The sequence below is a fragment of the Daucus carota genome, chromosome 1, assembly GCF_001625215.2.
Source record: "Daucus carota subsp. sativus chromosome 1, DH1 v3.0, whole genome shotgun sequence".
NCBI lineage: Eukaryota > Viridiplantae > Streptophyta > Magnoliopsida > Apiales > Apiaceae > Daucus > Daucus carota.
Genome location: NC_030381.2, coordinates 46,586,923 through 46,729,889, shown reverse-complemented (window position 1 = coordinate 46,729,889; position 142,967 = coordinate 46,586,923). Strand labels below are relative to the sequence as shown.

Sequence of the window (142,967 nt, the reverse complement as noted above, 5' to 3'; positions counted from 1 at the left end):
CTGGAGGTGCCTCGGCTGCTGGAACCTCCTCTTCCTTCTTCTCTTCTACCACAACATAAGTTGATACCTTCTCAAATACATAGAATATTGGTCCTGAAACATAGGTTGCCCCATACTTTGTACTCGCCTCATAAGCTGGCTTAGATCCAGGAAATTCTGCACAAAAGAAAAAAAAAATCACTTATAATCCAAATAAGTGCTTAAACTTTATAATAAACACAGGATCATGTTCCGCGGTTTGTAGGCCATATTAGTATGTGTTGAAGTGACCATATATATTGTTAGGGTTGTGATCCTTACCAAAGCTTGAAAGTTCCTCAAGGAATTTCTCCACAGCAGCTGAGTGCTTCTTCAGTCCTGTGGGCTTAGGTTCCTTGATTAAAGCCTGTATATTCATAAAAATATAAGCCAAAATCAGTTTTGTGATTTCAATATTAGAGAGATAGTGACTATGCATGGTGTGTGGCTCATGAAAGAAAAGATACTATTAACAAACCTTGATCTCAGCAGCCAACTTCTCATAAAGTTCCTTTACTTTAGCTTCGAATTCTTCTTTCTTCTCTTCAAACACCTTGCTGTAATCCTCCTGAATTTTCACAAACAGAAAATTTTAGAGAACAGCCAGTCATATAATCACTCATCTTTTAAGTGCACACACATTTATTTCCCAAAATCTATTTTTAAAGCAACAAGTCCATGATCATGTGAATAACAACCGTTCTCAGTGTTCTCGCGTTAAAAACTGTTATCAGAACAGACATATACCTTGGAGTCATCAAAAGACTTGCAAGCTTCAGCAGCAGCAGTCTTCTTAGCACTGTTCTTCTCAAAAACCTTCTTAATCTTAGGTACCACCTTTGATTGCCAATAACCCATCTTTGCTTACTTCTCTTTGATCACTCACAAAAAATCTAATAATCTACAAGGCAAAAATAACACATAAACATAGTTACCAACTCATACAAAACATGCAAGCACAAAAACAAACAAAAACATGGTAATAATTATTCTGACAAATGAATCAATATTACCTTAAGAAGCAGAACCAAATTTTCAAGTCTCTCTTGTATGAATTTGCTGATAAGTGCTGTGGTCTCTTCTACACAATTAAAACTCAAGTACTTCAACTTCAACTGTTTTTATGGAAAATTTAAGGCAAATTATATAAGTAGGGTAAGGGGCTTTGGGTTCCTTGTGTGTGTCACCAACATATAAATATTCCAATGACTAATCTACCCCTGTGACATCAGTGTGTTATTACTTTTTTGTACATGATTTCAATAATAAGTAGGCAAGTAGCCAACTATCTCTTTCTGTAAAATGACCATAATTGCCCTTTTCTTGTCGGTTTAGACAAATCCAACATGATATTGATGAATTGAATGCTGATGGCATATTTGTACTTCCACCGTTGATACACTGTAGAGTTAGGTTGGCAACTTGGCATTTATCGGATTATCAGATTTTAATTATATTCGTACTGCTGGATTACCTGGACACTAATCGACTGATTATGATTTGTTTATTTCTAATTATTAGTACTTATTCATTGATTTAATCTCATTATTATTATATGTGGGGATTGCAATTGCATGCTATTCATCATTTCTTCTTTCTGTCACATATTCCAAAAGGTTAATGAAATGTTACAAGAAAGGAGCTTAAAATAATTATTAGTACTTATTCATTAATTCAAAAAATTATAAGATATATATAGATATATTTTATTCAGAAAATAAATATTTATTCTAACCATTGATATCTTATAAAATGAAGAAGATGGTGCATCTCCCAAATAGCTACTCCTATATACGAGGAACGTTACATGCATAAGATCATTTTCGGCCGAAATACATAAAAAATTGTTAGTAATAAGCTCTGTTCTCAGTGAAATCACGATTAATCATAATCAACGATTAATCCTTGTTTCGTAACTCGCCGGGCTGATTAAATATCTGATTATTTCATTAATTATCCGATTAATCCTCAATCAATCCAATTAATTTCTGATTAATCCTTGTTCCGTGACTTCATCGATAAAATCTGATTTCCGTTTTTTACAACAATAACACGCTCGCACTTGGTTGTTTTTCTTTTTTAGATAGCAATAAAACTTGTACTCATTTCTTCACTCACACTTCTTTACGTAGTATGGAAAAAAAGTTGATAAATGATGGAATCAATCTTGATAGATTGAAAAAGTGAATGTAATTGTGAACTTGTGATTATTTTTCGTATAATAAAAATTTACTGTTTTTGAAATATTTTGTAATACAAGAAAATGAAATAAGATTGAAAAATAAAGGATAAATAATTGATGGGAGACGGGGGATTAAAATAATATAGATTATGCAGTAATTTTTGAAAAAACTGAAATTGAAGCGGACTAGTTCAGTGAGGGTTGCGAATTGCAATACAAGTTGACAGGTAAGCTGGAAGCACACAGACTGTGAACGTGTTGGGGGTTGACAGCTGGCAGTGACGTCAGTGCGAGTTGGCATGAAAAGCAAGTGAAGGCGGTGGGGTCGTCAAGTTACCGAGGGTGATCTGTAATTCAACGTTTCTTTTGAAGCGAGCCAACAATTTCACGTGGCGTAGCTGGCTACTTCACTCGCGCCGTGATGGACCTCACCGCACTGCTGGCTGGGGATGTTCAGAAAATTCCGAAAAATCTTCGAAAAATTTGTATCTGAATTATTTGTTTGAACCTTTTTCAAAAATTTCAGTTTGTTAATCGGGTATCATATGTACCCTACTCAAAATCGGTTAATATTAACAAGTTTAACGATCAAATTCAAGGAAAATATTCAAATTCTTGTTTGTTTAGGGTCTTATATGTACTTATTTTTATGCTGTATTTTTAAATTTATTAATGTTTGTTAAAATTATTAATATTAATTAGAGAAAAATTATACGGAGGCCACATCTTTGGAATCTACATTTTTAAAATTATATGTGAACGGATAAAAGTAACACTGGTTATAAACTTATAATTGCACAAAACATTTGTGCAAGCAAGCAGGGTCCATCTGAAAGATGAAAGGTGCAGCTTTCTATTCCGCAGGAATGAACGAGAAGGAATAATAATATCTATGGGTTATGTGATAAGGATCAGAAATTAGAATTGGACTACAAGGTGATGCATATCCATGTTGAGTTCTTCTTTTTGCATTTTTTTTAAGTGGTACCCTAATTCATAATCGTCTAAGAACATTAATTTTGTGAAAATATTTTTGAAGATGGATATCTTTCTACGTGTTTTTATTAATATAATGAAATGAAAGGATAATATTATTTTCTTAAGAATTAGGTTTTCTAAAAGTATTTCATAACAAAATTATTTCTCTCAAAACAAACATTATTAGTGATAGAAAGTATTTAAATCAATCAAAATATTTTAATATTCCAAACATGATAGCGAGTGAACCTAAAATTTAATATAAGATAATAAATAAATATAGTTGAATATTATAAATGTTACAGTTGCAAATGTTACCTAAATTCTATTGATTTTTCCTTTTACTTTGACAGAAGGAATATATTGATAGTGGACCGGCATACAGTCGCATTTATCTGATGTCAATCCAGCCAAATCAAAATTCAATATACGGAATCTCTCATCACAAATGTGATTTTTACACGGCAGCATTGTACTGAAAATGACTTTGTAATATCTTATGGATATGTTTTGTTTGTTTTTTTAATTTTTATTACGTAAGAAAAATGGTGGTCAAAGAAATAAAATATGTAAAAATAAGTCGTTGTCCATAATTAATAAATCATATATCATGTTAGACAATTCTGTAATATTCTATCATCGAAAAGTTAAAATAAACTACGAATGGGATGGAAAGAGGGGAAGCAATTAATTAGACAATTCTTCTTTATTGGTATAAAATAAAAAGGTTTTAGTAATACTGCTAAAATAGAATGTTGGTGAATGAATAACTTTTTGAATGTGAAATTATAGTAATAGTTTCCTATATATATACATAGACGTTGTGTACCAAATCTTGTTCTTTTTGTGGGTCAGAGAAGATTAGATTTTAATTAATTCAAATCACTCGCAAGGATAAGAATTATTTCTAGAAAGACATCATTTGCCTTCCAAATGCAATCAGTTACTAAATAACTACATCTTACAAATACATAAGCTGAGTTAGCTTACAAAAATATGGGCTAAGTTATTCGCAAATCGCTTTACCAATTCAAAGGATCTCTTTAATTAAAACAATAAATTTAAATGTATCCAATCAAAACATATTCAACCAAATTTGTCCCATTCCGAAGTTAAACATTATGCCCTCTGACATGAACACAGTACGTCTTGCCCGGATCAAGTCCAAAGGAGGTGAAGTGTGAGCAGAACTTCAAATTTTAGCGACTACAGCCTGCCCTCAAACATTTTTAATGTCAGTACAGGGCCTCCAGGGCCTGGGACACTGCATTGGCTCAATAGCTTACCTTAGATAGAATAGTTCAGCACTAAAAAAACACTGCAGGATCAATCAATAACATAATTTGGTGCCACAGCAAGAATTCTATCATTTCTAGACGAAGGCTGCCTAGCATTTTCACCCTCTTCCGCTGCTTGTGTTCCATCATCCAGAACTATCAAATGGCCTTCTCTCCGTATCAAACTCTGCATATAATCCATCATTGAGATTGATTTCAAGTAAAGATTTTAGATGCAAATGAAAATTAGCTTTATCCATGTATATTTATGTGCAACATAGGTCCTAATATATTCAAACCTCTATAATTGCTTTGATTTTAGAAACTTCGGCTGCTGCTTCCTCCATGGAACTGTAGTTGTTTTTCTCGTTCTGCTGGCCCACATACCACTGTATCAGATCCCTCTGCCTCATTCCAGCTAGTCCAGACCCTACAAAACATGAAATGACAAAGCTAGTGGCTTAGAATGAAAGCTAGTGGCATATAGAACTATCTTATACTTCAAATTGTAATATGAGCAGTATATGCCTCAGGATGTAGAAACATAATTCGCAATGGAATTAAGGTGTCAGTCAATCTTCACCTTCTTGTGTAACAGTCTCCTCGTGCTGTCTCAGACGCATAACAAGGGCTTGGGTGACCCGCTGAAAATATTCATCAGTTATAACAAGTTTCTTTTTCTGCTGTCCTGTAGCATCATCACCATTTTCTGCATAAATCGCAATCTCAGTATATTGTTTGTTCAGCAATTGGGAATGGGCAACAGATAAAGATATATATAATTACTACTGGTGACATCCAACCTGCATTGTTAGAAGTTGATTCAGGTTCAGCACCACTTTGTCCAGCTTCAGCTGCTGCAGGGTCAGCACCTTCAACTTCAAAATCTCCATCTTGAAACTCAGATAGATCGATCTCACTTGACTCCACACTGTAAGAACAGATGAAACATCCATTAGAAATTTTGTATTAATGGTAATTAATTCTGCAAGCAAGGGGTGAGCAAATAATGATGATTAATTCTACAAGCAAGAGGTGACCAACTAGATTAGATCTAATCATTGCTTGCCTGATTATTGATGTTTTCAGTAGTCTCACTGCAAGACGCACATGACGCGTAGCCACCTACAAATCAATTACAGTAAGTAAATACTATCTTACTAGATATATGTAAGTCAGTTTCTATACTTATTATATGACTTGAAGCACCTGAACTTCAAGATGGCTTCGAGCTATAGCTTCTGAAAGTCTGACCAACGCCTCCAGCTGTCTAACTGTCATGCGATATGCAACTCTACTCCCAGGAGCTGTATCACCTCTGCGTAAAGTAACATAGGATTCCACCAACAATTGTCTGGCTTCTGCACTAAGCTGAGTAATTTGACATTGTTAGTGATACTAAATAAAACTCAGCTTACACATCTATACAAAAAAATCAGGAATCACTAGAATGCTTACTTTCGGTTTTAGGGTCTTTGCATAGGCAATGTAACGCTTCAATTGGGCAGTCGAGAACGTTGGAGAAATTGCCGCTTCACGCTTTTGATGAACTCTAACAATGTGGTGAGCAATGTGGTAATCTGTTTGATCATCAGGGTCATCGATCATGACATACACAAGATCAAACCTTGACAGGATAGCAGGAGGAAGAGCCACATTGTACTGTATAAAAGTAAAAGAACTTCAACAAACAGCACACAAGATCCAAAAACATATATAGGTTTTATGAGTCTGGGGTGGTCATATATATTTCAAATGATACCCTAATAATCTATATTATAATAGTTGATTTAGACCTTCAGGGGTTTAGACTTGTCATAGCGGCCTCCAGTGGGATTGGCTGCAGCCAAAATGGAAGTTCTTGCGTTTAAGGTTGCTTGTATGCCTGCTTTTGTTATGCTTATTGTCTGTTGTTCCATTGCTTCGTGAATTGCAACCTATAAATTGATTTACACATTAGACATCATACATTGTGCTATGCATACTTGCAACCTAAGCAGAAATATAGGAACTAAAATCATACAAAAAGTTTAACTTATATATCTAGTCACCTGATCTCGAACATCCATCTTATCAAATTCATCAATGCAACAAACCCCATTATCAGCTAGCATCAGTGCTCCAGCCTGTAACAATTATCACTATTTTATACGAAAACATAACATTTAGGTGACCGGTGAGACAAATAACATTTCAGTATCTCTGAAAAGTGAAAAGAGATTGATTTAATGCAATGAAATGATTCTGGCATTGCATGACACTGTAAGCAGTAAACTCCTACAGTGCATGGTTGACAGATCATTAACTTTGAAAATCTCAGGATCATTCAGTGTTCATTCCAATATATACTAATATTAATACAGTAGTTTTTGCATGTGTAAGATCCAGAAAAGATATAGAACTTTCCATCTGCTGTGGAATAATGATTCCTGCTGTGTGACTTCAATGTTATGTGGACTAATTCAACCACTTATAATCAGGCATTAAATGCCTTGGAAACTTGATATCAATTAACATATTGTCACCTAAAGCGATTAACTGTGGTAACATTGTCATTAAGAACATAAAGAGGATGAGTCTTATGTGAGACATCTAACTTAGTTTTATTTTTAAAAGACCAGGCACAAAAAAGTAATGTAGTGGAGATTGAAGACATTGTGTTAGTTGTTTGAATCAATTTGATAAATTTAAGTAGCCAATTCTTACATTACATCAGTTTCTGGTTTCTTTCTGATCATAGCTTATGTTTTCTATATTATTTTCCTTAATTTCCTCAGATACAGTTAGTCATAGCCTTCTAGATGCAAAGATAATGTTGGTCAAACTTAGCATAACATAAGCAAAACAAAAACTACCATATTTTGGTTACCTCGATACAGAACTCTCCAGTTTCCGGCTCTTTAGCAACTGTTGCCGTCAATCCAGCAGCAGACGAGGATTTGCCAGATGTATACACAGATCTAGCAACTAGGGTTGTAGTATACCTGCAAGTGAGAATACAAGGAAAATGTGAGCACTTTGAATGTATAGAGAAAGGGAGCTAATGAATTGTATCGTTACAAGTCAGGCTTACTTAAGGAACTGAGACTTGGCACAGCTAGGATCTCCAACAATACAAACATTGATATCTCCTCTCAAGTTGATTCCTTCATGAGTAAATTTATGGACACCACCCAGAAGCATAAGCAATATTGCTCTCTTGATATCTTGATGGCCAAATATAGTAGGAGCAATGCTATCAACCAGCTTATTGAAGAAATCAGGGGTGTTCCTCATCTGTTGAACCTCATTTAGCTCTTCTGTCTACAATACCATAATATATATACCTCATCAACTTCAAAGCACGAATATCAGATGACATGAGGGATTGAGAAATGACTCAAAGGTTTAAAAATTCCACTAAAAAATGAAACTATGATATCTACTAGTGCGGAGGATCAGATGACTCGAAACAACTCACTGCTAATGAGAAAGAGGAATGCTTGCCTTCTTCAAGAATCAATATCAATATTACATGTGAGTCTAGCCCATTAATAAAATAGAGGATGATGCTTATTTCATCACTAAATATCATAGTGGTTACCAGCAAAGTATTTTTATCCCCTTTGAGGTTAGGCCTTGGAGCAAGAAGATGCAGTTATTAAAGGAGGGAATTACATGTTTTGTATCGCACAGCTATACACTGACAAGAATATTTTATTACTACGCTTAAAAGATGTTTGTTCGACAATATAAAGATTGAGATGTAAATTAATAGCTGAAGTTAGTATTTATATACAGTACCATGTAGAAGGTGGCAGCAGAGGATCACTCTTGTTTGAATTTGAGGTTCATTTAAACTTTTTATATATATTGATTAGCATTGCAGGCTCAGTATCAGTTTCTACATGATGTAAACAAGTAGTACATATTACTCAAAATTACTGCATAATGTATCCAGATGTTGTGAAACATTGACTTTATGTTGCATTTAACTCATCACGTCATTACATAGAGATTATCAAGTCAAAAGTGATGAGAATGAACCGTGAACTCCTGACTGTCATCATCTTCAGCATCTCTCTTTCTATTTCTGATGTCCGAGTCCTTTCTGTCATCGCATATCTGAAAAAAGAACCAATATTTACCAACAAATAGAAATTAACTAGAGAAGTAGGAGACTGACAACACAGAGAGGAATAAGACAGATAAACACTGACCTGTACTGAATTTGCAATGAAGGCAAGTCGGTAACAGAGATCTCTGACTCCCAAGGCTCTAAGGCCTTTGACACCTTCTTGCCCTCCGGGATTCTTTTTTTGAGAAGCTTCTCGGCGTGTCTCAGCTCGTTCCCCGGGAGAGGCTAATGCCATTATGTCTGGTATCACAACTACAGTGCCAGTAAATATGACCCTGTGAGTAAAATGGTGGCAGAATGTCAAAAAATCTGATCCTTCAATATACCACACAAAAGCATGAAAAAAATCCCATATAAACTAAATATCACAACAGGATGAGTATCTTACGTGTCACCGGCCCTGGCCTGTTCAACAATATCATGGCGAAGGATGACGTCCAATGTTCTGGGAAGGGAGCCTGCAGGTATTTCTTTTGATGTTTCCTGCATTCGAACCCTCTGCCAATCTGCAAATTTACTGTCTTGACGAAGCAGTGCAAAGCTTTTACCCTTTGAGCACATAGGATTCATACAAATGGAAGGCTGTTACCACAGAAAACATAAAGATCATGAGCAAAGTTACTTAACCTTCATACACACAAAATCAAAAATTAAAATTCAGCAAGTAACAACAAACCTCAGTGTACTTAAACTGCTGCTCAACATTCTTGATAATTGTGGCACACTCTAAACACTTGAAAGTACCCTGTAGAAGCTCTGGCCTAACCTCACTAGTCCGAGTCACCACCCCCCTCACTGCTACTAATTTTCCAATTTCAGATGTACTTAATTCCCTCAATCTGCAATTTAATCAGCCCAACAACACAAACACACATCTTCCATATCACAACCCTCTTCCACATACACATTCGATGCTCATAACAATTAACACACACACTGCTCGCAAAATTCACGACAAGACAAAAAGATTACCTTTTTAACATGGGAAGATTATAAAAAGCAACATTGATATCCTTATTGGGGTTATCGTCAGTAATAAAAGTAGGCTTCTGCTCCATCACAAACCGTTTGCACGCATTCTTCAACGACGACTCAAATCTACAATTTTCCAAAACCCCACCAACCAAAATCACAAATTCACATCCACAAACACAAAAACACACAAAACCCAAATTTCCAAAAAAGGGCATTTCAAGAAATACCTTAAGAACTCATCAGCAATGGCCTTCTGAAGCACATCATTGAAACGCATAACATGGGAGAAATCAATGAACATAGTGTTGGATTCATTAGGTTTCATGGCCTCGATCTCCGATTCGTAATGGGGTTCTCGAGAATTGGGATTTAATCGAAAACTAAACAACATAAACACAAAATCAGCACTCATATCACAAAAGAGGGGTGAAATTAGGGCAAAAAAGTTGTACCTTTTGAGGAACTCAAGGAAGATGTTTTCGACACGCGCCGCTTTCTCATCAACGTAGTATCCGCCGCCGAATGAATCCATCTTCTGCACTTGGATCTTCTTCTGCTGCTGTTGAAAAAAATAAAGAGTTGTTTTTGTGATTTTAGTTTAGCAATGTGTGAAATGTAGGTATAGTTTTGGCGCCAAATTATATGGGTGCGGATTCCCGCCATATTTAGTGGGGTAATTAGTTGGGCCGGATAGACTGTCCTGAGGTTGTGGGCTCGTTGTTGGGTTACGAATATATCAAACAATTGTATTGTGCTCCATTTCTCTATTCTTCTTTTATTCTTATTTTCTTCTTTTGAGCGAACGCAAGAATCTACAATTTGTACAAGATTCTTTATTTCGACATATTCGAGGCTGTAATGAGTTATTAATATACAAAATTTCACTATCTTTTTAACTTTGGTTTGTATTTAAATAAAAAATGTTGAAACTTGACAAGGTTTACAGATAATATTTCTAAGCTTTTTTAAGGTTATTTGCATTTTAATTTAAACTTAGCTTTTTCTTGATTCGATCACTGCTTAAAAGTTTTTTATTATTCAAAAAGAAGGATTTTTTGGAAAAAATGATATTTAAGCTGCAAATTTATTTTTCAAAACTACGCTGCAATATATGCAAAGGTAATTGTTGCAATTTAAAAATGGGTACTGAGATCTATATTTCAACGGTCCAGATTGAAGGCTATATGGCCCATTGGGCTATGGAACAAAACCCCTAAAAAATAACCGCTTTCAAAATTGATGCAGTCATGTTACCTCCCTAGCTGCATAATTAGCTAAAACGGAGATATTCTTTCTTTCTTCTGTTTTTTGGAAGTAAGCTAAATTTGAATTTTAGTGGAAAGAAAGTCCCCTCTACTCTTATCCATTGCCAAGATATCAATAATACACTTAAGAGACGTACAAGAAACAACCAATTCTTCAAGTTACAGGCTTTCAGAAATTTTCCTCAACTCAAGAAATTATAATTTTCCATTTAGTCTGATAATTTTAGTTGAAAGATGATGAACCGTGGCACAATCGAAATGGCCAAGACAGTAATGGAGATGGCAGAAGTTGCTTTTACTGCCTTGGAATGTTGTCACATGCAACATCAACTCCACCAAGGTGATCAGCCACTGCCTTCTCTGTCTTCTGATGAGGAAATGGAGTTATTAAGACTGGAGAATCGACATTTAAAGAATTTGCTTCGGCAGAATCTTGAGCTGCTGCCTGATCTCTCTGAATGTTCTCCTGTATTGCCAGATTGTCCGCCTGATGTATGTTGCATTATAATTTCGTATGACATGTACAGTGGTGTCTGATCTTGAATTCTGTGATTTCAAGTTATAGATGATGAAAATAGTTTAATTTTAGATATGTGCAACACAGAAGATATGTTTCTGCGATTTCAAGTTACAGTTTCGTGTGATCTTAAAGTAGCTTTGATGGTTTTTTACTACTTCTATTATCCTCCGTTTAGTAACATTGGAATGGAATGGAGGAAATAATGAAATTTGTGAATGTTTGTTTTTTTCACTACATAGGACAGAGAACAATGTGTTTGTCCGATTCAATTATATACGTTCTAGTTATTTCAGAATGCTTAAGTTAAATTGTTTTCTGTCTCGGTAACTTGTTACTTAAAGAAATGCTCAGAATTAGTTTCACTTCCCGTTTGCAGTTGCATGATCGTCTAGTGGCTTCACTAGATTCTGCAAAGTTTCTGGATCAGCTCAAGTCCCTTCAAGAGGAATTAGTTAATGATTCTGGCTGCGAGTTTTCATCCAGAGAGGCTTCTGGTTTTTATCCCTTCAGAAACATTATCTTTTTTCGTGAATGTCTTGACTTCAAAATGATAGATTTGCTGGTTGTTGGTTCATGTCTTATTAGGAACTGATCTAGAGAAGGCTGAGAGCCTAATTGACCTGACTTCCGTAGAACCAAGTTGGTGGGGGTGGGTCAATGGCGAGATGGTTCCCAGCTGTGTCGAAGAAAGGAGCTCCATTGACAATGAGAATTACGTGGTTGTTAGTGAAGAAAGTGTGGTGGATGGAATTGCCAACTTCATGGCCAAGTGTGTTTTGTCAAATCCAAATGCTCAGGTACCTTCCCGAAACATGTTTGCATTCCTTCACTCCAAAATGTAATTCTAGTATGCTTCTCACAGTATGATTCTTTATGTATTATTACAGAAGTTATCACCTGAAGAGCTTCAAAAGAGTATGTTTTCTATTTGTTATAAACTTTTTTCGTCAATGAACCTTAAGTTTTATCTGCACTGGTTTTCACTGTTAAGTTAATTTCTCAAATTTATGTGCAATGATCCACCAAATTTTAGCTCACTCAAGTAGTTTTTATATTCTGATATTGAGATTTGAAATTATAGCTCTAGCAAAAGCATTGTGCGGCAATGGGATGAGGAAGGTGGAGACGATGCTAGATATCTGGCATGCTGGAGCAATGTTCTATACACTCTCTACTTGGGGACTTGCTCTTATAGGGTGACTTTCTAACTACTAAAATTTTCAATTATAGTGTGGAAAGTAACTCATCACAAGAATGATCCATTACTTATAAAATAATTATCTAACATGCAATCAATATCAAGCGACTCAAGCCTTTAAGCCATAAAAGCCTTGGCTTGGCAAATTTGGTAGCCAAGAAACTTATTTTGGACATGTTTCAGGTTGTACAATACTCCTGCTGTCGTGAGATTCGCGGCAATGGGGGCTCATAAATCCAGTAAACTTATTTTAAACGCTTTGTGAAGATGGCCATCTTTCTTCTCAATCAGGGAGCAAACCTGATGTTGTCTTGTTTGTGACTTGTGAGAGGAAAGAATCTCTGTTCAGATGGCTCGTTCCGAGTCTATACATGTCTTTCTTGGTTATCTCATCCAAATAATGACGGTGGTCTTTTTTCTTTTCTCCATAATTCATCCCACACTTTTCTTATCAAAACTTGTAGATAATTGGCATGGGAAATAATATATTCAAACAAGTGTTTATAAATAAGTATTATTATATTGTATTCTTTATATTGTGATTTCAATTGGGTTATCAATATATTTGGTTAATATTATAAATGAATTTCAGTAAAATAGTAGTTACTTCTTCGGCACACTTGCATTGTTTCCAGAAATTTACCCCCACTCGATTAAAAAATTACTCCGTCCCTTTTTATCTGTCCATCTTGGAAAATTGTATTCTTTATATGAGTTACTCCCTCCGTCCCTATTTATATGTCAACTCTGGAAGTAAAAATTTGTCCCTATTTATCTGTCCATTTATACTTTCAAAACTAATTTAATGATAGTTTTTCAAATATATCTCCATAATTTCAATTTTCAAGACATGACTCATTTAAAACTTGGTTGAATTCATGTTTTCAAGACATAAAATAGGGGTATTCCATCATTTTCAAGATATTAATTAGAGGTATTTAATGAAAAAGTTTATACAATCAATTATTCCTTGGTATGTGTTTTTTTTTCCCAAAATGGACAGATAAAAAGGGACGGGGGAGTAATAAAATATCAAATATGATTTGAATTCTCTAATTAGTCATTAATGTATTGTTGGTGTACTGTTACAAAAAACTAGAATCACATTAACTACCAATATGCATTAAATACACTCTAAGTTGCGCTCTGAGAGCACACGTTAGCCAGCCCCTTTTTTAAATGACCAGTCCAATACTATATGTAAAATAGTTACAATTATTATCACGGTATTGAAAAAAAATTATTTTTAGTAACAAAATAAAATTTACACTCCAATATTATATATATAAACCAATTCAAATTCAACAATTATTTTGACTTTCAGATAATTTTTTAAATTATAGCTTCAATTTCATCCCAATAGCAGTAGATGCATTAATTATTTCACAACACACACACACATCCAGATTTATAACTAATTGATTTATAATTAATTTAATTTTTTCATAAATTATGAAAAGAGCAGTGCTAGATGCACAAAATTGTGTGCGATACATAATGACATGACAATGACAATTGATATGGAGTATTTTAATTAGAGTGATTAGCGTGGATAAAGACACATTCCAATTAAAATTTACCGCATATGATATGTATAAAATTTTACACATAATTATGTGCATCAAATATGCATCGCTTTTTTTTTATACCGGCCTTACTCTTACTTCTTAAATGAAGCCCGTAGAAAACCTGAAGTAAATATGTGTATATTTGTGGACAATGTAAAAGTATGAATTATGGAACAGAACCCAACCCATGAACAAGATTAATCATATGTCTATATGCTCCCGAACAGAACTTATATATCCAACATTCGGCCCACATGACAGCAGGCCCAGGCCAGTAGTAATTACATTTCTTTGTTTGAAATATTTAGTTTTACAATAACAAAAGCTAAAATATATTTTTCGTCCACTTATAACTCGATATCAAACTTGCCTTTTATTTTTGTTACTTCCTTAAATTTATAATATTGTTTATTACTGATGTTAAATCTCACTCGTAACTAGCTTAAATAAAATTATTATATTTACATATAATATTTATAATATTATATTTACTTCAATCCTTTTCTACTTCTACTTATATATATAATAGCCCAACAGGTTCGTGTCAAGCCTCCCTCCTGAGCAAATAAATTACCTAGCTCCGAACCTGAGCCTAACTCCGAACCTAATCTCATCTCATATATATAAAAAAAGATGTTATTCTGTTCGTGTCAAGCCTCCCTCCTGAGCAAATAAATTACCTATTCATAAGACTCGAACTCAGGACCTCTCCGATACAAACAGATCACTCAAACCACTTGAACTGCACAAACAATTAGTTTGTTACTCAAAAGCATTAACCACATACTTTAAGACTTTGTATTTATATTCGTTTCAATATCTTATTTATTTGAGATAAGTTATTATTTCAGTTAAGTCTCATATATTGTTTACATGATAGATTAATATCTATAAATTAATTATTTACATAAATAAATTTAAAATTGAAAAAGAATATGAATAATCGGGTTCGAGCCATGATTCAGATTTCTAAAAATAGATATAATTTATATTCGAATAAAAAAGAACGAATTCGAATCTAACTTAATAGTTTAAACGAGCACCGATACAATATTATAGAAATTTTAAGTCATGAATGTGAGAAATAAGCACAAAAACTGAGGTTTAAGCAAGCATCTTTGAAAGGAAAAATTGATGGTTTTCAACATGGACTATGTCATATTAATTTCTTTTATTATAAAAGGCGATTTATAAAGAGATTACAATATTTTGGAGAACACGAAATAAGGTGATGGAAAGAATATTCCTATTTAGAATATTTTTTAATTTTAAACTTATGAATTCAGAATTTGATGTGTAACTAAATCGTTTTTTAAAAAAAATCATAGATTTAAGAATAGTGACAATACATCAAATTTGGTGTCAGAAAATATATCTAAATGATGTAATTTTGATGATATATGTATTTGAAATACTATAACTTGTGATATGAAGGTGAATTTAAGGAAATCCTATATTGTTAATCAAAAATCAACCATATAATAATAAAACGCGTTTACAAGAACTACTAAAAAGATTTGAATTATAAATTTTACTTGATTAAATAAAATAACACAGAGAAATAAGTTATAAATATTAAAGTCTTAAAACTATAATTTTTAATATGCCATCATTCGATATATAACATACCAGTTAAATAAAATGAGTCAAACTACAATTAAATTAATCATTTGCAAGTTAAACTAATAAAATATAATTAATTCTGAACAGGATAATCTGAGGCGATACGGTGAAAACTAAGATCTGATTAAACGGGATATATCTTTAACAATTGAACATGATATGCCACGTTGATCACTCCTAATAAATACGAGTATCAAAATATTTAAAAATGTGAGTTTGCACAAAGCTAAAAAAGTAACTACACGACTAATTGAACTAAATATTTCATGGTTTTATGAACTTCATGAGGCCTAACTCATATCTACTCTCTTTTTGCTATTTGAAATTCCAGAATATCATTTGTTTGGGATCTGGTTTATAACGATTACATGAAAAATCATTTAAAGTCTTAATCGACAAGCTCAAAAAATTAATTATAAAAAATTAAAATTTTATAACAAGATATTGTTATAACATACTGTATCAAAGCAATAATCATCTAATATCTTTAAATTAACAATAAAAATATAATACGTTGAAGTACTATATAATTGATATGAAAAATAGAAGGATAAGACACATCATAGGTGTTAGAAAATTTTGGGGTGCAATTATACGGTTAGTAGTTCAATTGAGGCTTTTATAATAAAATAAGGTATGTGCTTTTTACATACAACATATGTTTCAATTTCTATTTATACAAAATGTGTGCAACATATACTATAAAAAATGTGTTGATAATCTGCTTCATCATGTATCACTTTAACAATTATGCAAAAGTACGCTCAAAAAAGAAGAAATAAATGTAAGACAACGCGGACCACACATCTTCATTGAATCATGATTTTGGATATCGTAATTCACATATCAAGAACAAGTTTTCATCAAAATCATGGTATATTAGTTGAAATAATTTAATAATTTCAACAATAAATTACAGATACTTTTAATGAGGTATAATATATTTAAAATCTAAAATTTCAGTATTAATTTCGAATATAATTTTGAACATAGATAATATGATAATGGTCTCTGTATCCTAACGAATTTTAATGGAGAAATATCAGTTCAAATGTAGTTTTTGATCCATTTTTTTTTTTGAAATATACTCCATTCGTCCTATTTTAAGTGATCTTATTTGACTTTCACGGAGATTAAGAAAAAGATAGCAAAAAAAGAGTAAATTTAGTTGGAAAGTAGGTAAAGTGGTGGAACATATCAAAATTTAATAATAGATTTGAGATAGTGGTGGTAAGTAGTGAGTGTAATAATGTTTATTTAATATAAAGGAGTATAAAATAGAGAAGTAGTGGGTGTGATAGTGAAAAGTAGTGTTTAAAAATAGTAGGTATAATAAGTTCATTATTTTAGAGATGTCTCAAAAAGGAATAAATGTCATATGAAATGGGACGGAGGGAATAGTACTTATTATTAATGTTAATGCTATTAGGTTGCAAATATTACATTTTTCATATTTACATATTTTGTTAAAAAATAAAACGTAATAATTACGCTCGAAACAATATGATGACACACGGATATTATTTAAAACACAATACAAACTCAAAGCCCGTGCGAGAACAATATAATGACACATGAATATTATTTAAAACACAGGAAAAACTAGAGGCCCGTGCCTCGCACGGGCTTTTATGCTAGTTAATATATTTATAGGTTATCATCTTTATTTATATACTGCGGTTCTAGTATATCAAATTCCACTTTTGTCAAAGTTTCAGAACTAATTATATAATCAACCTGCCCTCGGGTTGTAAAAAATTAGTCCAACGACTTTCAAGCTTAAAATATGAAACTCAATGTTGTAATTTAAAAATGTTATCTAACTTGCTGGGTCCTCTTTCCATAAATTAATTAAACACTTCTTGGTTTAAATTCTTCTGTTGTCATTCTTGTTCTTATTCGATTCGTTCTCTTTTAACCTAAACAGCGTAGCACTTTATTTAAATTATCACTAGAATATTATAGAAATCTAGAAGATGCTAACGCAAAAGCAGAGCGTTTTACCTTTTTATTTTGCGCATCGTTCTTAAAATATCTTTGCCTCTTTTTTCCGGCTTTCTGGAAACAAATACGAGATAGTAATCTCTTAACGCGGTTCTGAAAAGCTAAGATATGTTGTCTAACATTTTTTAATCAGGAAAAATAAGGTCCAAGTCTGAAATGCGTGGATACGTGTTGAAATATATGCTCGTCTGTTTCTAGAAAATTTTTGCAGGGAAATACTTTCTAATATTCCCGCATTTATTTAATTTCTTTTGAGTTTTTGAAAAATATTTCTCAGATCTTCCCGTATTTGTTTAATTTCTTAAAAAAATAAATTCCTTTCCAAAAGTGTTTTTTTTAAAAGCGATTAATTTCATGAAAGTGACTTTTCTCGTAAGACATCGAATAATTTTCATAAATAAACTTTTCTCACCGTTTTTTAAAATGGTAATCGTTTTTCCAAACTATAATAATACTTCCAAGTCATTGCAGCAGATTACAGGTTATTATAAAAATCTATGAAATCTATAGATTGAAAATCTATTAAATCTTATTATAAAGATCCTCGTCATTATAGTTACCAGTGTTGTAAAAAGCGGGAATCAGACTAATCGGTGAAGTCAAATAACAAGGATTAATCGGGAATTATTGAATTGATCGGAGATTAATCGGATTGATCGGTGATTAATCGGAGGATTAATCAGTTCGGTGAGATATGAAACAAGGATTAATCGGTGATTAATCGTGATTAATCACCGACTTTTAGAACAAATATAGTTACAAACTAAGTATAAAGTACGGTAAAAATTGCACAAGTAACTAAAAAAATTTCATAGTATTTAAACATAATAATAAACAATTACTTGCCGACGCTAACTTTGCATTTGTTCCCTTTTCAAATATAAAATAATATCCTCAGTGTAATAATTACTCTCTAATAAGACTTTTGATGGAGAATTACAATGAAACAAGCAACAAAAACAAAATCCATAATTTTCTTTTCTTTATGTCATTGTCTTTGCTTGTGAATGGCTCAAGAAAAGTGCATTTTAAATTTCGAGATAAATTATCATAGTCATGTTAATGTGCGGACCAGATATTACATACATAGTATGTAACAGCCCAAATTTTCAAGCTATTATTTAACAATGAACTACCGAAAATTAAGCATGAATGATATTAACCTAAAACCGAGAAGGAAAAATAATAATCTCAATGTCTAAAGTAATTCAAAAATCTCGAAGTGACACTAATAAAAGTTTGAAAATCAACTAAACCAAGTCCTGGAATGTATTAAACAATCCAACAAGCTAACTTGGGTAACACTCATCTCAAGTCCCGCTAACACCTAAATTCCTGAGGAAAGGAAAAAAATAGAGTGAGCCAGATTCCCAGTACGAATATAATTTTAAAACAAAACTAAGTTTAAAGTAACTGAAAGAATTTTGTCTTACGTTTTAAATCAAGACTGAAAATAAAATGAAACAGTGCCGAAAAGAATTGAACGATAATAAGTGCACTGAATCGAAGCAGAACATATATAAGGCTGAATCAAGTAAGGTATGTATCCATAAGGTCTCTTATACAAATATGTACTAGCACAAAGCAAAGTACAAAACAGAGAATTCTTCTCCGGTAATCCACGAGAAAAAAACACACAATAATGATCATGATCTATACACAATCTCATACTCCAGAGACGTGCTCGTATACCCACAGCACTGATACGAGTAAGTGCCTAGTTCACCTTCACTCCGAACTCCATGTGAACATCGTCTGTGATTTACCCACACAGATAGGTTTAAGAGCCCAACACATAGGTTTCAAATATTGCCAAACTCATTTAACAAAACAGAACAAAACAATGTCGCAAATAAAAAAACAAGACAAATACAAATAAGTTTGCAATAATAGTTCCAACAATAGAGAATACGAAAGAAATAAAATAATTAGTACCAAAAATACACGTAGAGTACAAGGTCACAATTTTGTAAAATTAACTCGTGATTATAAATATAACGAGTAATCAAAATACAAATGAGGAGAAAAGAATGAAGAAATTCGTACCAATAATTTTAAACGGACGAGAAAGAATCAAGAAATTCGTACCAATAATTTTAAATATAAATGAAGAGAAAGAATCAAGAAATTCGTACCTCGAAAATAGAAAACTCAAACACTAACGAACCTCACAAGGGACCATCTAAACTCCTGAACCCCGACTTGATCTTAAACTCCAAATATCTTCATGATTCCAATCTGCCCAGACCAAGAATCAACTGTTTTGACCTTCTAAACGATGTTTTATGGAAAAACTCAAAACACAAAAGTCATAGAGAATGAAAAGACCTTTCTGAAAAGGTATGGCTCATAAAAATCGGAGTTATAACGAGTCGGGAATTAAATAAAATATCTGCTGATTCAGAATCCAAAGAATGAACAGGATCTGGATAAGTTTTGTAATTTTGAGAATAGTTCGAAACAGGATCTACGAAAATATTGTGAACGAAAGTTGTAGGAGATTGAAAGAACTTTCCGAAACATCAAGAATCGTCGAAATCCGATAGGAATTGAATTTACTACGAATTTTACAAGACAGTTGATTTATGAGAATAAAGCCCTGCGAATTTTTTTGTAATAAAAACGAAGAAAAGTTGGGCGGCTCTCAAAAGTATATACAAGAATGAAGGACACAATCAATATATAGAGTCTTGAAACCCTAATTCTAAACCTATCCATTATCTGAATACAAGTCTGATCAATACTCTAACTCCATCATCCTAGTTCAATTTTGAATCCTATTCATAATCTAGTTTTAATCCTTTTTTTATTAATACTAATCTATTAATATTATTCTAAAAAAATACGTGATATTACATTCTACCCTCCTTAAAAGAATTTGGTCCCCAAATTCTCACAATCTACTCACCAATACCCCGTTAAAAACAAGATACATAACTGAAAATTCCCCCTTTTTTATTATTATTAAAACTAGATATATTACATCATATAACTGGAATTAATTATTATTAGTTTAAAGTAAATTGTGTGGAATAAACATTAGTATCATATTTCTATTGAAATTAGTTAGTCCAATTGTGTTGTTGACCCAGTAAATATCTTATCTGGAAAAGATATTGTCGGCAGCAGTTGGGCTAACTGGGCTCATAACCGCCGGTGATGTGGGCCCACATGAATAGGAAAGAACCGACGTAAGCACGTGGACATAACGTGTCTAACTGCTTATAACGGACATTTACCCAAACAGCCTCGTGACTTGTGTCAGGAGACTTGGGCCCACTCGGGATTGTTAAATCTGGTAAAGGGACAGGTCGGGCCCAAGCGAAAACAAACTTCTAATATAATGCTGTGGGTTTATAATACTTGGGCCGCTCAGGCGGACTTTGGTAGTTTGGTGAATCATTGCACAGCTACAGCAATCTGAAATACAGGACACTTGTCAAAAATTTAAAAAATTATATACGTGAAATGAAGATTTATTAGATTACTTGCGTACAACAATCTTGTATCATACTCCCGTCTCGATATGATATTATTTATCGTATTTATTTTTATTATTATCAGGCTTAGATTTTTCTTCCAGATCTTCTATAACTTTATATATTTATATCTTAGTGTTTTTTTTTTTGACAAATACAAGAAGATTTCATTAACTTGGATATAATCAGGATAAATCCCCAACTATCGATACAACCAGGTTTCCTGATCGTTTAATTTGTTTCCTAATTGTTTAACACATAAATTTTAAAAATTCTTAAAACTAAAAACGAAATCAAAAACATCCCAAGCGATCCAAATTGCACCAAAATCTCTGGAAACAGTAACATCGCAATTGACTATATCACATAAAAACAATTGTTAGCCCAATGTTCATAAACACCAATCGCATAAATCGAGATTAGAGAAGTGGCACCACAGTCCACGGCTATCTACATGTCGGATGCCAGCTAAATACCTGCCGAAGGCACCCCAGCGATCTACATGCCGGATACCAGTTATAGACATGCCGAAAGTGTAAACCTGTGAATGATGAACAATCTTTGATTGTGAAAGGTGAGCTCTTGCAATAATCACCACCGTCCCAAATTCGATACCGTTTTTGTATATCACCAGAAATATCAATAAACTCGTTTTTAACAGATCCAACACGAAATAAACCTAATCATAAATAAACAAAAACATAACAAACACTCCAAAAGAAGAAACAAACCACACACTGCAGAGGAGGAGAGACACACAAACACCCAAAAAATTAGGTTTTATTGAAAAAAAATTAACGAAAATAAAAGATAGATAATGAAGGGGTTAGGGGTTTATACCGGAGAAAATCAGTGAAAGCCCATCGATTTACTTGAAATAGGACAAACCCGAGTGGAGAAGGAAGTGAGGAGGGAGGGAGCCCCTCATTTATATCTTAGTTTTATTCATCTATTTTTGGGTTGGAGATCATTTTTAGGATTTTAGTTTTTTTATTAAAATGTCCTTAAATATTTTACATGTGACTTATTTAAGATGATGATGAAACTTTCTGCATGAAATAATTTTTTTTGTTGAGGATAATAAAAAATTTGATTGATTATCCTTTTAATGTTGATATCTATTATTAAAAATTATTAAAATAAAATCGTTCAAAAAATGAGACCGCTAATTCTAAGGTATATTTTTGCTTAAAATCACTTTCTAATATACTGCACCAACATATACCTTTTAATTTAAAATAAAAACTCACTCCGGGCTCAAGTTCTCCTGAGAGCCGGTTTGTCCCGGCTTTAAGCCGAGATTTAAAACTGTATCTAATTTTAAACTGAAAAATATCTATTTGTATAATAAGTCGGAAGTCAGCTTAAAGTCGGAAATATGTTAGATACCGATTTAAAGACAAAAGTTAGTTTAAGGGTACTTTTTGCAGTAACTTTATAATAATTACTCATAAGTTATAAGTTGCCCACAAATCAATTTTATTTTAATTTTTATATTTTTAATAATCTTTAAATCATTAATAAGTCAAAATTATCCAAACATACATTTTAACTTTCTTATAAAACAAGTGACATTGAGTCATGAGTCATCTTAAATCATAAGTCATGAACTCAGACAAACCGGCTCTAACTCACGATTTAATGGAATGATTCTTGGTAACTAAAATCAAACGCGTCATTTGTTTAGTGAACTTAAGAAAAGATACACTGTCGTCGATGTTCTTAAGCTTGATTAGACATTTTTACCTCGGATCTAAACTGCAGAACTTATTAACCAAAATCGTGCGAGATTTAAAATGTGCATAGCATTTTAAGAATGGTTGATGCACCCTTGACTTGTACACATTTAAATCCTCTCTCAGATTCCTCACTCGTTAAATAGATAATGTCAAATAATGTTCCCTTAACATGAGTCACACGCTTCTAGGCTCTATTGATTATAGTGGATTAAGATTGCATAGAGTACAAATCATGAGAGTGAGTAGACATGTTCCACGTATTCCTCCCTGATGCTGTAAAATTTAGAATTTGGGCACGGAAGATCCGGCAAAAACTGTGCTACACCTTTCATGCTTAAAACACGGCTTAACTTAATTGTCAATACTATATGCACCGACTTTTTTAAGACCAAGTAAAAACATGAATAACATTCAAAATCTGAGCTATTTTGGTGTTCGAGTCAACTGCAACTACTTGTTTCGAATCTTCTTATACGTCGTTTGTCAAATTTTTTATTTATACAAGTGTAAGTATAATAATGTTCAAAATTAATGTCCTTGAACAGAATTCAAGACATTTAAAATGAGTAATTGAAGTTTAGGATTTTTTTTTTGGGATAGAAATTTAGGATTTTTTGTTTTTGCCACAGAAATTTAGGATATTTTAAAGAAATGAGTATTCAGTAATGTTTTAATAGCACTCTAAAAATACCAAAACATAAAAACAAGGGTTTTGTTTTTATGACATCATTATATTTATCAAAAACAGGGTCTTGGCCCAAGCGTCGCAACTTCATATTGTGTTAACAAAAACGCAACTTTTAGTCGTGTTTTCAACTCAAAACGCAACTTCAAGTCGTGTTTTCAGTTCAAAACGCAACTTCAAGTCGTGTTTTAAACTGAAAACGCAACTTTAAGTCGTGTTTTACTAAAAGTCAAAATACCACTTCAAATCGTGTTTATTTTGAATTGACAGTTGAGGTAATTTTCCAGAAAATGATATTGAGGTCATGTGATCTAAAATAGTGACTTCCAGGACCTTTTCTCTCGAAAACATGCCTGTTAATAAAATATTAAGTTTGCTCCATTTCAATACTAGTAAGTGGTAACTGTTTTGGATACTTGCGTGTGAGTGTGCAAATTACTCTAGAAGTTTACTGGGGCCTATGAAATGAGAAATGTGAAATTTACTCATATACATGACCAGCTAAACATCTCCTGACACCATTATACGAAAATACAGTTTATACATTTCACTGTTGAACGACAAAAACATGTTACTTCACTAAAATCCCGAAAATCTAAAATTAATAGTGTTGGCCTTGGAACTTTTGGTGATTGATTGTCTGGGACGAGCATCTGGAAAGAAAATAAACAAAGATCATAAAATCTTACTCCCTCCGTCCCCCTCAATTGTTTACATTGGTGGGAGACACGGAGACCAAGACAATGTATAAAAAATGAGTAAAGTTAGATGAAAAGTGGGTAAAGTGGTGGGACCTATCAATATTTAATAATATATTTGAGATAGTGGAGGAAAGTAGTGGGTGTAATAGTAGTTTTTATTGTTAAATACTCCCTCCGTCCCTCCCATTTCTTATCGTTTGGGTTGGGCACGGAGGTTAAGAAATATGTATAAAGTAGTGAAAAAGAGAAAGAAAAGTGGGTGAAGTGGTGGGACCCATTGATTTTTAATGTATTAAAAGAAGATAGTGGAGTAAAAGTAGTGTGAAAAGGAAAGAAAAGTGAAGAAGTGGTGGGACCCATTGACTATTTTGGGTAAGTTTTGAAATGTAAAGAATTGGATGGGACACCCCAAAAAGGAAAGTGTAAAGAAATGGAAGGGACAGAGGGAGTATGAGATAGTAGGGGAAGATAGTGGGTGTAATGATGAGAAAAACTTACTATTTATAGTAACGTAAAGAAATGAGAGGGACATCTCAAAATAGTAACTGTAAAGAAATGAGAGGGACAAAGGGAGTACTAATTTATTCCCACTTTTGCATATATTTTTTTCTCATACACTACCTGCCACATTGCATGTGACTCCACCCAGCTTGAAACTAGGATTTCATGTTGCTATTATTTTCCTATCTAGGGACACAGTCTTTTCCATGCTGGGATAGTCGTTAGAGTGATCGAGAAACAGTTAAAGTCATGAGAAAAATCATGACAATGACGTATAACTACCCCCAAACGGGATAACATCTCTTCTTATATTATATTTTTTACAAATATTTATTTGTATTTAAAATTCATTTCATATTGTGTTGACGAATTTAAGGCTCATTAAATCACACCTGCAAGAAGAATTATAAATTATTGTTTTGAATCTCGCATAATATTTTTATAAATAGACATGACCTGATAAGAATGTGCAAGAATCATGACTCTAATTTAAAAAAATTCCAAAAATTTGTATGTATTAATTTCCAAACAGTTAATATAGAATGAAACTCCTTGCAAAAATGTTGTATCTCGATAGAATTTCGATATGAGCATGAATTTGTGTCAAAAAAGAAAATATAAAATGAAACTCAGATGATGCAGGAAGAACTGCTCGATATTCTTGCACGAAACAATATTTGTTTTTTTATTCTAAATTATGAAAAAAAAACCAAATCTTAGTACAGAACCTCTGAAACAGGTGGGAATTGGGATGGGTTTAAAACACACTGATTTAGTACCTCCTCCGGCTCTTAATTTTTTTACTGTTTGTTTTTGTCGCGTTGTCAATACACATTTTTAATTGTTAATAATATTTTGAATTTTGTATTAATATTAAATATAAAATTTTCACCGCATTAAATCACTCATTTTAATACGAATACAACAAAATCATTCACCACTATATTTGTTTCTGTCTATATTTATTGTGTTGAATCCCAATAGTGATAGCTAAATGGTACATTGAAGATTGTAAATAAGAAGGGGTAAAAATTGAAGATTGTTGATATATATGTATTGAAATGAGAGAGGCTCACGCTCATTTATTTTGAGATAAATATTTTCTCAAAAGATCATCTAATTTGGGATGAAGTATGAACACTCTCGACAAATGAAACGAGAAAAGTTTATAAAATCTGAGGGAGTAGAAAATTAGCAGCACTGTACACTGAGGTCAATTTAATTTGGTCCCTGTGCATTACAGTATCACAAGTAGGATCCAGAAAATAATTTGAGAGAGACGTTACATTCAAGGAAGAATTGTTTCAACTGTAAAGCATTGTCATCTCTGATGTGGCAGCCACGTGGGGGAACAGATAAGAATGTAAACATAGTGATATATTAATCATAGTTGTACTAGGTAAGTAGCTAATTAGCATAATCCTCATCGACACCAGACGATTACCTCGAAGCGGCGCCTACCATGGCGGAGTTGGAGGCGCTGCATGGTGTCAGATCCACGTGTCCGCTTTTATAACGATCACACATGACCATTATTACCAGCTTAGTAGTGCGTACTAAGCACAAATATTGCATTCCTCCTAGTAATATATAGTCCGTGTTTGGTAACAGAACTTTTAGTTTTTTTAGTATTTTCAAATTAAATTATTTCTACTTGAGGAGGGGGAAAAAATTGTTCTTTTTTTGTGTTTTTGAAGCCAGAAATCAGAAGTCATAAATACCGGTTTTTCTTCTGCTTGTTCGGTGATTGCATTTTTTATTATGTAAAATTTTAAAATTTTGATGTTTAATAAATTTTATTTATTAGTAAAGTTTCTTATAGTTTAATAATTTGAATTTTTTAATGTATAAGTTTAAATTACCAGCCACTCAATTGATTTATAAATAAAATTATAAATGAAATTCACTTATCACTTATAATCATTTTCATTAACTTAACCAATGCTAAGTCAAACTGTCCCGTAAACCGACTAATTAAGTCTTTTTCAGAGTTAAAAAGATATTAATAATATGCCCACAAATTGTAAGAAAAAATTATTTTCTAATATTTTATTATGATCGAATATTTATGTATAATTATAAAATGATTTTTTTTTTTAATTTTATCGGATCCAGAGCCACCCTGCCTTAGAACCACCATGCCTTGTCCACGGAAGATTTATATAAATTATGAACCACGACTTGTCTGTTTATATAGTTTATGCAACCCATTGACTATGTTGCAGTTTTTGGTTTATCGCTTAATCCATTTTTAATTGTTTATCTTGTAGACTGTTTGTTGTTTATTTCGCAAAGTTAAAAATTTGTGGGAAGAATTTTCTTGGATAATAGGCCGGTCAATAATTTGGACTGACTCTATTAATAATTAAGATTATCTTTATAGATCTTACTTTTTACATTTCTTTATTACAACTTAACGATTTGCAGGCTTTTTCTCTAAATGACAAGCTTAATACGACAATCACATTTACTCTTGGGAAGTTCCCAAGTTAATTGTCCTCTAACAAATCTTATGCAAGAAAAGTTGATCGTGAATGATCGTGGATCATGTAAAAAAATTATGATTATTAATAATTTTGTTGATTACTAAATATAAAATTATAATTTGTATTTTACAAAGGAAATTTTTTCAAGAATATTATCCAAAAAACTTAAATTACGTGTTTTGATGGAGAACATAATATTTTTCTGGGAAAAAAATAGTGTTTTGATGGAGATTGGATAATGAAATATTAATTCAAAATTGTAGGCTATCAAATAGACAGGGGAATTAAAATCCATTACGTATAACATAGTATTGCAGATTTACTGCTTGTGTTTCAGATACGTAACGAATCAGCTATACGTTTCTATCGAAAGTCGACAACAAAATATGTCTAAGCTTATCTGCCGGGAATCCATCATCTGCTCTGTTGTTTTGCTACTTATACCTAAACAATTAGAGTATAACTAGTTGAGGAACCGCGCGTTGCGGCGGTCTATAAAAATTATATTAATGATTCATATTAATTATTGTAGAATAAAATAATTTTGTGGCTGTTTATAAAAAGTATATTAATGTTTCAAAATTAATATTTGTAGGACAAAATAAATTTTATATTATAAAAATCTTGATGTAATAACAATACTAATGTATAAAATTGCAAAATTGGACTATAATTCACGGTGAAAAAATTAAAATAAATTTATACACGTAATTAACAATTTAAAATACGACGAATCTTAATTTTATTTGTGTTTTCTTTTTTAAAGTAATCATGTTCTTACATGGTCACCTAACTCCAATTTTTTTTGGATTGATTGTGCACAAAAATATCTAACTTAAATCCGTGAGAGATAGCGGTCTATAACTACCCTTTCTCAGCCTTTACTTAAAAATTGCTTGAACGGAGCAAACAGATAATGCATGAATAATTTTTTTTCTGTATACAAAGTAAATCATATAAAAATTAACAACAAACATGTCCGAAGAACAAAACAAATATTATAAAATAATAACCAACAAACATATATCACTAACAAAATTTATTGATATCATCTATCAATATCATGTCAAGACTATATTCTTTTCCCATGTTTAGATTTGTCGACTCCGACATAGCGGTCTATAACTACCTTTGCTCGTAACAAACTTTTATTTTTTAATACTGTACAAACAGTCTTCACTTAGTTGCATAAAAACGGCACCACCGAGTTAGAAATCGAGCAAAAGAACTATCACCAAATAGAGGTCGGGTTGTGGTATTGAGAGAGTATGTTGTGTTTAGATGATACAAAACCTTATAAGGTATAGGGGTATTTATAGATGCAGAGAGACTTGTGTGCTACTCTTTCCCATAATTAAATAATCTGAAATAAAATCAGATTAAAACTTTCAAGCTACTATATTCCATAAATAATCTGAAAACAAAATCAGACTAAAACTTTCAAGCTACTATATTCCATAAATAATCTGAAACAAAATCAGATTCTGAAACTTTCTTTTAATATACCCGAAATTAAAAAAGGTAATTCTAATTTTTGATATTTTTCATCCAAATATTTCAGAAAATTAGAAAAATATAACGGAGCGATATGAGAGGCGCCACCTACACGCCCCCCGCTTCTCCTTTATATAAGTATATTGATTTAGTTCTCAAGCTAACTGTAACATCATTTTTTAACCGATATTCCTCCCCTTTTCTTACTATGTGACATTTTATTTTTGGCAACTATTGCAATTTTCTTTTTATTCTAGAATAGGGTTAATTATCAAGTTGGTCACTGAAATGGGCTTAATATATCAAGTTGGTCACTGAACTCAAAACGGTATCAAGATGGTCACTGAAGTGGCCATAAATATCAAACAAGTATCTGGAAATATAAGTTTAATCAGTAAAAATATTATTTATAAAATTTTACACATTACTTTTGAATGTTACAAAAACCAAGTAAAAGGTTATGCCTTCTAATATTTATGATAATATATTTAGATTTTATCAAGTTTATTTATTATTTATTTTTAATTAATACAAAAAAATAACTATATAATAAAATATAAATATAAATAAACTTGATAAAAATATAAATATATTATTTTAAATACTAGAAGTCATAACCTTTTAGTTGGTTGTGGTAACATTTAAAAATAATGTGTAAAACTTTATAAATAATATTTTTACTACTTGAACTCATATTTCAAGGTACTTGTTTGATATTTATGGTGACTTTAGTGACCATCTTGATACCGTTTTGAGTTCAGTGACCAACTTGATACATTAAGCCCACTTCAGTGACCAATTTGATAATTAACCCTTCTAGAATATTAGAATTTGTACCTAAAAATCTGTATGATGCAATGTTATTTCATCACCTAATAACTTCATTTTAATTAAATTCATCAATTTCAAAATAGTAATATTATTCAACTCTTTAATAATCAAGATAGTCAGATTTTAATAATATTATTAAAAATAGATTTTAAAATAAATTTGATATAATTTTATATCATAAGATTTATAGCATCAAATTATTTTTTCAATTTTAGCTTGTTCGTATTTAAGTGTGTTTGTTTTATTAATTAAATTAATTGAGACAAGTCAAGGTAGGACTTTCATCCGGTAAAGAGCCTGTTTGGGGGCAGATATTAAGGCGTTATCGAAGGTTTTTTTTTTTTCTTAACGTAGGAACCCGCAGCCGCTACCTTTCGGGTGCGCACTGGTAAACCCACGAGCTCACGCAATAGCCTGCAAACTACGTGAACCAAGGTTCGAAGGGCTTTTTTAAATATTAATTTTATAATTTTTTTAGATAAAAATATTGAAGAGTTATTGTGATAAAAAAACAAGGATCTATTTTGAAAAAATAGAGTTACATGTAATTTTTTTATAAAAATAAGTTCTTATATTTATTTATAAAATTATAATCCAAAATTGATGAAGATTATTCAAACAAAAGTCGTATATGAAAAATAGTAAAATAGATATATAATCACAAACGTAGGTATACTGATGTCGCACTCAAAAGAGTAACAAGTAAGATAGGGGTGACCTAAATCAACAGATAACATATCATTTTGTTCTGTGTGTCTGTACAAATTATTCACACACGCAACTTAAAGTTCAGGTTTTATTCACTTTTTATGGGACCGTTTGGATGAGTTTAAAATAAGTGTTTTTTATTTAAAATAAATAAGTGGAGTACAAGTTAGAAGCAAGATAAGACTTACAAGTTTGGGAAATAACTAGAAACCCTGAAACAAAAGTTAGCATTTCTAACCTTTTATAAATGCTTCTTGACTTATTACACAAACTATACGAATGCTCATAACTTATAATCCAGAAGCTGGACTTATAAGTCTTTACCAAACACCCACTATGGGCCTGTTTGTTCACAGGAAGTGGCTTCTGCTTCTGGCTTCTGCTTTTCTTTGACCCGTTTGTGTAAATAAGTAGAAGCACTTTTAAGAAGCTGAGAATACTAACTTCTCTCTCAAAGCTTCTACTTCTTTTCCAAACACTTTTTTTAATTTATTTACATTTCACTTCTAATCTACTTCTTTGTTTTAAGCAAGTTTGGGAAATAACTAGAAACCCTGAAACAAAAGCTAGCATTCCTAACCTTTTATAAATGTTTGTTGACTTATTACACAAACTATACGAATAATCCTTGTTCACAGGAAGTGGCTTCTGCTTTTCTTTGACCCGTTTGTGTAAATAAGTAGAAGCACTTTTAAGAAGCTGAGAATACTAGCTTCTCTCTCAAAGCTTCTACTTCTTTTCCAAACACTTTTTTTAATTTATTTACATTTCATTTCTAATCTACTTCTTTGTTTTAAGCAAAGAATCACTTTTTCTAAATTTGTCCAAACGGCTCCTATATCTCATCAACTGTTGACTGTTTCCTATATCTCATCAACTGTTGACTGTTTGCGGTAGTTAAGATCTTTTAACTCCCGTGATACAGAACAGTACTAGAATGATTACAGTTATAAACTAATTTAAAAATCTCATTTATGCTAAAATTATGGATCGAAATGAAGTTTCTCTCGGTGTCACGTGTGAATTTATCATCAGAATAAAGAAAGACGAGAAGGATAGGGACAAAAAACTTGGTGGAATAGGCAATCATCATTGATATTATATATAAACTTATACTGATGCTAAAATTTAATAAATAAAAACTATATAGATTGATCTTAATATAGAAAACAAGAAAAATAACCTCACATGCCACTCTGCTCTGATTGATTGATTGAAACGTGTATATCAAATGAATTCTAATATTTTTGGATTATTAAGTTCTTTAAATAAATAAATCGAGTCCAATGTTTTGACCAATACCTATATAAAATACCTATATATGTGAATTAAAATTTAGACCATATTCAAAGTGAAAATTTAAGCCCCCGTCAATGATCACGATTGATTATAAATTAAAGTTGTTTGTGTTAAATTAAAATAAGTGACTTATTATTTAAACTAAAAAATTTGAGTAAATTTGAGAAATAAATAAATTAATAAAATGTTTGGAAAAAAAGTAGAAGCTCCGAGAGAAAAATCGGTATTCTCAGCTTCTAAAAAACTTCTCCTTATTTACGTAAACGGCTCAAAGAAAGCAAAAGTTCGAAAATTGTTGTGTTAATAGTAACCAAACAGGGCTATATGTGCAAACTCAAATGTGGAAGTATAAAATTTTAATAATATATATATATATTTAAACTGTTTTTTATATAAGTTTATTTAAGAAAGTATATTATACAACTTTTAAACATCTGACAATTCAAAATAATTAAACAAAAGAAAAAGTAATATAAAATTATGTCCGATTCAATCCCAATTAACCTCCTGATGCTTATTTTTTTCTGAAAAGCTCCTCAAGATAAAAGTGCAATTATTTTATCAGAGCAAGTTGGCTCTGGTAGGAGTGTAATAGTTAAAGAAAGGAGTATTAAATTAGTAGGCGTGGATATGAGAATACTCCCTCCGAGTCCCAGTCATTTGTATACAAATGGCTGGGACACGGAGATCAAGAAATTGAGTAAGAAATGAGTAAAGTTAGATGAAAAGTGAATATAGTGGTGGGACTCATTTATATTTATGGGTGTAATAGTGTTTATATTATTATAGAATGAAGATAGTGGATGAAAGTAGTTGGTGTAATGATATTTTATATTATAAAAGTTTACTACTTTTGGAATGTATACAATTGATGAGACGTCAAAAAAAAAACTGTATACAATCCACTGGGACGGAGGGAGTAGTATTTACGTATCTTAATTAATGATAATCTTGCAAAAAGACAAATCTCTCAATTGTTCCCGGTCAAAAGATATAGACCATTTGTGTCATTATGTTAGGTAGGGTATCCTTAATTACGCCACTAATCAACTGACACTTTATACCAAGCAGATTTAGGTGCCTGTAAGTCTATAACAAACAGGTCTAACATGCATCGCTGACCAACCGCCAGATTTCACATCCCTGGGTTCTTTTAGTTCCCGGTACTTAAATAGACATATTCCCTCCCTATCTTATTTATTTTATATAAACTTTTTAAATTACTTAACATGTTTTTATAATAAAATAAAGTTTTACAACATCTTTTTATAAAACTTTTATTTCTGAATAAATATTTAAATATTATATTTTTATTAGATAAAGAAATTAAACTTAAACATTAGATCATAGAAATATATAATTTTAAATAGTTTTTATCATTAAATTTAATTAATAGTAATTTATTATAATTTCATATATTATTTTAAATTGCACACTTATTATTTATAATAAATTATTGTTTTGTGTTACGCGTATGAGCTCAGACTTTTGTTAACTCATTTCAAAGAGGGAGAGTGTCAAATATTGAATATAAATAATTTTACAGATAAATTAGGTAATGTTTAGCATGTGTAAGGCTGGAGGAAACGGTTGTATGCTTGTACAAATGAAGCATTATACTGTTTTTTGAATTAGGTGAGAATTGAGTTGCGACATCAAAAATAAGGTGGACAACACATTATCTGCAAAAAGTTCAGAGACAGTACTTAGATGAAAGTTGAAACACATGAAAATATTATTTTGGCTTATTGATTTAATTAATTAAATACACGATCAGGTGCTCTTTCTACTTAATTTCCAACATATTAATGTCTTAACTATAATTAATCATAGAATTTTAATAATCAAGGTAAATATTCGTCCACTGCTTGGTTCATTGTCTTGTGCCACTTGATCACAGATCTGATGATTTATTCGTAGGGACAAAGTTGTTTGCTCATTGACTAATATATGCTATTTTCCTTGTAATACAAGAATTCTTGATTCTTCTTTTACATGTTCTAGGTTGGTTGGCTAGTTTATCCAATCTTTTTCTAAATTTGATTTTTCATACTTCAACTTTCTAAATATTGTGGATCATGGACAAATGACTTTATGTACATTTTCTGTATGGAATATCCTTTACTTGAGGACTATATTGGCCTTGACTATAGTGTGGCCTTTCGGTTGATTTTTTCTTTTGACTTGAAAAAGAGGCTCTAAACCAAAGTGAGAGCTAATTAGGAATAAGTTGTAAAGATTTCATTTTCCCACTCATTTCACATATTAAAATCAAAATAAAAATAATATTTGGATGACATGGAAAAAAGCACTATTAGTTTCACATTTTTTTCCATGAAAATTATTTAATTTAATTTAATTCAAAATAGCTAGGGATTTGGGATGAATTGCTTTGAAATTGTTTATTTTTCAAAAGACTTTATATTCAATATTCAAAGTTGCGACATCATAAAAAATTCAATATACTTTTGATATATACATATAAATATTTTTATTTAAAACATTATTTTAATGTTATGAAATTATGAATTATTTTCATTCTATTCCACATAAATTTAGTTAAATAAAAGTGAATAATTCCATTACCTCATAATTTCGTACTTTTTTCATTCTCATTTCCTTTCACCCATGCCTTTCTCTAAAGTAAATACAACCTAATGAGAAATAGAATCAGTATAATATGAAGTGAAATTAAATTTTATATTTTTGGGATGATAATTATTATTATCAATTTCTTTACAATCAAAATATTTAAATTATAATTTAGTATCTTCCAAAATATTATATAAACCCGTATCAAGACACATAAAAATATTAAAATATAACCTATTAACATTTCAAATATGAGCACGGTTAACAATCTTGATAAAAAGATCCAAAAAAGATTAAATTTAAATTTATTAAAAATATGGTAAAGTAAAAACAAGATGGCAGGCGATTTTTTTTTTGCCCAAATTTAGAGAAAATTTCATTAATACTCTAAAAAAACTCAATCGGGATAAATCCCCAACTGATCATGCATACTGGTCAAATTAAATAATCAGCCGCTTTGATTCTGGATAGCTTAATTACTTGAATACAAATATTCAGAAAATTTAAAATGAATAAAAATGAAGATAATGGTTTTCTGGATAGTCCAGTCTACATATCGGTGACAATAGTAGCTTCACAATTGACCCTCATAATAATTTCAAGGATAGCGCAGAGTTCAGAGGACTCAGTTGCAAAAGCTGAATTTTGAGGCCTCCTGTCATGAACAGATGTTTTTTGTGAAAGATGAGCAAATGCACTATCGTTCCAAATGCACCCCAATTATCTATCTACCGGACACACGTTATAGATCTGTTGAAAGTGTTTTTGATGCGAGATTTTCGAATCTCCCGGTCTATCATAAAACTCATTTTCAACACAATGAACACATCGCACAAATCGAGACACTCAAACACACGAACAATAACTCAAACAGAAGGAAACACAACAAATCCAAATGGGTTTTTCGAGTTTTGTGCAAAACTCGATTTTATTGATGAAGAAACAAACCAAAAGATGATGTTTATTGATAGAAAATTAAAAATAAGAAAAACTGTGTTTTGTGGATGGAGAAATGGAGGTTAGAATTAAGATTAACATGGGAGATAAAGTTGAGATGAGAAGAAAGGGGAATCAAGATGGAGGTGAAAAGAGAGATGGAGGTAAAGATGCGATTAGGGTTAGAGGAAAATGGGACGACCGACTCTCCTAGATGGCAGACAAACTTACTGGATAAAGAAAATTAAGATTTGAAAAGCGAAGCTAACTAGGTTACCAATTCTAACCGGTCGGTTTTTGAATAAGGCAACTAAAAGTGAGGTCTAGGACATCATTATTTTAGGGCAATCAAAAATTTATGCATATGTAATATAAAATGATAAATTTATACATTTATGTATTTATATATATTTAAAATGATTGTGATATTATTCTTAATATAATATTTTCGATTATGTCATTATATAATTTGAATGTACTTACATCAAAATCTCAGGGCCGACAATGCATTATTGCATTCTAATATGATCCAATATATTGAATTTATTTTTTATCGGTCTTTATAATAAGTTGTTACGATATGATGTAGTTATACATTTGGATAACCCTATAGTTGTTAGGTAACATAGGGTCGCATGGTTGGTTGAAAACTTGACGACACAAATAGTAGAACACATGTAATGTGGCCATGCCAATGTCATCATACTTTGCATATCTCCACAGAGACAAAATAATTTCTCGATCAATTATATAAAATTTCCTTTTGTCCCCGTGACTCTGTAATTTGTCCGCCTATTAGTATACCATCTGCAAAGAAGTCCAGAGTTCCATGCAACAAATCTCAGAGAATACTTATTTTATGTTTATTGGGCTTAGTTATATTGATCGTAACAGCGGAGAAAAAGGCTCTGCCATGTTATTTAAAATTTATATTATTCACTTAAATATTTTGAAGCATAAAAATCAAAATCTAGAGTCATCCCAACATGATTCCGCTAGCAGACATACATCGAGAATCTGAGTCTGGGTGACGCCCGTGAAGAATCAGGGGAGAATCTGATTGATGCCATGCATGTTACCGAGGGTGAGGAGCACGCGAATTCAAAATATGTAATGGAGATGTGAGCATCTCCAGCAATTTGGCTGCTCCAAGAACCTCATAGTTAGCTCCTAAATATAATATATAAATAATGTGCCTCTTGATAATTTAGTATAAAGTTAAGAGTGTAAACTCTAACAATACTCTCCATATATCTTCTCTATTTCAAATTTTATTCCTATTGGGCTCCACTATAGCATTTAGTGCAAAGTTAAGAGTGTAAACTATAACAATACTCTCTATATCTCTTCTCAATTTCATATTTTATTCCTATTGGGCTCCATTATAACAAAGTTGAGTGGAGGTAAATTGGAGAGAAGCAAATTTTTATTGTGAAAAAATAAATTGAGAGCTATGTGGTAGCACTTACCTTTGAGGAGAGCGGGGAGAAAAATAAAAGGCTCTTAGTGATTTTAAGAGCCACCAAGAATCTCTTGGAACATTTTTTTTCTTTGTCCTTCTCAAATTTCAAGTTAACAGCTTAAATGAAGAGTTTTGTGGAGATGCTCTTAGCCATTTAGTACAAAATTAAGAGTGCAAGAGCATCTTCAATGGTACTCTTAAATCCTTCTTTAAAAAATAATATAATATGTGGCTCCTAGTAAGTTAATAGATCGAACATCGTGACAACCTCAACCATACTCTTTATACTTGCTCTTTACTCATATTTTATTATTATTTGAGAGAAAAGTTGGAGAGAGAACTAAAGAGATGTGAATAGAACTGGAAGGAAGTGATTATTATATTCAATGAAAATAAGTTAGGAGCACCTAGATGCTCTTTAAAAGAAAGAGGAGAGAGGAAGCTCTTAAATTTTTAAAGAGCTACTAGGAGGCCATTGAAGTTATATTTTTTCATATCCTTCTTCGAGGAGCTCATTGGAGATGCTCTGAACTCCCACAATACACTCAATGTCTCTTTTCAATTTCATATATTTATTCTTATTGGGCTCCACTGTAACAAAGTTTAGTGGAGGTGGATTGGAGGGAATGAATTTTTTATTGTGAAAAAATAAGTTAAGAGCTATGTGTTGGCTCTTAACTTCGAGAAGAGAGGATGGAGAAATAAGAGACTCTTGGTGATTTAAAGAGCCACTAAGAGTCTCTTGGAGCAAGTTTTTTCCTTATCCTCCTCAAATTTCAAGTTAAAAGCCTAGATGAATAATCTCTCGGAGATGCTCCGAGAGCAAGTTAGATGTATAAAAATCTGGCAACTGCATTCCATATGTCACAAATTTTATTTAATAGGATTCAGAATATAAAAAATGACACCAGACATTATTAATGAATATCAAATAATTCAACATTTTGATTCTTGGGAAAGCAACATTGTATCGTGTTGTGTTTAAGTTGAAATGATTAGAAAACACTATACAATCTGACATTTTAATGTTGAAAGTTGAAGCACAGTATGAAGTAGTGTCTAGGATTATAAAACGTAGGACGATTGATTTTTAAAATATTAATCAAAAAATATTAAATTTTATATAATATAATTATATTAAAATATCAAATATATAATTTTTATTATGAATATTATAAATTTAAATTCTTATCACAATATAATTTTATTTTTAAGAATATTATTATTGTACTTAATATTTAAATATATATTATTGATCCGCTTGAATTCCGCTAAGCGTTTGCTAAGCTGGATAGTCCATCCATCGCTTCGAACCAATTATCATGGGCACCGTCGAGAAGTGTATACAGATTTTAGAAAAAATTGTAAAAATATTCATATTTTCAAATTTATTTTCAAAAATACGTTTGAAATTACAATCAAGTCTGACATTGTTGAGAGTATATAATTTCTAGAAAAATTTGTAAAATTGTCCATTATTTTCAAAAATATAATTGAAATTACAATTAATTTGCAACACATTTTTATTTTCAAGTTAGTGACGCAAACGAGATTGCAGATGAAGTTGCATCGTAATTATGAAAATAATTTCTACAATTTGGATGTTTAAAAAAAAATTCCACTCCTTCCGTCGCACAGGAGATCGACATGCATTTTAACGGTCCGATAAAATATAGTTTGATAAATTATTTTGATTTTTTTTGAATAAAATTTAATGTTCAAATATTTATTCAAAAATAAAAATTTTGAAAATAAATTTCTAATGCATTGCTCATTTAATTTGTTCACCACTGGTATAAATAAACAAGGGCAGCATTTCTTGTGAGAGAATAAAAATCCGCAAATCTATACTATACTATTAAAGCCGAAACATTAAAAGTTTGGTCGGTCGGTCGGTACTTGGGCCAAAATACGGGCCTATCTATATAACCAATTATTCTGGGCTTAAGTACGGGCATATCTATATAACCAATTAATAATAATCCTTTTAAAACTGAAACATTAAAAATTTGGTAGGTCAGTACTTGGGTCAAAATACGGGCCTATCTATATAACCAATTATTCTGGGTCTATCTATATAACCAATTATTCTTTTTAATTTGGGCCATATTACGGGCCTATCTATATAACCAGATAATCCTTTTAATTGAAATATATTACTTTTTTATATTTTTGACTAAAAAACTCAATCTTCTAAAATAACATTGAGAAACATGGTAATTACTTTTTTAACTAAAATATATTATCTTTTTATAAATTTTCCAACTAAAAAATTAATCTTTTACAATTAATACGGACATGGGCGACATATTTATACGTAAAGATGTGTGCCAAAAGTATAAAAGTCAAATAATAAAAATAGAGGGAGTATTATTATATTGGTCGGGCGGTCGGTACTTGGGCCGAAGTACGGGCCTATCTATATATATAACCAATTATTCTTTTTAACTAAAATAAATTATCTTTTATATATTTTTTAGATAAAAAAACTCAATCTTCTAAAATAATATCGAGCAACATAGTAATTGTCTTTATAATCAAAACGTTTTATCTTTTTTAGATTTTCTAACTAAAAAAACCGAGTTTTTACAATTAACACGGGCGCCATATATATAAAAATATAATATCATTAAATATAATTATTAATAAATAACATGTGATATTATTCAACCAAAATACATTAATAACATTATTTTTAAATACTCTAATGATCTCATATTAAAAGAAATATTACAAATCTGTCATATACTATATATTATTACACTATTAAAGCCAAAAATAAAAGTTCACTTGGTTGGTCAGTTAGTTGAGTTTGGTGAATCGTTTGGTATTCGACCCACGGAGCTCTTGAATTTATAACATATTATAGTATATTTTTTATTATCAATTAAACCAAAACATTAAATTTAGGTTAGTATGATGGGGAGGTATTTGGTTTCATGCGTATGTTTTATACCATATTATTAATTATTAATAACGAAATATCAAAGGTTGATTGGTTAGTTTATATCTGAGTTTATAGGCCACTTTAAATTATAACATGTAAAAGAAAATATTTTAACATTCTCATTAAAATATATATGTTCGACCTAATTTTCAATTAGCCATTTGACAGACTTAACTATGAAGAATTTATCCAACTGTTAAGTAAAAAATTTATTAAACCATGTTATTCTATCATAATTTTATTTTTACAATAAAATTAGGTAACTTTAAAATATATATAGGGAATTGTTAAATAAGCTCTAAAGTTTACTATTTAAGCTCCAATTCAATTTTTTTATTTATCCAAATGTCATTATCACCACTAATATGGATGAAATATGTGGAGAAGGCATAGGTAAATATGGTATAAATTTTGGATTTGGAGCTTAAATAGTAAACTGTGGAGTTTATTTATCAATTCCCTATATATAATAAAATAACAAATATGTTAATCGCCCGTGCATTGCACGGGTTATAAGCTAGTATATATATTACTTGAAGAGGTAAAATATGTTTTTGCCGACCTCATAGGAGTTTAGGTAAGTAATTTCTATTAATCATGTCATCACAGAGCTGAGAGAAAAATAAAAAATAAAAAAAAGGAGGGAGGGCAAACTCAAAGCTTTTCTCATGTGTGCGTATATAAGCGTTTGAGGTTGGGGTTTATAGGGGTGAGAGTTTTAATATAAAGCCGCCACTCTTCTTCTCTCTTCAATCTCATATCAATTTCATAGCCTCCGTTTCTATTTTTCTTCCCAGTATCCACCATTTGCATTGCATTTCTTCACACCATCTATAATAATTATACACCTTGTTAGTTTTAAAGATACATTAGAGATATATCCACATAAAGTTGAGTTCTTGCAAGGTAAAAATCCAATCTTTTTGTGTTGGTGCTTTAATTTGGATGTTTTTATTGATATTCTTTGTTGGGTTTTGAAAAAATTCAATCTTTACAGCTTTTGAAGCTTTTTGTGATATGGGTTTTTGTTCTTTTATCAGCAGGGACCTGGGTTTATAATCTTTATTAGTGGAAAGGGCTTTCTTGTTTTGAGGTGTATTTGAAGCTGAAAAGAAACAAGAATGAAATACGTTTTGGTGACTGGTGGAGTTGTGAGTGGTTTGGGAAAAGGAGTTACTGCTAGCAGTATTGGCCTAATTCTCAAGGCTTGTGGTCTTCGTGTGACTTCTATTAAAATTGGTCTCTTTTTCATGCCCTCTCTCTAGTTTCATCCTCTATTGCATTCTACTATATATATGTATAGGTATTTGTGTTTATGCATACTTGGTACTGAATTAATCTGGTGTTTGTTCCAATCAGTTTTCGAATAATAAGAGTAGTCTAAAGAGACAACTGTTAGCTTTCTTAAGTGGTTAAATGTATAAAAGATGGAAAAAATGAAAGTTTCTGCTGATGGTGTTACCTTCTTTTCTGTAAGTGGTTGAAAGTTTCTTAACTTTCAACTGTTCATGTTTCTGCTGATGGTGTAAAGACATTTGGTGAATGCTGTGTGATGTAACTACCCAACAGTTTCTATTTGAGTGATATTAAAGGAACACTTAGGTAAACCAGCTCCATTTGTATATAATTCTTGAATTTTGATGAATAGGTTGATTGAACCAGCAGATGTATTTGAATTTAAATTTTGTTGTGGATAACTTTGGTAGATGGGTTTCTCAAGGTGAATTCTTGTAGATAATGGATAATTACCTTATCTTTATTATTTTTTACTCTTGTCTTTTTTAGTGTTTTTGTTGCTTACGGCCGCAGCTCCTAATTTGTATTATTCTTTTTTACCTTGTGGATGTTGTTTATGTTTTCTGCTTGTCACCAACCATTTTTTTTGTTTCTTCTCCTTTTATCTTTTCATTTCTTTTATTCCTTGCCCCTTTTAAGACTTGGTGATTTCTGATGTGATTTATGATTTTTAGCGTTTTCTAGAGTACAAATTCACATATGTGCCCGGCAGAACATATTATAGAGCTTTGTGTCTCTCTTTCTCCTTCCCTCTGTTTGACTTTTAAAGTTCTTCCCTTTTTCTTAAATGTATCCGTATTCTTATATAATATTGTCCTCTACATTCAGATCCATATTTGAATACCGATGCCGGAACAATGTCCCCTTTCGAGCATGGAGAAGTTTTTGTTTTGGATGACGGGGGAGAGGTAAAGAATTTTTTTTTGTTCACTTGATCATTCAGTTTTTGTTTCTTGAAAGTATTCAATTTGCCACACGTTTACTGGGATGAGTTGCAGAATGTTGGGCTGGACAGATACATATATAAGACGCTTCCTTTATTATACAGCGAAGCCATTCTGTATTCTTATTTAAATAAGACAGTCTGGTCAACAAATAGAAGGACAAGATTTGATTTTGCTTTAGTATTAAAAAAACAATATATCAGCTGTTTATATCTTATCCTAAAAATTCTTGACAACTTGGGCGTTATATGTCATTATCATGTAAAGCCTGAAATATTCATTAAATGCGATGAAGATCTTATAGTTGGATAGTTCTTATCCAGTTAGTGTAAGAACTAAGAAGTGAGCGTAGATACATGAAGTTAACCAGTCATATGAATATTTAAACTTCTGTGTTCTTTGTTTTGCATCTAAACTCTTTTTTAATATGTCTACTTAGCAAAAGTGGACATTTGCAAATTTCTAGTTATATTATGCCAATAAAGTGCTATTTGTATGCTTTTGAAGGTGGACCTAGACCTTGGAAACTATGAGCGGTTTCTAGATGTTAAGTTGACTCGTGATAATAATATAACTACCGGAAAGATTTATCAGGTTTGTGATTATATTTGAGAGTTAGTTGTGCTTTAGCATGTCTAATATATTAGGTTCCATCTGTTTACGTAAGTGGCTGATGAAGCTTTGGTCATTTTAATAGTCTGTAATCGACAAGGAGCGAAGGGGCGATTACCTGGGGAAAACCGTACAGGTTTGCACTGTTTTGAACATCCCTCCGCTGCATCTTAATATATCTGAATCTATTCTAATACAATGGTTCTTCAATCAGGTAGTCCCTCATATCACAGATGCCATTCAGGACTGGATTGAACGTGTAGCAGCCATACCAGTTGATGGAGAAGAAGGTTCAGCTGATGTTTGTGTCATCGAGCTTGGCGGCACAATTGGTTTGTCAACTCTAGAACATTTTTTTTAGAGGTTTTAGAATTAGTTCTCCCCAGAATAATCGTCATAAACATTACGTTTATGTATGCAGGGGATATTGAATCAATGCCATTTATAGAGGCACTCGGACAGTTTTCTTACCGTGTTGGTAATTTACGCATATGTGACTAATTCTATGTTCAATTCATTTCTGAAACAAGGAATGTTTTTCTAACCATGCAACTACTTGACACCCACTCCAGGCACCGGAAACTTTTGCTTGATACATGTCAGCCTTGTGCCTGTTTTAAATGTTGTTGGTGAACAGGTAACCATATTGACCTTATTGCTTGTTGGGAATGTCATACTGTTATTGCTTTAGCTTCATTGTTGTTTGCGTATGCAGAAAACTAAGCCGACACAACATAGTGTGAGGGGACTTAGAAGCTTAGGATTGACACCCCATATTCTAGCTTGCAGGAGCACAACGGTCTCTTTCATCCTTCTTAATATTCTATGAACTTGTGTCCATGTATAACTTACATTCTTGGTTATATCCTCGTTAACATTTATATACTTTCACGTAATTTGCAGGAACTTGAAGAAAATGTGATAGAGAAACTCTCCAGATTTTGCCATGTTCCTGTAAGTGAACTCTATACTGTATACAGTACATTCATATAAACGTTATGGATGTTAATTTGCATGTCAATTAAACAGCTCCTTTCTCATTTTTTCAGGCACAAAACATTATTACACTTTATGATGTTTCCAACATATGGCGTGTTCCCTTGCTGTTAAAAGTAATTACTTCTATTAGATGATTCTAGAGAAATTGTATTCTGCCATCATATTGTAGTTAAAGAATGCTGAATCTCTTTTCTCTTCTTAAATAGGAGCAGAAGGCTCATGAAGCAATCTTAAAAGTACTGAACCTTACAGGGTACACCCACTTCTTTTCCTGTGTCACATATGGCTATATAATTCATTCATTTGTTTTCAAGTCATTAGCCCTCCAAGGTTTGATCCATTTGGTGAAGGCAATTACTTGCTCCTGCCATTTTAGACTATCCTTGGGTTTATTTTTTCACAATTCTATCAATGAAGTTCTTTTTCAACTAAGTCTGACACAAAGTCCACTATATAGTGTTGCTCGGAAACCTGTGTTGGGGGAGTGGACATCGAGAGCCCAACTTTGTGACATGTTACATCATCCGGTATGCTCTCCACAATTTAAAATTTGAAACCACATTCATTATATCAGTAAGCTGTTTGTAAATTGTGAGATTTAATTATTATCCTTTATGTTACCTATGACTAGAGCTGACTGTAAAATAATTATGCACATGAATTTCATTATATTTCGATTTATAGATCACATGTCCAGATACATACATAAAATTTTACTTAATTCAATACTTTAAACAAAAGGGCTTGTCTTTTTTACTTTGTAAGGTCATGAGCTGTTGAAGCATTGTCAACTGAGCCCTTAATATTGTCAGTATAATTTGGGGTATTCATTTAATATGAATGAAATTGCTCAAGTAATTTAGATGGAGAATTATCAATTTTACTACTATTTCTTTCTTTTTTATATATTATTTATTGTGTATATTTATTTTTCAGGTTAGAATAGCCATGGTTGGCAAGTACACAGGCCTTTCAGATTCTTATCTATCTGTGCTGAAGGTAAAAACGTGGTTTTCAACAGTTCTTTACTTGAATTCATACTTAATTTTTTACCTTTTTAACGATTTATGCACGTAACATATTGGAGAATATCTCCGATCACTTAAACAAGGATGTTGGATGTTGTGTTTCTCGAAATTGATTTTAGAATGTTTTGTGAAGATTTAGTGTCTCTATATTTTCACATTGTGGACATGTTTTTGGTGAAAATATATTTTTAGCACTCACTTTACATGCTACAACTGCTAGTTTTTTTTCACTTCTGGCTCCTTTTAAGATGTACTGATTCAGTGACCTGTAGACGTATTTCAATGTGTTTCTTTTCTCTTCTCATGTTTATATACATTATATATAATAAATTTGATTTTACATTGTCCTTTAACATTATTCATGATTTACAATGTAATACTATCTGTGCATGTTTGTGATTAATAAGTAGTACACTTTGGGCCTCACTTAGTATAGCATTCCAAAGATCTTTTTTATAAATACTAACAATTGACATCTGTTACTATTCTATAGTGTGCAGTGACAAGACAACTCATACGAGTTAAAAGTCTACGCTAACTTGGTAACTTATCTAAGTATTCCTGTGTTTCAGGCTTTGTTGCATGCGTCTGTTGCTTGCCACAGGAAATTGATCGTTGATTGGGTCCCTGCCAGTGATCTTGAAGAAACAACAGGACAAGAGGTTATTTTCAGGCTGCCCTTCTCATTATATTATATCTAGCTTGTATCAGAACATGACGGATATATTCTCCTTTAACAGAATCCCGACGCTTACAAAGCTGCTTGGAACTTTTTAAAGGTTGGGCTTAGTGTATTATATTTTAGAATCTGTTCATATTGCATTATTCAAACAACAATGTCTTCATTGTTCTTGTAAACATTCTCACAAGCCTGTATTTTACAATAGGGTGCTGATGGAGTTCTAGTACCAGGAGGGTTTGGTGACAGAGGCGTCGAAGGAAAAATCCTTGCTGCAAAGTATGCCCGAGAAAATAAGATTCCTTTTCTTGGAATTTGCCTAGGAATGCAAATTGCTGTTATCGAGTTCGCTCGTTCTGTTCTTGGACTCGAAGATGCAAACAGCACTGAGTTTGAACCCAACACTCAAAACCCTTGTGTCATATTTATGCCGGAGGTTCTTCTTCACACAGTCTAGTGTTCTTGAGTTTTTTTTATAGTTTTATGCAACTCTAACTCTGCTCCTGTAACTCTTGTTTACAGGGTTCGAAGACTCATATGGGAGGTACTATGCGCCTTGGATCAAGGAGGACATATTTTCAGATTAAAGACTGCAAATCTGCAAAATTGTAAGCCACTTTTGCAAGTTCCCACACTCAAGTGCCTGCTATTAACAATTTAACACAGTTATGCAAAATCAAATATGGAACTTGAAATTTATAGCGGATGTGCATAGTAAATTAAACACATTACATGTTTGACTCGTAAAGGTTGGATGGATCCTGTGGTACTCAACTGATAGGTGGATAGATTAGACATATACTTTTACATTTCCAAATTTTTTGAAATTGTTTTCTTTGTGTTCTGTTCGAAATCACTGAACTGTTCATCCTTTCAGATTAGTTTACTCTTATAAATATCACTATGAGCAGGAGAAGTATACATGTCTATTTGCAGTCATAATAGACTATATGAAACTTTGGGTGTTGCCAAAAATTATATTCAAGTAATTAACTCGGCTAATATTGCCCAACAGTTAAATACACACACACACACACACATTATATGTCCTCATATTTATATTTTCTCCCTAAAGTGTACTTTTGCTGTGTTTCATTTTATTTCTGGCAAATTCCAATTGTGCTAACATGTGATATTTCGTGCTTTAGATATGGAAATAGAAGCTTCATAGATGAGCGACATCGGCATAGATATGAGGTTTGCCCCGCTGGATGTTTTATTTTTAATTTTATTATAATTATTTTATATATACAATCCTTTAGTGGCTCATCGCATTCCATGTTCAGTAATAGTACAGGTTAATGGTAATAAACATTGACTCAAGACTTGGTCTTTACTCTATGTAGGTAAACCCTGATATGGTACCGCAACTTGAAAAAGCAGGTCTCTCGTTTGCCGGAAAAGACGAAACTGGCCAGCGCATGGAGGTAGGTGTTTTGGCTTGTGGGATAATAAGTTTATTATTGTAGGTGATTATTGACGCTGAATATGTAAACCACTCCCTTGTATCGTAAAAAAGGTCCTTTGTGTTTGTATATCTGCTAGGCGGAGATTCTGCAATGGGAGTTTTTTATATTTAGTGGTCTGACAATAGTTTTCTTGTGTTGGCTTTCAGATTGTTGAGTTACCTAGTCATCAATACTATGTGGGTGTTCAATTTCATCCAGAGTTCAAGTCAAGGCCAGGGAAACCTTCTGCTCTTTTCTTAGGTACTTGTCTTTGTTGTTTATCCATGCCATGAATCTTCTGTCGAATTGCTAGATTAAGATTTTACATTTTGTGGAGGCAGCTTTAATTTGCACCAAGCATACATAAAGGCTCACATGTTTATGTACACATTTGTGTCTGCAACTCTACATGCTTTTTGTTCATCTGATCCTTTCCTTAACCTAATTTACTCCGGGAGATTACCCTCAGTTTAATATGTAATTGAAGTTTTTTTCCTTATCGGTGTCGTTGAGTCTACTATACCTCTATAAAATAATGTGATGAACTGATTATTCTCTGTGCTTAAACAGCAATCTGATTTCTCTGCCGAGTGTCAATATTGAGTTCAGTTTATACAAGAACCAATAGTAATTTGTGATAGGCCTGGTATTCATGATTTGAATGACTTGACTAATTATCTTTGCTTAATACAGGGCTAATAGCAGCATCATGTGGACAATTGGATTCTCTCCTGAACAAGGGTGTGGCGAAGATGAGCAATGGTACCTCAGCAATGGCACCACACCAAAATGGCTATTCAGTAAAGCTTGCAAACGGAAATGGATCATTAGATGGAGTCATCTACAGCAATGGGAATGGCTTGCATGCTTAAGACGAGGGGCTTTTTGACGCAGTTTGTTTTAGGACCTTGTTTTCCCTCCCTTTCAGTATAATGGGTGTGGTTTATCAATTTTGCTGCGGACTTTTTCAATCGTGTGTATAGATAGCCATGCTAGTGTGTAGATTTTATGAGCTTCTGGGATGGACTCATGCATAGATAGCAGCTAGTTTCCGATCTTTTAAAACGGAACAGCATGTTGTAGTTGACAGCATATCGCAAGGGAAAATGGGTTCCAGTCTAGATGACTAAAAGTGGTCCTTTGATCTGGGGGTGGTCCTATTAGCTTGTACCTTAAGAGCTTTTTAATGCATCTTTCCGGTTTTAGTTTGTCGTGCTAGCATTGTACATTAAATAAATGAATTAGCAAGGCGAGGAACTGATATTCAAGTACTTTCTACCATAGCCCTAATTTTGATTACATGGTAATGGTTCCATGATTCTGTTAATAGTGCAGAACCCTTTGTTTTAAATAAACATGGTAGGTATGTAACTATATATGGTTAGCAGCAGCCCAACCCAGAGGAAGAGATCTCAGCGAGATTTTCTTTTTGTTGAGCAGGGAGAGCATTCTTAGCTGATTTACTTGGTTTTTTTTTTTTTGGAAAAATAAGCTTACTCAGGGCTTGTTTGGTGTTGTATGTGGGAACGAATTTCCAATAATCATGGGTGGACAAGTAATTTCTTAGACATAATGGATAAATATTTCTAACATGCAATGGATGTTCATATTTTTATGAAAGTTGCTCTTTGTGGAATAAAAATATCATTTTGTTACCCAATTTATTTATATTTGTTATCTACATTTTTTTGAAGAGAGGATAATTATGAGATGGTGATCTTGATCATAGTTGATGCTGAATTGAATGTTGTTTATGTGTAGTTTGTAGGATATGATAAGAATTTTAGAATTGAAAAATTGAACTTTATTGTTACACGTGATACTCGAACGTAACATATTTTAAAAATATATTTATAAACAAATTATTTAGTTAATTACCTATTCAGAGAATGAATAATATATAATATCCAATCCAAGAATGTATGAGAGGTCTTTCTAAACAATTAAAAAATATTTTTCAAAGAATTTATAAAGAAAATTTATTGTAGATGGGTAACATGTCATGCACTTCAAGAACGAAAGGTTGGATATTTCAAAATTATTCACGAGTCTCACATCTTACATAATAATAATATCTGCTTTATTCTATTCGTATTATTAAAAATAACTGTATACATATAATCTAAATAAAAATCATCATATATTACCCGTTAAAAGAACTCTAAATTCTCCCCAAACAGGATTTGAACCTACGACCAGTAGGTTAACAGCCGATCGCTCTACCACTGAGCTACTGAGGAACATCGGACTTAAGGAAGTCGGCTCTCGTTCTTTGGACCAACCTATGATCGAACAAAAAGGAGTTCGTCACTCTTTTTCACATACGCCGGGAGAAAGGGTTACGATAGCAAGCCCCTCCCCGGCCGGAGAGCCTTCAGAACAAGGAGGCGGCGATCAACCATCCACTCCCGAGATTCATATTGATCAATCGATCTCCGCGTCCTAAAAAAAATTGAAAATATTATCACAACAAACAAATGGCAGAGTAAAATAAAATGGTTTGTCTAGTGTGTGTCTAATACGAAATTCATAAATTTGATATGTTTTCATTAGTATGGATGGTGTGAATGCAAGGAACCATCATTATTAAAAGGGTGTCGACCGATCAAAATATGGAAAAAATATCAAATTTTATGTTTATCAGAAAAATCAAAAATAAAAATAAAGGCCCCGTAAAGGCATCTTTAAGCCGAAGAGATCATTGCTGACAAGTAAAAAAACAAAAGAACAACCTCACTCACCTCTTTTACAAATCTTTTACAAATCTCAAGCAGAATATGCACTCCCACACATAACACACACACACACACACATCACAATACACACACTAATCAGAGATGGCGGAGCAGCAGCAACAACACAATCCCGAGGTGGCTGAACCGCAAAAACAAGAGACGAGATGGTGCGTAGTGACAGGAGGAAGAGGCTTCGCGGCGCGGCATCTGGTAGAAATGCTGATCCGTTTCGACATGTTCTCTGTTCGTATCGCCGATTTAGCTCCTTCTATTCTTCTCGATCCTTCTGAGCAAACCGGTGCCCTAGGTCAAGCTCTTCAATCAGGCCGTGCTTCTTATGTCTCCGCTGATCTTCGCGATAAATCGCAAGTCTTCAAAGGTCTATTTTATCCCCTCACTTTTATTCTATTCAGTTTTTAACTTGAATCTCGCTCTGATTTATCTTCGATACGTGAATAAATATAAAAGTTACAGTAATACTGAGCAATCAGCACTTTTTCGCTTTGCATTGTAGACGTGAATTATAATGTTACCAAGATAAAAGCAGTAGTTGCTGATGTAAGTCGTGCTGGTACAGTTTAATGTCTTTGTATTTGGCCAATGTAGCCTATATATGTATATAATTTCGATCGTAGGAATTAGGTATATGTACAATATCGGATTTCGGATTGTAAGATTCCTCTTTAAGTTTGTGACTTCCTATCATGTGACTGATGATAACGAATTAACAATATGCGCTGGCTGATACTTTCAATCTGTTAAATTGTTCAAGGTCCTGTTTAGATATGAGGGGCTCCACTTCTGTTTAAATATATTTGGATAATAGATAGTTTATATTTATTGGTCAATTTAGTGACCTACAAACTAATTAAGCTCGCAATGAAGTTCTTGTGTGCAACTAGTTCTTTTATTGGTGAGTTTTGTTGCATATTTTTTGACTTCACATCTAATATAGAATCACTTATACAGGTAAACAGAGATTGATAGTTGTATACTGCTGCACAGTACTACGTCCAGACGCTACGTAGTAATGCCTATGCTGGCAGAGGCATTGCCATTCTAAATTCCTATTAATATGAAAACATGTTAACATAATAATATAATAAAATAAAGGTATGATTTATCACTAAGTTACTTTTTATAATATATTAATTTTATTTTCGAAACTTTTCTTGTTAAATTATAAAAATGTCATACATATAATTTTTGGATGATTGGATGGACCACTTTTCGTATCTAAAAATAAGATTCCTATTGTTTTTATATACTAAAGTATTTTTATTCTCATTTGTCAGTAGCAGAGATTATAAAAACAATTTTTAACTTGAATTTTTAGTAATGAAATGAAAATAATTAACATTAGAACATATTAATTAGCATCCTACTTTGTGGAACTGACATAATGTATACAATTTTTTTTTTTTCAAAAATAACTCACAAATATCAGTCTGAATGTTAAATATATTATACTTCAGTTTATTAGTGATATATTAATTTTTGATATGATTTTACGTTGGGTTATATAAGCTAGAGTTCACCTAGCAATACAGCATCATTTTTGTTTCACTATTACCTGAGAAAACTTACCCAAGGTAATCTCAGAAACATATTCTCATTAATATATACTCCCTCCGTCCCCCTCAATTGTTTACATTGAGGGACGGGGGCTCGGCACACATTCTAATGCTTTCATAAATATAGTTTGATAAATTATTTTGAACTAAAAATTTACTATCTAAACTTTTATACAAAATTTTTTTTTTTAAAAAAATAATTATGGAACTATGTTTTATATGCGCCTTAAAATGCGTGTCGAGTAATGCAAGAAAAGTGTAAAGAAATGAGAGGGACAGAGAGAGTAGTAGTTAGTGTTTGTAGTGACAGGAACCTTCTTTTCTTTGTACTTGAGTGACGACCAAAGTTTTCTCCTATGCTTGTTATATGTGTGATAAAATGCTTATGAGCAATTTTTTAACTGAGTCATGTCTTAGTGTGTAAAGCCCATTGCTGCTACCTGACTCGATCCTGTTTACATAATTTTTAAACGTAACCCTCTTGTGGCTTCATACATTAATTTTACACAAAATGCATGATATTGTGCCTTTACAAATCACTTTAATTATCAACATTGAAGTTCATATATTTGGTCCAAAGACCATGTTTGTGGTATGAGAATGAGATTATTCATATATAACATGCACTCTAGCACAATATATTGCAACATGTTCACTACACTTCATTAGATCAATCTACACTATTTAAAAGTCAATTTGCATAAAAGTAAAATCTCGTTTAAAAGCTCTGTTTATATTGTTTATAGTTATACAAGAAGTGAGTATAAAGAGCAATGCAGGAGATAAAAATACATTATGTTACTACGGGCCTGTTTTTAAATTATATATGGAGTGAACTAAGAGTTTCCTGAAGAGTGTCAACATTTATATTGCCAAGAAAAGTTCCGACATTTATGTGTCATGACTCTCTTGGGTGCCAAGGCCAAGAGCATTTGCCAACTTCTGGTACCCCTTTAAATGGCAAAAACATATACATATGTTCAAAGGCATATTTTTACATGTCTATTATATGATCTTTAATATTTTAATATAAAAATATGTGGTTGTGTACATTATTTTCCCATGTACTCTGTTCTTACATGAATTGAATCTATTTACAGCTTGTGAAGGTGTTGAGGTTGTGTTTCATATGGCTGCTCCGGATTCTTCCATCAATAACCACAAACTCCATCAGTCAGTTAATGTACAAGGTTAAGCATCACTGTGTTCTCAATAGTGCAATTAAGTACTGATCCTTTCATGGTTTTTTTATAGTATGCTTTCTCTTTTGACTTTCTTTCATCAAGTTTAGATTTCGTTACTAATTAAATCTTATTACTTGTAGGCACTGTGAACGTCATTGAAGCTTGTGTTGAGTTAAAAGTGAAGAGACTCATTTACACAAGCTCTCCCAGTGTCGTCTTTGATGGAGTAAATGGAATTTTTAATGGCGATGAATCACTACCCTATCCAACCAAGGTACTGACCGCATCAATGCGTCTTTTGCTAAGCTTTACTAGAGGATATCAAGATTATATACATCTCTTATGTTGTTACTAATTGTTACCAGTTGCTAATCTAATATTCCATAATTTTTGTTGTCTTTTCTTACACGATTCTGCAAAATTATTGGCATAGTTATACTCTCTTTTTATATGTTCTTTGGTAACTAGTTCTAATATAACTATTGCATAATAATTGCGACAGATATAAGCAACATAGATATGGTATCCAAATAAAAGTATTCTACTGCTATTATGCTGATTAAAAGTAAATATATGCGTATGATGGTTTTAAGAACATTTTAATGTGAATTATGCTGTCCAGCACAATGATTCATATTCTGCAACTAAAGCTGATGGAGAGGCACTAGTTATCAAAGCCAATGGTGTTAATGGGCTCCTGACATGCTGTGTCCGTCCCAGCAGCATTTTTGGTCCTGGTGACAAGTTACTTGTTCCATCTTTAGTTAATGCTGCAAGGGCTGGAAAGTCTAAGGTTTCTTTTTTGCTTTCGTTTCTTATTTCATTCCTGAATCCTGATATATGTTGTGTTTGTTGAGATTTCGTAGTTACATTCTTGACGTGTAGATCTAAGAATAAATGATGTTATAGTTCTTAAGTACATTTTCTGCCAATTTTTATGTTCAAGTCTTTCAGATTTATCGCCATGACCCAGCCCCAGGCACTAGTTGATTTTGTCAGGCAGGAAGATAATTTTTCATTTTTTATTGCTGTTAAATTTCATCTTCATGTCCCAAAAAGTAATAACTTCTAAACATGGAAGTCATTGAGCTCTGATCAGATGACTCAAGAGATTCTACAGCCGTTCCCCACTAGTGTACAACACGCTACTACTTGGTAGTACAGTCCTCCTAGAGGTACAAAGTTAATAGTCTAGATAGTAAATAATTTTTACAACTATAACCAGTACTGTTAAGTAGCAGGACATCCAAATCTTATAAGCATCGCGGAAGGTGTTCTTGGTGAGGTTTCACTTACCGATCTAAATATGAAGAATGTGTACACACACACGCACGCGCGGAGGGGGGGGGGGGGATTCTACAGCCATTCCACAAGTGTACAACTTGCAACTATTTGGTTGTACAGTCCCACTAGAGTTTAGAAGTGATTTGTGTCTTTATACAAATGGACAGACTAAATAAATAACGCGATTATTGTGACTATATGACAGTTGATCATTTTCATGAAATATTATCTTTATTACGTAAAAGTTCCTGTTATATATTAAAATACTTCAATAGATTCACATCATATTTAAGTTGGCTCTGTTCTTCTAAGCACTAGAGGAAGGTTGCTTTTTGCAACCTGATACTTGCTGGTTAATATATAGTGACATACTATATGCATATTTATATTTATCTGGTGTTTTAGGCAATGGTTTAATATATGCATATTACATTATTACTTCAGTATGTTTTCAGTTAGAATCTGTTAATGTTTGTCTGGGTCTATGTCATGTTAATGCGGCCTTCCCTTGTTGTACATGGCAATGACAGTTCATTATTGGCGATGGCAACAATATGTATGATTTCACTTATGTCGAAAATGTGGCACATGCACACATATGTGCTGAACGAGCTTTGGCGTCTGATGGACCAGTTGCACTTAAAGCTGCTGGCCAGGTAATATTACTTTTGCATATTCTACTGCTTATTAATTATCATTTAGTTGGTAAATGCATTCATGTATGTAACGGGGGTGACATTAGTCAGTAATTTGTTTCCTAGATATGGTACATTTTTCATTTTAGTTACTTCTACTGTCTTGACCCCTGTACGCATGCTTTATAATGTTTATTGTTGTTTCCACCTGACGTAGCTCACTGGTTGGATCGATTTGAGCTGCTTTTTACAATTATTTACTGGTAAAGTATGTCACTTAGGACAACTTACTTTTTACTTAACACTTATTCAACATTTAAAAAAAAAAAATCTCGGGTAGTACTTTCCCTCGCAACCAGTTGGGGACAGTAATGGCAAACTTGCCCTTTGTCTCACTTGTGATGCTGAATATGTTACATTGTTGTTAAATTCAAAAAGCATTATTCCATTCCTGTCCAAATCCTTTTATTCTAAGACGAAGTGTGTGAACTGCTGTTCCCTTCTGCTTGAAAGAGTTAGTACTTTAAATTGTTAGTACTTTATGTGTAGTAATCTGGAACTTAAATATGGGAATATGGAATAAAGTGCGTCTCTATTACTTGCTTGATGTGAACGCAGAATATACAGACACATGCTCAATATATCTTTCTTTTTTTTATGTGCCTCTGCCTAATATCCCCCTCAGATAATTGTTTAGATCTGAGGATGAGGGTACCCTGTTATGTAAGAAGATATGCTGTAAATGTATTTTGAGGATTTTTATGCAGGATGAACCCCAAATTTGTTTTACAGCATTTTTATTTAAAAGAATTTTAATGAGTGTAACACTGGAGTCTTTGTATTAAGCTGTTCAAAATTTAAATGCCCGATAATCTTTATCCTGCATAATTCTATGCTAATTTTTTCCTTTCTGATGAAGTAGAACTTTCTTGTCTTTGGTCTTGTCCTACTTCTCTTTTCTATATCCGTACTACAGTTCATGCAGAAGTGGGCATCATCTTCTGTTAATAGTAATTTCTAGAAACTTGTTGAGCTACAAATAGAGAATTGACATGCCTATAAAGGGTCAAATGGAAATCCACATTAGATGCTTTGCATTTTGAATGACTAGATAGATTTTGTTTTGCAGGCATACTTTATTACCAATATGGAGCCTATCAAGTTTTGGGAGTTTATGTCGCTAATTCTTGATGGACTTGGCTATGAAAGGTACCATGATCCTCCTTTCAGCAAGTGGCGGATCCAGGAATTTTTCCCTCTGGGGCAATTGTATACTTAAAGTGATTTATATTATATGACTAGTAGAGTCGGTTGTCACAAATTCAATTTTTTTCATTGTTGCAATTTAAAAGGCACTCTATGTGTTCCCATTTCTTTGTCTTTATTCTGATATTCTGTAGTCTTCAGGTTAAGAATTAAAGTTCATATCAATGCCAATTACACATTTAGTGGAGGCGATATATATTTTTATTTGTCCTGATTTTTTGTAGTCTGCAGGCCAAAAATTAAAGTTCCCGTGTCTATCATGATGCCAATTGCACATCTGGTGGAGGCAATATATACTGTGTTAGCACCCTATGGAATGAAGGTTCCTCAGCTAACGCCCTCAAGAGTCAGATTGCTCAGTTGCAACAGGACGTTTGATTGCTCAAAAGCAAATGATCTGCTTGGCTACTCACCAGTTGTGCCACTTAAGGTCTCCCCATTACCCATAACATAAATAGATCACTTAACATTACTTAATCTTTACAGTGACTTTTTCCCCCCAGTTATGAGAATAGGTAAGATTTGATTGGTATATATTTTTAAAATACTAATGATTTTAAGAAAGAGTAATTGTCTTGTTTTCCTGAGAGTTTTGAATGTCAGCTATATATATCGTACATGGATAGTAAATAATGGTTTAGAGTAAGCTATATAGTATATCAATAAAGAACTTGAATGTGTATATGTATGTGAAAATGTAATCATCATGGAAAGCTTTATTGCCATGGCGTTACAGCGGTGTCCTGGTACTCCTTGCCAACACCGTGACGCCATAGGAACTATAAAAGACATTCTTGAGCTGAGCACATGTAATGCCTGCTTGTTTCTTGCTTTGAGGAATCCTTTTGAATTTTGGTAACATATAGTCACTTATTGCAGGAGGGTCTTACTAGGACTATTGACTCATACTCTCACTTAAGGGCTGAACTGTATCGTCGTAAAGATGGTCCATCAAAAGCTTCAATATATCTTGGCAGTGGAAGGGGTATATACAATACTTCCTTATAACTCTACTTTCCTTCTTCATATAATTTAGTTCCTGATGTTACCTGTACGGTATGTTGGTATCTATAGGTTGCAAATTGCTGTCTTCTATGACCTGTTTATGTTATCTAATAGTGAACATATCATTGTCAAATTGGTAAATTTCATAGTTAGGATTTAGACATGTATCATGTATTTCCTCTCGGGCTCTGGGCTCTCTTGTGGGAGTAAGCGGTCTACCATCTTCTGAGTGGAAACACTGTTGTCAAAAGCGAGAATAAACAACGATTAATCAAGAAGCATTGTCAATTTGTCATGCAACACAATATCGCTTCACATCAACAAGGCAATGCAGTTTCAGTAAAGCGGTCGATTTGCTCGATCGATTAATCGCCCTTTTTTTGTAAAAAGGGAAATTTACATAAAGATTTTAAAAAAGGTGTATTTAAAACACTGCTAAGTTATTTTTTTTCTATTTAAATTGTTTTTAAATTATATAACGTAAGTCAAACTTTGACCAATTATTTAAAATTTTAAACTCAATTATTAACTATAACTTGTGATTTAATAGTGAAGTTGAAAATATAGAAAATAAACACAAACATTGAAGAATATATAATAATGTCCCCGCAGAAGAGGATAATGATAATGAATTTTTATTTTATATACATACATACAGACACACACACACACACACACACACATATTAATGTCTCCTACTTTTTATTACTAATCACAGTCATTAAGAATTTTTACAATCTCTTCAATTTGCTATGTGTTGCTAATCAGCTAATGATGCATCTTTCTTTTGATGGATGTTATGGCATGTGATGTTCCTACTTCTAGCTCTAGGTACTCATAGCTTTTCTTTAATGATTACTTGCACATGGTTGGCATAAGAATGTTAGTTGTAATAGAACTTTTGCTACATGTGTTTTTAAATATTTTTCATGCGTCTAAATATTTAATTGAAGTGCAAGACGTATATCTTTAATGAAGAAACGGATTGCCTCCACTGGCAATTAATTAATAGATACCCCCTTGTTGCTTTGGATCGCTTCCGCATTTGACAACAGTCAGCAGGGACCATTTGCAAAATTAAATCACATGAATGACTATCTGTTTTCTTAGGTTGATATACTGTTCATATGACTAATCATACTCATAACAATTATACTTCACTGCTAGTAAAATTTGATTTTGAAGAAAATTTTATTGTTGTAACTCCTTATTTTTTATTAATATATTGGTGGTCGATTCTATATTGGAAAAGTAGTCACCATCTTAGCTGCATGGTCACAGAACTCCATTTGTGCGCATGTGATAAAGTTGTTTCATTCTGTAGTTTTAAGAAACAAATTATATTTCATCAGGCATCCATATAAATAACAGTTATCTATGTCAATGCAATCACAGTTTCTGACATACTTCTTTGGAGGGATAAAAGGCAAACATTGGCAACTATATTAGTTTTGTGGGCCATTTACTCCTACTTCGTAGCATCTGGGTATACCATGATTACTGCAGTTTCCAAACTTCTTGCGGGGGCATCCATCTTTTTGTTCCTCCACGGGATATCACCGAGAAAAATGTATGTACCTGACCTCTCTCTCCACCCCCTCTCCCTCTTCTTCCCCCCTTCCTCACGCGCACACACACTTTGCACCATTTCATTATGTATTAATACAGCAATTATGGTCACCATAGAAATACAGATTTCTGTTTTCATTATAAATATTTAGAAGTCAGGCATGTCATACCTGAGTGGCACTACCTATATGAGTTTGAATCATTTTGCTTGTCTTGTGGCAATCACATAAAACATATAAAGATGACTGCTTACTTGGGGATGTCTAATCACAATGTTAAAATATGGTTCTTGTTGTGCAGATTGGGATATACAATCGAGAAAGTTCCAGAATCAAAATTTCATTTGTCAAAAGAGATGTCACATAAAGTTGCCTTATTGATAGCTTCATTGTGGAATTATGCAGTAAATAGTTTAAAATCACTTTGCTCTGGGAATGACTGGATGTCGTACCTTAAGGTATTTGTGTTAACTTGCATTTCCGCTCCTCATATTGTGTATATTTACATTTTACATGATTGGATTTTGCTAATATATGACTCTGTTTTTGTTTGAATTCTAATTAACGGTATTGTTGTGCACTCCCTCTATCCCATTTAATTCCATACATTCACTATTTAGCACGCACTTTAATGTTTCTATAAAATATGGTTTTATAACTTATTTTTAAGATTTTCTTTTTCTGAATAAATATTCTAAAAATAAGTTATAAAACTATACTTTAGAGAAGCATTAAAGTGCGTGCCGTTCCCCCTGCACATACAACTCAGGGGGACGGAGGGAGTAATATTTATATGCTACGAAATTTTGATGAGGGGTTCAAAAAAGTTTATGAGCACATGAAATTGACAATTTGTTTATGAGACAATATATTAAGGAGTATAGTAAACTCAAATTCCTTTTCGAGTTGAGAAACATATTTATCTTTAAGTTAGCCAAATAGAGTTCAAGTTTAATTCAAACCCTATTTATCGGGTATCCTATTGTACGTAATATTCAATTTAGATGTGTATCTTAATCTATGTGAATGTTTGAAGATCTCTTCATATTCTTAAACTATATATATATATATGGTGGTGCTCAATGAGATTCCCTTAAAATGAGAACTATATAAGACACAGTGATTTATGTGTCATGTGTCGGCGATTTTGATTGTTTATCATTGCAATTATAATGGCACCACCCCATCCCACCCTGACCAATACCTCCGATGATCAATTCTGGCAACCAAAAAAAAATATCACCACTACACAAAAACCATCCTAAAGAACCAAACCGCCACCAGCCCCGCCATCACCTCCCGCACCACCAACAAATCACCTGAAATTGACATAAATTGGCCGGGAATAACGGAAAATTACCCACATTAGTCGTACTAATCACTGGTTCTCAGACATTTAGTTCTCATTTGAGCAAGACCCTGTAAATTTGCTTGGCTGGCGATGTAATTTATATATATACTAGCTTACAGGCCGTGTGGAACACAAGTTACTTTTAATGCTTTATTTTTCAATAATTTTTACATCTCTTATATTTTTCGATAATTTCCAAGTAAAATATAATATGATTGTTAGAATTTTACATATATTTATGTCTTTTAAACTGATATTATAAAAAGTAATTTCAAATGTTGTTGATGGGAATGGAAACTTAGACCTTTTTATGAATTTTTTTAAGTATTGTATCTAACGGTTCTCATCAATCTGAGTTGAAAATTTTAACTGTTTTAATTAAAGGGATTGCCAAACTACAAATTATCTCTATGTTTGCTTATTATATTTTATGATAGATATATATGGGAAGGAAAATTATTGTCTCAGTTCTGAACACACAAGGAATAAAATGCAAAATCTAGTCATCTAGGCTATATGATATTTGTTGAAGCTGATTTTCGTCCCCATGACAGCTTAAATGATTCAGGTCTCCACTTAAAGAACTTGACGAAATGAATGTTGTTTGTTGAGAATTCAGACTGAGCTTGACAGCTGGCTCTTTAAAATTCTTAGAGTGTTGGATTCCCTCAAGTTGTCTACATATTTCTGTATATATAGAGAGAATCAAGTCTACGTAGTTCTGTCAGGAAAAGTCGCCTGCTCTGATTAGAAGTCTGTAGGCTACAATGCTCCACTTCTTTTGGAGCAAGTTACCCAAGGTCGGTGAGTTTCCTCATCGGTAGAATTACATATCAAAATAGGAATTTTCCCACTGTTATAAGCCCTCAAGTGCGTTGGGCTCAATAACTTTACTGGGCTCAAAACACATTATAATCCATACATGATAAGAAGTTAAAATCCATTGAGTATATAATTTCATTTGGGAATAACATACTTGACTCCTTGGTAATATATACAAGTCCATCGGGAATAATAGGGTCCATTGGATTAAGGATTCTCATTCACCATTGTACTTCAATTGGTAAGAATACATTTTATTACATCACTTGGGAAGAACTTTACATTTGGCCATAAAAATTGGATCGTGTACAAATTCTCCAACAAGTCCCTAAGTTTTATCCATCGAGGGTTGCCATCGGTAAAAGTTGTTTCAAGTGGACAATTTGCAGTACTTTTTGAGCGAGATTGGCAGAAGAGAGTAGCAATAGGCCAATGAGTAGGTCAGGGAGCCAACCAGAAAAAGGAACGGCTTTATGCTATTAGTTTGTTAAAGCTGATTTTCGTCCCGATGATAGCTTCAGAGATTGGGGTCTCCGCTTAAAGAACTTGACGTAATTAATGTTGTTTGTTGGTAATTCTAGATGGATCTTGACAGCTGGTTCTCTAGAATTCTCAGAGTGTTGGATACCCTCAAGTTGCCTATGTATCTCTATATATAGAGAGAATCAAGTCTACGTATTTGTGTTAGGAAAAGTCACCTTCTCCGATTAGAAGTCTGCTGGTTACAATGCTCCAATTCTTTAGGAGCAAGTTACGTTAGGTCGGGAGCAAGTTACGTTAGGTCGGTGAGTTTCCTCATCGGTAGAATTACATTTCAAAATAGGACTTTTCCTACTGTCATACGCTGAAACAACCCGTGTCAAATTCCGAGTCTTTTTCGAAAATCGGGTCAAGTCCCGAACTCCGAATCCGAAAATAAGCCCAAATAAACTGGCCCAACTGCAACAACTTGGGTAATCCACAAGCCCACCACAGGCCCCCAAAAGATCATGATTTGTTGGTGCAATTGATAGTAGTATTTATGCTTATAAACTCAACTAAAGTCCACACACTCCTCGATGTGGGACTGGGGTGTTACAAACTCCCCCACTTAAATTCCTGACGTCCTCGTCAGGCCGAAACGGATAGCCCATAGGCCCAGATCGAACCCCTCTAGCCATTGTGGGATAATACCGGCTGGCTTCGTGTCCCCGCCTCCGGATCTCTGTCCATTGCGGGATAATACCACCAGCCTTCGTGTCCCCACCTCTGGCAACTTGACGAATCAAGCTTTCGAGAACCTGGCTCTGATACCATATGAAACAACCCGTGTCAAATTCCGAGTCTTTTTCGAAAATCGGGTCAAGTCCCGAACTCCGAATCCGAAAATAAGCCCAAATAAACTGGCCCAACTGCAACAACTTGGGTAATCCACAAGCCCACCACAGGCCCCCAAAAGATCATGATTTGTTGGTGCAATTGATAGTAGTATTTATGCTTATAAACTCAACTAAAGTCTACACACTCCTCGATGTGGGACTGGGGTGTTACATACGCCCTCAAGTGTGTTGGCTTCAATAACTTTACTTGGCTCGAATACACATTATAATCCTTATATAATAAGTTATTATAATCCATCAGGGATATAATTTCATTCGGGAATAACATACATGAACTCCTTGGTAATATATGCAAGTCCATCGGGAATATAGGGTCCACCGGATCAAGTAATCTCATTAACCATTGTACTTCGATCGGTAAGAATGCATTTTCTTAGGTCGATACATCAATCGGGAAGAATTTTACATTTTGCCCATTAAATTTGGATCAGGTACAAACCCACTCTCCTACAATATTCTCTGCGGATCCGTAAAATTTCTAATAAATATTGAACCTTGCACATCAAGTTGTGCAAGTACTTCAATTTATGAGTGTGACTTTTTGTCCAAAATACACAACAGGCTACGTCTGAAACTCTGTAGGACTCGTATTCCTAAATCAGATTGTAAGGGTAAGAGGCACAACAAAAGCTCCTATTAAGCAAATATATAAAGTAAATATGTTTACACATTTTATGTTTCTTAGATGGCATCATTAAAGACCTTGGGTACCCCTAGTCGCATGAGGTTTGCATGTGCTAGTGAGAGAGTTGATGGAGTTGGAAGTTGTGGGGAGGTTCGGATCTGATTTTTTTTTACCAAATTATTAGCAGCGGAAACTATGAGTTTACGATTTTCAGCTGTGAATGACATGAAGTCAAATTGTAAACAAATACCATTGGAGGTGTTTAAGGATGCAAATTAGGTGATTGGCAGGTGTAGCATGAACAATGCAGACTAGCACTTATCTGCTTATTGTCCAACATATGTATAGTTTTTTTTTATGTTCTATTAATGATCACTTTTCTTTTTGTTTTTTATCTTTGACAAGGAACCCTTAATTGCCATTGGTTCTTAAAATGGTTTTTTTTTTTTTTTGAACATCCTACCCTTTTAATAGAATTGTTTTAAATGATAACTGGAAAGGTGCCATGGGTTCTCCCATGGTCTTTTTACTTTTATAGATCTTCTAGTCTAATTTTTTCAAGTGTATTGCTGTTGAAATAGGTGGTTCTCTCTTTATTACTTCTGGACTTGCTTGGAGCCTTTTCACTGGAGAGTTTGTTTACCCTAGGTCTCTTTCTTTACAACCCTTTAGTCCTTTACTAATAAGTTGCAATTTATAGAATTTATACGTGCTCAAGGTTGTGATATACTGATCTTAATCATATTCAGATTCATTCGAAATTTTTAGACAACTGGCATATATAGAGTTTTTTGAGTGATACTATGACCTTATAATGTTTATAAAGATTTTCATATATTGTCATCTCATGTTTACCTTTGTTTCGTTTGATTCCCCTTTTTTATGCAGTTTTTCCCTTGATGTTTGTTGCTTTTTACGTGTATGAGAAAAAAGAGGAAGAAATTGATGGTCTTGTCCTAAGCATAATCTCCATCGGATCCAGATTAAAGTCTGATGCAGAGAGAAACATAGGTACCAAAACAAACACCAAAAGTGAGTGATCTCTGACAATTCGCTACCAATTTGATAAGATGAAATTCTCCCTTGCGAGTTTTCCTTTCGACTATATCGATTAGAGCTAGTGGCTTGACTGATTGTAACAGAGGTCCAGGTTGAATCATTAAATTCAGTTCGAAAACAGAGCACTGATTCATGCTTTATCAACACGAACAGGCAATCAATCAACAGTGTTTAGGACAATGATTTTGTAGCTGTATTGTCTAGCATGATGTAATTTTGTTTTCCAGACTTACAAGCTCTGTGCCATTAATTTTTGTCTTAATGATTTAATTTGTGCGTTTGTAACCAAATTCTAAGAACTTTCTAATTGGTTTTGTTACTAAACATTATATAGTTCTCAGTACAAGAATTCTTCCTACTTGGATTTGAAACAACGTTACAGATGTTTCTCTTAGTTTAGTAAGTAAGAATTACTAATCTTCTGGTGATGAGAATCTAACTTTTCTGACAATTGGTTGTTTCACTGAGATGTATAGACAACACTGGCTCTATAGAATTTACATAAGATGACCAGAGTTGCCCGAGAACTTAGAAAACTAATAAAAATTCCGATTACCGTTTTGACAGTTATAATTTCAGTGTAATGCATGTTTTGCTACCACCAATAAGATTCAATCAATTGTTGCGCCATTCTGATGGCACCATGCATGCCACAGGAGCTTCAATTTTTTAGACGTCTGCACCCGATTGCCAATATCACATGTTGCTATAAATGAGTTCTACAAGTTACACTGGAGAACCAAAAAATTGTTATCAACAGAGTCGTCAATATGAAAAATTGAACTGCTAGCCTGATCGTCATAACAGCTACAAAATGAGGGTCGACTGTAGTATCACCTAAATAACACATTTTCCTGCGCTTTTCAAAACTTTTTCCTGTTTTGGTACTTTTACTATCTTTCCATGTACAAGATATTTTTCTTTTTGACAATTGTTTTTCCATGGTGTGAACTCCTATAACTTCCTTGATCAGTATAACACAACGCGGAGCACCCCTGGCTGGGGCTCAGAGAAGTCGAGGCCTTCTTCCTCAAGCAAGTAGCGTTGGATGGCAGTTGGAAGTCTGGATGGAGTGCGAGCACCTCTGGTATGATGGCCTGTTCCGACGCAAATGTAAACCTGCCAGCGCTGATCTACCGACCTAGCTGCACTTCTTAATACTGTCAGATCACGCTTCAATATATGAATTGCTTCACTCACTTGGAGCCCATGCAGATCTATTACTCTCTCTTGTCCTCTGCCATTCCCTTGTATATCCGCACCAAGAGGATTCCTGCCACCAATGAAAATGAGAAGAAATTATAGCAAGCGATGATGGATAAGACATGAGAAAATTGTGACAATCACTTGTTAGCATATGCTGTATATAAGAGCATACCAGTGCCATCAGCAGGGCACTAGCAATGGGATGATATTCTATTAGTCTTGCATTAGCAGAAATGTGTTAAGAATGTCTCAATAATCTATTCAATATTTGGTTCAGTAAGAACGCTGAGCAAATGATTGGAATATTGTTGCCTTTGAGTAATATCTGTGGTAGCCCCAATTCGAATCCCAGTTTATTAACTAAATTCTCAAACAATCAATTTTACTACAGACCAATCTCAAAGAGTGACAAAATTCAAAGGTAAGAAAGGACCAAATACATTAGCTTTTAGGTACATCCACAGCTTAATAATTAAACAAGCAGTAAAAGAAACAAACCTTTGTTGATAGATAGAATCCTGTGCTTTGGCATGAGCTGCCTTCATCTGCATGTTGTGCAGCTCTCCTTTCACACTCAGTTCTTTAGCCAATGCCTTGTTACCGACAAGGAATGCTTCACGAGCCTAATTATTAACAAGCTCAGAAGTAAGTGAACTCTACCTAAAAGGAAAAGAGAATTTCACAAAGCATAGATTACAGATATTGACATAGTAGACTTGAGGCCCGCCACTTCCTTGCAGCAAATGCAAAATATACGAAAGCCAAAGAAACATAACCCCCCAGCCACACAAGTAAGGCACGGCCACATAGGAGCAACATATAGAGAAGTCAACATTACAAGCCATATAGAACCTTACCTAAGCCATGACTCTACGAGTAATCATGAAAAACATTTGTAGTTTCTACAATAATAATTGGCTGATATTACCACCAAAAACAATTCTTCATTTAAAAAAGTCTGAATTATGCTTAGAGTTGACATTAAAATAAAATTAATCAGTTCAGGTTGAGTGGCTTTTTATTTTTATTTTAAACCTTGAAACTCTTGCAGTACTCATCCGACTCTTAAGATGGGTACCAAAGACTATGAGTTGCTTCCACTTCCATGACAGAGTTAACCTGAACATAACCAGTGAACCACTTGCAAAAAGAAGTATGCCTGGTGACAGATTTTAATCTCCAGATTGCAACAACAAAATTTAAATTAGTACCAATATTTGAAAAGAGAAAACAAAGGAGAGGAACTACGACATGTTGCCAGCTTCTGACTTGGTGCACTTGCCTGCTTATTTGGTCCATGTCTTATTCTTTGTTTGGACTGATTTTATGTTCCTCTTAGTAAGTCAGAAACTGGTCTTCAGTTCAGTATGTTCCATTTATTTAGGGAGTGAAGTGTTGTAGTGTTGTGAGCAGGTTCTTCCGATAGTTCAAGACTACTATATATTATTAGGAGTTGTTCTAATGAAAGACATGCCTATTTCCAGAATCTAATCTTAGTCTTTCTCTTCTCTATGTCTCTCTAAATTATCCATATTCTATCAGTAATATGATCTGAGATCATAGGTTTCCCCGATAAATACTCACAGCAAGAGCAACACGGAGTCCAAACATAGTGGGTGATAATATGATCCTATTTCAATATAAAGATTTATTTTATTTTCTTTCGAGACATCCTATGTACAAGATTGACAGTAATTCATTGCAAATTTTGAAACATACCTGGTAATTAGGTGTAAATATTGATATCCAATTGACTTTGAAAGTTTTAAAAAAATGATCTTATACATATAGATGGACCACTAAAAGACTTTTGGCACGCCAACTTATAAGATATCCTGCCTATATGCTATCTAACTTCTGATCAGACCAAAGTACACGTGAACTCGTGAAGTCATCGTTAAGTGAATGATAAACTATGTTAATGATTAACTACCCCTTTAGAGAATACTGAGGTTTAAAAGGAGATAGACATCTGACAAATCAGAAACCTGCTTGGCACCAAACTACAAAATGGCCAATTGAAGACTGGAGATCTTCAACTAAATGCACTAGAAAGAAAGCATTTGCTTTCTGCTCTAGGTCTGTAAATGTTCCCTGAAATGAACGGCCACTAGGACCCCTTCAAAGTACATATAAAACCAAAACTGCTAGACGCACCTGTTCAAAGTACAACTTACGCAGACGAGCATAGTCACGAGCTTCCTCCCGTGTTTCCGAATACATATTTGCTGCATTCTCAACAAAGTTAAGCATGTACAGGAACGTATTCTGCCACACGCATAAGTTAATAAAAGCAAGGTTCTCGCAACAAGAATATTACCCACTGAGTCTCCAGTTTCGAGCCAAACAGGAGCTGCACGAGCCAAACTTCGACCTTGCAACCTGTCTCCATGAATGGCCCTCTCTTGCGCGCCATTATAAGCACTAGCTAGAACATGTGAACTTCTACTTGAACCAATATTCACATCAGCAGAACCATTTCTGTCATAATTCCACATACCAGTATCCTGGGAGGCCATTTTTCTCACAGTCGAAGCAAAGTCTATTGGCCCTCTAGATGGAATGGATGAGCTAGATTTAAAGAAGAGAAGATTTTCCTTATCTGATGCTCGATATGGATTGACACTTTGTTGGGACTCTTCTACAGAATATTTGGGTACACCACTGTGACCCTCTGCAAATGCAGGAAAATCACGTGCACTAAGATTCTGAGCTGATATGGCCTTTACGTTGAGGTTCTGATTAATTTCACCTTCAACTTGAAGCTGCAATTAATAATAAGATGTTAAATTTACTAAACAGAAAACAATGCATAAAGCTTCAATACATGCAAAGACCAACAAAAAAGGGGTCATAAATATTATTATTTGTTTGCATTCACATATGTACATACACATTTCACTGTTCATATTGTTAAAAACTCAAAATACATGATGTTAGGAATGTTCAACCTAAGGCATTGCCAAATAAAAACTTATAAAATTCAGAATTGGAGATGTGATAAGAATTCGGAAGAACATATAAATTGGAACATAAGCACCCATCAAGGAAGATTTATATTGATATGATATACACCATAGTACTACATAACATACTGATTTTTAGCATAACTCTAGAGACTCAGATTAGAGAATGTAAATTGCTAGCTGAGACCATAATATAGGATATAAACCTGGAATTGTGGAATATATACAAAAATATAATCTAGTAACCAAAATAAAACCATATGCCTTGAATGTACTAATAGTAGTAAACCACATATATGCATCTAGTAGGATATAAGAGAGAAAATTTGAGTATACTTCTAGCTGAGTGAGCATTTCAACAGTAAGGTTCAAGTCACCCCCATTCGCAAAGTACACTTCTGCAAGGCTTTCTGCTGCAAAGCCAGGAAATAGTGAAGATAAAAACTCGAGAGGGTTTACAGCTGTATTCTCTGGCATATGTTGCTCATTCAACATTTCATCTAAAAACCCATGACCTGAATTCCGGTTGTATAAGGGCCCCTCGCTAACACTGTCAAGTAGATGATCATTGTTTATAATTTGTCTGTCCCAAGGTTTGGTACTTGCAGTATGATAACTGACTGGTGATTGACCGTCTCTATATGACGCAGCAGAAAATCCCACCTTATTAGGATAGCTTCCACCTGTAACTCTACGAGGAGAAAAGTTCTGTTGTTCCTTTAAAATCAAGCTACTGGCTGTTGAAGCACCAGGCAACCTTGCCCTTTCATTTCCGTTGATTAGGGATAAGTCTGAGAATGGAAGGTCATTAATTTCTATACTATACTCCTCTCCGACAACATTGAAGTCAGGAGTGATATCGTCAGGGAGCTGGGAGCTCCAGTACTGTCGAGCCTCTTCATCAGACTTATTTGAAACTGATGATTCTGATCTATCTAGTCCTGTTTTTTTTAGAGGTACATTGCCAGTAGGGGGAGATATTGATGACACATCTACGGCACTACTGTTTCCAGGGGATGATCTTAGGGAAAAAGGGACAAATTCCACAGCATTTGGGTTCAAACTTGTTGCCTTTGCTATAGTGCTCGGTCTTTTGTCACTGGTTAGAGCCATATTAGTGTACAGGCTCATTCTTAAAATTTTCTTTGTAAAGTAAAATGAACTTCACTGGTTGGTTAAAAGCCTGCAGAATAAAGCGAATAGAAAAAAGGAAAGTGGTTATTGCAGGTAAATTGCTTTGGATAATACATAAAATATACAAGTCTACTCCTCAACATAATTCACCAATACAACCTCATGCTTGCTATGTTACCCAGACTCGACCAAACTATTTAATATGGACATTTATCCCAATGTCGGGCACTCAAAATACTTTGACAAATTTGCATGCCTTTGGCCCAAAATGAAGTGTAGTCTCCATATATCTATGTGCAAGTGTCAAGTGTCCATCACTCAAAAGTGTCAAATATCTAAAGGTGACGGTACTCAAGCTGAAATTAATATTTCGGCATAACATAGCATGCTTGTTTGAGAGTACAAAGTCCTAAAGGACATTAAAATGCGAAGACCATTGTATTCCAGATTTCTATCACAAACTAAGGACAAGTGAAACATGATCAAGATGAAAAGACTACATGCAACCACTTGCAACTCGCAGTCTTACTCCTATTTGTTAACAAAGTTATATATATACGAACTTGAAATGAAGAATGATAGACCAAGTGGAAAATGAATGGAAAAATGACCACATGAAAAGTTCTTGAGAAAGTTGGTGGGCAAGAAATCATTATAAAACATGTTCACTCACAGCAGCATCTGACTTCTACGAGTCGATGCTACTAAAACATATAACAATACATACCACCACATTAACTACATAAGGTTAAAATCTACCGAGCAACAACCATTGAGCAGGAAAAAGTTGATCATTTAGCTAAACAAGTAAAGACTTGTGACAGGAATATCTCAAATCCAGCTAAAACAACAAAAATTCAACATACAGAATACACAAAAAGAAAAAAAAAATCAAATTAGCACCACCGCAATCACTAACAAAGTTAAGACACAGAAACACACCGGACTAAATCAAAACATACATTAGAGTTCACTTACATAAAAACTCAGTGTAATTGACAAGTAATATATAAAAGTTCACTTGTATAAGAAGTTAAAAACTCAGTGTAATTATCCACTGAATGTGAAATTAAAGCAACCAGGTATTTCAGCCATAAAAAAAATAATTAAGAAAAGAACAAACAAAAGAAGCCCATATTTTGCATTACTTGACGAAAATATATTTAATTAGATCTTAACAGATCTGACCCAAAACAAAAATCTTCAAGCACAACTAAAAGGAAGAGAACCCCAGTAAGCCCAAGGTCAAATTCTTGAAAAAGATTGAATCTTTATACCTTTGAGGAGCTCTAAAATTGTTGAGAGCATGGAAAATGGGTTCATAAGTTGAAGGGGATTATAAAGAAGATAAGCTTAAGAAACACACATATACACACACAGTGAAGGTGAAAAGGGGAAGTTCTATTGCCTACTGTATCTGTATCTATCTTCTGTGAGAGTCTCGTTCTGACAGAGTATTTTGTTATCTTACAAAATGGTTTCGAGTTTTGGTTTATTCTTTTATTATTATTATTATTTGTTATTTATTTTATTATTAGTATTACTGTAGCTTTTAGGGGTTAATATTGGGTACCACAAAATTTGAAGAGAAATGAGAATTGACTTTGATTATCCTTTGGCCACTCAATTTGACCACGTTCTTTCTTACATATATCCTGAAAAAAAAGCAACTCAAACAAACACGAAAGTGTCTCTTTAATTTGGTTTTATGTCTGCAGGGATTTTATAGAAAATATAAAAACTGTAAAAGTAACTTGAACTATAACTTTAATATTGGACTCTTTCCATAAAAATATATATTAACATACTCAAATTTCAAGTATTATGATTTATTTATTGTAACTATTAATATAACGGGAGCCCTCTATTTACGATAATCATCAATATACTTATATAAAGGAGAAGCGAGGGGCGTGTAGGTGGCGCCTCTCACATCGCTCCGTTCGATTTTTCTAATTTTCTAGAATTTTTGGATGAATAATATAAAAATTAGAACTACCTTTTTTAATTTCGTGTATATTAGAAGCAAGTTTCAGAATCTGATTTTGTTTCAAATTATTTATGGAATATAGTAGCTTGAAAGTTTTAATCTGATTTTGTTTCAGATTATTTAATTATGGGAAAGAAAAATTATTTATGGAATATAGTAGCTTCAAAGTTTTAATCTGATTTTGTTTCAAATTATTTATGGAATGTAGTAGCTTGAAAGTTTTAATCTGATTCTGTTTCAGATTATTTAATTATGGAATATACAAATTATTTATGGAATATAGTAGGTTGAAAGTTTTAATTTGATTTTGTTTCAGATTATTTAATTATGGGAAAGAGTAGCACACAAGTCTCTCTGCACCTATAAATACCCTTATAGATTGTATGATTTTTGGATCATTTAAACACAATCTCCTCTCTCTCAATACCATAACCCTACGCTCGATTTCTAACTCGGAGGTGTCATTCTTCTACAACGATAAGTGAATGCTGTTTATGCAGTACTAAAAAAATAAAGGTTGTTGCAAGCAAAGCTAGTTATAAACCGCTATATTGGAGTCGATAGATCCAAACACGAGAAAAGAATATAGTCTTGACATGATATTGATGGTTGATATTAATAAATTAATTATTAGTGATGTATCTTTGTTGGTTATTCTTTTATAATATTTGTTTTGTTTATCAGATATGTTTGTTGTTGTTAATTTTTATATGATTTACTTTGTATAGAGGAAAAAATATTTATTCATGCATTATCTATTTGCACTATTCAAAAAACTTTTAAGTAAAGGTTGTTTATACACTATTTAAAAATAAAGGTTGTTACAAGCAATGGTGGTAGTTATAGACCGCTATCTCACATATTTAAGTTAGATGTATTTGTGCACAATCGATCCAAAAAAATTGGAGGAAGGTGACAATGGAAGAATATGATTACTTTAAAAAAAAACAAATAAAATTAAGATTCGTCAAACTTTAAATTGTTAATTACGTGTATAAATTTATTTTCATTTTTTTTTATCATGAATTATAGTCCAAATTTGCAATTTTATATATTAGTATTGGTATTACATCAAGATTTTTATAATATAAATTTATTGAATCCTACAAATATTAATTTTGAAATATTAATATATTAATATACTTTTAAAAGACAACAACAAAATTATTTTATTCTATAAATATTAATATTAATTCATTAATAAAAATTTTATAGGCCGCCGCAACGCGTGGCTTCTCAACTAGTAATTTCATAGATTAGAACATTCTCAACTTATCAACCAATTTAGATTCTCTACTATTAATTTTTTAATAAATATATTTTAGTGTATATTCGGACAGATTTTTGTTGTTAGACGACGGATATATATCGACTCCGATCTTTCATGTTTAGGCATAAAAATCTCTATAAATAAAAATCTGTCAAATAGAAAGTAGTGAACACATATTAAAAAGACTCATTTAATAATTTTTTATCATAAATAAATTATAAAATAGAAGATGATTTCATTTTTCATTGAACTCATAATAATATTATCTATGTTTATTTATTTATTTCTTATAAAAGAATTTTAATTTACAAAAAAGTTAAGATATAAATTATAAAAATAGATGATTAATTCACACACATTAAACATTAAAATTGTGTATCCAAATTCAAATAACCCATCTAAATTAGGATGGAAAGAGTATTATTATATTAGTATTACGGCAATAATTGTCTGAATCTTTTTTTATGTTGTCTCTTTTTATATGTTGGAGTATTATTTACTCTAATTTAATTGATTATATATCCAAACTCACATGAATGCTAAATGCTACAAATATTCATTACCCTGTTCGTATATCTATGATTAATTAATTAATGTAAATAGTTTCTGAGATATATTAATAAAGAAAAATAAAATATTTATACAACGCCCATACGATTTCGGGTAGCATACAATACAAATTGTACCAGGCTATCAACAAACAGAATGCAAAACGGGCCTCAGCCTTTACAGAAATGCGGCAGTGAGAACTGAGAAGGGAGGGAAAAAAAGCTGAACGATCATCTGTACAGTGTACACATTATACATACTGATTCTATGACAGGCAATAGCTGTGTTTACTTGCCAAATACAATAATTTACAAATGTCAGAAATTCTACTCTCCTAATTAACTGGTTATTACCACCAAAGATCTTCCCAAATCGGTGAACTGCTACGGAACACATCGCCAAATACAAAAAAGGGACAACAGGGACATATAGCATCATTCCGTATCATCTTGAAGAATACAAGATCAAGACAATAGTTTCTTCTTCTCAGTTGATATGGGTGCCATGGTCTTTTCTATCAATCTCAATTTTGTTTCTCAAATCAAAAAATCGTGGTGAGCAATTACATACAAAATCACACTCTTGCACAGGGTTAGACCAAAGAAAAAATGTTCATATCACTATTGCTGATCCTGAATTTTTAACGATAACAGTTCACTTTCTTCCTGTTGGCCTCTGCTCTTTGCCATCTTAGGCAACCATCTCTTGACACTTTCCGGTAACCTAAAAATAAATGTGCAAACACCCAGACATTTCAGGCTTTATCTTATTAGAAATACGAATATAGCACATTATCATCTCTTCTAAGACATTAAGGTTCAAGTAGAAGCCACTAAATGGATCATATATTATCAATAAATGAACATGCAGAACCATTATTTTAAAAAAGGCGTTTCATGGGAAACTAAGGTGCAAATCAATTTATCCTACTCAGTTGGTTCCAGAAGATAATGCATAGACATCATACTGTAGTTCTAAATACCTGTTGGCATCCACACCTATATATGTATATCTTTAACGAGGTTTAAAAGATAAATTTTGTGGAGACTGCATGTACGAGTGTAGGAAAGGCACCAACAGACAGAACAAGAAATATAGTGATACACTATATTAAGAATTATCTATGCTAAACTAATTTTCAGAAATAAACCTGGGCGTTTAATATGGGTCCAGGTCCCTAGCATATGTAGGCTGGGGACCTGTTAAATAAATAACATACAGGTTCCTCGCCGTTAGATGAATATCCAGCGGCCAGGATTAAAACATATTTTTAATACGTCCAGCGCTTTTAAAGCGCTGGACGGGGGAAACCTATTTTTAATACATGCAGCGCTTTAAAAGCGCTGGACGTATTAAAAATATGTTTTAATCCTCACCGCTGGATATTCATCCAACGGCCAGGAACCTGTATGTTATTTAACAGGTACCCAGCATACATATGCTAGGGACCTGGACCCGTTTAGTATTCACATGAATCATCATAAAGATATGTTAGAGATAGAAACTACCTAAATACACAATAATCCCCCTATTCCAATTCAGATAACCCATTTCCACTTGTAAATGCTTGGATCATACTATATTTTGAATTGACGTGTTACATAACTCATTGGAATTTTTGCGTTAAGTTTGCAATTAGTATTTACTTTATACAGCAACAGTAACTCTATCATTGTTTTTTCCAAAATCAAAATAAAGACACGTCACATTTGGTGAAGGATCATTTAAATAACTGTGTCCCCATGGATACACCAATGCAAAAATATGGATAAAGGACCTTTAGAAGTCGAGTTATATAATCACGATAAAATCACTAGTAAGCACAAAATTAGCTCAATGGACATGGGGCCTTAACGTGCAACATATCAATGGTAAACATGTTAGAAAGTGTAGAAGTTCTTAAAAGTAAAGTAGCTCAAAACTTTTGACTTACAAATCCAGCCTTTCGTGAATCGCCCTTCTTACGGAAGAGTTGAGCCCATAAGCAATAGAGTTGAACAGACCCTAACAGTTAGTAAGATCAATACACAAATTATCCTCAACTGCAAGCATTACAATAACATTTTAAACAAAGAAGTCGAAACAACCATACAGTTACATGAAGCATAACTTATTTAGTCATATTGGCACAAGCATGTATTATATCTACTTTATGAAACTCAATTTCTTTCCAATGTAGATATAAGATATAAGATAGCATATTGGTTGTATTTTTCAGTAGAGCAAAGCTTAAGGCACTGACAGAAAAGCACAAGAGCAATTAGGGAGCAGCTAAGTACAAGTACCAAGCCACTTGTGTTAGGTGCTGATTAAATATAAACATGAGAGAGAGAGAGAGAGACATTACCATAAGTGCAGCCATACCAACATCAAGAACTGAAAGCCAAAAGATTTTATGGCCTGGCTCAATAAAGTCATGAATGCGATTGATTGTGCCAAAAGCCCACGAACCAATAAGAATGAGTGGGTAGTAACCCCACCGGTTTAGTGCCTAGAAGGCAAGAAAATGCAAACAGAGGTAGATTAAAAACAGGCACTAGGCCTCAATGTCTGTTGAGAATTAGTTCTTCAATGTGCCGAGGCAAAAATGTTACGAGTTATGACCAATACACGCTGAAAGATAGTAGTAAGTATATAAACTACATATAAAAAAGACTAAGCAAATCATACTATGACAACTTACTTCAATCTTTTGCTAGCTTGCGGCTGCATATATTGGCAACAAGCAGATTAAAATGCATGATTTACCCAAGAAGTAATGTGGAAACTGAACTCGCTCTCTCCCAGTACTATTGTCCACTTATCCTTTCTAAATGTCCCAAAACAAATGTCAACTTAACATAGTACTCATTGCTTTGTTCCAGTAATACCTCAAAGACTTAAAATGCTTTTTTTGGTAACTTCTGAATTGGTAATTGATGCTAACAAATTGCATTGTCTTAACTCCTTTTTATGTACAAGTTAGAGAAATCATAAGTAATGTTTATGTATGGGGATGAGAAAGTACATGAGTAAAGTTTTTAAGCTAAAAGTTACAAAAGGGCCTACTGAAGTTGTAAATAATTCATATTGCAACTACATCCCCAAATCTGTTAATTGATTTAAACACCATATTGCAACTTGCAACAACAGGGCAGATACAATCCTGTCTTACCAGAAATTGCACCATGAATGATGAATAGGCATCTTATTCACTATTTCACTACCATGTTTGTTTCAAGGGATTATAAAGCCCAGACTAAACCTTGTTTTTTAAAAACAAATTTAAAGGACAATAATCCCATTTAACTAAATATCAACCATCTTTTTGATTAATTTCTATGAGGTAGTAATGGGTATTATAATCCCATAGAAATGAATTACAAAGATGATCAAAATGTAGATCTATAGGATAATAATCCTTTAATTTGAGGTAAATCGCGTGATAGCCCCTGTATTACATTCCATTTAAACAAACTTGGCTTTATGTTTCCATATGACATACACTATGGATCCAAAAAAGCATCACATAGGCCTCAATGTAGCTTATCATTAGACTGCTTTAATTATTTGAACTGTCCAAAACACCCAGACACTTGTATCATCCAGAAGGACTTAGAGTCTGGATAACACAGTTCACAGAAAAGCAAATAATATAATCTCATGTTTAATCAAGAATATTTAATAGTAAGATACTATACATGAACTAGGCATAATGACAGACTGAGACTCGGGGTCACACACTAGATATTAGTTGTGTGAGGTTGCAATGATACCTAGTGTGGTCAAGTAAAGTTAATGCCAGACCAACCAAGCATCTAGTATATTAGGTGTCTAATAAGTAGCCTTCATTATTTAATAAATTATATAGAATGTACTACACTGTGCTAATTATCTTTAGGTCTTCCCTATAGCAAACATACTTCGAGGACAATAATACTTCAAAGTTTGAGGTGACAAGTACAATCAACCAAGTCTATTATCCATCACAAAACAAAACAAAATTTGACAACTATATCTTTATAAGTTTGCATTTAGGGTTTTCACTCCGTCCTTTGTTTTCTATTTTGATTGTTACTGTAATCTTAGAGGGGTGTATTGGATTGGGATTTTAAAGCATTTTTTTTGCATTCATGAAATCCGAGGGTATTCGATTGGGATTGTTTGAAATCCATTAAAATCTTGAGGTATTCAATTGTGATTTCAAATTATGCTACAAAATCTGGTGGTATTTAATTGGGATTTTAAATTATGCTTTAAAATCCGATTGTATTCAATTGGGATTGTTTAAAATCCATTAAAATCTGATGGTATTCAAATGCTGATGGATTTTTTTTCATTTCATAAAATGATGGATTTTGTGGCATTCTTCAGTGTATTTTAAGTTTTTTGAAATCCCACCAAAATCAATGGGATTTTGAAGCATTGTACCTAAATCCTATCAACTCTGCGACATTTTATCAAGAATCCGCACAAAATTAAAACAATCCATTAAAATCCATAGACTAAAAACAATCCATTAAAATCCCAATCGAATACACCCCCGTTAGTATCAATCTTGTTCCCCCATTAGCTTTTGCTTGGTCCTGCTCCATAGGACTAGGAATAAACATATATAGAGGTATTGAACAGTGACATATTTTTATAGCATATATAAAAATTGTTACAGCAAATTCTTAAATTTCCATAAGGTTAATTGTATGTATATCAAACATTATATACCTGAATTAATAAAATAAATTGAACATAGAGTTTCAGCCAAGATGTCGTTAATGTACATTCAACATTGTAAACAAAGAAATAATTCAAAAGCCAAAAAATTTAGAAGTGCATTTGTTCATCTGAAGTCTGAACCTATAAAAGAGAAAGAAAAGATATTTCATACTGAAAATAAAGGGTTTAATTCTCGAAAAGAAAGCATATGGCTACATGGAAGGTAATATAAAAAAAGAAACAGATATGATGAGCAAAAAGGAGGATCAAACATGTATTTAGCGTCGCAAAAGAACCATATATTCACAATAGACCATTTTAACAAACAAACTACTATTCCAAGTTCTAACCCAAGCAGGCTATCTTTAAAAGAACAAATATAAGAAGAGTACCTTCATGTCTGTTCGTGCATTTGTGTGGACTGCTCGATCTGCCATACCCACTGCCATCTGAAAATTCAATATCAGATAATTGTGGGCATATGAACTCAGCAGAACCACAAAAGATATTAGATATTTAAAAGCTGAGATACTCTAAACCTAAAATACAAGAGAATACTAATGAGATGCGTGCACATACACGGGCTGCATTGTTAAGCATTCGTATCACTTGGAAGTAGGTAATTCCATTGAAGATAATTGCACCCCATAGTGGAGCATAAAATGTTACAAAGTGAACAACCTACAGACAGGAGCAAATATAACATCAATAAATTAATAGGTCAAATGCAAAACATGCAAAGAATATAATAATCATATCTCATCAACATGCAATGTTGGTTTTTTAACAACTCTCACTATCAGGCCTGAAAGGAGATGATCTTGAGCACCAAGGTTCAACCATCTTGGTACCAACCATGCAATCTTAAGATGAATAATTATAGCCCCATAGCTAAATATGAAAGGATAAGGGTTGGCGACAGAAGCTAAGGCACAATTTTGATATATGACAGAAGTAATCTCTATCTCTTGTATCATGATCAAATAGCAATAAGATTCTTCTTTAGTAAAAGATAATTTAAAATTTACAATGATACCATCAACGTTTATTTTGATACGTCATGTATTGACATAATATTAAAGAACAAAAATATGTATTTGAAAGTATATATTTGCATAATTACATGATATACATATGTATACAGTATATATACCAAGAAACTCTTACAGATATCATATCTATTCATATACCCAAAACAAAGGCCCCTGTATGACTGAAAGAACCATATTGCACAGACTATAAATAGAATCCAGAGAACCACATTGCACAGACTACAAATATAAGTCAACGAAAAAAGATGATACACCCAGAATTATAAGTAATTCAGGATCATAACTGCAGAAATTAGCAACATTAAATCAGCATAACTTACAAGTTCATAGCCTACACTTTTGATGACTGTAACAAGAGCAACAATTTTTGCCAAGGTTTAACTATCAGTTATCAAAAGATACGATAAAAAAGGTTAATTTACAAAAGAATTGACGAGCTGCTTACTGAAACCTATGTCCTGCGCTATTCACTTAATGTAACATACAAGATTATAAGGAAAAAAAAAGAGTTCATAATTAGATGGTGGAACCCGTCTCATCGATAGTAATATTGCAATTACCCTTCTTTCCCATTCCCAGTCATCTCAACAAGCTAAAGCAGATAAATAGGGAAATGATCTAATTGAAGAACATGCATATGTGATTCTTCTAAGTTTCATGAAATCAAGCAAAGAATAATGCAAGATATAAATGCCAATTGCCTGAATCCAAGACTTCAGATACTTGCCTTTGCTGCACGTCCTGACTCTGTCCAGCACCATGCACCTACACGAGCTATATGCTCGTGGTCATTACTAATGGAGCGCATCACAGTCATCAATAATGAAGTTCCTGCATATTTATTTAAAAATCCAACTCAGCTTTACTATAGCAGCTAACAAGAAAAAGATGGTAATGTAGCAGCTAACAAGAAAAAGATGGTAATGTAGCAGCTAACAAGAATAAGGTGGTACAAAATTAAAAGTAGATTGTGCAAGAACCAGTTCTAGAAAATGTAAGAAGAGTTCTAGAAATTGTAAGAAAAAAAATCCCCAACAACTTGCTTAATCTTTAAAATGCACTGGAACTGTATGTTGAAATGTGCTGAAACCAAGTACTCCCGGTAGATAAAGAAAACATTTGTCTCAGTTGATATAACATTCTAACGGAAAGGAAAATAGATTTTAACTGGAAAACATTTGTTTTTAAAATCTTAATCAACTAAACCACATTAAAATTTTCAGTTGTTGGGAAGTCAAAAAAATAGTTTAATCAAATAAAACAGCTAACCCTACATGTGGTTCGAAGTTCTTACGGAATGATGGGACCTACCCCATTCTTAAGTGGTAGAAATACTGTGCAAACATCAGTTCCTATGAAAGATAAAGTGATAAACATTTCAAAGCTGTAATGATAGCGGATCAGGGACATTAGGGGTGCAAGCTCATTGGTGACATACTCACATACACATAATTGATCTCGCATATATTAAACAATTACAACTAATCAAAACATACCCCAAACATACAGATGAAACATAGGCTCCAAGTCCTCTACATCTGCTTTGTGTCTAACAACAGTACGATGAAGAGTAAATGCAATTGTAGTAGTCCACAGAAAAGAAGCGACACAAAAGAAATGGGTGCTATATCCCTGGGCGTAACAAAAAAACCCTTTAGATGGATCCCTGCATAAGCATTAAATATATTATCTGGTAAATATAGTCCAAGGATATGAAACAGAAGCAGGTTTCAATTCAATCTAATATGTATACCCAATTATACTGAAGAAGCTGCATAGCATGTCCTGCGGGGTTCAAAAAAAGTAGAGTTGATTAGTAATTTAGTATCCTACTCATTAAAAGCAATACTGGAGAAAAATACGTCGGCAATTATTTTATAATACAAGAATACGGAGCTTGTATAAGAACAAATTTTTCAGGATAAACGAGGGGTACCAACAACCAAATTCAGAGTTTAACATACAGGTAAAGTCAGTGCCACTTTTAATATAACAAAACAACACGTGTCGGATAAAACCTTTTTTCAGTAGTCCTACACTGTCACCAAAAATTAACTAACAATTCTGAGCACCAATTCCAAAATTATGAATATCATTCTTCTCCATCAATTATCTTTTATCAGAAGTGCTCTAACAATTCATGATAACAACAGTAACAATAAGTATGACACATTTATTTACTTCATAAACCTAACTGTATATACTGGCATCATCCAGATCCTAAACAAGTAGATCCTAAGTAATTAATTTACGCGATCTCAATGCTCGGAGACCATCAACTTACTTCCGCACCTACATTTTCCTCTCACACGCATTCCAACTATCAGAAATTCCGCCATTGGAAAACAAATAATAACTAAAAGCACGATTCGACATACATTTCACAATATGAAACAAAATGCAATTAAAAAACTGAATACAATTCGACACGAAAGGAGATAGGATAAGTTCAGATGCATACAGAGAGAGCGAGAAAGAAGACGAGTTTGAAAGAGAACTTGCGAAGGTCTTTCAAAAGAAGGTAACAAAGCACAATAAAACTTGATCCTAATAATGACAGACTTGATGCTCCGGTGTTCAGTGACGTCAGAATCCGGCGATCTTCGGCCGTTAAGTTCCCCATCATCGCCTGATATGACGCCATCGCCGCCGGCGATGTCCGACGGTGAATTCAATTAGGCTTTTTGGAAATCTTGTCCAATTATTGTGTCTAGGGTTTTCATTACAACAAATTGGGGTAATTTTATTTAGGAAAGGACTACGAGTATGACTTTATTTAAATCCGTCAAAAAGCAACATGACGCTTTGGCCGAGTGGTTAAGGCGTGTGCCTGCTAAGTACATGGGGTTTCCCCGCGAGAGTTCGAATCTCTCAGGCGTCGAATATTTTTTTTCCCACTGTATCAGGCGTCGTGTTCGTCTTCTCTCTTCTTAAAATAACTTGAGCGTTAAATTCATACCAATATAAACTTTGCGGATTGAGACCCTTAAATCCAGTGCGTAAAATAATTGTTAAATCATCTATCAAATGTTACTCTCTTTTTTTTCAGTCAGATCAAGTGTATCTGTGAACTTGTAAACTAAAATATTAAATTAAATATTTTTTTGTTGATATGATATCACATCTTTTAAGGATTTGCACAATGATCACAAATCTTAGTCATGATAAATTTTAAACATGTGAATTTTTCGTCCGGTTTTTGCAAGCTCTATGACAACTTGACAACTTGAATCTCTCATATTAAAGCCTGCAATTGTTTCCTCTTTCTGTTTCATCATTCAGCGAGTTGCGACATGTATACATACTGCTTGTTAGGGGAGAGCATGGGCCGGTTCGGCTCGGTTTTGGGATAAAACCGGAACCGGAACCATATATCTTCGGTTTTAAAAATTGAAAACCGCAACCGCCGGTTCAGGTTCAGGTTCGGGTTCGGTTTCGGTTTAAAAAACACCGGTTCGGTTATATTCGGTTCGGTTTCGGTTATAAAACCGACATATATAAGAATGAAAAATAATACACGATCGAGACAAATTGGTGCGCGTTATCTGGACATAATAATTAATATAACTTTCTGTCAATAATATGAAACTAGCTCTGGAATTCTCATGCTGAATATCATATATCATAAGATCAGAACTTCATGGTAGACATCTCCATATGGAGGTGGCTTTTTTGACGCATGATTCAGGATGATTGAGAAAATGGGTTAATGAGGTACCAGATAGAAAATAGAAGATACAGAATTGGTAGTGGCAAACTGGAAGTGAGCAAATGATATATTCACCGAGCATGAAATATTAACACACTCTTATGTTTCTTTTAAGCATCAGAATAGATTTATTGATTTTTAGACATGATATATATTATATATTATATAATTATTATATATTACATATATTATTTATTATTTTATTATTATTTTAATAATCGGTTCGGTTCGGTTTTTATCGGTTCGGTTGGGAGGTATAACCGGAACCGAACCATTTACATCGGATCGGTTTTTAATTTTTCGGTTTCGGTTTCGGATCGGTTTTTTCCGGTTTCGGTTCGATTTCGGTTTCCTTTTGCTCAGCCCTACTGCTTGTTGCGGGGTTTAGTCTGAGATAGCCGGTGCTAACTGCTAAAAACTGGATTGGTGACATGTTTTTTGGTACATTCCAAATTTTATAATCAGCTACATGCATTAACATTACTCCCTGCTTTTTTTAGTTATCGCATTTGTATTGTTATCGGTCAATTTGACTAATTTTTTATCAAAGATTATAAATAATTCTTTCATTATTCTTCAAAAACTGAAAAGTATATTTTAAAGTAGATTAAAAGTTATCGTGCCCACGGTATACACGGGATAGCCAAATTATTTCCGATGACATATTTTTTTTATTTTTTCAAATGATAAAATATTAATAAATATTAATAAAACTTTGATTAATTTGACGGGTACAAAATCAAATGTGACAACTAAAAAAGGACGGAGAGAGTCTTAAACACTCCTTCTCGGTCGGGAATCGACATGAATTCCAAAATTCATAAAAAATATTATAGATTAACTTTTCTGAATAAACATAAAAATATTAACTACGGTATACCGTATAATTGTCTTTTGTCAATGGTACCATCACAATTTTTTTATGATAACCCTGTATTATGCTTTGAATCAGTTTGTATGATTTAAGAGTCTGTTTTATATATTTTTAATAAAAATTTAATTATAGTTTATTTAATATTTTGAAATAAATTATATTACATTTTCATAACTCGGGGATTATATGTAAAATCATAAGTAAATAATAATCACAAATAGTAGTAAAAAATGTGATGATATTATTCGCATAAGTCAATTGTACGGTGGTGTAATAGAGAATATTCCGTAAAAATATACTCCCATCCAATTATTTACAATAATCCGTTAAAATATACTTCCATCCAATTATTTACAATGATTTTGGGCACGAAAGTTGAAAAATATGTATAAAATAGTGGAAAAGAGAAAGAAAGGTGAGTGAAGGTGTGGGACCTATTGATTTTTAATATATAAAAGAGAGGTAGTGGAATAAAAGTAGTGTGAAAAGAGAAGAAAAGTGGGAAAGCGGTGACCCATTAACTATTTTAGAAAAGTTTTGTAATGTAAAAAAACGAGTGGGACGTAGAAAACCGTAAAGAATCCAGTGGGACGTAGAGAGAAATATTTAGATTTTTATAAAAATAAAGATTTTTAAAAATAATTTATAAAATTATATTTTATAAAAGTTTTAAATACGTGTCAAACAATGGTGTGGTAATTTATTTTTTTTTTAAAAAATTCAATATGAGGAACGTTTTACTCCAAATTCTAAAATGATACACATAAACATGTAAAATACTCCCTCCGTCCCATTTTAACTGCTTTTGATTTTTTTACACGTATTTTAAGGTGTTAAAAAAATCACATACAAACATAATTATTGTTTATAAAATTTATATCAAATAAAAGTTTAAGAATCTAAACTTTTATTTGATATAAGAATTAAATCTTTTTATTGAGCGTAGATACTATTTTTTTACACCTTTGTCGAAAAGTCAAACTTAAAATGGGATAGAGGGATAATCTCCGTATAAACTTGCACTATATGAATTTGACTTGCCCAACTATGACGCCATGACTCCCTCAACAACCAACCAACCAAAACGCAACACAAAAACACAAACTCACCATTCATTTCCCACCCCACACTAACCTAAAATCATGGGCTGCTCTTGCCTCAGCTTCACCTCATTATACGCCACCTACCTCCGCCGCTGTCTCATCTCCGCCGGCCTCACCTCCAAACACATCACCATCGACGATCAAACCCGCATCCACTTGTGGGCCCCCAAACACACCACCTCCGACGCCATCCTCCCCAAGCCCGCCGTCCTCCTCATCCACGGCTTCGGCCCCGCCGCCATGTGGCAATGGCGCATGCAGGCCGTCTTTCTCGCCAAGCTCTTCGATGTTTACGTGCCGGACTTAGTGTTCTTTGGGGAGTCGTTCACGTCGGGGCCGGAGAGGTCGGAGGTTTTTCAGGCGGAGTGCATGGGGAAGATGATGGAGAAGATGGGTGTGGAGAGTTATGCGGTGGTGGGGACCAGTTATGGGGGGTTTGTGGCGTATAATATGGCAGTGAGGTGGCCGGAGAGAGTTGAGAAGGTGGTGATCGCCAGCTCGGGGGTGAATATGAGGTTGAGAGATAATAAGGAGCTGGTTAAGAGAGCGAATATGGAGAGGATTGAGGAGGTTATGCTGCCGAAGACGGCGGCGCAGTTGCGGAGTTTGACGGCCTTGGCGGTTTTCCGGCGGACGCGCGTGCCGGATTTCTTCTTGAATGATGTTATTCGGGTAAGTTTGCGTTTGAATCATTTCGGAATTTCTAGCATTTCTTTTTATCACTAAAATTTTTTTCGAAATCATTAACATTTTCATTGTTGTTTGGAAACTAAAATAGTATTTGTTTTCAAGATTTTAAATTTGGCTTTTTATTGCAATAATACTCGTAAGTCACGGGACTCCATGGAGTAATTAAGAATTTTACCATTAATGATTCAGTTCTACAAACGTGGTGTTAACCGAAGTAAAAAAAATCGAAATTCATAAAGAATATCGGTAGGGGTCAATTTCAGGGGGAGCTTACAAGTATTGTGTTCATAATACATATTTTTTTTATTAATGAGTAGCTTCCAAAAGTAGGTGATCAAACCTTTTGAATTGAGGAAATTAGACAAGAAATGAGGGTCATGTTATTAGCTTTTACACTATTTAGTCGCATCAAACTAGACCATGGTCCAGATTTCTTTAATCAACAAGCTGGTTAATTAGATTATAATTGATATTTCCAGTTTTAAAATACTTGTCCATTTTTAACTAGCTAAATCATTTAATTTTGATCAAAAATTATATATATTATTATATGATCATAAAAAGTTGAAAAAATAGTTTTAGTAAAATTATATTGTCCAGATTTTAAAAATCATAAAACTTAAGTCAAAATAAAAAAGAATAAGTGATCTGGAAAAAATTGAAAGCGGATAAATAATAATAATAATATGAGGATGAGGGGAGATTATGGGCCTGTTTCTTTCCGAGGAGCAGAAGCTACTTCTTACTTCTGCTTTTTTGACCCGTTTGTGTAACAAAGTACAAGCATTTTTAAGAAGTTGAGAATGCTAGCTTCTTTCTCACAGCTTCTGTTTTTTTTCCAAACACTTTATTAACTTATTTACTTCTCACTTCTCATCCACTTCTTTACTTTAAGCAAGGAAGCATTTTTTTTAAATTTGCCCAAACGGCCTCTATATAATGTACCATAATTTTGCAGACATTGTACAATGAAAATAGAGAGGAGAAGTTAGAATTATTAAAGGGATTGACAATTGGACAGAACGACATCGTCAACTTGTCTCCTCTTAAACAGGTATCTCCCAGCTCTCACCCACCTTTTTAGTGCCACTTTCTATAATTGGACGGCCAAAATTAAAATGGATACAATATGTGTTGTTATGCAGGAGGTGCTGATCATCTGGGGAGACAATGATAGAATATTTTTGTTAGAGAAAGCACAGGAGCTTAAAGAGTACGCAACTTACTTTTCTTCACGTTAAAAGCATTATATAATACTCATAATTAAGGATACATGTAAGATTTGGTGTTAAATGATAATGGAATATCTTTCGTATCACTTGGTCTTTTTGTAGCCAGCTGAAAAGAAGAAAGGTTTACCAGAAATTAATTATTTTGATGATAATGTTATAAAATGGATGCAGGATGCTGGGTGGGAATGTAAAATTGGAAGTGATAAAGAATGCAGCACATGTACCGCAGCTGGAGCATCCGAAACAATTCAATACCATTCTCAAGAATTATTTATGTGGATTATAGATACTTAATTAATTTGTTGCAAGATATGGATTAGTTTTCTCAATTATTTTACTTGTAGAGTACCATTTTGCCAAACTTTCGAGTTTTGATGGTTCAAATATAATATATGTACAGCTTCTTGTATCGTCCCAAAATTATAATGTCAGATATTCTAGTCCGGTTCAGTAATCGACGATAGACAAAATTCATTTTTCTTTCCTTCCCCGTTCTTATCCCCAAGTTTTTGAGTTATAATATACAGAGAAGAGAGTATAATAGAATGAAAAGATTTTCTTTTCATATTGTGCTTCCGAGTTTGTTTTTAGAAGAAACAAAACAATTAGACAAAAAGCTTTCACTGTTTTCTCCACAAGCTTCTTCCTGAAAATGAGATGTTAAGCTCTCACATATTTTTTTAAAATATTAGCCCTCTTCTTATTTCAATATTTTCTTTTCAATTAATTATACAAACCCAATTAAAGTCCAACTAGAAAAGCTTACTACCAATTTTGAGATAGAATCCTACTTAGTTTTGAAATTTATTATGTATATTGTTTTAAACATTAAAAAGCTTTTATTAGCAGATGCAGGATCATACATATATTTAGGAAAGAGTATAGGCTGGTTCAGCTCGATTTTTGGATAAAATTGTAACCACATCTTCGGTTTTTTAAAATCCAAGATCACAACTGCCGGTTCGGATTCGGTTCTAAAAATCTCGGTTCGGCTTGGTTTTGATTACAAAACTAACAACTATAAAATTGAGAAACAATATGCAAATGATACAAATTGATGCAAGTAATTCAAAGATAATAATTAATCCAGCAGTGAAATTCAAGTTTCGACATAAATAACAGAGATATTCTAAATATTTATATTTTAAATATTCTGAATTAAATAAAATTTTATAACCTAAATATTAATCTCATCTTTTTATCCATATATCTCAACTTATTAATTCAATGTTAATGACCTATATTTTATCTACTCTCTTTAATCTTTTATACAATTTTGATATTTGTATCTAACACTAATATACAGAAAGGGTTAATTATCTAGTTGGTCACTGAAGTGGGCTTAATGTATCAAGTTGGTCACTGAAGGGAAAACAGTATCAAGATGGTCACTAAAGTCACCATAAATATTAAACAAGTACCTTCAAATATGAGTTCAAGCAATAAAAATATTATTTATAGAATTTTACACATCATTTTTAAATGTTACCATAACCAACTAAGAGGTTATGACTTATAGTATTTATGATAATATATTTAGATTTTTCCAAGTTTTTTTATTATTTATTTTTTATTATATAGTTAATTTATTTGTTTTAATTAAAAATAAATAATAAATAAACTTGATAAAATCTAAATATATTATCATAAATACTAGAAGTCATAACCTTTCACTTGATTGTGGTAACATTCATAAATAATGTGTAAAACTCTATAAATAATAGTTTTACTGCTTGAACTTATATTTCGGGGTACTTGTTTGATATTTATGGTGACTTTAGTGACCATCTTGATACCGTTTTCATTTCAGTGATTAATTTGATACATTAAACCCACTTCAGTGACCAACTAGATAATTAACCCTATACAGAAATGTTGTATTGAATAAAATATCTTGTGAAATCTAAAACATACTTTATATCGGTCATAACCATTCTATATTATCTCTCATTAAAGTATGTCATTATTGAGCAATTCAATTCGATTTAAACTCGTATCTCAATATTAGTTGACAATTAAAATTTGATAAGGAGTAAATTTCAGGAGTATGGCTACGTTTACATCGATTTGCAAAAATGTGGATAAATTTTAAAATTTCCACAATGGTGGCTGGATTTTGGTTCAACCTTTCGAAAAATTGACTGCCGTTAGTGGTTAGTTTTCAGCTGTTAGCTCATTTAAAAACACTAGCTGTTTGCCCGTACTTCGCACATGGAATTTTTCCTTTTTCTTTGATCCAAAATTATATATTATTAGCTATTGTTGGCGGTGATAAAGAGATATATTATTTCGAGAGGAGTAAGTGAATATTTTTGTCATGTATATATTTTATTATCGAACAGACATACATATAAGCCACGTCACTTTGAAGTCAACAATAACTTTAAATACGATACATGAATTATATAGCGTCGTAGAATATTGTTTTAGCTAGAAATCATGTTCAAAAGAAACAAATATGCATAAGCTAGATCCTTCCTCACAGAATCAATCAATGCATAGCTGGTGCGTGCCATTTTCTTCCTCAAGTTTCCTGCAAGATTAAAATTATATGATCATACTGCACATAATAATTTAACCATTTTTATCTTTTTGCTGCACGATTTGGCTGAACCTGGTGTATTCCCATTATCTGCAACATCTTCGGCCTTCTTCAGTAAAAGAAAACATATAGTATTTGTACAATGATATAATAATGTTAACGTGTGGGCAAGTGACATATAGACCTACATCTTTGTAGCCAGTGATCTCTAGGTCTGAGGTACTTGCTTCTGACTTTGACGAAACTGTGAATTCACGATCAAATGCATCTGTAGCATTGTACACGGTGCTCTTGAGAAGGATATTGTCTTCATTGAGCTCAATCTTGAAAGTGAACTCCTTTCCATGAATAGCTTTCAATTCACTCGGATAATCTTTAAGATTGCTTTCATCCTATGAACACAAAGCATGTTAAAAATTCGCCTTAAATGAAGATGCAGTAACATGTAACATTCAATTAAGGTAGTCAATACATCACCTCTCAGCGAAAGTGAAGGGGCGGTTACGTAAAAATATAAAGTTAACAAAATTGGGTAGTCTCTTCTTCAGCGAACCCTCCTTACTCTTTTTACTTTCTTTCCGATTTAATCCTGCTGCCGCTTGTCTCCTTTTGTTAAAAGTCAACGCCATCATTTCTCTCAACTTTCACTCAATCTCTTTCCTCTCTTATCATCGAGATATGTATGATGACTGAGATCATCACCTGATGATCAGAAGTTACACCGCCGCTTCCACTGCCGAAAAGTCAACTCACCCAGCAACCCCTAATCGATCAACGAGGAATAACCCAACAATCTTATCATTCTAAATGTACAAGGAGCAAAGAGAAATGAGAGTACAGAAGACTTGCATGGGATGTTGAAACCATTTATTCCTAAACAAGACTCGCAAAATGAATCATTTTATCACAGAATACAAACAATTAGTTCACAAAATATACCTACAGCGAAAAAGGGGTTTTCCGGTACCAGGTTGGGCTGGCGAGTAGGATAGGCCGACCCACAATATTGTTGTCTACCATCTGAACAATTTGTCGACGGTTTCATGGGCAGAGGTTTGAGGGGGAGAGATTGTTTGCGAGATAGATGGTGGAAAGAGATGATGAGAGTGGATGGTGACGTGCATAGGTGTGTTTTGCATTGTATTTCCTGTATCTCTTGTTCGGGTTCTATATGACCCGAATGAATATAATATGACCCGTTATAAATTTTAAAAATATAGATGTACCCGTTACTCTGCTACATCCGTTAGGTAGATTTAACGGGGGTCAACATTTTGAAAGGTAGAGTCGAAATACATTCACCATTCTGCAAATTTTAAAATTCAGCCACAATTTTATAAATCCATGTAAAACGTAACCAAACTCCTGAAATTTACTCATTCGATTGATGATAAACGAGTTTGAGTTTTTATATAAAATTATTCCTTTCACAAAAAATTAAGGGTCTGCAACTCACTTCTGCCTAATTAAATGATTTTTTCAATAAGAAATTCTACCCATTTGTAGTTTAGTAAAAAATCAATTGAACCTCCTGACATAAAAAAAATCAATTGAACCCGGTTGGACGGTGGCACAAGCATAGTCGATAATGTTGAAAATAGACAAGAAGAAATGGAAGCAAAACAGACAAGGATTGAAATGAATTTGACCGGTCAAAAAGGCATAGGGTCTTAGTCAAAAGTGTGTACGCCGAAATCCAGCCAATTTTCCTTTTCATACATGTAAATAAACTACACACATACGTTGTACAGTATATACTAACATATGTCCAAATTTGACTATGGTTAGAAACTAGTCACTCTGTAGTTAAAAAACACACACACACACACACACACAAAATACACACACAGCTCTCTCTCCGATCTCTCCACCGTCGTCGATCTCCCGTCACTCCCTCTCTCTGGTTCTCTCTCTCTCTCTCTATCTCTCGCGATTATATAAAGTTGTCTCTTTTATATCGCTTTTTGACATTCATATGAGGCTGTTTTGACATGTGATAATGTCAATATGCAATCTTTAGAAGAATGATAGTTTGAATGGCTTTATGTTGTTATGACTGTGTGAATTGTGTGGGGAAATGTGTGTATTTTACTCTGTATGGTTTAATTGTTTTTTTACTGGGAATTTGTTTTTTATTTGGGAAATTTACTGATGTTTGATTGATGTTGAATTTACCGTTTGTTTTGTGTATGTTTTTGTTGGGTTTGAGTTGATGCCTGTTGTTTGTTTCTTTTTGTGGAAAATTTAGATTCTGATTTTTCTTTTCTGAATTTTGGATTTGTTCCTCAAGTGGAATTGAGTGTGATTGGTTGCTTTTAGGTTCTGAATACAATGTCAACTGAAAAAGTTTATGTTGATGATTGTAGACTGTCTAAATATCTGTTGTACTTGATAAATTTGTTATCTTAAAGTTTCTGCATTGGTTTTGGACTTGATGAATAGGTCTTAAATTGTTTCTGGAAATGAGATGAATGGAGCACAAATTGCCACTTTTTTATTAACTATATGCATTATAAAGGATATACTAGACTATTTGAACATCTTGACGGGTAAAGGTTAAAGCTAATTCGTCATACATTTGCAAGTAATCTACTAGGTTACCTAACACATTTAAATCTTTCAAACTTGTTGCAAGTCATCTATGATATGAAAATTGTTTCCGGCCTTATGCGAAACTAACGCCATATTTGTTAGAAGGGATTATAATCCCCCGATTATTACCTTATTTATCTCAAATGTAAAGGATTGTAATCCCACAAATTCATATTTCAATCATTGTTTTAGTTCATCTCCGTGGGATTATAATACCTTGTGAGCGAAGGTATTGTAATCCATACCAATGAATCAAAAGGTGATTGCAATACAATCCCATGGGATTATAATCCCTTAAATTTGAAGATATAATGTAGTTGTCCGGGGATTACAATACTTAAACAAACATGGTCTAAGTGTATTATACATAATGTACCATAAAGGTGACGTGGCGATTGACTTTTGATCTTATTATACAGTATTTTTTTGCTTGCTGCTTTTACTTGTATACTTTTGATGGTGTATGGCTGATCTACGCAGGCTTCAAGGTGGGAGCTGGACGGGAACTAAGGGGTCGGGCCTTGTGATGCCAGTTGTAGCTTGACAAGTGCACTTTTATATGCTGTTTTCAGTATTAGAAAATATGGGTTCTCTCTGCAGTAAACAGCGACACAATCCAGCTGATTCCGAAGAAAATGCACAGGTGGAATCTTTGTGATTTATTATTTTTCTTATAAGTTTTGTAATTAAAGTAAAACTGCACAAACTAGAGAATTTTTTTAGTTTTAAAGGACGCATTCTATATAGAATTGAGAACCTACACTTCACTTTGATATTGTTTTGGACTAAATCAACTAATTTTTTCCAGACTGCAGAAATAGAAAGGCGAATTGAGCTAGAAACAAAGGCAGAGAAACATATACAGAAGCTTCTTTTACTTGGTATATAATTCTCAAGTTAGGGTTGCATTAACTTATGTTAATGATTGTATTCCCATTAACTATCAGTGAGTTCAATGTACTAATCTTATGCGCTCCAGTACATCAATGTTTCAACAGTGTCTTAGTGTTGTTATAATCGTTGCCTAGACTTTGTACTCTTTAAAGATGTGGGTTGCTTGGGCTTGAGGTATTGGTCTTCTTTATTATAATATGTATATAAAGATGTTATACAGAAAGCCACTGCCATGCAATCACAATTTTGTCTATTATTTTGGTTTTAAGTAAAGTCTTGTGTGTGTCTAACGCAGAACAAGTGGATGTATAATTTGGTTTAAAGCCTAGTCATAAACCTCTATTAGCAAAGGCCTGATGCAAGTGAAATGATAATATCACCTGTAACTTAAGTAAACTAGAGTAACATTAATTCATTCTACTTAACTAAAATGAATTCTATGTTCCATAACACCAATGAAGTTTGAACTGTTTATTTTATTTACAAAATACAAGTTACTGTCAACCTAAAAACCATTCAACTCGTTAAACTTTAATCAGAATACTTAAAATGGATATTCCTATGTGCTAGATTTCTGATTAAAGGATAAAATAGTTTTACAAGGAGAATAGCTTGTATGATTTTAGGCATTAGCCAGGTAATTTAACTAGATATAATTTCAAATGTTAACTTGAAAGGCAATGTTAGATTGATATTGTTTTAATGGACTACTCTTAGAATTTATGGAGCAATTAGCTGCTATTGGTCTTAAGGAAAATTTTCTTGTCATGTTATACAGTCGGCCGCTCGGCGCTGTTGATCTCATAATACATTCTTTTCATACTGGATGGCGTTGTCTTTTGACTTTTGAATGATGTATATGTTCATATTGTATGGTCAGAAAGAAATCAAAAGTTTGTACTCTACATTTTGTCTCATTTACCTGTATTTGACAGTTGACACTTGTACACTTACTTAAAAAAAATTGTAAATTTCTTGAAAATATTGTTGATTTCGACACTTGGTCACATCTATGTTGGACACTCCCAGCCGAGTCTGGGTAATGAAGATGAAAATTGACTGCTAGACGTGGCCAATTGATATTTTAATTCTGCTATCTAATTGAAGTATTGAACACTATACAATATGTGTAGTTGATGAGACTTTTTTGACGTCATCCTTATTGGCTGCACTCTTATCCTTATTCTATACATCTGTACATTTTAGAAACTTGTGTTGTATTTGTATAATTCATGGATCTAGAGGAGTGACATGTGGCTTTATGAGCTATTAAATGCTTACCGTGTTTAATAGTTAAATAAGTGAATTCACGTATGTATCTTTCAAGTGAATTCACGCATGTATCATATACATTTTTTTGGGGTAATTGATGTCGTGTATTTTTTAATGTAAAGGTGCTGGAGAGTCGGGAAAATCGACGATTTTTAAACAGGTAAAATATTCATGCCTCATAAATTTCTTTCATAAAATTTATAGTATTTTTCATGTATGGAGACTGATGTTTTCTCAAGCCTTTTGCAGATAAAACTTCTATTTCAAACTGGATTTAATGAAGCAGAGCTAAAGAGTTATATTACAGTTATTCATGCAAATGTGTATCAGATAATAAAAGTATGCGATACTTGTAAGCTTGTGTTGATTATTTCCTTTATTGCAGAGTAACACATAAATTGTTATCTGCTTAGAAGGAATACCTTGCAGCATTTATTTTTTGTTTTTTCATTGTAACACAAAACTATATTCTGGAACTTGGATCAATATTGAATTTTTTTTACTTTGCCTGAACAGATATTGTATGACGGGGCAAAGGAATTGGCTCAAAATGAAGAAGAATCATCAAATTATGCCTTATCGGATGAAATAAAGGTGCTATATTTCTTTCATCTGCTTTCCTTTTTATTCAAAGCTTTAGAACAGGACATAACGCGGTTGTGCTTTCTAAACTAGGTGGAAGAATTGAACTGGTTTTGTGATACTTATTTAATTGTGATAATTGTGTATTCAGGAAATAGGGGAGAAACTGTCGGAAATTGGTGGCAGGTTGGATTATCCTCGCCTCACTAAAGAGCTTGCTCAAGAAATAGAAACTCTCTGGAAAGACGACGCGATACAGGTATTTTTTTTTTATAAATAAATTCAGTTTTACAGTGTAGTTGTGGATACAACTTTAATCAACTTTGATTAGCATGCAAGTTATATCATAAATGGTTCCATTCTCTGTTTTTCGGCAATTATCACATGATAAAGTTTGCAAGTGTTGAGATTACTCATTTATTGCAGGAAACGTATTCGCGGGGTAATGAACTCCAAGTTCCTGACTGCACTCTTTATTTTATGGAAAATTTGCAAAGGTTGGCTGTTGCAGATTATATTCCAACAAAGGTATTCAATGTTAGAACTTACACGTATTATATTTTATTATATATTTTGTAATCACTAGCAGTTTTTAGTTAAGAGGAAATATATTAAGCTCTCACATTTTAGGATAAATGTGTTACGAGGGCAATAGTTGTAACTTGTAAGATTACTTTTTCCACCTTGGTCTTTACAACCAAATGAATATATTTTGAATACATTTGTGAAACTATAGCCTGGAAAGATAGTGGTTAATTGTATATTGAAAGAAGTGGCTATTTTCGTAAAACTTTCTCTAATTTACATGCTGTATTAAGGCTATAACTTGTTATGTTTTTGTACTTCTTTGCAGGAGGATGTTCTTTATGCAAGGATCCGTACATCTGGTGTTGTAGAAATTCAGTTCAGGTGATTTATTTGTTCAGCGCTTAAATCTATCATTTTATTTTTAGTCTTGCTGGTTAAGATCTGAGGTTTCCCTTTCAAAGTAATTAGTGATCGAATTTTGTTATATATGGAGTACATTATGTATTGAAGTGATCATTTTTCCTTCTGATGTCAACAAGGTATTAGCACACAGAAGCATCTTTGTATATACAACCTAAGTATGCATAATTTTAAAACCCATAATCTATAGGATGTCATTAATTTTGTTTTTCTCTGAATAAGAGTTGGTAATTTTCTATAGAGAATTAACTTATTATTTGTAGATTGTAAATCTTGTATAAATTTCATTTCAACATCAGTTGCTCTTTGGGCTATATATATTGCATCACATTTTCTGCAAATTTGGTTTTGCAATCTATGTCTCGTCCCCCATAAAGTTATATTTCAGCTATATATTTTTTGTATGATGTTCTTTGTTTTCATTTTGGGTCCTAGTAGCTGCTATAATTACAGTTAAACGAAATGTATATATGATGGCACCCCCAATGGTGGCATGCAACTGTGGTTAGATTCATTTGTTTTTTTGCCTAGAATATAAATCAATATTGTTCTCTTCACTGTATACTTTCACTTGGCAAGCGACAGCCACTGTTTTCTGAAGTATACATTTCCTTCCGCCAAAAGTTGCTTAAATTTCCATCTCCATAAATTTTTACTTAAGCACAACGTATATCCTATCAGGCTATCACATCCCCACATCATCGAAATTATATCCATATTGCATTAGTATAAATCTAGTGCTCTCTATAGCATCTTGACTGCATTTTGTACGAGAATGGCGACATGCAAGCCTTTGATGTTACCCTGTATGTTTAGTGTCTTCACTTTTTGCCACAAATCATATTCTATAATTTGCTTATGATCTCTTGGCGGTTACTTATTTGTGATCTTGATACCTGCAGCCCGGTTGGGGAGAACAAAAAAAGTGGTGAAGTATATAGACTATTTGATGTTGGAGGTCAGAGAAATGAGAGAAGAAAATGGATTCATCTGTTTGAAGGTGTTACAGCTGTGATTTTTTGTGCTGCTGTTAGTGAGTAAGAATTATTCTCTCTATAAGACTGTTGCATGTTTGAAATTAAAACCTTATGCTGCAACCTGAAACATAATTACTATTATCATACTAATAACTTGTAATACCCATTACTTTGATGTTTCTTTCAGTGGTGCTAATAGTCAGTTAACATATTTTATTTCTGTATACTAGTAATATGATTTGTTTTTGTCATATATGATTCCAGGTATGATCAAACTCTTTTTGAGGATGAGAACCGGAACAGAATGATGGAGACAAGAGAGCTCTTTGAGTGGGTCCTCAAGCAGCCATGTTTTGAGGTTTCTAGAATTTGAGCTTACATAGTTTCTCTTTCCTGATGTTTTTATTGCTCTTTATTTCCTCCACTCACCACTTTCTCTTGGTTTTATTGTTATGCAGAAAACATCCTTCATGTTGTTTCTGAACAAATTTGATATATTTGAGAAGAAGGTTCTAGATGTAAGGGCATATGAACTGTAGAGATTTACATAAGGAAGCGGCACATCATTTTATTATTTTTGATGAATGAATTTTTTTATGTAGGTGCCATTAAATGTATGCGATTGGTTTAAAGATTACCAACCCGTATACTCGGGAAAGCAGGAAGTTGAGCATGCTTATGAGTAAGTTTTTTTTTTCTGCATTATGCTCTTACGACTTGGTATCTGATGTTATAAAACCCTGCTAGGAGGAAGTTGCAAATTTTGCCGCTTATTTACCACTACCTTACTATAGATGATTGGAAGACTGGAAGTGCTTTTTCATATTGTGATAGCTAATAAGTTCAAGATATATCCATACCTGGGGGATTGTTTTCTTGCAAAAAGTATCCTCTGATTGTGGGTGAATAATGCCCAGATTGGCAACATAATTTGTGCTGTGTTGCCAATAATATGGGTACTACTGTAGGAATTATGATATGTTTGCGAGACAAATTTCTCTGTAGACAGTTATGCTCCAATTTGGATAACAGTCCTCAACTCCTTTTCGAATACTTTCCACTCTGTGTGACACGTGTGAAGCAAATATTAATTAACTTTTTGTAACAATCAACACGCGAGGAAAAATTATTAATCTTCGCACTGGAATTTAACAGTTATAAATAGGTCATTACTTATCTTAGAATTTAATTTTAACGGTCTGAGCAGTGTATATAATTGAAGTTAAAACAAAAATAAATAATATAAAACTAAAGTTCTGGAGCTAAAGATTCGGGTGTTGATCCACTCTAGTACAGTTTATAAAAATATTTTCCAAAATAGCAACTGCAGAAAAATTGGCTCTCGGGGGCCACTTAGATAACACATATAGAAAATGCTTCAGAGTTTAACGCATGTCCACGACACGTTATGTTCGTTTTCTGGAAGCGTGCACCCATTTGATTTCAGTATTTCATATTTACATGCGATATCATCAAAGCCATGGAATACATGCGTTATCACTTATCATCTGAACATATGGGTTACATGAATTCACTCAGTTTTCTGCATGCACCATATAATCCAATATGCCACAACACACATGTTATATCATCCTCATGCACTTCATATATATATATATATATATATATATATATATATATATATATATATATATATATTTATCACTTTACATTAATTGATGTAGGAACCTGCATACATGGATTACCAAATGCATTGTTTAGTTCCGTTGTGCAAGTGCTGGGGTGGGGCCAACAAGAGTGCTATTTTGGATACATTCTGTTTTCATTGTGTTGTTATGGTCCTTTACTCTAAAGATTCTAGGTCAATGAAATTAAGTGTAGATTTTTCAAAGATAAATTGTGGGGAACTGGGGATGATAGTATATCTATGTTCTGCCTTTTATTGTTTATCAATTTATGAATACGAGTGACCAGACATATATTCTTGATGATAGCATAAACAGCTACTAGTCCTCTTAGCCTGTACCACATCTTGATGAATTTACTCATATTAACACCCATCTGATATTATTTTTCTTCAGGTTTGTGAAAAAGAAATTTGAGGAGCTATATTTTCAGAGCACTGCCCCTCACTGTGTGGACCGAGTTTTTAAGATATATAGGACCACTGCTCTTGACCAGAAGCTCGTGAAGAAGACTTTCAAACTGGTTGACGAGACCTTAAGAAGGCGAAATCTCTTTGAAGCGGGTCTGTTGTGATAGTTGTCTTCATCCACAAGAATATGTTAATATCTCAAAAAGCTAGATTCCTGCAGTGAGGTGGGAACACTTATTAAACTCTTTTACACCGTAATTTACAGGTAAAAAATTGGTTGTTTGGTATACCCTCTGTAATAGGAACTTGATGTTAACCATGTTTCTTTTTGCCTTGAAAGAAGTCCCCAAGATTATGTTTACTGTTCGTAGCATTACCGCTAGTGGGAGAAGCAATCAAATATATCCAAAGTTTTTTCTATACCTAACTTGTTTTGTTTGCAATGAAGTCTTTCATGCTTTACGTAAGAATTCTAAACATGTTGTGCATTATTACATCATATGCTACTTCCATTCATCAAAAGGTCTCCATGAAAGCAATTGGTTATAAGCCGCCGAGTAAGGTGGAGGCGGTATTTCAGTTGGGTTTAATTATCTTAAATTCCTATAGCAGCATATATATATATATATATATAACATGACATATACCTATTAGTTAACAAAGAACAGAGTTAGGCAATTGTAAATTGTAATGGCTCCCATTAAATCACTCATCTCCCAAGATAAATGCACTCTATTTGAATGTTGTTTAGAAGAGACATTCTTTGTTAATGTCATCTTGTTGAAGGTAATGTTTTAAAGAGGGACAATCAGCTTGTGACGAGTCTTGCTTCAGTAAGTAGTTGATTCTCTCTAGTATATGCTAATTTGTTCTCCCTGACCCAAATTGCTTAGCGGGCAATGGCTCTGTTGCAATTTTCAAGTTTTTAAAAAGAGGCATGAAGGGTAATCATTTTGGTGTCATTTATTTTATGTTCTGGCTGTCAGTTTGGTGACCGAGTTCTAAATTCAGTTTGATGGATTATTAGTACAAGAATGGAAGTTGCAGGATATGACAAGCTACTCTCTGGTTTACTTGCGAGTCGGCGACATAATTGTGGTTAATATAACAAAATTAGCTGAAATTGTTTTAGTTTATCATTAATTGGTGTTTTAGGCTCCATTTCACATGATTTGTTTGAGAATACAGTATAGAGGTGTCTTAGCATGACATAATCCAAAATTGTGGGTTTGTGATCTTTTAGTTGCAATAACAAAATTACATATTCTATGTTGATGAGTAAACAGGGTTTAACCATTTGAGGTCTAATTTGTGAATTTTAGACATGATTTTTGGGCACTCGAGCTCTATACATCTTCAAATAAGCATGAAGTCGTACAGAAGGCTAAATTCAATAATCGAATCTGTGTTTGCATAGATACATTGCATAGCTTGAGGTTTATGATTTGATACCGAACTGCCAGGACATAGCTATGCATTTGTCCGAAGTGCAATTTACACATGAGATGTTTTGAAGATTCAACAAAAAACGCTTTCTTGCAAAGTAGTATTGTAATGCCTACTTTTAGGCCCGAGGCTGTAGATGCACGAGACATGTTTGCTGTTCGTTTGATTTTTTGACATGCATTCTTATCTTTTAATGTGTAGTGAAATTTATTATTATTATAATTATTATTTTTGAAAGATTAAATTTATTATTTTAAAAAAATTAAATAAACATATATGAGTAATATTATAATTTTATTTTTTAAAAGAAAATAATAATTTTAATTATTGAATGAAAAAAATTTAGAAATATCAGTTAAAAAATCAAGCGATCAATGTTTTAAAATAGATAGCAGTCGTGCTCGTATAATTGTTTATACTCTTAGTGTTTGTCCACCGTCGAAGTTGTCAGGGGACCATGCATCACTTTCACTAATATTTATTATTTCTTAAACAAGATTCAAACAGCGTAATGGGTCCTTAAAGTATGCAGTTAGAGGTTTAGTTGTTCCGATAATCAAATTATTTATTTAGTCTCGGATTCGTTTTAATTGTATTGACTCTGTCGCTATATATTCCAATAGGTTGAAATCACATTCCTAAGTTAAATAATTTTTATTTGAAGAGTCAATCATAAGCAGCTAGTTAAATACGATAATGGTCAAAATTGACAGCAGATTCACGTTTTAGTCGTGCATGGTGTGTTTTTTACTCTTTTTTTTTTTTTGCTATTATTTCCAGGTTTCCAATATAGAAAATCAAGTTATGGTGTTTGTTGTATTATTATCGGACCTTTTTAGTAGGGGTGATCGCGGTGCGGACGGTGCGGTTTTTGGCTAAAACCGCAAACCAAACCGCATATGCGGTTTTGCCAAATTCTCAAACCGCAACCGCACCACGAAAAGTTAAAACCACATAAACCGCACCACAAAAAGGCGGTGCGGTTGCGGTGCGGTTTATATATATATATTCAAATAATTTGTTAAATTTAGATTATAAAATATTAAAATTTGTTCATAATCAATTAATTTTTGAAAAATATATAAATGATAAAAGTGAAAATTAAATCACGAATAGATGTGTGCCTATCCGATGTAAATTGAATTATGCTACATCTATCTATTATATATATAATACTGCAACATAGGGTTTTGACAGAAACCGTGAGCCATTTTATTCCACGTAGGCATCTGTCATAACTCCGTTACAATATCTGTTAACTAAGTGGCGACGCTGTGGGGAGATGAAAAGCTGAAGACATTCCTATTTCTCAAGAGCATTATCAATCTCTCACCACTCTAAAACCCTCCCCGTGGCCGCCGTCTCCAGCCACATGAAACTCCCTACCACCGCCAGTAAGTTCATCGATAAATACCCATCTATATTTATTCACATCTTGTCTCTTAAACCTTTGTGACACCGAAAGACTTGCGAAGCTTTTGATGTTGACGAAAGAAACAAGCTTCCTTTATTTGTTGTTGATAAGGTTAAATTTGATTTGGGCTTACCTTTTAGTTATGCTTTTGCTTTACTTCCTGACTTTCCTGATTATTTTCAGATTGTTAGGATGGAGAAATTTGGTTTTGGGTTGAAATTGGTTTCCTAGAGAAGATTTGCCCTTTCACTGTTATGGAATTGAGGATGAGGGAGGAGAGAAGAATACCTATTAGCTTCTCGATGGCTTTGCCCAGAGGGTTTAATTTGCAAAAGAAGGTAAGGGATTGGGTTACTGAGGGACGAAATATGCCATATATTTCGCCTTATGAGGGTGCTTTTTATTTGGGCCATGATAATTATCAGGCAGAGAAATGGACTGTGGCGGTTCTGCACGAGTTGCTTTATTTTTGTGAGCTGAAGAAGACAATGTATGTTGTTTGGAGATTATTTGGGATTCAGGAACAGATTTAGGAAGGCTGTGGTACATCATTCTGGGATTTTTCATATGTCCAAAAAGATGAGAGCACAGACTGTTGGCTTTGAGGAAGTCATATCGAATAGCTGCTTTCATTGATGTGCATCAGCTGATGGAAATGCGGTATTGCATGTTATATTGATCTCATAAATAATAGAGAAGAGAAACCCATTTCAAGTCAGACCTGACGGGCGGAAGAGCTTGTCTGTTTTTTCTGCGAAGGAAGGAAAAGGAAATGATAGTATAATCCAGGAACAAGACATAGAGTCAGAACTGGATTGCTCTTCCGTATCCGAAGTTCAAAATAGTGATAATGAGGTAGATACGATGAGTCAAAGAAAGGCCATATCATTGATTAATAAGAAACGCTATATCATTGATTATTATGATCTTCCGCAAGCTATAAAGTCATTTTATTGGATTAAGAGAGAAGATTGAATACAGGTTACTATTTAAATATTTTTTAGTCTTTGATTGGTCAGCCACTTGCTGTTCTGGGGCCTCTATGATGCTGGCTTTGATTTAAACTTTTTGTGCTCTTTAAATTACTTCAAATTTACATGGCTGAGCTTTGTTTTCTATATCGATTAGTTATTAATGCAATTGGTTGTGGATGTAAATGCTCCTGAATTTGAAGCTATGCCTCTTGTGAAATGTAAAAGAATGTGTATTATGATCATTTATGCTTGTTTTGGTGTTTAGTTGTTTAGCATACATTCCAGTACTATATTATATTTCTGATTCTTGTATATCACTGACATCTTAACCTATGCTCTTAGGATGTTAGGCCGAATGTTATAGAGCTGAAACTGGAGAGGAGAGGCAACTGGAATTTTACAAGCAGATCTTTCTTCACTTAGGTAAATCCTTCGTCCTTTTTGTTTGCAAGATTATTTTTTTGGCTTTTCAAGTTAACATTTATTATTAATCATGATATAAGGTAAATTATCATTTTCATTTGATGATAGATCAGTCTTACCTATATAATAAGAAATAGAAGACATTGGACGAAGAATTTTTGTTGCTCAAGAGGAAAAATGCATGATTATGCTGTAAAGCCTATTTTGTATGTATATACAAATTATTATATACGTGTGCGTGTGCAGAGAGGAGAAAATAAAGACTGACAATGAGCAAAAGGCTCATATCTTGATATAGAATGATACGTAAAGCCTATTTTGTATGTATATACAAATTACTATAAATGTGTGTATGTCCTATTTTTTTATATTATAATATGAATTGTCTCTGAAATATTCATGTAATTTTGTTAACGAAATTCAGGTAATTTTATTAGTGTAGAGTATGCCACCAGAATGTTTTTAATGATATGCTCATAATTTTGCTGTGAAAACATGGTTTGGTATGTGCTTTCAGCCGAGTGATTTTCAATTTTTATGAAGCTTTTTTGAAGGCTAGATAAATGGTCTGCCTTTTTCTTGAATCATACACTATTTACTTATGTTTTGCTTTGACAAATTGATCATTCCATAAGTTATGTTTAAGGTGTGGAGCATGTACCCTGTTGCAGAGAGCATTGCCAAGAAGACAGATATGTTGGTTAGCTCAATTCTTTGGCAGCTTAAACTTAATAAACCCTGTCAGTCGTTTGTTATCCACTTATTAGCGAAATAGTTGAAGATCCAATGAAGGCTCCTGGAGCCAGCACTCAAGAGAAATGCCGATGATGCCTGCCAAAAGTATCTGATTCAACTTGATTAACAACCCTATTCACATTTACCAATCAGCCCCTTAATTGAGACGGTTAAACGACTCTAGCAAATTGTTAGAGATCCTCGGGCAGGGTGAGGAGTTGCTGTTATATTTAGTATTAGAAACTGCAGCAATATTTCACTGCTGCACTCGCTATATATCGTACATTATATCTTTTCCTCTAATTGGTTGATGGTTTCTACAAATGCTAGGTATGAACAGAGCTTGTCAGTCCTAAAACACGCAAAGACCGACAAGGAGGGTATGATAACAAAAACCTCTATAATGTTGGGACTTGGAGAATCTGAGGATGAGCTTAAGGAAGCCATGGCTGACTTAAGGGGATGTTGATATTTTAACTCTTGGGCAGTACTTATAAGTGAGTTAACATGCAAATTCTTTGGCATATTGATCTTGTCATTCCAGAGTTTCTAGCCATTTAGTCACATTTGTCTTTTGGGGCTTAACAAATTTACTGAATATAGGTTCGCAGAAGAGTTTAAACCTGACTAATTCACTGAGTAGGCAGTCATAGGTCCTTAATATTGTTTATTTCCATTAAAGAGGATATTGACTGTTGGTCTCGACATATATATATATAACTATATCAAATATTAACCCATTAACTCTCTTACTGTTATGAGTGACATTTTTAAGCACTAGCAATAATAATATGGTCGTCGTTGAATTTCTGATTATACCATAATACAGTGTTATCTATCATGATCGGTGTTGAAGTATGTAAAGGGTTATTAGTAACTTACATCTAGATCTTTGACTTCAAACCAGTTTATCAAGAAATAATTCAAGTAAGTTGGTCACTCTTAGCATTATGGATAAAGTAACTTCTGGTGGTTTGCTCCATTAAATTAAGTGTATCTAAAAGGAATTCGCTGCTCATGTGGAGCTTTTATTTTTTCATACCAACTGGTGCGGCCAACTCCATTGCATCTCTCTGTTAATGAGTACATTTAACCAAAGAAAATTTCCCTTCTGGAAAGAGTATGGAGAATCAATTGGTTTTCGTTATGTAGCTAGCGGACTCCTGGTAAATACCTATATATGATTCATATCACTAGATTTTCCATTTATTATTGTTCTTTAGGACGACATATAATTTACTCTGCATAGTTTGGCAAACAAAATATATGGTAATTTAGTTGAAACTGAAATTGATCTTGGAAATGCTGTTACTTTAATTTAAGTTAAGATGGAAATGTCATTCTCCTGTAGTTATTTAAAGCTTACAAACTTTAATTTGTCACATGATCACGTCATATAAAAGTCAAAGACTCTTTTCCTTTTTCTATAGGACTTCCGGTAGATGAAGGTCTAATCAATAATTCAAATGAATTTTATCTGAGTTACAGGTCTTGATATGGCTTGCTTGTGCCATTTTATTATCCATTTATATCTCCGTTAATCCTCGGTTCCGCCCATGTTGATCAGTTATATCTTCTTTGTTTGTTGCTTTATTTGGGTGCCTATTTTGGTTGATTCCAAGATTTATTTTGGTTCAAGATATTATAATTTATTTGTTGATTTGTTTAAGTCTCTATTTTAGTTGATTCTAGGGTTTGGTTTTGGTTCCAGATATTTATGAAAAGATTGGATTCGAGATTTGCAGAGCAGTTTATAGGAGAGAATAAAAGGCTTGTGTGGGACAAAAGATAAGATTAGAAGTACAACCTATAACGAGGAGAGATTGTTAAACGAAGAGCTTGTAAAAGATGGTAAAAGAAGCTGATGTACAGAGCAGAAGCTAAAAGTGAACAAGAAAGGGACAGAGAAAAAGAATGCTTTTACTTCAGATTTTTTCCTTTCTGCAAATTACTCACTCTGACAGAGAAACTCTTTATTTTTATGTGAGTTTCCATTTGCACTATTATGCTTGATTTTACGGAATGGCCGGAAAATGAGGACCTTACTCTGCATAGTTTGGCAAACAAAATATATGGTAATTTAGTTGAAACTGAAATTGATCTTGGAAATGCTGTTACTTTAATTTAAGTTAAGATGGAAATGTCATTCTCCTGTAGTTATTTAAAGCTTACAAAATTTAATTGGTCACATGATCACGTCATATAAAAGTCAAAGACTCTTTTCCTTTTTATATAGGACTTCCGGTAGATGAAGGTCTAATCAATAATTCAAATGAATTTTATCTGAGTTATAGGTCTTGATATGGCCTGCTTGTGCCATTTTATTATCCATTTATATCTCCGTTAATCCTCGGTTCCGCCCATGTTGATCAGTTATATCTTCTTTGTTTGTTGATTTATTTGGGTGCCTATTTTGGTTGATTCCAAGATTTATTTTGGTTCAAGATATTATAATTTATTTTAGTTGATTCTAGGGTTTGGTTTTGGTTCCAGATATTTATGAAAAGATTGGATTCGAGATTTGCAGAGCAGTTTATAGGAGAGAATAAAAGGCTTGTGTGGGACAAAAGATAAGATTAGAAGTACAACCTATAACGAGGAGAGGTTGTTAAACGAAGAGCTTGTAAAAGATGGTAAAAGAAGCTGATGTACAGAGCAGAAGCTAAAAGTGAACAAGAAAGGGACAGAGAAAAAGAATGCTTTTACTTCAGATTTTTTCCTTTCTGCAAATTACTCACTCTGGCAGAGAAACTCTTTATTTTTATGTGAGTTTCCATTTGCACTATTATGCTTGATTTTACGGAATGGCCGGAAAATGAGGACCTGCAATTGCTCATGTATTGGAGTTTAGCAAGGTAACCATGTCGAAATCATTGCCAATGATCATGGTAGGAGGGTTACTCCTTATTCTGTGGCTTTCTATGATACTGAGGTTCTAATTGGTGATGTTATGGCTGGAAAATGAGGACCTGCAATTTGAATTGATCTGGGAACCATGTATTCATGTATTGAGTTTGGTAAGGTAACCACGTCGAAATATTTGCCAATGATCATGGTAGTAGGATTACTCCTTTTGTGGCTTTCTATGATACTGAGGTTCTAATTGGTGATGTTGCATGCAGCCAGGGCCTTTTTTCCCAGTTGTGGACTCATCACGAAGTTTTTGAAGCCCAATAGGTACATTTTTCTTTACTTTTATGTGTGGAGAAGAAGATGCAACTCGTGTTATTTGAATTTAATATATATAGTTAAGATGGTTTTTGGAATTTCTTTTTTGTCATGCTGTCTATGAAGAAGAAGATGATTTAGTTTCAGATGAAACACCTGTTACAGGATTCTGGAGTGGATTTATCTGGCTGGCTGTTATGACTGTTGTTATATCAGTGTTATCTGAGTATGTTGTTGGCACTACTGAGGTAATTAAACATTGTGCCTACTTATTCCCTTCATTATTATCTGAATAGAATTTGATTAATCTAATGAAATCATATAATTTTTCTATTCTATTGGTATAAATTTGAGTGATATAAGAATTTTACAGGAAGCATCAGCCTCCTGGGGATTATCTGTAAGCTTCATCATCATCATTCTATTGCCAATTGTCAGGAATGCAACTGAACATGCTGGAGCAGTAATTTTTGCTTTCAACAACAAGCTGGATATAACTTGATCAACTCGGTTGCCTGTCCTGTGCATATTAGCCCTTGAATAATTGCTGTGTTGTTAGCACCGAGACTCCTGGACCAACTTTGTTAATATACCTTAAAAGCTCTGTTGACATTATTATACCACGTGTTTACATATGAGTTATGAGAAAATATTAATGATCAAGCTGTTTTATAACAGACATCGAGGTCCGCTGTAAATGGTGGCTGGATTTTGAAAAGAATTTCTATGTTTAAGCTTATTTTAGTTTGTCAGTTGAGGCTACTTCAATTTTCAGTTCATTCATGGATTTCGTGTCGCCACCTAAAGTGAAGTCAGAACAATGTTGTTATTTAACTGATTTCCAACATCTTTGAGAGTACATTCAGTAGATGAGAAGTATATGTAACACTTCAGTCCCATATCGAGGACTGTGACTCGGGATTTGACATGGGGATGTTAGGAATTTAAGTGGGCAAGTTTGTAACTCCCCAGTCCTACATCTGAGGAGTATGGAGAGTTCAGTAGTCAACAGTGATCTTTTGTTAATCCATATGCTCAGGAGTCAGGTGTTTATCTCTTCCAATTGATACAAGTGACTTCTGGACTTCTTAGCTCTAGCTGAGTTGATAATCGCAGTTGTTCAGTTATTCTATATGCTGCTACTGTTTTTACTATTTGGTGCTATTTAACAGATTTTGTTTTATTCAAGTCACCGTGGTCTCTACACATACAACTGTGCTACCCTTTTAGAGTTAGAGGTAGGGATGTTTACATCTTACCCTTTGTCCCATGATCTTTTCCCATAATTTAGATGCATTGTGGGTATTTGGTTTGATATATTCTGAAGCTTGAGTTTTCCCTCCTCACTTGCTTTGTTGGCACTTAATTTTAATGCGAGACTGTGGAGCAGCAATATTGTTGGTGTTCGTACTTCATGTTTCTAAATCTACTTTGGCTTCCTTTGTTCTAACCTAACCAACTTGATTTTGAGATACAAATATTGGCACATGTGTAATTTATATCTCTACAACTCATTCCTCGTAAATCCTGGAAATTCTATTTTGAAGTATCTATTTATTTTTTGTTTATCGTTTTAAGATCTTTATCAAGTAACAAAAATACCGTTCTTTTTGAATGACACTCCATGACCTCTTTTGATTCATACTTACAAGACCTTTTCAAATTCTACATTCATCATGGGTGTTTATTATTTACGACCTTTCTAGCACTCCAACTTTTCCCACCCATTATAAATATTTATAATATATTAATTTAGAGCTTGCCCGTGCCTTGCACGGGCTATAAAGCTAGTTCTGACAAATTTGTAAACACCGAGTAATTTACAAGAACAGACCAGACTACTGGTGCTTGCTTCCCTGCTGCATATGTAGGACACTTCTGTTTTTATAACGCTGCCCAGATTTGATGGGCTTCATATAAAAATAAAACTGCTTAGATGGATGCATAATAAAATTATAATATAGCATATTAACGCATATAATATAATATTTATAAATATTTTTTTATATAATATATTAAATGCGGTGCGGTGTGGTTTTAACCGCATTTTATAAAATTAAAACCGCAACCCGCACCGCACCTTGCGGTTTGACAAAATTTCGAACCGCAACCGCACCACAAAAATTAAAAACCACATATCACGGTGCGGTGCGGGCGGTTTTTGCGGTTTGGTGATCACCCCTACTTTTTAGTGAAAAGAGAAGGAAAGATGATACCAGGTGGAAAGCCTTAATATTTTTTTTATTTTGAAATTTTATTTTTCATTCAATAAATTTCTAATTTATTTGGGTTTTGTTAGTCTCTCTTTCTTGTGAGAGTTAGTTTGTTTTGTTTTGATATGTTTTGAATTTTGATGTTTACCATGATCGAAGTTATTAAATCGGCATGATTTTTATGAGTTTGATTCAGATTTAAAAGTTATTATGAAATCGCATATATGATCGGTTGTTCAGAAAAAAACAAATCAGATGGAAACAAATTTATATATTCAAATCGTTTAGTTGTTTCTTTAAAACGGAAAATATATCATACAGATATCAAAAATTACAAATATAACGCAACAACCGTGCAACGACCGACTTGGTAATTCCTTCTCCGACTACTTCTACTTCTACTTATCTACTTATCTACTTATTATATATATAATAGCCCAACACGTTCGTGTCAAGCCTCCCTCCTGAGCAAATAAATTACCTAGCTCCGAACTCGAGTCTAACTCCGAACCTAACTCCTCCTCATACATATAAAAAAAATGTTATTCATGGGACTCGAACCCAAGCTCTCTTCATTACAATTACACCACTCAAACCACTTGAGCTACACAGGCAATTAATCTTTTTATTCAAAAGCATTAAACTCATACATTAAAACTGTTGTATTTATATTCTTTTCGATATTTATTTATTTGAGTTAAGTTATTATTTCAGGTGAGTCTCATATGTTTTTTACATGATAGATTAATATCCATAAATTAATTACTTATGTAATAAATTTAAATTTGAGAAAGAATTTGAACAATTGGGCTCGAGCCATGTTTCAGACTTCAAAAAATGGATATAATTCATATTTGAATAAAATTGGACGAATTCAAATCTAACTTAATACTTTAAACGAGTACCGATACAATATAGAGAAATTTAATTCATGAATGTGAGAAATAAGCACAAAAACTAAGATTTCGGTGAGCGTCTTTGAAAGGAAAAATTGATGGACTTTCAACATGGACTATGTCATATTTTTTTTTTAATTATAAAAGGCGACTTATAAAGAGATTACAAATTTTGAAGAACATGAAATAAGATAACTGAAAAAATATTTTTATTTAGATTACATTTTATTTTAAACTTATGAATTCAGAATTCGACGTGTAACCAAATCTTTCTGAATTTTTTTTATAGATATAAGAATAGTGACAAAGACATCAAATTTGGTGTTAGAAAATATGTCTAAATGATGTGATTTTGGTGATATATGAATTTGAAATATTATAACTTGTGATACAAAGGTGAATTTAGGGAAATTCTATGTTGTTAATCAAAAGTCAACCAAATAATAATAAAACGTGTTCACGAGACCTACTAAAAAGAATTGAGTTATAAATTTTACTTGCTTAAAATAAAATAACACAGAGAAATAAGTTATATATATATATTAAAGTCTTAAAATTATAATTTTAATATGTCATCCATCAATGTATAACATACGAGTTAAATAAAATGATTCAAACTATAATTAAATTAATTAATCATTTACAAATTAAACTAATAAAATATAATTAATTCTGAAATGGATAATCCGACGCGATAAGGTGAAAACTAATATTTGATTAAACGGGAATAGAACAAGAATAGTTTTTCATAATCCAGAATATCGAACACCTGATTTGATCTTTAACAACTGAACATGATATACTACATTATTCACCCCTAAGAAATAAGAGTATCAAAATATTTAAAAATGTGAGTTTGCACAAAACTAAAAAGTAACTATACGACTAATTAAACTAAAAATTTCTTATTTTTATGAACTTCATGGTGCGTAACTGATATCTACTCTATTTTTGCTATTTGAGATCTGGTTTATAACAATTACATGAAAAATCATTAAAAATCTTAATCAACAAGCTCAGAAAACTAATGATAAAAAATTAATATTTTATAACAAGACAATATTATAACACGCGGTATCAAAGTAATAATCATCTAATATTTTAAATTAACAAAAAAATATATAAGACATTGAAGTACTATATAATTGATATGAAAATTAAAAGGGTAAGCTACATCAAACGTGCCGAAATTTTTCGGGTACAATTATAAGGTTAGTAGTTCAATTGATGCTTTTATAATAAAGTAAGGTAGGGTCTTTTACATACAATATAGTATGTTTCAATTAGGGTTAATTATCAAATTGGTCACTGAAGTGGGCTTAATGTATCAAGTTGGTCACTGAACTCAAAACGGTATCAAGATGGTCACTGAAGTGGCCATAAATATCAAACAAGTACCTTGAAATATGAGTTCAAGCACTAAAAATATTATTTATAAAGTTTTACACATCATTTTTAAATGTTACCACAAACAAGTAAAAGATTATGACTTCTAATATTTATGACAAAAAATTTAGATTTTATCAAGTTTATTTATTATTTATTTTTAATTAAAACAAAGAAATAACTATATAATAAAAATAAATAATAAATAAACTTGATAAAATCTAAATTTTTTGTCATAAATATTAGAAGTCATAAACTTTTACTTGTTTGTGGTAACACTGAAAAATGATGTGTAAAACTTTATAAATAATATTTTTAGTGCTTGAACTCATATTTCAAGGTACTTGTTTGATATTTATGGCCACTTCAGTGACCATCTTGATACCGTTTTGAGTTTAGTGACCAACTTGATACATTGAGCCCACTTTAGTGACCAATTTGATAATTAACCCGTTTCAATTATTATTTATACAAGGTGTGTGCAACATATGATATAAAAGAATGTGTTGATGGTCTGTCTATCATATATCACTTAACTATTACACAAATGTACGCTAAAAAAAAGAGAAATAAATATAAAACAACGCGGACAACACATCTTCATCTAATCATGATTTAGGATATCGTAATTCACATATCAAGAACAAGTTTTCATATTGGATGAAATAATTTAATAATTTTTAACAATAAATTACAAATCTTTTTAATGAGGTATAATATATTTAAATTCTAAAAGTTTCAGGATTAATTTCGAATATAATTTTGAACATGTAGATAATATGGTAGTGGCTTCTATATCCTAACGAATTAGAATATAGAAAAATCAGTTCAAATGTTGTTTTTGATCCATAATTTTTTATAAATATAGTACATATTATTACTATATATCAATGCTATTAGATTGCAAATGTTACATTTCATATTTACATATTCTGTTCAAAAAAAAAGACGTAATAGTTATGCTCGAAATAATATGATGACACACGAATATTATTTAAAACACAACAAAAACTAGAGTCCCGTGCCTCGCACGGGCTTTTATGCTAGTATATATAGTAGCCCAACACGTTCGTATCCTAACGAATTAGAATATAGAAAAATCAGTTCAAATGTTGTTTTTGATCCATAATTTTTTATAAATATAGTACATATTATTACTATATATCAATGCTATTAGATTGCAAATGTTACATTTCATATTTACATATTCTGTTCAAAAAAAAAGACGTAATAGTTATGCTCGAAATAATATGATGACACACGAATATTATTTAAAACACAACAAAAACTAGAGTCCCGTGCCTCGCACGGGCTTTTATGCTAGTATATATAGTAGCCCAACACGTTCGTGTCAAGCCTCCCTCCTGAGCAAATAAATTACCTAGCTCCGAAGCTGAGCCTAACTCCGAACCTAACTCCTCCTCATACATATAAAAAAACGTTATTATTGGGACTCGAACCCAAGTCCTCTTGATTACAATTACACCATTGAAACCACTTGAGCTACACATGCAATTAATTTTTTTATTCAAAAGCATTAAACTCATACATTAAAACTGTTGTATTTATATTTTTTTTTCAATATCTTATCTATTTGAGATAAGTTATTATTTTAGGTAAACCTCATATGTTTTTTACATGATAGATTAATATCCATAAATTAATTACTTACGTAATAAATTTAAATTTGAAAAAGAATTTGAACAATTGGGCTCGAGCCATGTTTCAGACTTCAAAAAATGGATATAATTCATATTTGAATAAAATTGGACGAATTCAAATCTAACTTAATACTTTAAACGAGTACCGATACAATATTAGAGAAATTTAAGCCATGAATGTGAGAAATAAGCACAAAAACTAAGATTTCGGTGAGAATCTTTGAAAGGTAAAATTGATGAACTTTCAACATGGACTATGTCATATTTTTTATTTAATTACAAAAGGTGACTTATAAAGAGATTACATTATTTTTAAGAAAATGAAATAAGATAACTGAAAGAATATTTTTGTTTAAAATATTTTTTATTTTAAACTTATGAATTCAGAATTCGACGTGTAACCAAATCTTTTCAAAAATTTTTTTTATAGATATAAGAATAGTGACAAAGACATCAAATTTGGTGTTATTGAGTTATAAATTTTATTCGCTTAAAATAAAATAACACAGAGAAATAAGTTATATATATATTAAAGTATTAAAACTATAATTTTAATATGCCATACATCAATGTATAACATACGAGTTAAATAAAATGATTCAAAATATAATTAAATTAATTATTCATTTACAAATTAAACTAATAAAATATAATTAATTCTGGAATGGATAATCCGACGCGATAAGATGAAAACTAATATCTGATTAGACGGGAATTGAACAAGAATAGTTTTCCATAATCCAGAATATCGAACACCTGATTTGATCTTTAACAATTGAACATGATATGCTACATTGCTCACCCCTAAGAAATAAGAGTATCAAAATATTTAAAAATGTGAGTTTGCACAAAGCTAAAAAAGTAACTATACGACTAATTAAACTAAATATTTCTTATTTTTATGAACTCCATGGTGCCTAACTAACATCTACTCTATTTTTGCTATTTGAGATCTGGTTTATAAAGATTACATGAAAAATATTAAAAGTCTTAGTCAACAAGCTCAGAAAACTAATGATAAAAATTAATATTTTATAACAACACAATATTATAACACGCGGTATCAAAGTAATAATCATCTAATATTTTAAATTAAGAAAAAAAATATATAAGGCATTGAAGTATTATATAATTGGAAAATTAAAAGGGTAAGCCACATCAAACGTGTCAGAATTTTTCGGGTACAATTATAAGGTTAGTAGTTCAATTAATGCTTTTATAATAAAGTAAGGTAGGTCTTTTACATATGTTTCAATTATTATTTATACAAAGTGTGTGCAACATATAATAAAAAAGAATGTGTAGATGGTCTGTCCATCATATATCACTTAACTGTTACACAAACGTATGCTAAAAAAGAGAAATAAATATAAAACAACGCGGACCACACATCTTCATCTAATCATGATTGAGGATATCGTAATTCACATATCAAGAACAAGTTTTCATATTTGATGGTATAATTTAATAAATTTCAGTAATAAATTACAGATCTTTTTAATGAGGTATATTATATTTAAATTCTAAAAGTTTCAGTATTAATTTCGAATATAATTTTGAACATGTAGATAATATGATAATGGCCTCTATATCCTAACGACTTTGATTATAGAAAAATCAATTCAAATGTTGTTTTTATCCATAATTTTTTTTAAATACAATACATATTATTACTATTAATGCTATTAGATTGCAAATGTTACATTTCATATTTACATATTCTGTTAAAAAATAAGACGTAATAGTTATGCTCGAAATAATATGATGACACACGAATATTATTTAAAACACAAAAAAACTAGAGTCCCGTGCCTCGCACGGGCTTTTATGCTAGTTTAGTGTTGTAGTAGAACACGGACCTACCCAGCGAGAGAAACCAAGGTGTTGTCATGCACAGAAGACCAAACGCAAATGAATGTGGAACAAGAAACAGGGCATAGAAGAAAAGAAACAAATTTTATGAATCACGGCCACACTTTTTTTTCAAACTTATAACGTCATATATATGACTTTTTACGTAAATTTAATAAAGTAATATCCCAAGAAGGAAAATATAAGAAAATGAATTAAATATTACCTCTCTCCTTGTCTCTCTTTTTTTACGGGATTTTTCTGTTACTTGACAAGTATTTTATGACGCATGTATTCATATAAATATAAATTTTTATTAATTTTTAATTAAATTTTGTTTATAAAAGAAATTTAAAATATTAACTACATTTATAAGAGTTTTAAACTCCGGGTCAAGTCTATGTTTACGGAGACAAACCATAGGGGACAAGGAGTATGTTATAATATAGAATATTATGTAAGTGTAAAGAAAATCCAAACATACAAAATTGAATTAAATTTACGTATTATAATAAAAATATTATATAAATATGAATTTTTTTCTCATCAATTAATTATTATTATTATTATTATTATTATTATTATTTGAAAGTTCACTAGAGAATTCTATATTTCAAAGGTTATATACGAATTAGACAGGTAATTGAACTATAACGATAATTTTAGAGAGGTAATTGAATCGAAAGTCGGTTCGCTTTTGTATAGTTTATTCTAGCAAAAATAATCGGGACCCCACGGTAAAAGATACAGTAGTACTACATGTTTTGTGTGTGTTGAAAGCGAAAATCTTAAAATCTTGGGTTCCAGAGTATCCTTGTTTTGTTTTGTTGAGCTGAGAAATACGTATAATCGCATATTCCTTATTTTCGCTGACATAAACTTGTTCAAACCCCCTCAACCTTGTACTTTTAATTCTGCCAACACCAAGCTCACACATTTCTTGATTCATATTATATTTACTCATCAACCCTTTTTCAGGTTTGTTTCATTTCTTCAATTTTCTTATGAAATACAATGAATTTGCTTAATGATAGCTGTATATGTAATTTGTGATCTTTTGGGTATGTTTCACATCAACATTTGGTAGAAATGTGATTTTGTGGGTTTGTCTAACATATAATGAGATATATGGATCTGTAATTTATATGCATACACATATGTGCATAAAGTTTTAACCTTTTTGTGGGTTTAAGCTAATTCTTGATTCTGTGATGATTTTAGCTTTTATGTTGGTATTACATTCTTGATTTTGCCTTTCTTTTCTTTTAAATGGGTGCTATTCTAATGTTGTTGACAGAAATTTATTTGATTGATTGATTTGTCATGTTTGTAGTCATTTCTTTTTTCAGTTTAAATGTCTTATTTTTGATGCTGAGGGAATGATGAAAACTTGTGATTGTAGGATTGAATCGTTTTGATCGATATGCGGAATAATTGGTTGTTTCCCCGGGATCATGATGTTTGGTCTTCTTATATGTTTCCGGTGGAACCCCTTGTAAACCCCAATCTATTTACCAGTATTAGTTCATTTGTCGACAATTCAAGATACTTTTGTGTTTCCGGAAGTTTGGCTCTACAGGATGCTTTTAATTGTATGTCAAAGTTTACTGGCGCAGTGTTGTTATGGTTTGCCAGTGGATCGAGGTCTAGTATAAATTTTAATCTACCTGGTGACCATGGTGTATCGAACAGAGGAAGATGTAGACCTTGTACGCAAGTAAACCGCTTTACTGGCCATAGTCTTTCTGGTTTTGGTCACAGTTTTAGATTACAGGGTGAATCTTGCATACCCTTGATTTTCGAAAAGATTTCGAATTTCAGTGTGAGACAACTGCACAAACATGCCGAACAGCTTCAAACTTTTCCTATGATCTCATTAGCTGCAGCTTTGATACCGCCATTCAACAATGAGTAAGTTAATTTTCTTCTTCTTGGTTTCCCCGGGGGAACTTGTGAAATGACTATCATATACTATTGATAAAGGTTGCTCACCAATAGATCAATCTGTTTGAGGGTTGTCAGAAATGTGTTTTCCTTTCTTTCTGCTGCAGTATTAGCATTACCTGAGACATAATCTATTATAATGTTAATAACAGATCCCAAAATGTGGTATGTGTCCCCCATGAGAATGATGATGTGCTGATGCAGAAATGCGTTGAACAAGGTCCCTGTGATTTTGAGCACCGTGGATGTGATCTCTGTTTATCTACTTTAAACACAAGACACGCAGTTGAGCCCGTTACTGGCATTGAGTTCCCAGCTATATTGGAAAACACTTCAGATGGAGAGACCAACTCCAATTGGCTTTCAGAGGTTGATACTTTAATTTGTAGCTTCTCTTGTTAATTTTATTTTCATACTGAATTTTTCAATGTTCAGTTTGATTTTATAACCTTCACTAACCATAACCAATACATGTTTTAGATCCATCTTCATGATCCAGTTTAACGTCGAATATAGATCCCAGCCTTTCCTGTTGATATTTATATATTTCAGATTTTATTTGCAACTAGAATTCAAGGCTTTTTTGTTCTCAACTAGATTGAAAATCAATACGGAAGGAAAGCTTGTCTTCTAGTTTTCTTCTACTTTATAATATAAATTGGTAACAGTGACGGCACTTGACATAATATATTGGGGTTTACTTACCTGTTCAGGAGATTAAATTATCAGCTTGCCAGAATACATATTTAGTTATTACTAATTCATCTGAAACTTGTTCACATGTTGTGGGGGATTGAATTTTTTTTAATAAATAATTCCTTTTTTGTTCATAAGTCATAACTGATCATCAGTAGTTTCTTTTTTCCTTCATGAATTTCTCCCACCTGTGAATAGTCTTATTATGTGTCTTGATGCTGTGTATCGAGTATGCTGCTATTTTTTCCGCTTTTAAGTGTTTAATGATGACTCTTTGTGCAAAGATACTGTTTTTCGCCTTCTATGATTTGGCAGCTTCTTATTCTCTAACATGTTAATGTCTTCATTTATCATTAATTTTCACTGAAGGTGCTTGTTGGAACTGGATCCAGAACAATGAAAATAATAAAAATTAAGTCTCTGAAGCTTTATGCATTTGGTTTCTGTAAGTAAATAGATTTCAAGTAATTCTTCAATATAATTGTGGAGACCTTTTCCCTACTCATTAATGACCGTTGAATGTTGAATAGATATACATCCTTTTGATGTTTGTGAGAAGTTGGGCCGGAAATATTGCTCTATTCCAGCAAGTGAACTACATAAACATCGTTCCTTTTATCAGGATCTTCTCAGGTTTTTAATTTGATATCTTCATCACTCAAAATTTTTTTCTGTGGGATATGCCGTCTTCTTTACATTTCATTTTGGTTATTTCTTCATTCATTATGCCTGCTAACTTTGCAATAGACTAAAGACAGAGAAGGAAGGTGATTATCAAGTTGCTTATTTTTATTACGTAGGTTAAGAAGAAAACATCTGCATAGGGGCAGTTATATTTTAGTATTTCTTTTGGAATCATACATATACATTGGACATCCTTAAAAATTGGCCATGATTAAAAGAATTTCTTTTGTTAGCGTCTTTGTAGTGTGTCAATTTTAACCATCAAAGATGATACAACGATAATAAATTTCTTTTGTGGTGGTGGACAAGTTGGTGTATTTACCTGAGAATTCAAAGATTATACATGCCTACTTGAGATCCTGGCACAAGGAAATTTGTACAAGTTGTTAAAGGCAAAATCAGATTGAGTCTCCATGTAGTTTGATGACGCCAGTTTTCCATTATTTTTAGGTTTAAAATTGAGCGCACTCATTGTTTATTGTGAACTATTGCTGAGCATAGATAAACCTTTGGAAGAGGGCTTGATTGCCTTTGTCATATTAAGTGTTTTACATGATTCTATGTTATTGTTTCCTGAATCAATTATGGCATGGATGCCTCAGGGAGGACATTAGCATGACGATTAAACTCGTGGTTAGCGTCAATGGGATTAAAATTAGTACAGTTAGAAGGTATGTTTAAATTCCTTTACGAAAGTTTTATTTGAGAAGTGACAATGTTTAAGACTTGAAAGCATATGTGAAGAAAATATTTATGACTGAAACTAATCAGCTTGCTTTCTTATGCTATTTACTAGACAAGTCAAAAAAACTATTCCATCCCATCATGGTTGATGGTCCGTGAGTCTAATGTCAGGTGTCACAAAACCATTATGCTCAATGATGCCTTGCATTCTCTCATGAGTGATGTAACCAATACTGCAATTCATCCGCATGGGTGGATTGAGCTAGTTTTTATTATATTATAAACCAGTCGATATCCAATGCATCTGCTCCATGACTTTTTTGTTTATTGCCAACTATGAGTTGTCATGTCTAGCTTTTCTGTAAAATTTTGGTGAACATCAAACAAGATTACAAGATGTTACCTGTAGAAGTTAAACTTAGAACATTATAATTGGAGTGTGAACTTATAAGGGTGTGTGATGCCATCATCTGGCAGACTAGTTCCAGTCGTAACTTGTTCTCTTTGTTTGATTACCGATCTAAAAATTTGTTGGCATTACTTTAGTTGGATGGTACAATTCAGAAGAATTCCATTACCCATTTGTTATATTTATTTCTTATGTTTCTTGCAGTGCTTTTGAGAAATCTCTTCGAGCTCGATTGATGAAGGTAAACTATCTGCTTCTGGAATCTATTTATATGCTTGAAGGATCATTATCTACGACTCCTGACAATTTTTTTCTTTGTATTTTAGACAAACCCAGCCAGTGATTTTGACTGTGTGAGAAAATTTGGTTCTCTATTTGCTGAAGATATTCCTATACGTGCGGTACATAATTCGATTATTAGCCTTTTTGTACTTAATCACGAGTACATACTTTTATTTGGCAAAAGGGCTGATGTTACATTAAAATGTCCAGGGAACAACTATCCTTTTCAAGAGAACAGCAGATGGATATTTGATTACAGAGAGTAAGATTTGATGGTTCAGCTCTCAATCTATGTATATCGATACTTGCTTCTACCTGAATTTCATAGACCTAAAAACCCAAATGTATTATTAATAAACCTAATCAGTTGCAGCTTTCTACTTTTTTCTAGATAACATGCCAGTTATGGCCTATTCATATAGTATTTGCATTTATTGACTAGGATCAAGTGTTCTTTATCAACATTTGTCAGAACTTAACAGTGATATATTTTTTTCAGTTGAAGGCTATCAAATTGGAGCAGTACAAAGCAAGGATTTGTGCAGTGAGTGATCTACTTATAATAATTTCTCTTTTCTTTATTTATGTTTGCATTTAATTCTTTATTATTTAGATATGGGCAGTAAATTGATATATCCTGATTTAGAATTAGTTTAAAAATAAGAAGTATATAGGTTTGTGTATAAATATACACTTTAATGAAATATGTGTAAATGTTAACATGAGGTTCCACACTGTTAGGGGCTTTCTTTGATATGTACATCGGAGATGTTCCTGCCTGCGAACAAACAAAAGAAGAAATAGGGAGAAATGTAGCAAGTATGATGAGGAGGTGCTAAGCAACAATTCGTTGTCTCTCTTCTTTCGTTAGATTGGTAGACAGTGATCTGGTTTTATGTGCTTGGTGGGAACTGGTTCAGGGCGGCATCGGCCTTCACAACTAACATGCAATAGGCTTCATACACTGCAAAAGTATACAGAATGCATACTGCCTGGTTTTTGAATATATATGCTGGTATTACAGAAGTTGTTCATCATTTCAATCTGTAGCGGAATAGTCTCTTCTATATTTTCATCTTTCTTGAAATCTCCTGTACATTGTGCAAACCCTTTTTCTTTTGCTAATACAATTTAGTTTCTTAAACTACTGTAAATGTTGATGGATTATATCTTAATTCCAATAGATTTGAAAAGGCAGTACTAGCCATATATAGCAAATTGCCAATGTAGCTAGTTGAACCTTTTTTTTTTTTTTTTTAATATTTTTATAAGAACTGTAATACTTCTAAAACAGTGGTAATAATAGTAGAATCATTTATTCATCCTGAATACAAAAAGTAGATATCTAACTTACACAATACACTTTTAATTCTCGATCAAAATAAGAAAATCAGAGGTAACAGAAAGTTCACACTCAATATATGCAGTCTCACAGAACCAAATAATATTCTTAGTAGAACATCAAAATTTCATCAACAATTCACCCTTGATATCAAGACAGCTGAAGAAGAAAAAAGTTGATTAAGATCAGGACATAAAAGAGAACTCTGCCACCTAAATATAGAGACTAAACACAGCAATTTAAATTTTACTACCACAGATAGTATTCAGAAGCTATTATGCAATATCATTTTCCAACCCTACAAATCCCTGGTTTTTCTGTCAACCATTAGAAGTATCAGATGTTTTTAGAACATGCGAATTTGTTAGCTTCCTTGAATCAACTAAGTTCCAGTACTTCTGGTGTGTTCCCGCCATTGCATGCAACCACAGTCTGTTCCATGATCAAATAAATAACCCGCCACGAAAATTAGTTCTTCATGTAAATATTATTTTGATAGATTTAGTTAATCATCTAGTTTAGGGTTCATGGGAAATCGCGGAAGAAGAGCAGCAGCGGCCATGATGATGTTATGGCTTGCTATGTTTGAAGGTTTGTTTGTTAATGTGGCAAATGCTCATTTAAATTATAATGAGGCTTTGACAAAATCACTTATATTCTTGGAGGCACAAAGATCAGGGAAACTCCCTCCGAATAATAGGGTTCCTTGGAGAGGTGATTCTGCTCTTGATGATGGTAAAGAAGCCAATGTAAGCCTCTGTGATTATCTATCTTCGACGTTTGTTATCGGATGTTAAGGTAATGGTAATTTTGTGTTTGGTGAATGTAGGTTGATCTGGTGGGAGGATACTATGATGCAGGGGACAATGTTAAATATGGTCTGCCTATGGCATTCACAATTACAACATTGTCATGGGCTGCTATATTTTACCAGAAAGAACTTCAAACTGCACGAGAACTCGAAAATGCCCAAGCTGCTATCCGCTGGGGGACTGATTATTTTTTGAAAGCCAGTGTTACCCCAGACACATTATATGTCCAGGTGAGTATGATAAGCAGCTTGTTTATCCCACATTTATGTTTAGACTTTAAGGTCTCTCTCATACAAGAAACCTTAAAGCAAAAGGATTTTTAGTGTGGGTCAATTTTGTTGATTGAAACTTACATATGTTGTTTGAATGGCATCATGATTAAATGCATAGGTAGGAGATCCCGACAAAGATCATCAGTGTTGGGTGAGGCCAGAAAACATGAAAACACCAAGAACAGTACTGAAGATTGATGCAGCTACTCCTGGAACTGAGATTGCAGCCGAAACTGCTGCAGCGATGGCTGCTGCTTCCATGGTCTTTAGAGGCGTTGATGATCCTTATGCTAATCGTCTCTCTGCCAAGGCGGAAGATGTACTAACACTGCTATCTACCAATTCATCACCACATTATTATTTTCTATAATTTCTCTTTAAAGCAATAAAAATTCACATGTTTTCGTTTCCTTGCATGCAGTTATTCAGATTTGCCAGAGACCACAGGGGGTCTTTTGATGGAGAATGCCCATTCTACTGCTCATACTCAGGCTCCAATGTAATTATGCTGATTTCCAGAAAGAATATATTCTGCGTAATCTATGCGTTTTAATATAATTACATTAGAGTGCTGCATGCAGGATGAATTATTATGGGCTGCAACATGGCTATTCAAGGCAACTAAAAACCAGATCTACTTCAAGTACATAACAGAGGAGGCCATTGCTGCTACTGTTGCCGAGTTCAATTGGGACCTTAAGTATTCGGGTTGTCAAATCCTCCTTGCTGAAGTAACGATCTCACTTCATCATAATATAGACAAATACACAAACTGAATGATTTCTTGGACACATTTTTCATGCTATGCTATAATTTAGTTCACCAGATTAATATTCGAACAAACAAATTGATGCAGTTATTTTGGCAAGGACAGAAAGAGTTTGAAAGCTACAAAGAACACGCAGATGGCTATATATGCTCCAATCATCCAGACAGTCCTTACCACCAGACTTTCATAACTCCAGGCGGTATGGTTCACCTCAGAGACGGTGCCAATGGTCAATATGTTACCGGTACTGCTTTACTCTTCAGTGTCTACGCTGATCTCCTAGCTCAACACAATCAATGTGTCAAATGCGGTGACAAAGAAATCACTAGTGCTCAAATATCTGATTTTGCTAAGAAACAGGTAAATCAACTATGGCCTATTTAATTTGCCAAGTGCAGATTTTTTTTCCTGAATACGTCGTAAATGACTAAATGTGCATGAATGCAGATGGATTATCTTCTAGGGGAAAATCCGCAGAAAAGATCATACATGGTGGGATTTGGTGTGAATCCACCAACACAACCTCATCACAGAGGAGCCTCAGTTCCGCCCCTGCCACCGAACCAAGAGGTGAACTGTGGCATGAGCTTTAATGACTGGTTCAATCCAAACAAACCAAATGTAAATGAGTTAACAGGAGCCATTGTGGGAGGGCCGGATAAAAATGACTCATTCCAGGATCTCCGGTCTGCTTCCTCCTACACTGAGCCTGTAACTTATTGTAATTCGCTGGCCGTAGGTCCCCTGGCCAAGCTAGCCGCTCATGCTCAAATGTGAAGCACACTCTAATAGAGCTAGTGTTCAATGGTGTGTTAATCATGATCAAGGCCCGTGTCAAGAAGCAACAAGAACATAATGATTAGCATGCATATTTTGCTGTTAGGCTGAGAACTGTATCATAAGTGTGTATCATGAGTTATTGTAATTGGTACTTTGTTTACATGTTAAGTTCAGAGTAATCTTCTTAGTCAACTCTATCGCCCCTGGCTTAAAACACATGAAAACTCTGTATCAGAGAGCTTCATCTTTAACCATGCACCGATTTACATTGTATCTATTCAGTAGGTCGGTAACCAATCAACCTATAACCAATGATTGCGCCTTGTAAACTCCAACACAATTTTCATTTTACAATAAATTTATTATTTATTATTATTATTATTCTGTACAATTATTTCCGTAATATGCAATTTATGATTAGAAAAAATGTCCAAAATATCCGTTGAGGGTGTTAATTTGTCCAAAATACACATTTTCACAAGCTGTCTAAATACTACTCCTCTTTCGTACTAATGAAATGTCATATCCACGTCATATGTTCAAATACTCTATTATCAATCTAGTTACTAGTATGTAATGTTGTAAAAAGCGGAAATCGAACTTAATTGGTGAACTCACGGAACAAGAATTAATCGGGAATTATTCGGATTGATCGATGATTAATCAGAGATTTAATGAGTTCGGCAAGTTACATAACAGGAATTAATCGGTGATTAATCACCGATTTTTCTAACAAGGCTAGTATCATAAATAATGGAGTATCACTTGATACTTGCTCTATGACGTATTATCTACCATGACAGAGTTAGTATCATAAATAAAGTATCACTTGATACTTACTCTATGGTGTATTATACTATTATCTACTATCTTAATACTCCTATCATTCTGTTAAAATTTTGAAATTTGCAAAAATTTGGACTAAATTCAATCGATTATAATTTCAATCAAAAATATGTTAAATTCGATTAATTTAATAGTTTTTTTAAAGATAATTTTTAATAGTTAATAGGTAGTCGAGTTTAGTTAAATTTGACCTCATTTGATCATATATATCCAATTATGACCATTTTTTGTTGATAAAAAATAATTTTAAAAAAATTCGCATCGAATTTCAGAAAAATTCATTTAGTTCGGATTGGCTTGAGGACGTAGGTACGTAACTGAGCTCAATAATTTTTCAAAACTCTAAGCTGGTTGTCTCATATTCATAGCCGATATCGGACTTTAACCGAAAAATCAGACATGGCGCCTAGGCCTAGTCATGCAGAACATGTTCAGTTTGGAGCAGACCATGTTGAGTTTGTGGCAGAATATACATGATCCTCGTTTTGTGAACGTGTTCAGTTTACAGAATGTATATAATCCCCGTTTACTCTAATATATATTTTATTTTATAATCAAAATATACAAGAACGTGTCAAAAAATATTAAAAAAACCAAACCTCTGGCCGTATCATAAAATTGTTTTCAAGGGAAAGATAAGATCTTGGTAAAGGTTGGGGGAACACGAGATTACACCATACTTAGATCAGGATAAATATAAAATTTAACTTGAGATTGCATTTTTTTTCTTCTTTTTTTAGTGAAATTTTTTTCATCCATATCCTCGGAAGATAATGACACAGGATAGGTGACTCAACAAAATAAATTATGTGCTTAATTGTAATATTTGTACCAAAAATTACCTGTTTAAACATCAATTAAAGATATGCCTGTAACTTTAACGGTTGATTTATGAACTTGCCTCTATCATTATCCTTTCTTATCTTATCGATAGAATACATTTTAAATCGATAATTATATCGTACTACAAAATTCAATTCACTCATCTAAAATAAAACAACAATATCTAGAAAACTCGGATCATTTCTAGTGTGGCATTGTACTGCACATATAAAAATAACACAGTTCTGAAAAATGATATAAACTTTATATTAAATAATGATTATTAACATAAAATATTAAATCTAAATAATTTTATCCCGCATAATTTTATTTTTTGTTAACCAGATGACATCGAATAAAAAAAACTGCTATAAATTCCTAAAAACTCGAATCAATATATAAGATAAAACGGTTTTTCTATGGTGTGCCCATGGGCACACAATAAGCACTAACTCCTATGAGTTTGGTGCATTTTTATTGGTCATCTAATCATAAATAAGGATGGCCCCCTGCATATACATCAAGTCCACCAATCAAAATCCACCAAATTTATCAAATTTAGTGCTTAATGTGTGCCCATGGGCACACACCAGAAAGACCCAAGATAAAAATATTTCTTGCTTCCCACTCAATATCAGGGCAAAAATAGAAAATCTTGATGGGAGATAGAGATATGATGACATGTATTGTATATCTATTTTCACTTTTGCCAGCTTTTATGTATCAACTCAAACCTGGATAAGGATGGAAAGTGGATAAGCCCCACCGTTTTAGTTTCATTACATTAAATATTAAATTTGTCCTTGTACTGTAAATTTGTAACTCCTTTTTCTTTATTTATTATTTCACATAAATAACCTGCTATAAAATTCTACATTTTTCATCATATAATAATCACTTGAAGCAACAAGAAAATTAACAAAGATGTTTCCTTTGAATGCTCTCTGTTATGCTTGCAAAGATCCCATCTTTTTTGTCAAAGATTGTGTCTTGTGATAGACCCATATCATAAAAAAAAAAAAAAAAGATTTTCTTGTTTTTGTTTGCTTTGATTGAGGAATAATTTTGAGGGTTTGATTTGGTTTGGTGGGTGGGTTGGTATATATTGATTCATGGGCTTGTTTGTGATGTCAATGTTGGATCATCAAGAAAAAGGGGTTCTTGAAAGTGATGATATGATGGTGATCAATGGTGAGAAGAAGAATGATGGGTGTTTTTTGAGTTCTTGTTCTAGAGATTCTTCTTCTATTGGGAAGAACAGTGATGAAGAGAATGAGAATGGGGATGAGGAGGAGGTGCAGAGTAGTTATAAGAAAGAGGAACATGGCTCTTTTGATTCTTTGCAAGCTTTGGAGGAGGCTCTTCCCACAAAGTGAGTTCTCTTTCTGTTTGTGTTTCGATTTTTTGTGATTTTGTTAAGGTTGTATCGTGTATGATCAAGTATGCATGTTCCTGTTTTGTTTTTTTTACTTTGTTTAGATAAGTTATGAAATGGTTTTGTTTCTGTTTATGTTTTAACTTTAGGATGTTTTGCTTGTGGGAAAAAAAAGTATTTTGACTGTCATGTGTTCTGATTATAATGAGTTTAAATTGTGAGTATCTTGTTATTGATCTTTTTGGATTTCCCAAGCTGAGGTGTGTGTTGAGATTTTAGGTTTGGTCAGAGATTGAGACAGGTTTATGCTTAACATCGAGTATCAAATTGTATTGCCCATTGCTGGGAAGTTTTGCTGTAAGGAAGAGCATGTAGATTTAATTGAATGAAACAGTCATAAATTACGTTTTTAAGTATATTAAGTGCAATAATTCAAACCAATAGTAGTTGTGGTATTTGGTTTTCAAGTTGCCCGCTGATAATTGTGATCTTTGCTGGTGCACAAGACTCTGTGTCAGTAGGATGATGAGGTCTAATATTATCCGACATGTATTTTTGGCTCTTGAAAAGGAAAAAGTTCAAAGGAAATAGGTATTTAGGTAATCAGGTTTATCGTTTTGCATGAAATTGTGCACTTCTTTCACGATTTATTTGATTTTACGTGAAAAACAAGATATCACGTCATTCTACTCGTTTCTTTATGTTTTTGGCTCTTGAAAAGGAAAAAGTTCAAAGGAAATAGGTAATTAGGTAATCAGGTTTATCGTTTTGCATGAATCGTGCATTTCTTTCACGATTTATTTGATTTTACGTGAAAAACAGATATCACGTCATTCTACTCGTTTCTTTATGTTTTTGGCTCTTGAAAAGGAAAAAGTTCAAAGGAAATAGGTAATTAGGTAATCAGGTTTATTGTTTTGCATGAAATCGTGCATTTCTTTTACGGTCATTCTACTCGTTTCTTTGTCTGTACTGATCTTTATGTAGAATGTTGGGTTTCAAATTATTGCTAAATGAATGCATTTTGATTCTAATGGTTGCAGAAAGGGAATGTCAAGATTTTACAAAGGGAAGTCAAAGTCGTTCTCCAGATTATCAGATGCTTCCTTGTGCTCGTCCATCACTGAAATATCCAAGCCTGAAACGCAGTATGACAGAAGAAGGAAAAATTCGCTGGCAAAAAGTCTTGTCATTGATAAACACTGTAGTTCACTGCTCAAAACCAACGCCAAAGTGTTTAAGAAATCCAAATTCAGCAACTCTAGGCAGAGCACTCTGGCATTGGCTGTTGCGATGACCAACAGTCCTAAGAACAGTGATACTGTAGAGAATCAAGACCCTCCTTCGTATTCAAGTGTGTCCCCACATTACTCACAAGTAAGACGATCTAAGTTTCACAGTTTATGCAGCACATCTTTTGCTGATTTGGAACAATGTGCTTCCCTGAAGACTTCAGCTCCCCTATGATGATTCCCTTCGTCGGAACTAGGGGAGTCCGTATAGCTAAAGTATATTAAGTGAGGTTTATGCATCTTGCCTTTGCATAATTTGTAGTTGAGAATTTTCCGTCAGCTTTGGTTTTAACATTAAGGCTACAGGCTCTTACAGTTTGTCTATATCTGTTCTCTTGATCAGCTTCTTTGTCCTTGAATATGCTTGAATGAAAATGGACTACAGAGATTTAGACATTGAGTTACATGCTGATGGTATTCGGAGTGGTTATATTAGAACCAATTTTGAGTTTCCGTATAATAATGCACTATGAATCTGAAAATCATCAGCTGGATCATTACTTGCTATTTATCGATGCATCCGGAAATTATATCTAAAGACTTGTCTTGCACATGTTTGTCAATAGCTTACAAGTTTCAACTTAGAGGGTATGTATGATCCGAAATTTATTTTATTGGATTCCTCGGCAAATTTGAGCTGGTTTTAACACCCTTTGCTGTGAATTTAAAGGGGTCGGAGCGACGGACCAAACTTGTACTAAACTGAGATGCTCAAAATAAACATCAATGGAGCTATTTTTAAAGCTAAATATGCGTGTGGTACGTGCTGCCCTTCTAGTTTGGACCACAATGGCCAAGTGGCTTAATGCTGAATGACTTGGGCAAGAAACTCTGCATCGATACTAGGATTTCATATATCTTGCATGATATGAATTCGTGTGTTCATTGTGAAAAAAAAAAAAAAAAAAAAAGAGAATTCGTGTGTTCATTTTTCGTAGTTTCTGCATAAGATTCGAGTAACATACTCATTCACAGATACTTGGTGAAAGAAGAAGACGGTAGATTGCCTGAATATTTAACACGGGTGACTCCTGATCTCTGTTCTAAAATCAATGATTTTAATCGCCTGTTTAGTTCATGTTCCATATTTTGCCAAGCTGATAAAATCTCCGATTAATTCCCGATCAATTTAATTAGTCTCCGAATAATTCAATTAAAATATGATTAATCTCGCTTTTTACAACACTATTCTTGAAGGACAACATCTATGTTAATTCATCTAAGTTAATTGGCATCATCAGCGTCATGCCGTCAACTCCAACCAGTGATTCGGAGCCAAATCATTGGGTCTGTTTGTTTAGCAGGAGCTGCTTCCAATTTCTGCTTCTCTTGACCTGTTTGTGTAAATAAGTAGAAATACTTTTAAAAAGCTAAAAATGCTAGTTTCTCTCTGACATCTTCTACTTCTACTTCTTTTCCAAACACTTTATTAACTTATTTATTTCTCGCTTCTACTCCACTTCTTTAATATAAGCAAGAAGTCACTTTTTTTAAACTAACCCAAATGGCCCTATTGTTCTACTGAGGAATCGATTCTAACTTCTCTAACGAGAGAGTTCGGTCGGTTCAATTTTGAGATTCGGTTCAAAATCAAATCATGTCGAACTAATTCGTAATCTGTTGTTTTTTCAAATTGAACAATTTAGTTTCGATTTTCCAAAAACTAATTATTATTATTTGAAAATCTTGAACTATAAATGAAGTAGAAATTTGCATTCACTTTCTCCTCAATAAAATCAGCTCTGCAATTATAGTGGTAACGAAATAACGAAATATCAAGCTTCGGAGATGTTGATCTTCTGAAGAAAACCTCTAAAGTTTAAAGAACATGCTGCTTAATAATTTGTAACCTCACCGGGAGATTAATCATGTGCTGGTGAAGAGTACGTGTTCATAACCGCGCGGTTTCATGTAAAAATTACAAATCTTTTGATATATGTTAACCACCAAAATCATAATCCAATAATCATGAAATCGATTATATTTAAGTTTTAAATTCATAAGAAATTAAAATGAGAACGGTACTATTTCTCCGTTTCAAAATATATGTCGTTTTACAAATCCTACAAATCCTGGTAAAGCCGGATGTTTTTTGTGCTCATCAGGGCGTTGCTTTGTTATGTTTTGTTTTCTTATTTAAACATGGAAAATGCTAGATACTCAAAAAAAAATCCCAATTTTTTCCCCAAATGCTAGTCGACGATAATCCCCGAAAATAAAAAGTAACCTTTATGTAATTACCAAAACTAGGGAGTAAAGAAGATTTACATTCTAAGCAAGAGATGGTTTCCACAACAATGAAGGGGGAACTGTCTAATAAACAGTACTGGTAAGTATGATTGAAGAGGAGTTGTATATAATGAGCAAGTTATGGCTCCACAAGTGCATTATTTCTGAGCAGAAGCTCAGTGCTTGCTCCCACCTCAAAATGTGCACCCAACTTCATAAAACCTCCCCATATGCCAGTGCCAGATACAGGAGCAGAGGTCCCATATCCTTGTGCCAAAGCTACTACTTGCTTTTTCATAAACTACACCAGACATATAATGCACCATAGTACATGCAGATCCAGATTCAATACTAAATCTGTCCATTTCTTGCAGGCTGCAATAATTGGTTCTACTTACTTACATATTTTTTATACAGTATTTTTTGAGATGATCTTGAGAGCCTAAGCAAGGTACATTAATAATACTGATTACCTTGCGAGATTTGGTTTAGTGACTGTTCTGAGAGATCACCTCTCCAAATTTTAGGAACAGCTGAGCATCTGAGGTGCTCATGGATGAGCAGTTTACCAAGTGAGGGGCCTTGAGATTTGCGTACTCATCCTTGTAGCAGGGGACTTTGGCAGATGGATCTGTGAGCGAGGGGACTAGGGTGGATTCTTTTGTTGGCACTACTGCAGCGATTGAGATGCTACTGAGCATGCGGACCACTTCATGCATTGTTGGCCGATCAGTTGGTTGCCTTTTGCTGCAGAGAAGGGCGAGCTGGAACACTTTTTTAACGTCGTTGAGATCCTTGCATGTAGTTGTTATGTCCGGATCAACAGTATCCATTACTGTATTGTTTGCCGTCTTGGATAAAATCTGATATACACATGATGGGTTAAGGGTTTACAACTAGACATAAATTTTATAGAAAATGCAAGTAATATTCATAGTCAAAGACAAATAATAAAGTCAGATCCATAAATGAATTTTTGAACAAAAAAGTGAATAACTGAATGCAAGGCTAAATAATTTACATAAACTTGAAGATAAAATGCTCACCAGATGATGGAGGTTGCATTCATTATCCACTGCTTTTCTTCCCGTTAGCAACTCAAGTAGCACAATCCCATAGCTATAAACGTCAGATTTCTCAGTAAGACGCGAAGTGCGAGCATACTCTGGATCTATATAACCAATGGTGCCCAAAACATAAGTAGAGGTGTAAGATTTGGTTGTGCATAAACTCTTGGCAATACCAAAGTCCGTGAGGTGAGCCTCTAAATCCTGGTCCAGAAGTATGTTCGATGACTTTACATCCCTATGAATAATCCGAGGGCTGCAATCATGATGAAGATATGCAAGGCCTTGGGCAGCACCAAGTGCTATTCGAAGACGGGTGTCCCAGTCCAGCTTTTTTTTCTTGGTAGGGCCTTAAGAACAGATTTAAAAATTTTATTAATAAAAAGAATGAAACTCGCCTAGTCCAGCCGAAGGAGAGATGGAGAACGTATAAGTAACCTAGCTTATGCATAATAAAACCAAAGCCCTTTCTACACATGGTGCCTAATACCCCCTTATTACACTGAAGCATATTGATGCTTTGTGGTTTTTAGGCAAACAAATAAGATTTTAATTTGTTTCTTATAGACACCTATCAATATCAGATAAACATGCAACTTTGCAGAATGCAAAACTCTGTACACTCACCATGAAGGAGATCCCAAAGGCTACCGTTTTCCATGTAGTCATAAAAAAGCAGGTTTCCTGATTGAGACAGTGAATATCCTTGGAGGCTGACTAGATTACGATGCTTGATGCTCCCAACAGTCTCAAGCTCCGTCTCGAATTCCTTAAGGTACTGTGGACAATGAGTATACAGTTTTTTTACTGCCACTGGTCTGCAATTCTTAAGGACACATTTGTACACGGTGCTCGATGCACCATATCCAATTATACACTTCTCACTCAGGTTCTCCGTCATTCTCATAATATCCTCATACACATGAAGGGCCATGTTCATGTTAAGTATCACAAGTTTTGGAGCTGAGTAATTAACTGTGAACAATAGCCATAAAACATTTAGTAGCTATTAAAGTTCCAGAGATTTTGTCGGTCAAATAAGTATAGTATCACAAAACAACTGTACCTGGTTTGTCAAGTGATCCACTGATGAAAGGTGCTTGATTTTGTGGCCGGCATGCTGCTACTAAGATCATGAACAGAATCAGCAGTGCACCCACAGCAATCCCCAAAATAGCTGCTTTAGATATCGTTGCTGTGTCCAAAATGAAAATGGTAAAGATATTGCAGCATTTGCTCCAATTCTTACAAAGATCTAAGTTCGCGCCATTAGAGGTAGATTTTAACTTTACAATTACACATCCGTATATGCTTGCAGTACTTAATTACAATATCACAATTAAAAGAATCTACAATGTAAATGTACTGGTAGCGTTATGTTTGCTAAAATATTTTAGTTCAGAATACTCTCCACCAAATTAATGGCGAGCAAATGGATAAATTGAGAAAATATAAAAATAAATAAAGATGATAAGATACTAAAGATCCTAGTCAAAACAACTTTCTTTCAAATGCTTGGTACTTAGTAGAGTTGAATAATTTTCATTCACCACATAAGAAATGTATACTACTGTTAACATTTCAATATTGCAACCTGACTTCTTGATGACAATTATTAAATTTTTTCATAATCCTTAAAAGTCAAATTCATTCTAAATACACTACTTGCAAAGAACATGGTAAAATATGAAGACAGATAACTGTTTCTATTAAATTCAGAACTCAGTCTTTAGTAAAATATCCACATAGTGCAGATGAGCACTGGAGAGAATAATTTTCATAGAGCAGTACTCTTATTCAAAATAAGCTAGTAGATGAGATTGCTGCCAGATGATAAACATGCTAACCTCGTCTGGCTGACTGAGACGCATGACAAGGAGTCCTCAGCCAAGAGCCGCAAAGACCTGGATTCCCTAGGAAGCTGTGAATAGGAATAGTTAATACTCTTCAAAGCACACAAGAAAGTCATCATAACTCATAAGGTTTACTCAAAGTGAAGTGAGTTGATTATCTAACCTCTCTGGTGAGAACCTCGAGAAGTTATTACCAATAGGAATATCCCCGGCTAGGTTGTTGTAGGAAACATTCCTGCAAATATAATATAAGATTAATTCAACCGCAACATCACATACCCACTTGGAAACAAGTAATAAGACATTAGGGGGATGGTGAACCCACAAATTAGTAAGACTGAGACAATTGGCTAATGACAACACATCCCCAGATAACTTGTTGTTCTCCACGTTCCTGTTATTCATACAATGGAAAAATGGATCAGATAAGAATTTGTCAGTTGTCCTTGTATAAGGAAGAGGATATATGTGTAAGATATAAATGTTTGCCAGGCAAAAATTCAATAAGGATCTAGAAAATACATATCTATTCACAAGCAGGCAACCACACTAATGTAAGCAGATTAACTGTTCTCGTGAAGGATTGAAGAGTTGCAGAACTTACAGCATGAAGATATTCTGAAGCTGAGCCAGTTCGTCGGGAATGGGACCAGAAAGATTGTTATGTGAAAGATCTCTATGATGCAAAGTAAAAGGGTTGAAGTCTAAATCAATAAATTACATTGTTTAAAAATAACAGAATTATAATAAAAGCACTCACATCTCCATGACACTTCTTAAATTACCAAACTCTGCAGGTATATCACCGGTTAAATAGTTTTTGCTTAGATTCCTGGCACATTGCGAGTCAGATATAAGGATTGATTAAAAATTCAAGAAGAATTGCTTTGGGTTTTTCATTACACTATTAAAATTAAGGTTTTAACTCACAATTTTAGAAGATGTTCCAGGTCACCGATTGGTGAAGGAATGGCACCGGTTATCCTATTATTAGAGAGATCCCTAGTTGAATAAACAAACAAAAGTATCAAAATTAAATCCAAATAACAGCTACAGTTGTCAATATGTAACTGTCTGGGCATTACAGTAGACATTAGGGAGTTCTTGTTCACTGAAATGTGGAACAAAAAAGGATTTCATACTCACAGTGTATCCAGATTACCAATTTTGGATAGTTCAATTGGAATTGGACCCTTGAGATTGTTGGAAGAAAGATTCCTACATATTATAGGATAAAATTAATTGTGAATTCCAGCTTCTAACGAAGAAAAATTTAGAACAATGAACAGCGACAAACCGACAACATGATCAGTACACCGGAAAAACTTGACCTTGACTGCAAAGAAATATGTAGAAAGGACATTAAGCAAGGTCGACGAGTGTCTAGCAGAACTCACAAGTATGTCATGCTTTCAAGCCTTTGAAATGAAGGAGGAATTGTTCCACTAAGCTTGTTCCCATGGACGTTCCTGCCACCAGTTTTGAAAGTTACTTAAACGCTAGACACGTTGTATAAAAGTTAAAATCCAATGTCATAGACAGGGACTAACAAGCTGTTGAGATTAGTGCAAGAGCTGAGATTATCTGGTAGAGGCCCATCAAGATTGTTATTGGCAACATTCCTGCAAGCATGCAGTGCAAAACAGAGCATCAGCAAGTAAACCAAACAGTGAATTCAAAATATAGCATCAAGTAAACAAGTATTACAAGTCAAACAAATTTGTGAGCTGTCCCAGTGCTGGTGGAATATGGCCAGTGAGCTTATTATCATTTAGTTCCCTGCAATAAGGTCATCACACACTTAAGAGGATATTGTATATAGCACATATGAGAGATTGATGAAATTTAATCGTGCAATTCGTCTATGACATGACTTTACAACCAGATAAGTGATGTATACTACGATAGCACTTCAGCTGCATAATTCTAGTGAACATACAACGGCCGAATAACATGTGTAGTATTCATACAGATAGTGGAGCTTTGTCATATTTCCAAGCTCTGGGGGAATAGCACCAGACAATTTGTTTCCATGCAGATACCTAATACAAATTCAGATATTTTCAGACACCAACATAACATACTTTACGATAGTGTCTAAAACTGTAGATATTAATGGAGAACTTGTGGCGTGCATTAAATATAGTGATACATACATCTTTAATGGTACAGGAAACTCATAAAGCAGAAGCTACTAAGATCTGAACCCACTACTACCCCTACAAAAACCTTTATATGTTATAAATGTACACCGGATAGTACTTACAATTTCTCTGTGTACGTCAAGTTTCCTAAAATGGGAGGAATAGATCCTGTCAAATTGTTGCAGCTTAAATCCCTGAGTAGGGGGAACACAACATTAATAATTTCCCACATCTTGAGCATTTGAAATACATAAACACACACACACACACACACACACACACACACACACACATATCTATAATACAATATATAACTATTTTCCTGTGGTGGAAGTATCATTTGGATGACTGATCAAGGAAAAACACTTACAGAACTGCAAGTGCCTGCATAAGGCCAATCACATATGGAATTTCCCCAGATAATCGATTTCCTTGCAAAGATCTATAATGCACCATGTCAATATTACTACCACTTCAATATTAAAAATGAAACTGAGGAGCATGCACTCACAAAGTAGCTATTTGCAAGAACCCGATATTGAAAGGAATTTTTCCTGTTAGATTGTTGTAAGACAAGTCCCTGAAATAGATCAGTAATACATAACTGTAAGTTACATATGTAATACATCAAACGCAATTTTAAATAGCTAGTTAATTAGAAGAGATATCACATACAACACTTGAAAGGCAGTACAATTGCCTATGTTGGCAGGAATTGCACCAGACAAACTGTTGTTTCTGACATCACTGCAGACATCATCGTGTAGAGTATCAAAGGGTATATTCATTGCAAAAGAATCAACAAACATAGCATAAAATTACCAAGGGTCCGTAAATTACTTACAAATACCACAAGCCCGTGAGCTGACACATATCAGCTGATAGTGATCCACCCAAGTTGTTGCCTCTCAGACCTCTGCATGCACTCACTCACAATTAAATTATATTCACAAACAAATATTCAACAACAAAAGTCAATAGCATATAACAAATCTGTTAAAGAATTTATCTGATATCTACTTACAGATATTGTAAAACTTCATTCCAGTACAGAAGTCGTGGTATTTCCCCACTAAGCTTATTTTGTGCGAGGTCTCTACACACAAATGCCACAAACCATATGAATGTGTTCACTTCAAACATAACACCTTTCGAGCAGAATACAAGGGACATGTGATAACTTACAATATTTTAAGGTTTGGAATCTGCGAAAGCGTTGAGGGGATTGGTCCAATCAATTGATTGTTCTTCAAAATGCTGAAAAATTATCTTACCTTAAAAAATAAATAACCAAAAATTTCAGTCGCAAAATGTGGAAGAGAAATGCTTGGTGGTTAAACTTACAGGTTTTCTAGTTGCTTTAACTTAGATATAGAAAATGGTATATCGCCATTCAATTCATTAAAAGACAAATCCCTACAAAACAAAAACCATTTTAGTTTTAATTAAGTTGACTATCAAATAAGTGTACAACAATTCATAGAACCAGTAAAAAAGTTCGATCTTCCATTTAACAATATATTCAGTTCAAGAATTTCCGAGAGTCAGAAAAGATGCTACTTACAAGCTCTTCAAACCAACACAATCCCCAATCTCATCAGGTATTTGACCAGAGAGAAGATTTCCCTTCAAATCTCTGTTCACAAGGTAAATATTATGAATAAAGCCTACATATTTAAGAACAGTTTGAAATTGAAAAGTATATGTTTAAGCAAAACAAAAAAAAACATGGCATGAGAGAGTGAAATAGACAGTACATAGAGAGTAGGCCTTTAAGATCTCCAATAGAAGTTGAAATCTCTCCACCAAGATTCAAGCTAGAAAGATTACTTCACATAAAAAACAAAGAACCAAAATTAAAATACAATTACCAAAAAAATCACAATTTATATTTACAATATTTGTTAAACATACAGTGCAGCCACATTGAAGGTGACATTGTCACAAGTGACTCCCCTCCAAACACAGTAGTCTGAAGAAGGTGAATCTGTCCAGTCATATAACACATTATCTTTATCTCTAAATGACTTCTTTATCTCCAACAATGTTGCCCCTTTTTCAAACCAACACAAAACACAACATAAATAAGTACAATGTTCCTTAAATCATTACAAGATAATGTAATAAACGTGGTGTTTATGGAATATAATAAGTTGGATAAAAAAGTCAAGACATAGAAAAACAAGAACTAATGCAAAAGTACTAGAATAGTAATAAATTTGTTTTAAACATAAACACAAGCTCACCATCATTAGAGTCCACCAAGCAGAAGCTCAAACAAAATGTAAGAAGCACAAATAGTAGCTGAAACAAAGATGCCATTGACATAAAGATGAGATTTTTAGAGCAAACACTCAACTTTAATGCACATTTGAGGGTTCATGAATCACAACTAGATATCTGTTCTATATGCATATAATTTTGAAACCATCTTTCTTTGCTCTGGAAGAGAGAGATGAGGAATCTAATGTTATGGGTTTGCAGAGAGTATGGTGAAAGTAGTACTCTGGGGGAGAGAGAGAGAGAGAGAGAATTATGAGAAGAAAAAGTTAAAAGATGGTTCTGGCAATGTAGCAGAAGAAGGGCCTGCAAGAAAGCTCAGTACTCTTTAATCTCTCTCTCTCTCCCTCTCTCTCTGTGGTGTATTTATAATGGTAAGATGTGTATGCAAGTAGAGGAATATATACAGTTATGGTATTTTTCTTTTTTTCTGCAAAGAAGAGTATGGTAATGTAAGTAGCTGGAGGGAGCAGCTTTTGAATAAGTCACATTACATTATTACAGTGGCAGTGTATATATATTTACATGTATGAATGAGTATTGAGTTGGTGTTTTAAATACTGGGGTGAGGGGGCTCTTTTCTGATCCCTACTTCATCATAAGTCACTGTCCTCCTCCTTTCATTATCTGCATTGGGGAGAGAGAAAACGTAACAGTTAGAGAGAGAACATGACAGAATATGTATCTTTGGGTGGGCTTGTTTGGATGGGCTGCTCCAAAATGACTAGTTAAAATCTTACTCCCTCCGTCTCTCAGTAAAATGTAGTTGTGTAATTTATTTTTATAATTTTCTTTTTTTTTTTAAATTAAAATTTGGATGTTATATTTTTACTCAGAAAAAGAAAATCTCAAAAATAAGTTACGGAACTATATTTTATAAGAGCATTGAAATGCGTGTCGAGCAATTGAAAAAAAAATATATACAATTAAATGGGATAGAGGAAGTATGTTTATCACAAATTCTTTTTTATTTTTTATTCTTATGTTATTTTAATATAATATATACAATAACTTGATGACCTGATAGAAATTTTCCTGTCACTGTTTTTAGATACTTAACCTTTTTATTTATGGCCAAGCAAAAAAAAATATTGTTTGCATATGTAAAACCAGTCTTCTAGATATTATTAATTCAAAAATTATTTTGATAATATATATCATGTTTGACTGCCACGGGGTACTTCTTTGGCCAACTCAAAGTCGCTTATTTGTACGGTTGGTATGAAGAAATTATATGACTACTTGTGACTTATAAGCATATATACAATGCGTAGAAATTGGTGATTAAAACTAATTGGTTGTTGGGATTTATCCAGAATTATTAGAGATTTAACCAATTCACTTTAACTAGATATTTATAATAACTGAAATTTATAAAAATATTATTAAATTAAAGTTAGTGATTTTGATATATTTGATATTATAAAAAGACTATGACAGGTTAAAAATGTGAATTATATTTTTTATAAATTTAAATTTGACGATATAGAAGTATAAATTTTAGCCAATAAATTTAGAGAATCATATTAGAATTTGCGTTGGATTATCTTTTTATGTACTTGGTGCTGGAGATTAACGTTCGTATACTTTAACATAAATTATGGTTGTATAATCTAGGGAATTTCTATTTGTACGAATGGAACTTAGAACTTGGAAGTTGGAACTAGCGTGAAAAAATTAATGATATTTCTTTTATCTTTTGAGTTATTTCGTCGGATCGGTCGTTCAAACTCTTTGGTCCGTATCCAAACCCGATGAAAAAAATGATCCCATTTCTTATGGACTCGTTGAGACTTGAGAATGATTCTGATCTAATTTATGGTCTATTAGAAGTAGCAGCCACTCTGGTGGGATCCTCGCAGACACAAAAAGATTGCAGTCTTTATCTGAGTATGAGAAAATTCTAACGTGCTATTTGAAAATTGTTGTCACAAAATACTAAAATCTAAATTGCCATAATTTAGGTTTTTCTTGAAAAGTAACCAATCTTGATATCTTAATAATTATTCCATCCCTTTTATTTTATATGCGCTCTTATAAAGTAATTAAATATCTCAAAACATTTTAGTTGAATATTATACTTTCTTTGTATCTTTAATAATTATAGTAAATTAAACAAATTATTTGATTCACAATCTAATTTGAATCGAAGTGGATTAATTAAGATTTAATTTGAGTGAAAGAGAGAGTGGGCAGAAGTCACATGCAATGCGTTTCTCCTGCATGAAATGGCTGTTTAACAACACATTGTTCCCTGTCACGTGCCTATTTATTGCTTTTGTATTTAAGGTTTCCCGTCCCCACGTGCCCGTTCATTTATAATTTTGTCCACAGTTTTTTGTTTTTCATAAAAGAAGACGTAGAATATATTATATACTGTTTTTTACATATTTATTTTTTTTATACAATCATATTTTTGGAAACAAGAAATGGTTTATTAACGCCAATGAATACTTAAAAATGAATGTTAAATTCTTTATATTTTATAATATCTGGTAATAATTTCAGAAAGTGCTCTCTAAATCTTCTTTATTGATGTTCAAATTACCGTGAATGAAATGTGTAATTATACGGGATTTTCGAAAATAATACTGGAGGCAAACTAGCTGCACCTTGATATAAGAACAGGTTAATGTGGTTAATTAGAGGATGAAATTACTGAGAAAAATTTCTATAATAATGAGTTAAAAAGTAAATAGTGAGCATCAAAACATTTCTTAAAGTAAATAATGAGTACCAAAACATTTTTCCTCTTATTTTAAGTTGGTGAATCATTTTCCGAGTTAATTTCACATTATCATAATTTTCTATTTTAATATTATCAAATTAACAGTTTTGCTCAAAAGTTTTTGGCATAAAATCATCTTTGCAACATAAGCGTTGTTTGAGCAAACTTAAAAAATATGATTTCCAAATTTTAAAAAAGTGATTGTTCGCCTAAAGTAAAAAAATTGATTAAAAATGAGAAGTAAATAAGTTAATAAAATGTTTGAAAAAGATGTATATGTTGTGAATGTGAGAAAAAAGTTAGCCCTTGACGGGACTTGATTTTTGAGAAATAAGATTATCTTTACGTGGATGACAAAATTTGTTTACATGTCTACTAAAAAGGTTTCAAATAGCCTACTTCTTCGTCGAAAATTGAATCACAGTATAACTTTGTATTTTTATGAGTATATGATTAATTATGATAATACTGGATTTAACAGTCCTCTATATGAACTTTGACAAGTTTTTTCTATAAACAAATAAAGGCTTCAAATCATTATTAATTTCTAACAAATAATAATCTAATAAAAAGAGCCTTTGCAAACCGCACATTTTTTCAAATTTTTTATACAAAATAATGACCTCCTGAAAATTTGAAATATTGAAAAACGGCTCGGGGATCGTTATTTTTCAACAAATACTCACCTAAACCTAAAACAGTTGATAGGACTTGGGGCCTGGGGGGTGACACTATGTTATATAAGTCGGGTCTTTTATGTTGATGCATTGGGCCGGATCGACTCAATCTTTTGGTTTATACTTATGGTATGAATGGTACGCAGAGATGACAGTTTTACCTGACCCGTTTCGACCCGATTGGATCTATCTGAACCCGATTTGTTTGGATCTGGATCTGGATCCTATTTTTATACCCGAAAGAATTTGGATCTGGATTTGGATCTGGATTTGGATCTCAGGTGTTCCGAACCGAGTCCCGACCCGAAACCCGAAACCTGATTTAAACCCGATCCGAACTCGAAACCAGATAAAAACCCGATACAAAATATTATATATATATATACACACACACAGTATATTATGTGTTTAATGTGAAGTACTCCCTCCGTCCCATTTTAACTGCTTTTGACTTTTTTACACGTATTTTAAGATATTAAAAAAATCACATTTAAATATAATTATTCTTTATAAAATTTATATCAAATAAAAGTTTAGAATCTAAACTTTTATTTGATATAAGAATTGAATTTTTTTATTAAGCGTAGACATTGTCATTTTACACCTCAATATATGTGTTAAAAAGTCAAACATCAGTTAAAATGGGACAGAGGGAGTATATGTATTGAAATACGAATTTTTAATGGTGTGCCCAAGGGCACACAATAGTCACTAACATTCATGAGAATACTAGCTTTTGATTGGTGGATGGATAATAAATGAAATGGCCCCCCTGCATTCACATCAATTCCACCAATCAAAACAAGCCATTTTCATGAAAGTTGGTGATTCTTGTGTGCCCTTGGGCACACATTAGAAAGACCGATTGAAATATTATGAATTGTTAGGTACAAAATATTAACATTTTACTTAATTTTATATGCCCAATACAGAATTTATATTCATTTCATCAATATTTTTCTCAATTATTGTGCATTAAAAATCTAAATATAATAAAAATATAAAATATAAATGATAAGTTGAATGATTGTATACAGTTAAGTTAACATGTTTCACGTGTTTATTGTATTATACGAAACTTGTATAACTCTTTTTATGTTCCTAAATTTTAAAAAAATCAATCATCGCATTTTTTATAGATATATAATTTTCAATTTTTATTTAATTTTATATTTTAAATACCCGAATTAGACCCGAACCCGAACCGAAACCCGAAAAAACCCGACGAATCAGATCTGGATCTTCATTTTCCAGACCAGACCAGACCCGACCCGTTTTCATCCCTAATCATATGATTCTTCTTTCAAATCACACATTTTCTCACATGGCCGTTGAACTGGATGAGATCCTGGCGATGATACACACGTAACTTACTTCCTTTTTCTTGGCAGGAAATGAGCACTTAAATCAGCTCCAATTCGCCTTGTACTTTCAAGACTTGGTGCGACTTTTGAACGGTAGAATAGTTGCCATTTTCCGAGTTAATTTCACATATCATAATTTTCTATTATAATATTATCAAATTAACGATTTTGCTCAAAAGTTTTTGGCATAAAATCGTCTTTGCAACATAAGAGTTGTTTGAGCAAACTTAAAAATATGATTTCCAGACTTAAAAAAAATAATTTCTTGCTTAAAATAAAAAAATGGATTAAAAGTGAGAATTAAATAAGTTAATAAAGTGTTTGGAGAAGACGTATATGTTGTGAGAGAGAAGTTAGCGATCTCAGCTTATTAAAAGCGTTTGACAGAACTTGATTTTTGAGAAATAAGATCATCTTTACGTGGGTAATAAAATTTGTTTACATGTCTACTAAAAAGGTTTCAAATAGCCTACTTCTTCGTCGAAAATTGAATCACTATATAACTTTGTTTTTTTTTTTTGTATATGATTAATCACGACAATACTGGATTTAACAGTCCTCTGTATGAACTTTGACAAGTTTTTTCTATAAACAAATAAAGGCTTCAAATCGTTATTAACTTCTAACAAATAATAATCTTAAAAAAAAAAGTGCCTTTGCAAGATCTTTAACCACACATCTTTTCAATTTTTTTTAATAAAATAATGATCTCCTGAAAATTTGAAATATTGAAAAACGGCTTGGGGATCGTTATTTTTCAACAAATACTCACCTAAACCTAAAAGCAGTTGATAGGACTTGGGGCCTGGGGGTAACACTATGTTACATAAGTCGGGTCTTTTATGTTGGTTCATTGGGCCGGATCGACTTAAACTTTTGGTTTATACTTGATGGTACTCTATGATTCTTCTTTCAAATCACACATTTTCTCACATGGCCGTTGAACTGGATGAGATCCTGGCGATGATACACACGTAACTTACTTCCTTTTTCTTGGCAGAAAATGAGCACTAAATCAGCTCCAATTCAGCCTTGTACTTTCAAGACTTGGTGCGACTTTTGAACGGTAGAATACTTGCAATTTAGTTGCAGTTTTAGTATTTTTGTATTTGCCGTGACATAAAAATTATCTTAATTTTTGTTCTATTTTTTAACTTTTCAAACAAGAAGTGTTAAAATATATACTTATTTGAATTGTTGAAAAATTTTCTATGTTATAATTAAAGGAATTGTGAGAGAGCACAAGGACCACAAAATGGTAGTGTAAAAATACTATGCATAAGCGTCAAACATTTTTTCTATACCCTACTGATAAATATTGAGCTACTGTTTATCACGACTTTGTTTGTTACCACAAGTAACGTGACATTTACCAATATTTATGCTCCAATTTTCTCCAGAATACGATAAATTACTCTGATAAACAAGGCGCAAAACAAACGCATAAATTATACGTGATGCATCGAATGATAATGAGGCGGCGTGTGCGAGTTGGGCTTTGATTGAGATAAAAACGAAGTAGCAGTTGTTTTTTATCGCTAATTTACAATGTAGCGGTTACCTACGACTGCGAAGAAAGAGTAAATAATGATGGCTTTGCAGCTGGCCATGAATAACTTAGTTTGGCCATAATTTGGCTGAATATTCTCGGATCAAGTGAGGTTAATATTGGCAGAATATTCTCTTTTTGACTTTCTTTACACAAATATCACATTCATAAAATTGTCAAGAGAATTGATTTGGGATCATCGTAAATTATTGATTAGATGTTTTTAAAATAAATTAAAATCCTGAAAAATGTTAAACTTTTAAGTTTTGATAATCTGATTACATCACCTATAAATTCCTGCTGAGAATGTTACACGTAGTTCTGCTTTAAGGAGTCATGGCTGATTGACGATGATCAGAAGAGAAATACTAGATATTTCGGAAAAATATCAAGTCTTTTTTAAAATAATTTATCAAAATTGTTATTATTTACGCTTTATAAATATAATGAATTTCCTGTATTCATATTCATTTCTTTAACTAGAACGTGTTA

At 33.0% G+C, this 142,967-nt stretch overlaps 13 protein-coding genes, 1 long non-coding RNA gene and 2 other non-coding genes across 30 annotated transcripts in view; 10 read left to right on the top strand and 6 right to left on the bottom strand.

Moving 5' to 3' along the window:
• Positions 1–1,259, bottom strand: part of LOC108205021 (plasma membrane-associated cation-binding protein 1) — a 1,716-nt gene extending 457 nt beyond the window's left edge. The window contains exons 1-5 of the mRNA XM_017374767.2: positions 1,032–1,259; positions 766–919; positions 497–586; positions 301–385; positions 1–156 (exon numbers count right to left, since the gene is read on the bottom strand). The exon at positions 1–156 is cut by the window's left edge and continues 457 nt beyond it. Coding sequence (XP_017230256.1) covers positions 1–156; positions 301–385; positions 497–586; positions 766–876 — 442 coding nt within the window. The 5' untranslated portion in view covers positions 877–919; positions 1,032–1,259. The remainder of the gene's footprint in view (positions 157–300; positions 386–496; positions 587–765; positions 920–1,031) is intronic.
• A 2,925-nt stretch (positions 1,260–4,184) lies between these two features.
• On the bottom strand, positions 4,185–10,163 carry LOC108217507 (DNA replication licensing factor MCM6). The gene is made up of 18 exons (XM_017390367.2): positions 10,000–10,163; positions 9,775–9,927; positions 9,545–9,670; positions 9,249–9,411; positions 8,961–9,154; positions 8,655–8,847; positions 8,482–8,559; positions 7,529–7,758; positions 7,325–7,439; positions 6,507–6,581; positions 6,252–6,392; positions 5,914–6,117; positions 5,665–5,826; positions 5,525–5,580; positions 5,259–5,386; positions 5,039–5,164; positions 4,755–4,885; positions 4,185–4,642 (listed from the first exon to the last, which is right to left on the bottom strand). Exons 1-18 carry the CDS (start codon positions 10,077–10,079, stop codon positions 4,505–4,507), a joined length of 2,493 nt encoding a protein of 830 aa, XP_017245856.1. The 5' UTR covers positions 10,080–10,163; the 3' UTR covers positions 4,185–4,504.
• A 695-nt stretch (positions 10,164–10,858) lies between these two features.
• Positions 10,859–13,064, top strand: LOC108209793 (uncharacterized). The gene is made up of 6 exons (XM_017380907.2): positions 10,859–11,304; positions 11,709–11,826; positions 11,918–12,129; positions 12,220–12,247; positions 12,414–12,528; positions 12,714–13,064. The coding sequence occupies exons 1-6, from the start codon at positions 11,047–11,049 to the stop codon at positions 12,793–12,795; spliced, it is 813 nt and encodes a 270-aa protein (XP_017236396.1). The 5' UTR covers positions 10,859–11,046; the 3' UTR covers positions 12,796–13,064.
• Positions 13,065–40,245: 27,181 nt separating this feature from the next.
• Positions 40,246–47,799, top strand: LOC108202969 (uncharacterized). 5 transcript variants are annotated; one of them, XM_017371644.2, is made up of 22 exons: positions 40,246–40,491; positions 40,629–40,824; positions 41,710–41,789; positions 42,333–42,419; positions 42,523–42,573; positions 42,652–42,769; positions 42,859–42,915; positions 43,010–43,074; positions 43,153–43,236; positions 43,341–43,391; positions 43,487–43,549; positions 43,643–43,689; positions 43,894–43,963; positions 44,373–44,435; positions 45,037–45,126; positions 45,205–45,243; positions 45,352–45,579; positions 45,666–45,751; positions 46,292–46,340; positions 46,490–46,570; positions 46,759–46,852; positions 47,285–47,799. In XM_017371644.2, the coding sequence occupies exons 2-22, from the start codon at positions 40,707–40,709 to the stop codon at positions 47,461–47,463; spliced, it is 1,800 nt and encodes a 599-aa protein (XP_017227133.1). In that variant the 5' UTR covers positions 40,246–40,491; positions 40,629–40,706; the 3' UTR covers positions 47,464–47,799. The 5 variants fall into 5 exon arrangements, with proteins under 5 accessions (XP_017227133.1, XP_063941820.1, XP_017227111.1 ...); XM_064085750.1 differs by having other exon boundaries at positions 40,296–40,491; positions 40,626–40,824; XM_017371622.2 differs by having other exon boundaries at positions 40,347–40,491; positions 42,523–42,769; positions 47,285–47,712.
• A 960-nt stretch (positions 47,800–48,759) lies between these two features.
• On the bottom strand, positions 48,760–48,831 carry TRNAN-GUU (transfer RNA asparagine (anticodon GUU)). The gene has a single exon. It is a non-coding gene; the product is annotated as a tRNA-Asn (tRNA).
• Positions 48,832–49,295: 464 nt separating this feature from the next.
• Positions 49,296–63,407, top strand: LOC108223476 (3beta-hydroxysteroid-dehydrogenase/decarboxylase). Of its 2 annotated transcripts, XM_064085748.1 has the most exons (12): positions 49,296–49,705; positions 52,001–52,090; positions 52,225–52,358; positions 52,707–52,877; positions 53,899–54,024; positions 55,133–55,212; positions 55,501–55,699; positions 56,149–56,254; positions 57,670–57,844; positions 58,144–58,300; positions 62,601–62,667; positions 62,908–63,407. In XM_064085748.1, the coding sequence occupies exons 1-12, from the start codon at positions 49,429–49,431 to the stop codon at positions 63,057–63,059; spliced, it is 1,734 nt and encodes a 577-aa protein (XP_063941818.1). In that variant the 5' UTR covers positions 49,296–49,428; the 3' UTR covers positions 63,060–63,407. The 2 variants fall into 2 exon arrangements, with proteins under 2 accessions (XP_063941818.1, XP_063941819.1); XM_064085749.1 differs by lacking the exon at positions 62,601–62,667 and having other exon boundaries at positions 62,908–62,935.
• A 358-nt stretch (positions 63,408–63,765) lies between these two features.
• LOC108204342 (polyadenylate-binding protein-interacting protein 7) lies at positions 63,766–69,859 on the bottom strand. The gene is made up of 6 exons (XM_017373725.2): positions 69,662–69,859; positions 67,587–68,433; positions 66,605–67,049; positions 66,442–66,512; positions 64,783–64,907; positions 63,766–64,351 (listed from the first exon to the last, which is right to left on the bottom strand). Exons 2-6 carry the CDS (start codon positions 68,379–68,381, stop codon positions 64,048–64,050), a joined length of 1,740 nt encoding a protein of 579 aa, XP_017229214.1. The 5' UTR covers positions 68,382–68,433; positions 69,662–69,859; the 3' UTR covers positions 63,766–64,047.
• Positions 69,860–72,264: 2,405 nt separating this feature from the next.
• Positions 72,265–80,671, bottom strand: LOC108205121 (G-protein coupled receptor 1). The gene is made up of 9 exons (XM_017374920.2): positions 80,399–80,671; positions 79,691–79,722; positions 79,434–79,603; positions 78,665–78,768; positions 77,465–77,566; positions 77,278–77,334; positions 74,541–74,684; positions 74,127–74,197; positions 72,265–72,916 (listed from the first exon to the last, which is right to left on the bottom strand). Exons 1-9 carry the CDS (start codon positions 80,579–80,581, stop codon positions 72,814–72,816), a joined length of 966 nt encoding a protein of 321 aa, XP_017230409.2. The 5' UTR covers positions 80,582–80,671; the 3' UTR covers positions 72,265–72,813.
• A 65-nt stretch (positions 80,672–80,736) lies between these two features.
• TRNAS-GCU (transfer RNA serine (anticodon GCU)) lies at positions 80,737–80,818 on the top strand. Its single transcript has one exon. It is a non-coding gene; the product is annotated as a tRNA-Ser (tRNA).
• A 2,733-nt stretch (positions 80,819–83,551) lies between these two features.
• Positions 83,552–86,029, top strand: LOC108213659 (uncharacterized). The gene is made up of 4 exons (XM_017385462.2): positions 83,552–84,295; positions 85,272–85,367; positions 85,459–85,526; positions 85,717–86,029. The coding sequence occupies exons 1-4, from the start codon at positions 83,663–83,665 to the stop codon at positions 85,829–85,831; spliced, it is 912 nt and encodes a 303-aa protein (XP_017240951.1). The 5' UTR covers positions 83,552–83,662; the 3' UTR covers positions 85,832–86,029.
• A 3,804-nt stretch (positions 86,030–89,833) lies between these two features.
• On the top strand, positions 89,834–97,830 carry LOC108227928 (guanine nucleotide-binding protein alpha-1 subunit). Its single transcript, XM_017359239.2, has 14 exons — positions 89,834–89,990; positions 91,160–91,322; positions 91,488–91,560; positions 92,968–93,005; positions 93,095–93,184; positions 93,362–93,439; positions 93,579–93,686; positions 93,854–93,955; positions 94,281–94,336; positions 95,278–95,412; positions 95,617–95,710; positions 95,811–95,870; positions 95,955–96,034; positions 97,395–97,830. The coding sequence occupies exons 2-14, from the start codon at positions 91,239–91,241 to the stop codon at positions 97,570–97,572; spliced, it is 1,176 nt and encodes a 391-aa protein (XP_017214728.1). The 5' UTR covers positions 89,834–89,990; positions 91,160–91,238; the 3' UTR covers positions 97,573–97,830.
• A 2,217-nt stretch (positions 97,831–100,047) lies between these two features.
• On the top strand, positions 100,048–106,320 carry LOC108204357 (uncharacterized). Of its 9 annotated transcripts, none has more exons than XR_001803766.2 (10): positions 100,048–100,248; positions 100,452–101,249; positions 101,585–101,665; positions 102,312–102,610; positions 102,731–102,897; positions 104,112–104,383; positions 104,894–105,422; positions 105,523–105,577; positions 105,734–105,816; positions 105,942–106,320. It is a non-coding gene; the product is annotated as an uncharacterized LOC108204357 (long non-coding RNA). The 9 variants fall into 9 exon arrangements; XR_001803765.2 differs by having other exon boundaries at positions 100,048–100,379; XR_010288088.1 differs by having other exon boundaries at positions 100,051–101,123; positions 102,337–102,610.
• Positions 106,321–114,359: 8,039 nt separating this feature from the next.
• LOC108208536 (fatty-acid-binding protein 2) lies at positions 114,360–119,483 on the top strand. Of its 2 annotated transcripts, XM_017379071.2 has the most exons (11): positions 114,361–114,553; positions 114,978–115,486; positions 115,672–115,888; positions 116,585–116,660; positions 116,746–116,848; positions 117,502–117,570; positions 118,197–118,233; positions 118,319–118,393; positions 118,485–118,536; positions 118,774–118,818; positions 119,016–119,483. In XM_017379071.2, exons 2-11 carry the CDS (start codon positions 114,999–115,001, stop codon positions 119,111–119,113), a joined length of 1,260 nt encoding a protein of 419 aa, XP_017234560.1. In that variant the 5' UTR covers positions 114,361–114,553; positions 114,978–114,998; the 3' UTR covers positions 119,114–119,483. The 2 variants fall into 2 exon arrangements, with proteins under 2 accessions (XP_017234566.1, XP_017234560.1); XM_017379077.2 differs by lacking the exon at positions 117,502–117,570 and having other exon boundaries at positions 114,360–114,553.
• A 451-nt stretch (positions 119,484–119,934) lies between these two features.
• LOC108197820 (endoglucanase 16) lies at positions 119,935–122,579 on the top strand. Its single transcript, XM_017365532.2, has 7 exons — positions 119,935–120,365; positions 120,446–120,658; positions 120,819–121,019; positions 121,122–121,199; positions 121,282–121,431; positions 121,557–121,829; positions 121,917–122,579. The coding sequence occupies exons 1-7, from the start codon at positions 120,144–120,146 to the stop codon at positions 122,244–122,246; spliced, it is 1,467 nt and encodes a 488-aa protein (XP_017221021.2). The 5' UTR covers positions 119,935–120,143; the 3' UTR covers positions 122,247–122,579.
• Positions 122,580–124,813: 2,234 nt separating this feature from the next.
• LOC108213809 (protein OXIDATIVE STRESS 3 LIKE 1) lies at positions 124,814–126,990 on the top strand. The gene is made up of 2 exons (XM_017385600.2): positions 124,814–125,289; positions 126,336–126,990. Exons 1-2 carry the CDS (start codon positions 125,030–125,032, stop codon positions 126,757–126,759), a joined length of 684 nt encoding a protein of 227 aa, XP_017241089.1. The 5' UTR covers positions 124,814–125,029; the 3' UTR covers positions 126,760–126,990.
• A 1,801-nt stretch (positions 126,991–128,791) lies between these two features.
• Positions 128,792–136,529, bottom strand: LOC108223582 (LRR receptor-like serine/threonine-protein kinase ERECTA). Its single transcript, XM_017397946.2, has 27 exons — positions 136,124–136,529; positions 135,792–135,930; positions 135,635–135,706; positions 135,442–135,513; positions 135,222–135,293; positions 135,063–135,134; positions 134,902–134,973; positions 134,722–134,793; positions 134,553–134,624; positions 134,389–134,457; positions 134,248–134,319; positions 134,000–134,071; positions 133,704–133,775; positions 133,441–133,512; positions 133,284–133,355; positions 133,131–133,202; positions 132,880–132,951; positions 132,664–132,735; positions 132,494–132,565; positions 132,338–132,409; positions 132,059–132,127; positions 131,897–131,968; positions 131,728–131,801; positions 130,947–131,075; positions 130,508–130,855; positions 129,860–130,230; positions 128,792–129,676 (listed from the first exon to the last, which is right to left on the bottom strand). Exons 1-27 carry the CDS (start codon positions 136,203–136,205, stop codon positions 129,302–129,304), a joined length of 2,952 nt encoding a protein of 983 aa, XP_017253435.1. The 5' UTR covers positions 136,206–136,529; the 3' UTR covers positions 128,792–129,301.
• Between the last annotated feature and the right edge of the window lie 6,438 nt (positions 136,530–142,967).

Excerpts from the sequence above, each read along its gene's own strand:
- LOC108213809 (XM_017385600.2), top strand. The coding sequence starts at position 125,030 with ATGGGCTTGTTTGTGATGTCAATGTTGGATCATCAAGAAAAAGGGGTT. Across the intron at positions 125,290-126,335 it reads GAGGAGGCTCTTCCCACAAA|AAAGGGAATGTCAAGATTTT; the intron begins GTGAGTTCTCTT and ends TAATGGTTGCAG.
- LOC108227928 (XM_017359239.2), top strand. The coding sequence starts at position 91,239 with ATGCTGTTTTCAGTATTAGAAAATATGGGTTCTCTCTGCAGTAAACAG. Across the intron at positions 93,440-93,578 it reads CCTTATCGGATGAAATAAAG|GAAATAGGGGAGAAACTGTC; the intron begins GTGCTATATTTC and ends TTGTGTATTCAG. Across the intron at positions 95,871-95,954 it reads TTGAGAAGAAGGTTCTAGAT|GTGCCATTAAATGTATGCGA; the intron begins GTAAGGGCATAT and ends TTTTTTATGTAG.
- LOC108208536 (XM_017379071.2), top strand. The coding sequence starts at position 114,999 with ATGCGGAATAATTGGTTGTTTCCCCGGGATCATGATGTTTGGTCTTCT. Across the intron at positions 115,487-115,671 it reads ATACCGCCATTCAACAATGA|ATCCCAAAATGTGGTATGTG; the intron begins GTAAGTTAATTT and ends TGTTAATAACAG. Across the intron at positions 116,849-117,501 it reads TTTTATCAGGATCTTCTCAG|GGAGGACATTAGCATGACGA; the intron begins GTTTTTAATTTG and ends TGGATGCCTCAG.
- LOC108213659 (XM_017385462.2), top strand. The coding sequence starts at position 83,663 with ATGGGCTGCTCTTGCCTCAGCTTCACCTCATTATACGCCACCTACCTC. Across the intron at positions 84,296-85,271 it reads TCTTGAATGATGTTATTCGG|ACATTGTACAATGAAAATAG; the intron begins GTAAGTTTGCGT and ends ATAATTTTGCAG. Across the intron at positions 85,368-85,458 it reads ACTTGTCTCCTCTTAAACAG|GAGGTGCTGATCATCTGGGG; the intron begins GTATCTCCCAGC and ends GTTGTTATGCAG.
- LOC108197820 (XM_017365532.2), top strand. The coding sequence starts at position 120,144 with ATGGGAAATCGCGGAAGAAGAGCAGCAGCGGCCATGATGATGTTATGG. Across the intron at positions 121,020-121,121 it reads TCTCTGCCAAGGCGGAAGAT|TTATTCAGATTTGCCAGAGA; the intron begins GTACTAACACTG and ends CCTTGCATGCAG. Across the intron at positions 121,432-121,556 it reads GTCAAATCCTCCTTGCTGAA|TTATTTTGGCAAGGACAGAA; the intron begins GTAACGATCTCA and ends AAATTGATGCAG.
- LOC108223476 (XM_064085748.1), top strand. The coding sequence starts at position 49,429 with ATGGCGGAGCAGCAGCAACAACACAATCCCGAGGTGGCTGAACCGCAA. Across the intron at positions 55,213-55,500 it reads GATGGACTTGGCTATGAAAG|GCCAAAAATTAAAGTTCCCG; the intron begins GTACCATGATCC and ends TGTAGTCTGCAG. Across the intron at positions 55,700-56,148 it reads CACCAGTTGTGCCACTTAAG|GAGGGTCTTACTAGGACTAT; the intron begins GTCTCCCCATTA and ends CACTTATTGCAG.
- LOC108217507 (XM_017390367.2), bottom strand. The coding sequence starts at position 10,079 with ATGGATTCATTCGGCGGCGGATACTACGTTGATGAGAAAGCGGCGCGT. Across the intron at positions 9,671-9,774 it reads ATTGCTGATGAGTTCTTAAG|ATTTGAGTCGTCGTTGAAGA; the intron begins GTATTTCTTGAA and ends GGAAAATTGTAG. Across the intron at positions 7,759-8,481 it reads ATGACAGTCAGGAGTTCACG|ACAGAAGAGCTAAATGAGGT; the intron begins GTTCATTCTCAT and ends ATGGTATTGTAG.
- LOC108202969 (XM_017371622.2), top strand. The coding sequence starts at position 40,707 with ATGAAATACGTTTTGGTGACTGGTGGAGTTGTGAGTGGTTTGGGAAAA. Across the intron at positions 45,127-45,204 it reads AAGAAACAACAGGACAAGAG|AATCCCGACGCTTACAAAGC; the intron begins GTTATTTTCAGG and ends CTCCTTTAACAG. Across the intron at positions 45,752-46,291 it reads GACTGCAAATCTGCAAAATT|ATATGGAAATAGAAGCTTCA; the intron begins GTAAGCCACTTT and ends TTCGTGCTTTAG.
- LOC108205121 (XM_017374920.2), bottom strand. The coding sequence starts at position 80,581 with ATGGCGTCATATCAGGCGATGATGGGGAACTTAACGGCCGAAGATCGC. Across the intron at positions 79,604-79,690 it reads AGCTTCTTCAGTATAATTGG|GGATCCATCTAAAGGGTTTT; the intron begins GTATACATATTA and ends ATGCTTATGCAG. Across the intron at positions 77,567-78,664 it reads AGTCAGGACGTGCAGCAAAG|GTTGTTCACTTTGTAACATT; the intron begins GCAAGTATCTGA and ends TCCTGTCTGTAG.
- LOC108204342 (XM_017373725.2), bottom strand. The coding sequence starts at position 68,381 with ATGAGCCTGTACACTAATATGGCTCTAACCAGTGACAAAAGACCGAGC. Across the intron at positions 67,050-67,586 it reads AAATGCTCACTCAGCTAGAA|CTTCAAGTTGAAGGTGAAAT; the intron begins GTATACTCAAAT and ends TATTAATTGCAG. Across the intron at positions 66,513-66,604 it reads CGAAACTGGAGACTCAGTGG|CAAATATGTATTCGGAAACA; the intron begins GTAATATTCTTG and ends TTGAGAATGCAG.
- LOC108209793 (XM_017380907.2), top strand. The coding sequence starts at position 11,047 with ATGATGAACCGTGGCACAATCGAAATGGCCAAGACAGTAATGGAGATG. Across the intron at positions 11,827-11,917 it reads TTCATCCAGAGAGGCTTCTG|GAACTGATCTAGAGAAGGCT; the intron begins GTTTTTATCCCT and ends ATGTCTTATTAG. Across the intron at positions 12,130-12,219 it reads TGTCAAATCCAAATGCTCAG|AAGTTATCACCTGAAGAGCT; the intron begins GTACCTTCCCGA and ends GTATTATTACAG.
- LOC108223582 (XM_017397946.2), bottom strand. The coding sequence starts at position 136,205 with ATGTCAATGGCATCTTTGTTTCAGCTACTATTTGTGCTTCTTACATTT. Across the intron at positions 132,410-132,493 it reads TTAAGAAGTGTCATGGAGAT|AGATCTTTCACATAACAATC; the intron begins GTGAGTGCTTTT and ends TTTGCATCATAG. Across the intron at positions 131,076-131,727 it reads GTCTCAGTCAGCCAGACGAG|CAACGATATCTAAAGCAGCT; the intron begins GTTAGCATGTTT and ends TTTTGGACACAG.